A 144,179-nucleotide genomic window follows, 5' to 3' on the forward strand; every position below is an offset into this window, starting at 1 on the left:
AATCAGACCATATTATGAGAAAGAGGGTATCCGATTAGACCGGGAAAAGATTATGCGCAACAAACCTAAGAAACGAATTTCAAAGCTAGGAGTAAACAGCCTGTGGGGTAAGTTCGCACAGAGAGAAAACATGGAGCAAATCGCTATCATTAAAACTCCCGAGGAGTATTTCGATAAATTAACAAATCCAAATATTGAGGTTAATTCATGTATTCCAATCGGCGACAAATTCCGTGTGCTCAACTGGAGTGTTAATGAGAGCGTTATTGCTCCGGCTAAAAACATTAACGTGATAATCGCCGTATACACCACGACACACGCTCGCCTCGAGTTATTTCGTTATTTGGATTTACTTGGCGAGCGTGTGTTATATTATGATACCGATAGTATTATTTACACTCAATCGCCTGGTGAGCCACAGTTAAAAATAGGAGTGCATTTAGGGGAATGGAAGAATGAGTTGGCAGAATATGGTCCGGATGCATATATCGAAGAATTTTGTGCTGGTGGTCCCAAATGTTACGGCTATTCTGTTGTTAACACTCTTAATGGTAAAACAAAGACAGTATGTAAAATCAAGGGAATCACACTGAATAATAAAACATTAAAATATGTTAACTTTGAACAAATGAAAGATATGATTTTAAATAAATCGCCTTCTATTAGTGTTCCTCTCGGTCGACAAATTGTACGTACTAAAGATTATAAATTGATTACTAAGCCGGAGGCGCATAAAATCTATCAGGTTACTGCTAGTAAAAGGAAACGAATAGAAAATTTTGATACACTTCCCTACGGTTATAAAAGAAATCGAATAGGGTAAATACAGTATTAGTAGAAACGATAGTTTTTAATTAAGTAGAGAGTAAAAAAAAATGAATAATCAAATTTTAAATCAATATTATTATTATTTCAATGAACTCGAGGTATGTGTTGGTCTAGCATACGATGATGAGGGAGAATTTTCTGTTATTATCACTTTACATAATTACTATGATCGTATTCGTCTTTCACCTGATGAGTGGTATACTTTTCTATCATATTATTCATATATTGAAAACTACTTTAATGCTGATACAAATTCTTCATTGCCTACACAATTTTTCATTAGTGAAAATTATAAAATATCATTGTCAGATACTCTTATAGGTATTCGTCAGTGTTTTATTCGCTCGTCAGATGACGATAGTAATGGTCAGGTAAATTTCTGTGTTTGTACATGGCGAAAACTCCAGCTTCATTTGCCGTGCATTCAGCGGACCATAATTACTTGTTCTCAATTATGTAAAGTTGTAAACATGCCTGAAAAGTAATAATAATAATAATATGTTATTATATTCATAATTATTTTGTGGTATAACAGAATATGGAGTTTCAACACCCATTTACTTGTATTATAGCTGGTCCCTCTGGGTGTGGTAAATCATATTTTGTAAAAGAGTTTTTAAAACATTATGCCGAAAAATGGAAAAATATAGTATGGTGTTATGGTGAGTGGCAACCTCTGTATGAAACTCTATCCTCAGGTTGTACATTTAAAGAAGGGCTCCCCAAAATAGATGATTTTCCGGCACAAGCTGGCCCCCATCTGGTAATTATTGACGATTTAATGCGAGAATGTGATACACGAATTGTTGACTTTTTTACTAAAGGTAGCCACCACCGAGATTTAAGTGTTATTTTTATAACACAAAATATGTTTCATCAAGCTAAAGGTATGCGAGACATATCATTAAATTGCCATTATATAATATGTTTTAAAAACCCCAGAGACCAGGCTCAAATTAATTATCTAGCACGCCAATTATATCCTGGTAACACAAAATTTGTACAGGAAGCCTATCAGGACGCAACACAAGATCCTCATAGTTATTTGGTTTTTGATTTAAAACAGGGCACTCCCGACGAACATCGTGTTCGAACAAAAATTTTCCCCTCAGATTCTTACAATTATGTTTATGTACCGGTAAAAAAATAATCTCAATAACTGATATATTTTAATACTCAATTTTAATATAATAGCTACAAAAAAGAAAAAATGATTAGCAAAGAGAGTGCACATTTACTAAAACTTTTAGCAAAGGCAAAACCCAAAGTACGCCAAGCAATTTTACAAAATGCTGATCCCGAATTAATTCGTTCTATTTGTGAATGTTCCTATAACGTATTACAAGGAAATGTTCCGTTAAATAAAAAAGAGAAAAATAGATTAAAAAGGTATAGAAAGGAATTGAGGTATTTAGCGAAAAAGGGGCCATCATTAAAACAAAAGAAAAAACGAATAATTGTACAAAAAGGTGGGTTTCTTACTGCTTTGCTTGCACCTATTATTGGAGGTATACTATCTACTTTAATTAAATAATTATGCAGCATGCACAAAAGCTTGTTTTAATTGCACCAAAAAAATTGCACCAATATCAAACTATATCTAATTTAGATGATGAGATGAAAAATATTTTAAATAATAAAAATATGAGTGTTGAAGAAAAATGGATACGCTATAAAGAGGTGTTACAAAAATATTTACACATTGTGCAAAAACCTACTGCAACAACATCAACTAGTGTTGGTACTAAGAAGGAGGAGGAGGAGGATGAGGACGATGAAATGCTATCTACTCTTCCCGAAAATTGTCTGCGTAAAGCAATACCTTTATTACGTAGATTAAAACAAAATTCCAACATTCATTGGGATGACAGAGTTAATGTTAATATTTATAATAAATTAATTCCTGGAGCTAATATAGTAGATCTAATAGCAGATTTTGTCAGGTATCGCAAGAAAAATATTCCCCCTACAGGTTGGGAACCCTTTGCTGTACTGTTAGCAAAATCCAATATACCTTTAGAGTATATAGGCAACCCACAACGTATAGAATATATTCGTAAGCTGACATCATCTGCTGCTGCTGATGATCCAAAACAGGAAGAAGAAGAGGAGGAGGAGCCACCACGTAAACGTAAAGTTGTCAACAGATGGTGTGATTATAAAATATGAAGAAGCTGGCCGCTATTTATTATAACCCTTCACACCCTGCCTCGTTTTCAACCGCAACGTCATTATGGAGAGCTGTGAAGAAATCTATTCCTTTACACAAAGTGCAACAGTGGGTAAAAGAACAGTCGGCTTATACTCTGCATAAGCCAGTACGTAAAAAGTTTCCACGTAATTCCTATTTAGTGTTCAATATCGACGATCAGTGGTAAGCTGATTTAAACGATATGCACAGTCTGCAGAAGTATAATGATGGTAATAGGTATATTTTAACAGTGATTGATTTGTTTAGTCGTTATGCCTGGGCTGTGTTTGTACGTACAAAAACTGGTGAAAATATTGTATAAGCGTTTAAGCAAATATTTGCATCTACACGTCGTAGACCCTTACGTCTACAAACAGATAAAGGTACAGAGTTTGTTAATAGACCATTTCAGTTATACTTAAAAAAGCAAAATATTAAATTCTTCACAACACAAAACGCCGATATTAAAGCAAGTGTGGTGGAACGTTTTAATCAAACTCTTAAAGAACGAATGTGGAAATATTTTACAGCCGAGAAGACTTATCGATACATAGATGTGCTATCGAAACTTGTTCAGGCATATAATTCTAGACCACATAGAGCTCATCAATTACCACCCGCCAGTGTGAACCAGGACACTTTTCAACAAGTTTGGAATAAATTAATAAAACCGATGCCACATACTAACATTGCAAAATATAAAAAAGGTGATACTGTGCGCATTACTAAAGCAAAACGGCATTTTGAAAAAGGGTACAAGGAAAAGTGGACTGTAGAAATATTTAAAATAAAACAGGTGATACATAAGGAAAAGAAAGTGGTTTATGTGTTGGAGGACTTAAATGGTGAAGTAATTGATGGTACATTTTACGAGGAGGAATTACAAGGAGTGCCTCTGCCTAAAGTTTATGAAATAGATGAAATTTTAGAAGTTAAAGGTAAACGTGTACTTCTTCGTTGGCGGGGATATCCCCCTTCCTTTAATTCATGGATTCCTGTGTCACATTTAAAAAACATTTAGCCACAATACAATATTATAAACGACTGTTCTATCTGTGTATATAGGAAAAAATAATAATAATAATGAATGATCCATACTTTAAATACTATACTCACCAAGCAGGAGGTGGTTATAACGTGTATAGAGGTGCACCATATCAAGAAGGTTATGGTATTGGAAGTTTTTTAGGTGGTTTATTTCGAAGTGTATTTCCGTTAATTAAACAAGGAGCAAAAACTGTTGGTAAAGAATTGTTACGTACAGGAATTAATGTAGCTGGAGATGTATTAGGTGATAATAGACCTATTGACGAAGCTTTAACATCACGTTGGCAAGAAGCTAAAAATAATTTAAAAACTAAAGCTCAAACTAAAATAAATCAAGTGTTGGAAGGATCTGGAAGAAAACGGAGAAAAGTTCATTTTGCAAAGACGACTGGTGGTAAAAAGAAAAGGAAGAGTGATATTTTTGATTAACATGGAACAGACTAGCTTTTATCTTACACTACCGAGTAACAGTTCTATGGAGTATTTTCCACAAAATACTTTGTCATGTTATACTACCAAATTATATCATCCATTGGTGTTAGAGAAAGGTGAGTGGGAGACGGCAGTTGTTGAAATACATTATACAAATTCATTTCAGAATGTTTCCAAATATACTAATAATATTTATTACCGTCTCATGAATACAAAAAACTGGAACATAACTAAAATCTTACCAGGACACTATTATAATGTTGATGATATTCTATCTCAAATTAATCATAAAAGTGATATATTAAATTTACAATTAAAAGTTAAAGCATCAGTAAAACAAATTGAAGTCAGTAGAGTAAAAAAAGATCAAGAGAGGCGTATAGAAGTACGTCTATCTCCTGAACTAGCCAGAATACTAGGTTTTGATCACATACAACAAGAAGATATTGCAGTTGTGCATCATGCTCGTTATCCACCTGATTTACAAAAATCGCTACCTACACTTATGTATATTTACAGTGATATTGTAGAACCACAAATGGTGGGTGACACAGTAGCTCCATTGTTACGTATTATAAATACAAATATTACAGAGTATGGTATTAATAATGTACATATTTTTGACAATCCTCACTATGTCTCCGTGCAACGTAAACAATTTGATCAAATTATTATTGATTTAAGAGATAGTACAGGTAATCCACTTCCTTTCCAACATGGCAGTGTATGTGTAAAATTACATTTTCGCAAACGTAATACGCTATTATAAATTTTAACATGTGTGAATATTAATAGAGAGAAAAATGCAGTGTGAGTGTATGAAATCAGAATTAGATTTATTTGCTGGTTTACCCACTCAAACCAGTATTATAGGTAACAAAATAGTTCCATATAAGCCTGTGGCTTCGATAGCTGATAATGCACCAATAGAATTTGTTGTCCCCGGTCATGGGGATGACTATATTGACTTATCGCACACAATGTTTTATATTAAAGGTAAAATTACTAAATCAGATGGTTCTAATTTAACTTCTGCCGATAAGAAAATCGGCCCTGTAAATGATTTTCTCAATGCAATGTTCAGTGAATTGCAATTATATTTAAATAATCAACTTATTTCCTACTCTTCACACACATATCCATATCGATCGTATATTGAAAAACTACTAAATTATAATGCTGAAGCTAAATCAACGCATCTTCAAACATCAATGTGGTTTAAAGATACTGCAGGGCATATGGACAGTGTGGCCGATGCTAATGTAGGATTTAAACAACGTTTTCTTCTCACTACTTTAAGTCAGTCATTTGAATTATTGGGTTATATTCATGCTGATATATTTAATCAGGAGAAATTTTTACTGAATGGTGTACAACTGCGCATTAAACTAATTCCAGCTAAACCTACATTCTGTCTAATGGGTGGCGCAGATGCTGATGGAAAAGTTGTAATTACAGATGCAACATTGCTTGTGAAAAAGGTTGATGTATCACCGGCAGTTAAAATAGCGCAAAATAAAGTATTACAAAATCCTAAATTTAGAGTAAAATATCCTATAACAAAAGTGCAAGTGAAGACTGAAACGCTGCCACAAGGAATTATGGATAGTACACTTCCAGATCTATTTTCAGGCCTAGTGCCTAAACGTATTATTATTGGTTTTGTTACTAATACTGCTTTTAATGGTACTTATCAGACAAATCCGTTCAACTTTCAGCATTTTAATATGTCATTTTTTACACTGTATGTTGATGGAACGCCTGTGCCTTCCAAACCACTACAACCTGATTTTGATAATAAGCTATATATACAAGCATATTCCACGTTATTTACAGGTTCAGGTATTTATTATTCTAATCAAGGTAATAATATTTCACTAGCCGAATATCCTAATGGTTATACTCTACTGGTGTTTGATTTAACTCCCGATTCTAGTGCTAGCGCTGGATTTCATACTAGCCCACAACGGCAAGGAAGTGTACGCCTAGAGGTTCATTTTAAAGAAGCACTGCCATCTCCTGTAACAACAATTATTTATGGTGAATTCTCTTCAGAATTAGAAATTGATTTCCAGAGAAAAGTATATATTAATTAAAGGGAAAAATGTTAAATACAATTGAGCATTATGAAGTATTACAACAAAATTTGCCTAAAGATCATTTTATTGGTGTGTATGCCGCCGATGAGTTACCTCTGTTTATTCATACATTTCCAGCCGCCATAATTATAAACACTGATTCTAGTGATAAGCCTGGTGAACATTGGGTTGCTGTTTATATATCTAATATGCGTGTGGGAGAGTATTTCGATAGCTATGGTATACCTCCCTATATACAACATCATATAAGGTTTTTAAAACGAAACTGTCTGTATTATACATGGAATAATAGACGTATTCAAGGTGATTTATCTCGATTTTGTGGACATTACTGTTTTCTATATCTAGCATGTCGTGCATCTGGTTATTCACTGCACGATTTCTTAAACAAATTCTCACTCACCAATATTGATGCTAATGATATTATGCTTTATTCATTTATGAGAGTATGATGGTATTATTTTTTTAAACTCCGCCATTGCCGGTCCCAAGCCCTGGATGAGAAAGGAGGAGGGTTGGGGTGTTGCTACCCCCGTAAAAGAAAATAAGCCATACTCTGCTATGTGCTAGGATGAAGAATGTGATATCTGCTCTGCTATGTGTTCGTAAAGTGCTCATAAAAGGGAACGAGTGCACCCCTGCTATGCTATATGTTCTATGTTAAATAGGTGGATGGAGAATGTGTTATCGATCTGCTATGTGTTCGTAAAGTGCTCATAAAAGGGAACGAATCTTATGTATTATTTGCTATGCTATGTGTTCGTATTCTCTACTGCAATGTGGGGTGTGCGCGGTGGGTGGGGCCCGGCGCCGACCAATCAGCGCGGTAATGGCGGCCATAAAAGAGCGTGACCAATCGGCGTCAAGGGGGCGAGGTCCGGTGCCAGCCAATCGGCGTCAAGGGGGCGAGGTCCCGCGCCAGCCAATCGGCGGGAGTCCCGCGCCAGCCAGTCGGTGCGGTAGATAGGAGGTTGTAAAAGAGCGTGACCGATCAGCGTCAAGGGGTGTAACCGTGCCAGCCAATCAGCTTCAGGGGGCGTGGCCAACGCCGGCCAATCAGCGTCAAGGGGCGTGGCCGGGGGGCGTGGCCTATACCGACCAATCAGCGTGAAGGGGGCGTGGCCAGCCAATTAGCGTCAAGGGGCGTGGCGGGTCACGTGACCTGCGCCAGCCAATCAGCGTCCAGGGTTTGCGCATGCGCAGTAGGAAAAAAAACAGCGCCAAGTGTCCCCTATCTACTCACTTAGGATGATTTAAACATTGCATGTTATATCCGGGGAAGCAGCGATTGGAATAATAATAAAGATTAGAATGAAATTGTTCCTACAGTATTGTCGGAATCGAAAGCAAAAGGAATAAGTCGATTTTATTATATTTTCAGAACTTTTCATATGTAATTAATAAAAAAAAATAGGACAAGAAGGAAAATTTCTGCACACCGGGACCAATTTTAAGAAACCGGGACGTATGGTAGCCTTACAAAATTATTTGCATACGGAGTGTCAGTACGGAGCCACTACGTAGCAGAGTTGAAACAAAACCTCGTAAATAAGTTGCCAACTCAGGAAAACAAAATTACCGACACACCCTCAAAATTCTCTGTACAAATGAGAAACTGAAGACTGTATTGATCGTTATTGTATTAACCAGCAATTGCCACTAATTTAAAATTATCGAAACAGATGAATAATACTTGATAATAATCTTTACGTAACAATTGTTGATTCATAAAATGAAATTTACTCTATAAACTTACACTTCAAACAAAGGAAATTGCTTCAAAAAGCCAATTTCTCCTCTCAATAAATGTATAATTTTCTTTTAGAATAAAGTATAAGTGTTATCAAATTTCTTATGTTAAATAAATAAAAAAAAACTTCCATAGAGTAAAAGAAATATCGATAATGTATAATACAACGGAAATTTGTGTCTGTAAAGGGACTGTTGAAGAATTTCGACGTTCAATGTTATATTCTAGATTGCAGATTCCAAAATACCGGTCAGAATGGGGCTAATAACAAGATTGTACCGGTCACCGGCCTTAATCAAAATTTCACCGGCCAGTTAGAAACCCTACTCGTAAATCAGAATTCTGAATGCACCAAAATACTTCACCACTCATTCTATAGTTTCTGCAAAATGAGTTTAATAAAGATGATCAAATAAAACAAGATACTGTGTTATAATTTTTCCTTTAACAGTCTACTTTGTGGATCTGTTATATCTTCCACTTAACAATTTTCTGTATGAGATGAGAATAACGGTTTCTCCGCGAGTTAGAAAGAAAACAATTCATTTTTCTCATAAGAATTAAGCTCACGTAAAAAATAATGAATAAGTTTAATAATAAGAGCCGAGGAGTGATAAACTAACTCAGCAATAATGATTGTAAGTATAAATATAAATATAAAAACAAAAAACAAGAAACATTTAATTCCATCATCATTAGAATAAGATCAATATTCTGAATCACACGATAGTGTGAACATACCAATCGACACAATTATGTGAACAAAGTCTTGTTAGAAAAATACTCCATAGTATGTGACCCATTTTTTAATGTTTCTACTATTTAGACAGTCCCCCAACATTGTTTTCGTTCTGGCGGCGCCCCTAATTGTGTACAAACAAAAATTTGGCCTGCACATTTCTGTACAAACGATGTAATATCGATTGCGACAAGTTTTGATTGAATTGGACATGGTGGAGGGGCTACCATTTAGATAGGCCACACTTTGTTTTCGATCTGCCGGCGCCCCTAATTGTGAACATACGAAACTTTCGCTTGCACATTTCTGTACAAATGATGTACAATTGATTACGACAGTTTGTGATTGAATTGGACATGGTGCGGGGCTACCATTTAGACAGCCCCCTTGTTTTCGTTTTGGCGGCGCCCTAATAGTGTACAAACGAAAATTTTGCCTGCACATTTCTGTACAAACGATATACAAACGATTGAGATAATTTGTGATTGAATTGGACATGGTGGAGGGCTACCACTTAGACATCCCCCACATTTTTTATGTTCTGGCGGCGCCCCTAATTGTGCACAAACGAAAATTTCGCCTGCAAATTTCTGTACGAACGATGTACAAACTATTGCGATAATTTGTGATTGAATTGGACATGGTGGAGGGCTACCACTTAGACAGCCCCCACTTTGTTTTCATTCTGGCGGCGCCCCTATTGTGTACAAACGAAAATTTTGCCTCCAAATTTCTGTACGAATGATGTAAAAACGATTGAGATAATTTGTGATTGAATTGGACATTTTGTGGAGGCTACCATTTGGAGAGCCCCCACTTTGTTTACGTTCTGGCGGTGCCCCTAAATGTGTACAAACGAAACTTTCACCTGCACATTTCTGTACAAACGATGTACAAACGATTGAGATAATTTGTGATTGAATTGGACATGGCGGGGGTCTACGATTTAGGGGATCTCCCTCGAGAGGAATCACTCTACATATTTATTGCAAAAATCAGAATTAAAAAATTCGCATTCGTCCAAAGCTATCGTGTGAAGTAACAGCCGCTCCTATGTAGTACTCTTATCGATAAGTTCCACTACGCGATCCCAATACTTAACATACCCCGCTACACACACACACAATAACATATTTACACACGAAAGTATATCTGGTAGTATCCACACGCTTACACCGGAAACTAGAAACACACACAGAGAGAGAGAGAGAGAGAGTAAATCTTGTTGTGCCTTTATACTGAATGCACCATTACTCACTAAAACCAATTAAAAAAGAAAAAAGAAAAAAGTTGTAAATGAAACTTTCAAAGATTGGTACCACTGCTGCTTGTATCACATGAAATTGTTCCATAATGATTGATTCGTAATATGATGTATATGGGTTTCTTAATGGTAGTATAAAAAATGCCTTCAAATTGACCACAAAATAAAAAGTGAAATTTATTTCTCAAATTTGGAAAATCCAAGTCGGTGGGCATTATGGGAACAGTCTACAATAACATCATATGCAAATAAATATTAATATGCTTCACGTTTTCCAGTGGGTGCAAGATAGCTTCGAATTGTGTTTGGTGTCATAATCGTTAGCTGATGTAAATATATATATATATATATATATATATATATATATATATATATGAAAGTCTCTTTATTAGAACACTGATAAAAATTTGCCAAGAGAGAGAGATGATCTGATATTACTCCTGTTTCTGAAGTGTTCTTCCACTTGGTGTGCAACTGCGGTAATAGCGCCGGAACATAACTACCGGACTTCGAATCTCTTTGCATTTCGCAAATAAGGAATTAGGGATAGAAATTTTGCCTAAGAATTTAAAGGATTTAATTAATAATATGTTTCATTATATTATTTTTTAAATTTGTGTAAAATGGGAATGGAAGTCTGATGGTACCATTCTGGCATAACAAGGGCAAAATCTTTCATATATTTGGTCTTGTTAACCTTGAAAATAGTTCTTTAAAATTGCTTTCCCATGATCTCCTTCTATCATATATCATCAACTAATCATTGATCCTGATAAAGTTAAAGTTGTGTTTTGAAACTATTTGGGTATTTATAGATAAAGTATTTATGCTAAAGACTTGTACACAACCTATAGCATATATTTTCATATTATTGCGGAAGCTAACCCAAGTCACGTATGCAGTTTTATGTGCTCTCATTTTGACTGCTGAGTGATATTACCCACTGAAGGGAGAGTAAGTTTCTTTTAGTTATGTGGTCTGGTTCATGGTCATTTAGTCGACATATTGGATTCAAGATGTTACAACGACATTATATATCATTGCATTAGATTGCTTCTATTTTTATAGTTTTATTTTTATATAACGGTGATTAAATGTATACCAACTGCTTGGGAGAAGTAGAAAAAAGAAATTATTTGTCTTTGAATATAGAGATTTAAGAAAACACATTATCTGTAACGTTGTTGTAGAACAGAAAATAGAAAAAAGGTAACATTCATAAAATAATATTATACTTTTTTGAAATTAGTCCGTGTTGATATATTATCTGGACTGTGGGCTAAAATAAACAATAAAATGTTTGTGATTGTTGTATTTTAAATTGTGCTGAAACCTGAGAACTTTTGAGATTAGTTTGAAGTTAAGTGAAGATGTCTCGATATAACTTTCAACACGGAATTTACTTTAATAAGAAGTGGAAAACGAATCTATAGAAACTTAAAAATGAGTATTCCTAGAATTGAAAGTACAAATGCAGAAGGATGTAATATAGAGTTACCAGGTATGAATTCAGCAGCTAATGTGGCTGATATAAAAGAGTTAGGTCAACAACTGACTCACCAAGCGGACAGCAAGTTTGAACAACTTACCCAGCAAATATCATAGCAACAGCATAAAATGGACACTCAGTTAGATGTAATGTCTCATCAAATGGAACAAATGGGTCAACAAATATAGCAGGAATAGAAGCAGATGGATTACAAGCTGGAACAAATACAACGAAATATGAATGCCAAGTTTAAGCAAATACATCAACAACTAAATCATAAGTTGGAACGAACCGATATTAAAATGGAGCAAATTCTGCAGCAATTTACGTATGTGCAAAATTCTGTAGAAGTTGTCGAAACCATAGTGAATGAACACAGTAGTCAAATTAAGGAATTAAAAGAAAAGATAAACACTGTTAAAGAACAGTTTAATATTTTAAACCGTGATCCGGTTCCAGTTGTCAATACTAAAGAAATAACATCAACCTGAAGTAGTCTTGGACGTTGGGGATTCTTCCGAAGGATATTCAATGAACAATGACAGCGAAGCTAGCATTTTGATAGATGGAAGAAAAATCAGTCGCATCACCGTAATAGATATATCATGTAAACTGCAATCGGTGTAAGCACATTCGTAAGATTAATCATTTTAGATATAGTGAGATTAGGTCCTTGACAAAATTTAGTGGTAAAACAGATGACTTTCCGGCCAGTAGTTTCTTGGAAAAATTCGAAGATGAATGTGATTTAATAGGAATTGGCCAATCTAAATTTCTTAGAATATTGCCTCCCGTTCTATTATCCTCATGCTCTGTTTGTTCCGAAGCAATCAAAAATAATTTACGTGATTATTTGGATTTTAAGAATGTCTTGCTTACCAACCTTGAGAAATACTTCATGTAGGCCAATAGGGACAACTTGTTCGGAATCGGCATTTTAATCTGAAAGTGAACCTAAAATTCACTGATTTTGTCGAATCTGTGTACAACGAATTAAAATTAATTAATCCATATCAACTGGAATCAAGAGTAATAGCCTCAATACTAATCTTGGTACCTTTCAAGTTACAACAAATGCTAATTTCTGCGCAATGTGTTAAGTTTAATCATCTTATTATGATAGCTCAGAATTTTGAGTCAATTTACGTTATAGGCTAATAATGATCGAAATGAAGTTAATCATAGTCGGAATCAAGTTAATTCTGTACCAGTTCGGAACATTAATATGAGAAAAGAAGGTGTTTGTAATGCGAGAAATAATAGTAGGTCTAATGGTAATGAAAATAGAGTTGAACATAATTTTACCGGTAGTAGAACCGAATCTATTTTTAGGAGAAAATGGAAAAATAACCATAATGCTTTTCGGAATCAAGTGAATGACAGACCTAAATTTATCCCAAATGGAAATCGCAATAGATTCTTAAGTGGCAGGAATTCACAGAATAGGAATCCGAGTACCATTGAAGTACATAATAGTCAAAACTGTATACAAGATTGTGGTGTACAATGTAACTTAATTGAACTCTTTGGGAATTTAACTTAAGCTAATGTTGTGGTGTCCGAGATAAGATATTCAATTGGTTTTTGTTCTGTTTCACTTTAAATACCGTATGATTTCTTTTGTTATTCGTACTTTGTTTGAATCATATACAAATAATAAAAATGATGTATACCAGATTTCAGCACCCTGTGTTATAAATAGGAAAATCGTTTACTAAAATTTATGATAGATATGCTTGAATATATATGGTTGTGCTTGAATAAATTAATGTTATACGGTATTTTAACACACAAACTTCGCTAATTTTTAATATAATAATTTCTTTGTTTGCATTGTTCTTGATAATGATATTGATTAAATATTATTTTATTTCACTTTGAATATTGCTGTAATTTCTTTATAATCCATATTTATTCTGAATTCTATGCAATTTAACTCTATGTATAGATACAAATACTGCATATCAGTATTGCACTTATGCCCACATGGAAGAAATAATTTAAACGGTATGTTAGAATATACTGAGTTGTTGATTTGTTAAACAGCTTCCATAATATTGATTAGAAGAATTTATTTTAGGACTTAAGAATTGATACATTGATCTTTTTTTTAAATTTCATCCTCTTCCTCGATAATTTTATACAATTTGGGTGGAAATTATTATTAAATAAATCTAAGAATGAGATGACATGGAATTAATATACATATACATACATATATCCGTTAATGATTATGAAACCAAACACAATTCGAAGCTTTCTTGCACCCACTGGAAAACGTGAAGTATTTTATTAATTATTTGCATATATTGTTATTTTAGACAGTTCCCATAATGCCCGCCGACTTCGATTTTCAAAAATTTGAGAAATAAATTTCACTTTTTATTTTGTGGTCAATTTGAAGGCATTTTGTTATACTACCATTAAGAAACCCACATACATTATAGTACGAATCAATCATTATGGAACAATTTCTTGTGTTACACACAGTGGTACTAATCTTTGAATGTTACATTTGCAACTTTTTCATTTTTCTTTTTTAATTGATTTTGAAACTAATGGTGCATTCAGTATAAAGGTACAACAAGATTTTCTCTCTTTCTCTCTCTCTCTCTCTCTCTCTCTCTCTCTATTTGTCTGTGTGTGTGTTTTCTAGTTTTCGGCGTAAGCGTCTGGGTACTACCAGGTATAATTCCGTGTGTACATATGCTAGTGTGTGTGTGTGGCGGGGATATTTGAAGTATTAATTGGGATTGCGTAGTGAAACGTATCGACATTAGTACAAACATACGTGCGGAATAGTAGTAAATACTAAAAAGCAGTTTTCTGGAATCAATAAAGGGTATCAAGGATAACTTTTAGCTTCATCCTAAACATATTGGTAATACCGGAAGAGATAGAAATTAACCTAACTATGACTTCTGGCTTCAAATTAATCTACATAGTGGGATAGGAAGAAGCTGTTTTAGGAATGAATTTAGCGTTGTGGGAATTCTTCTTCTCTCTTAAACTTCTAATCAATTCGGAAGTAGTTAAACTCAACTACTTCCGATTTTTGTGTTGATTACAACAGATTAAAACGATACTAGATAGCGAGAAGAGGTTTTCTGAAATCAATTAAGTGTCCCAGCAATATATTCTATCTCATCTCTAATCTTTCTACTAAAACTTGAAGTGGTAGAAAGCAATCGCTTCCGGTTATAACATTGAGCGTTATAGAATGGATAGCGAGGGGGCTTTTTTCAGGTAATTCATTAAGTGCTCCAAGAGTATATTCTATCTCGGCAGTAATCCCTCTACTCAAATCGGAAGTGAAATAAATATACTAGAACTTCTGGTTCCAAAACCACAACAGAAAATATAAGATTTTGTTATTATTAGGATTACGTAGTGGAACTTGTAATATCGTAATGTTAGTACGTAGGTACATCCATCCATCCGTCAGTCACTTTGAACGATAACATTTGAAATGATGCGTATTATATATATATATATATATATATATATATATATATATATATATATATATATATATATATATACAGGGTGGGCCATTTTAATCAATCCACGGAAATATCTGAAAAATGATAAAACATAGAAGAAATGTTTGAAGTACACGTTATATATTGCTAAGGGGGAAAACCAATTCCGCCAAAAGTACCCCTCCCGCCCCCCGTTAATGGGGGTAACGGGGGGTAACTTTGAAATGTCAAATGGGAACATGGGTCGAGTAATACCTCGTTCGAAAGGTCTTGGAAAACTAATAACGCCGTACTAAAAGATGTTTCGTATTGTGCACCAGTTTCAAAATGGCCGCCATGATATGGTTCGGAAACTCCAGTACCCGTAGTATAAAAACCAAGAAAGGTAAATGAATGGAACAAAATTGAAATACGTAAATATCATAGGGCATATCGAATGGTGTGGTCTCTGTGATCCCAGTGGCCTCCCTGAACGGGTCTTGTGGGCTAACTTCAAAATTTCAATGTGCGACCGGACAACGGCTTGATCTACCCAATGCTGTTTGGAAGGCAGACTTCATGGATAGAGAATTGGTGCACTGAGTTAATGCGAATGGCCACAGTTACATTTTGATTAACTATTAGCAATCATGTCATATTGTGAGCTTGAGGGACGAAACGGTGTGTACGTATATCCCTGAAATGCTTTCCGAATAAATTGCATAACAGTTTCTGTGGCCGCGGAGATTAGCAAATTCACACGTTTGTAAGTTCCAGTAACTGCATTATTCGACAACTTCTTTCGAATAACGTTCTTTCTGTTTTCGCATCAAATCATACTCATCCACATAGATATGCGTTACCATTCAAATAAAATGTCACCTTTTTTAGTCACTACAGCATCATCCTTACAAACAAATGTTTCAACCACTCCATACCTAATTGGAAGGTAGCCTTAATTTGCGAATTAAAGTAGAGTTCTTATTTGAACTTTCACTGTTACGTTTCACCCCACTCACATACAGAGCGCAGGGAAAGATTATTTTGCAGGACTTGGATTTCTCTCTATACATTATGGCAATTTTACTCTAATATTTTTATCTCTGTTGTATTATTCTCGAGCCTTGGAACGCCTCCGTGGTTTTCCTATTTAATTTTCGTTATTTTCATTTATGTCTAACCGTATTCATACTATGGGCACTAGACGTTTTCTTAGACACAGTCACCATGTCTTGGTGATCATTTTGAAAACGGTGTCTCATGTCGAAAATATTCTTACAGAAGCTGTTTGATATTAATTTGTCTATGTAGCGTGATGTTACTCGCTTCAAGTTGCTATTTGAAATTTTCAAGTTGGCCCCGGATACCTTTCAGTTGGCCCTTGGAGTCACCCCGACAACACCTCTCGATGTGCCTTACGTCAGTTAGCTACTACAGTTTTTCTTCTGTTGATTTATCTATAATTGCTTTCATACTACGGGTACTAAACCTTTTCTCTGACACGAATACTATGTTTCGGCGGCCTTTTGAAAGCCCTGCCATTTCACCTCAATTGTTTTATCCTGCAAGATGTTTGATTTTGCAAGATTTATCGAACGAGGTACCACTCGACTCATGTTACTATTTGAAATTTTGAAGTTAACTCCCAAGACCCCTTCAGGGAGGCCACTGGGATCACAGAGACCACACCATTCGATATGCCCTATGATATTTACGTATTTCAATTTTGTTCCATTCATTTACCTTTCTTGGTTTTTATACTACGGGTACTGGAGTTTCCGAACCATATCATGGCGGCCATTTTGAAACTGGTGCACAATATGAAACATCTTTTAGTACGGCGTTATTAGTTTTCCAAGACCTTTCGAACGAGGTATTACTCGACCCATGTTCCCATTTGACATTTCAAAGTTACCCCCCGTTACCCCCATTAACGGGGGGCGGGAGGGGTACTTTTGGCAGAATTGGTTTTCCCCCTTAGCAATATATAACGTGTACTTCAAACATTTCTTCTATGTTTTATCATTTTTCAGATATTTCCGTGGATTGATTAAAATGGCCCACCCTGTACATAGGTTTTAACGTTGATCTATATAAAATCAAAAGTGGAATGGATTGCGAAAAGCGGTTCTCGGCAATCGACTATAGGTTTCAAGGGAATCTCTTATCTTATCCTTAACATTCTAGTAGAAATGGAAATGGTAGAAATGAGTCATTTTCGGTTTTAGCATTAATTACTATAGAGCAAAAACGATAATAGACAACTAGAAAATGTTCTCGGCAATCAATTAAACTTTTCAAAGACAACCTTCTTCACATTTAACAAGCTAGTAAATTCTGAAAGTAACAGATTTCAGCCATTTCCGGTTTCAAAGTTGATCACTATAAAGCAAAAACGGTATTAGATAGAAAGAAGCATTTTCCAGGGATCTATATAGCGTTTCAACGACAACCGTCATCTTTACTCTAACACTCTTGTAAAACCGGAAGTGGTAAAAATGAACCACTTTCGCATTGAAAGTTGATCACTATAGAGCGAAAACGATAATAGATAGTAAGAAGCAGCTTTCGGCAATCGATAAAGCGTTCCAGAAGTAACTTTCCCCTTCGTTCTTAACACCCTAGTAAAAAGGAAGTGTAAAAATCACCTATAACTTCCGGTTTCAATTTAATTTACAAAGAACATAAACTATAAGATATACGGAGAAGCAGTTTTATGGAATCAATTTCCCGTGGGAACAGGTAAGTAATTATCTATCTTAAACTCCAAATCGGAAATAGCTAAACTCAACTACTTCCTGTTTTAGTGTTGATCGCAGTAGATTAGGAAAGATAACAGATAAGGAGAAGCGGTTTTCTACAATCATTTATTGTCCGAAGAATATGTTCTATCTCGACTCTAACCTTTATACTGAAAGCAGAAATGGGAGATATCAATAACTTCCAGTTATAAATTGTGTGTTATAGATTGGAGAGCTAGAAGGGATTTTATGTAATTCATTAAGTACCGCAAGAGTGTATTCCATCTCGACAGTAATCTCTCTATTAATACCAGAATTGAAAAAAAAAATTATGAGACAAATTCCAGTACCCGTATTAATTGAGTACATATTACATCATCCTCTTTACGGTTTTTACTAGAGTTTATTTTTAAATTAAATACTAACCGGATCTTTACTAAAATTTTTGAGCATCTAGCCAATTCCCTAGGGAATAAGCACTGGTATATTCACTGGTCAAACTCGGAAAAGAACAAGGTGGATACGGGTTTCATTTCATACTTATTTCTCGATAACTACTTAATTAGCCAGCATCATTTTCTTGATAACTATTGGCCGAATCGGAACAAAATTCGGTGGTGGGCAGCCCTCTACCTAATTAAGATCTCTACATTTGCTGGCGGAGCTTGGCTTGATTTGCGTGTGGTAATTTATTTCTCGGTAATCTCTTGCGAGATCCAATCTAAGGGATTTGCCATTACAGAAAGCCGCTCGTCCCTATTTATCGATTTTGCTCTATAGTTTTCACCGTAAAACCGGAAATGGTTTATTTCTACCACTTTCGGTTGGTAACGAAAGGAGATGAAAGATATTATTCGAATGCTTAATCGATTGCCGAAAACCGTCTTTGTTTTATAGTGGTCAACGATAAAACTTGGAAATAGTTGATTTCTACCACTTTCAGTTTATGGATCACTTCCCTTAACTAGCTCCTCCGAAATAATTACTCTACCCATAGTTTGCAAAAAAATGATTTCTTTCAAGAGCTATCGTGAGCAGTAACTTAGTTGCAGCAGCTATCGTGGTCTATTATTATTATTATTATTATTATTATTATTATTATTATTATTATTATTATCATTATTATTATTATTTATATTATTATTATTATTATTATTATTATTAAGTATTCTACCTGTTGGCAGGTGCTGGGACTAATGGGAGATGTGAGTGGCATCTGTGTTTCCTTACGTACTGGTCTGGAAACTCTTCTTTCACCTTTCTCGATCTTCGGCTTCCTCTTTTAATTCCCAATATTTGATTTCATTTTTCAAATCTTCGACCAACTGCATTCTTCTTCTTACTATTACTTTCTTATCTTTCATCTCTTACTTTCAACTTTTCTCTTCCTCAGTGGGTTGAGAAGTGGCTTATACGTTTTAATCTGGTTCCTTATAATTATTACCAGACTACAGTTTCCTCTATCTATTTTTGGATACTATTTTTAGGAAATTGAATTATTATTATTATTATTATTATTATTATTATTATTATTATTATTATTATTATTATTATTATTAAGTATTCTACCTGTTGGCAGGTGCTGGGACTAATGGGAGATGTGAGTGGCATCTGTGTTTCCTTACGTACTGGTCTGGAAATTCTTCTTTCACCTTTCTCGATCTTCGGCTTCCTCTTTTAATTCCCAATATTTGATTTCATTTTTCAAATCTTCGACCAACTGCATTCTTCTTCTTACTATTCCTTTCTTATCTTTCATCTCTTACTTTCAACTTTTCTCTTCCTCAGTGGGTTGAGAAGTGGCTTATACGTTTTAATCTGGTTCCTTATAATTATTACCAGACTACAGTTTTCTCTATCTATTTTTGGATACTATTTTTAGGAAATTGAATTATTATTATTATTATTATTATTATTATATTATTATTATTATTATTATTATTATTATTATTATTATTATTATTATTATTATTATTATTATTATTATTATTATTATTATTATTATTATTATTATTATTATTAAGTATTCTACCTGTTGGCAGGTGCTGGGACTAATGGGAGATGTGAGTGGCATCTGTGTTTCCTTACGTACTGGTCTGGAAATTCTTCTTTCACCTTTCTCGATCTTCGGCTTCCTCTTTTAATTCCCAATATTTGATTTCACTTTTCAAATCTTCGACCAACTGCATTCTTCTTATTACTATTCCTCTCTTACTTTTCATCTCTTACTTCCAACTTTCCTCTTCCTCAGTGGGTTGAGAAGTGGCTAATACGTTTTTATCTGGTTTCTTATAATTATTACCAGACTGCACTTTCCTCTATCTATTTTTGAATACTATTTTTAAGTAATTGAACTCTTATTATTATTATTATTATTATTATTATTATTATTATTATTATTATTATTATTGCGTCCATGCTCTGTTTTTCTTTTAACTGTTAGAGGAAAGGTTCATTTTTCTACAGTCTCACTTTAACTATAATGGTATTTCTTTGATATACTTAATGCTCAATTAAATAAAGAAGAAGCGGATCTAATTGTGTTGAGCCTCCATTTCATGTTACCCTTCGGTGATCATTTAGTACTGTTCATGGAGGTAATTTAGTAGAAGTACAATCTTCTTATAGATTATTCGTTGTATTGTTATAAAGTTAAAAATGATACAAGTCGCTGTGTTTTCTAAATTAAAGTTTTGGGATCTTCTAGGGTAATGGTTCCAACCTTTTTAACAAGCGCCCACATTCTACATACTTCACGCCCACTTCGTTCGCGCATGTCCTTGACCGTTTCTGCAATTTCAGTTGCAGCATTGTACTCTCAAATGATTAGTAATAGCAACAAAAATTGTGACAATAATGTTAATAATCTATAGTGTATATAAGACAGTAGAAGTGAGTTAGTCAACATCGACCAAGCCATAATACTATAATTAGCAAGAATACTCTTTTGGAAGAAAGCAAGGAATAAGGAAGGATTTTTGGAAACAAGTATCCTTAGGGGTGTAAATAGGATAGTGTATCTTGCTAATTCCTGAAGTAAGGAAAATGAAATTAGGCATATAAACTAACCATTAAAATAACTGAACATGTTTATCACAGTTTTTGAAAATTCGGCACCTAAACAAGAAAGGATTAATTCGTATAATATTAATTTTTCAACTGTATTTTATTTCATTTATTATTAGAAAATGATAAATGTAAAAATTCCTTATATTGGGGACGTAAAATTACAAAATAAATATCAATTAAAAACAAACAAATATATGTTCAGCTTTTCCGAAAATGCTGTCCTAAGAGGAGGATGGAGAATAGTGTCTACCTATTAAAATTTCTGCATTTATTTATGTTAGAGGTGTGAAATTTGGCTTTGATTTAATAACTAAAAGTAATTGAACGTATGTTTCCGGAAATTCTCCCCTTAAAGATGGTGAAAAAAGACGATTTCTATAATATTAAAATTTAACACTATTTATTCAGAAAATGTCATGAAATGTTAAATTCGCTCAAATTTAAAATGTAAAATTTCTTATTCAAACTCTGAACTAAAAAAATGGAATACGTATTTTAGTTTTCGAAATTCTCCTTTTAAGCAAAACAAGGGAGGAATTAATTTACTTATTCTCGATATTCAAGTCGGCATTCGCTGTCTCATCATCATAGAATTTTCGAGGAGACATTCGAATTGAACATATTTAGAACTACTCTAGAGCATGCTTTCATCATATCACTTTCACTGAAATGTGTATTTTAAGGGGAAAGGTCAACGTCTAAAATATTTTGCTAAAAATCCAGTATCTTACAAATCTCTCATGTATAAAGATGAAATTTATTATAAAAACTAAGTAGACACGCAACCCAGCGTCTAGGAAATTCCACTTCAGTTTCATCTCATTCAAAATGATTGAGAATTTTAGAACGTAATTAGCACTTGGCTGAAGCCATTTCTTAACCATGTCAGTTTCATTAAAATTCGGGCGTTTTCTTGGAATACAAAATCTTATCTTTAAGATAGTTGAAATAGGAAAAGAAACTTGAAATTCAGGAATTGTAAGCTTAAGAGGTGTAAGGAAGTAGGCCGAGCAAAGGCGAGGGAGTGGGGGCGAACCCCCGGAGGGCAAATTCAGGAAATATGAATTCAGGAAGATAAGGCACGAAATTCACAGTTGATGAAAAGCCTGATACGTAAGAGATTCTCACACTGTTTACAGATAGAGATACGAAGAATCAAGAACATTTTTACATAACGACTGTGGTAACTATAATATAACTCTGGTACCAATATATTTACAAAATCGGTTACATTTTGTTGCTAGTCTCACATAAATTCGAACAATTGGATTTCTCATTTCTTCGAAAACTTCATTAATTTTAAACATTCTCATCTCTACATTGTCTTACTTATCAAATTAATTTCAATATCTATTTAATACCAATGACTGCAATAAAGGAAAAATATTCACCGAAAAAAAGACAAAATATTGGCTTTCCTTGTCTGGGTTTCCAACCACGAAATGTATGACAGTATATACGTGTCTCAGCCCACGTTTTTAAAAGTTAACTGATTCACAGAACGTGCCTCATTAACTTCCTTAACTACTTATTACTAGCTTTCAATTATTTTACTCGCACACTGAGAAAAACTGTATGTGGCGTACGTAAAAACGTTGGTTACATGTATAAATTCTGTAGTTCTTGGACTTAACGTACACTAAACGTATAACTGAAAAAGTATATTTGAACGTACTTTTCGTATAAGTGTTTCGAATAAACGTAATTTCCACACGAACGAAAAGACTGTATGTAGGCGGTCAGGATCTCACATACAGATGGTCGTATGTAACTTATAACTGACGTACGTAATGTACGGAAGACTGTTAGATGTCAGACATCCTGCAACGACATTGTGTAACATCTAAGTGGGAAAGAGGGCAATACGTATGTAGCATATGAATAATGTATGTTAAGTATTGATTTCTTTAGTAAACATAAGGATCCCGTATATTTGTACACTATACCGCTGTCCGGATAACGGATTTTTCTCAGTAAACTTAGCTCATTTTTCTATTAACCTAGAACGACAGCGGCACAAACATAGAAACATCGAGGAGAGTTAAGATTCCAAAGGCTCTTCCACCAGGAATCAAACCCAGGACTCCATACACCAAAGACGCACGTGGTAGCCAATAGACCTTTGAGGAGGGCACCAACTCGACCACTCAGATGATTGACAACATTATCACTATGAACATGATGTGTTCAATAACGGAATCATTCCCCATTTCTGATTGTAAGGACAGTTTTTTGCTAATGAAAAATTTTCCATACCAAATTCCTCAAATTTCATTTTCAAGCCGTTATAGGGTACCTTTGTGGAGAGTTTCGCATCTTTATCTCATTAAGACGTACCTAATGGCTATGGACAGTTTCTCGCCCATAAACGTTCCCATAGTACATTCCTTAAATTTGGAACCTTTACTTACACAAGTTATTATATAAGGTAGGTACCATTATGCAGAGTTTCAATTCTCTATCTCATTTGGAAGCACCTAATCAATGATGAGTGAGTAAATGAACCGATCTCTGTTTGAGTAAGGACAGTTTTTCGCCTATAGAAAATTCCATAGCACATTTCTTAAATTTCGGATATGTTTCATATTCAAGCCATTATAAGCTACCTTCGTGTAGACATTTACATCTTCATCTCATAGGGAAGAACCTAATGGATACCGACAATTTTTCGTCTATAAAAAAACTCCCATAGCACATTCGTTACATTTCGGATGTTTCCATGCTCAGCTCATTATAAGATACCTTTGTGCAGAGTTTCACGACTTATTTCATTGGAAATACAAAATAAATTTGATGAGCGAGTGAGTGAACCGATTTCTGCTTGACTAAGGACAATTTTCACCTATAAAATTTTTCTATCCCACTTCCTTAAATTTCGGACATTTTACATACTCTAAACATTATAAGGTACCTTTATGCAGAGATTCATCCTTCTATCTCATTGGGAAGTACCTAATTAATGCTATGGGTGAGTCAGTCAGTAAGTGAACCGATTTTTGCGTCGCTAAGGACAGTTTTCATCTATAAAAATTTCTTTTAGTACATTACTTAAATTTCAGACCTTTTTCATACAGAAGTCATTACAAGGTACCATTATATAGACTTTTACGTCAATATTTAATAAACAAGTACTTAATCAATGTGACGAGTAAATGAATGATCCGGTATCTGCTTGGCTAAAAATAGTTTTTCACCCATAAAAAAATCCCATTGCACATTCCTCACATTTAAGACGTCGGGATCAATATTGTCCACCTCAAGATCAACAAATCTTTTCATTGTATTCATATTTCATAAATTAGCATCATATACTTCGGACTCACCGTGGGAGTCCATCAAGTCATTATAGAAACCTTTATGCAGAGTTTCACGTCTCTATCTCATTGGGAACTAGCAAATCAATGTGATGGTTGAATGAATGAACTGTTTTCTGCTTTGCTAAGAACAGCTCTTCGCTATAAAAACTTTCCCATAGCACATTTAGGATTTTTTTTCACACTTAAGCCATTATAAGCTACCTTTATGAAACGTTTCACGTTTATATCACATTAGCAAGTACCTAATCAATTTGATGAGTGAGATGACGAACCTATTTATGTTTGGCTAGGGACAGTTTCTTGCCCATAAAAAAAATTCATAGCACATTAATCACATTTCGGACTTTTTCTGTACTCGAGTCATTATAGGGTGCTTCTGTGCAAAGTTTCACGTGTATATCTCATTGGGAAGTACCTAAAAAATTTGATGATTGACAGAATGAACCAATTTCTATTTGGATAAGAACAGTTTTTCGCCAATAAAAATTTTCTCATAATACATGCCACATATTCCGAATTTTGCTTATGCTCAATTCATTGTAGTTTACCTCTATGCAAAGTTTCACGCTTGTATCTCATTGGGAAGTATCTAATCAATTTGACGAGGGAGAGAATAAACTGATTTGTGTTTGACTAAAGACAGTTTTTTTCTTCATAAATAACTCCCATAGCATATTCCTCACATTTCGGACATTTTTCATATTCCAGTCATTATAATGTATCTTTATGCAGAGTTTCACGTCTCTATCCCATTGGGAAGCACCTAATTAACTTGATGAGTTAGTGAGTAAAAACGATTTCTTACTTAGCTAAGGACAGTTTTTGCCCATAAAAAATTCCCATTAAACATTCATTAGAATTAGGACTTTTTCCTTACTCAAGTAATTACAGAGTACCTTTTTGCAAAGTTTCAAGTTTGTATCTCATTGGGAAGTACCTAATTAATTTGATGAGTGAGTGAGTGAAATGATTTCTTGCTTGGCTAGGGGCAGTTTTTTGCCTATAAAAGCTTTCCCATAGGACATTCCTCAAATTTCGGACCTTTTCCATACTCAACTTGTTATAGGATATCTTTATGCAAAGTTTCACGTCTCTATCTCATTGGGAAGTACCTAATCAATTTGATGAGTGAGTGAGTGAAACGATTTTTTCCTTGGCTAAGGACATTTTTTTGCAAATAAAAAATTGCTCATAATACATTCCTCAGACTTCGGACTTTTTCCATACTCAAGTCGTTATAGTGTACCTTTATGCAACGTTTCACGTTTCCCATTTGTAATTTTCTTATAACTTATTTGAGTTGTTTATTATATTTTATTACATTTAAATTTTTAATCCTATTGGGAAGTACCTAATCATTTTGATGAGTGAGTGAGTGAGTGAATCGATTTCTTGCTTGGCTAAGGACAGTTTTATGCCTATAAAAACTTTCCCGCAGAACATTCCTCAAATTTCGGACTTTTTCCTTATTCAAGTCATTATAAGGTACCTTTGTTCAGAGTTTCACGTCTCTATCTCATTGGGAAGTACCTAATCACTTTGATGAGTGAGTGAGTGAAACGATTTTTTCCTTGGCTAAGGACATTTTTTTGCAAATAAAAAATTGCTCATAGTACATTCCTCAGATTTCGGACTTTTTCCATACTCAAGTCGTTATAGTGTACCTTTATGCAACGTTTCACGTTTCCCATTTGTAATTTTCTTATAACTTATTTGAGTTGTTTATTATATTTTATTACATTTAAATTTTTAATCCTATTGGGAAGTACCTAATCATTTTGATGAGTGAGTGAGTGAGTGAATTGATTTCTTGCTTGGCTATCGCCTAAAGAAGGTTCACGCCCTTTCGCTACAGTCAGGCTTTTTTTTATTTGCAGGAGGGGGGTTATTTTCATATCGGAACAAGATGATTATTAGTGATGATATGGAATTACACATTCAAAGTGAAGTAACTTGTGAAACGTGTTATTTGAAAGAATAATATAATAAATGTGATTTTCCCTAACACAGAAAACTGTAAATAATGTATTTCGAGTTCAGGAGCGTGAATGGCGAAGAGTGTTATTTGATTTGCTTTTTAGTAACACATTGCATTGCAAATAAAGGTAGGTAATATTAGTGGTAAGTAAAACAACAACAACAATAATAATAATAATAATAATAATAATAATAATAATAATAATAATAATAATAATAATAATAATAATAATAATAATAATAATAATAATAGGTGCTGCTTGTGGCAAGGCAATATCTTCCTCAATTCTTCTTCAAACGTAATGATTGTAACGCCATATCTCCCTTACAAACAAAATATTAGCAATTTATATCGAGAGAACGGGAAATTGTAAGCTATAGTGATGGGAGCAACGTTGGACAGTATGCACTCATAGTATTCAGAAAAATATGCGATTTCAATGAAAAATGAACGAAGAGTCATTGTCATGGGTAGTCATGGGGCCACGGCAGAGCCCTCTTTAGGCCAAATGTCAATAACTTATATCGAGAGAACAGGAGGTGATAGTGAGATGGGACCAACGTTGGACACCGTGGACCCATAAGGCGCATCGAAAAAAAATAGGGAGAGGGGCGGCAGCCAGCCTTACTTATTTAAATATAATAATATAAAATTATATTGTCGAAATACACACACGAGTTAGCTAGTAATATTTAATATTACAGTATTATTATTATCGACAGCGTCCATTCATTACGTGTGCATGTTTGACATGAAGCCAAAGACAAGATCCATCATTCGTAGAAAGAATAAGAATAGTCAGTTACTTTAACTGTGAACGACAGCGAAAAATACGAAAAAGAGTGAGTGCCTGTAGCGAAAAGAAATAATACTTTCTCTCAAATGCATAAAATAACAAGCCGAGATAGATTCGAACTCGCATGGACGGCGGGATAAGCCAGTGCTTGGTCCACTTTTTTTTAACTGACTCACCGAACGTGTTTCAGTAACTTACTTATTGCTAATTTTACTTGCTTCACTCGTTTAACTTGCATTTTCTAATAACTTATAACGACAGGGACACGAACAGAGAAACATCGAGAGCAGTTAAAAATCATAGATGCTCTCTCGCCGGGAATCGAACCCGGGACACCATACACCAAAGCCGCACGTGCTAGCCATTAGACCAGCGGGGAGGCCACCGCTCGTTCTCTGTGTCGTTAGGGATTACGACTACTGTATTGCCAGCTATCACTTCTGTGGGTTGTATACTATGATCACATGTTTCTTCTTTGCTGGAAGAGTTAAACCTACATTCTATGTAATACATGAGGTATTTAGACCTACATGCTCTTCATATAATGTAATAAAAGGGTCATGCTGGGAATAAAAAAAAAAGAACATTCTTTGGACAAAACGGAAACTATTGGCATCAGAAATATTTATCTAAGAGGCATGCGCAGTAGTATATTTCAGAATAGTTATTGTTTAGTTCAGTAAACGAAGAAAGGGGTATAGAAAAGCAAATATGTCGCGTCAACGAGAGCGACCAGAGTTGACAGAGGCGGAAGCAGATGTGTAGTAATACAACAACTTGGTTAAATTGGTAATTGGTTCTTTATTCTGTAGTAGATCGTATCACAAGTTTACGGGAGAGCTGAGAAAGACTTACTAACGCTATCGTATAGTAAGCTTTAATAACACGATCATATAGATACAAATGGATGTAACTGTGAGTACTACAACTTGCATTTAACGAAAGCCGTTTAGATATTCAGTGGTTTGCTGGGTTGTATAATACTCAGAAAGATAAGACACAATACAATTCTTCATACCTCAGCTTCCAGTAGTAAGATACATGCAATTTCTGGTTAGATACTGAAACTGCTGTCGGATTTTAATACATGACGTATTGCAGGATACAAAATGCTTTGCATTACTTGTTTGTTTGTAGACAGCTACTAGCTTAGTGTTCTGAAAGGTTGTGTATAAACTAGGGATAGCCAATTCCGGAATTATTACTTTTCGGACTCCCGAAAGTAAAACCGGAGAAATTCCGGAATTCGGAAAATTCCAATTTTAGATTAATTCCGGAATTCGGAAAAATCCGGAATTTAAAAAGTTCTGATATCGTTAACATTCTGGAATTCGGAACAATCCGGATTTTTTTGAAACCGGAGTTTTTCTCAATTCCTGAATTTTCTAAATTCCGGATTCTTCCCGAGTTCCGAAATTCTTCTGAATTAGGGATTTTAACTGAATTCCATAATTTTCCGAAATCCGGAAAGTGAAAGTTCCGCTTCCGAATAATGAATTTATTTTGGTTAATATGAATCGTGGCGGAAATAAGTCTTTGACCAGGTAATGGCGACTGCTTTGAAGGAAATAGAGAGTATGAGAATTCAATCTGTCATATTTGTAGTTTCGTGTGGAGAAAAAACAAACTTGTGAATCAACGGTTTAAGAAAAAAACTCGTTATTCATGTAAACTTTGCCGACATCATAAAAGAAATATGAAAGACATTTTGAATCGAAGAAATATAACATACAAGTTTGCAAGTTTATACAAAGAAACCTAACGTAACCAGACAAAAAACGAATCGCGGTTCAGTGGTCAAGGTGCTTGTGCGAATGCACTTTGTATTTTATTTTATTTTTTTTTTAAATTTAGGATTTTTGATGGCGATTGATCGGCGATAATATACGTTTTATTATATTCAGATATTTGAATACTCGGATGTTTGAATACTTGAACTATCAAATCTTCAGGAATAATAATAGTAATAATAATAAACTAATAATAATAATTATTATCTCGTAGAAGATTTAAAGCTAGGAGCTAATTATAGCTCAGGTCATACCATTACAAGTGACATTTGGAAAGAATATTTCGGTTTGGTTTAATGTTGCCCACGACAAGAGGAATTTCTCATCTCGTTTCGAAAACAAACAAAATAACATAAGAATTAACATTTTACATTCGAGACGGGACAAGGCTAACTCAAAATTTTCGTCTCTCTTTGGAGATGAGAATCGAGACGAGACGAACAGTATCGTAAACATTTACCGTCTTGTCTCGATTCTCGAAATAGTGTATGTCCATTCTTTAATTAACAATTGCTCTGTAGACTGAATCTCATAGGCTATTTCGTTACATTGTATTTCAGAGCTCATTGAATTATGCTCTGTGTAGATATTTTTGTAGCAAGGCTTTTATATTTACCTCTGCATATCCTAAAAATTAGTTTATTATATGCCTTACTGTTGCGTGATATTCAGTTATATTTATTACAGTTATTTTCCTTAAAATATACAGTAGAATACTTCCTACATGAAACTAAATCTAACGTTCTAGTTTAAAATTTTGGTAGCAGCAGAGATGTGTCTTGAAGGTACGGAACCCTTTCCCCGAAATTTACTTTTAAGTAAGTTTTGCCAAATTTCAGGGCAAGTTTAAAACTTTTATTATTATTATTATTATTATTATTATTATTATTATTATTATTATTATTATTATTATTATTATTATTATTATTATTATTATTATTATTATTATTATATCAACACCGTGTATAATCTTTAAAAGATATACGGTTTGTATCTGAATAGTAAAAGCTAATTGACTGTCACTCACGTTCTGGTTTTGAGTTCCGAAGGGGCAAGTATTCGGGCTCGAGACAAAAATTCTTAAAAGTTATAGGCTTCAGCCAAACCTGTTCAAAACAGCTGGGACCGCTTTTAGGCTTCTCAACGGCTCGAGCGGCTCGGCTCACAGCTCCTTCACTATCGAACCGAACCGAGAAGTGAGCCGAGCCAACAGCTCACCCAACCGAGCCGATTCTCACTTTCCGCACTTTCACTACTCGTATTATACAGTAATTTCGCCGTGCAAGTTCACGACAGGGGTGCGTCTCGTCTCGTAACTTTAGTGCATCTCGTGGGGCAATTTTAGTGTATCTCGTCTCGCCTAGATAACGAGAAGACAATAGTTTTTTTTTACTATTATTACGAGACAGCCTCAAATGTCGTAATCACCAATATAAGTATATACTGTAGTTCTTAAAATCGGTTTGGGTACAAAACCTCGCGGCCAGAACCTCGCGGCGACAACCTCGCGGACCAAAACCTCGCCTGGCCATAAACCTCGCCTCTCAAAACCTCGCGGCCCAAAATCTCGCCGGTCCGAAACCTCGCCTGGCCAAATCCTCACCGCCCGAAACCTCGCGGGACAAAATCTCGCCGGGCCAAAACCCCCCTGGCCAAAACCTCGCAGCCCAAAACCTCGTTTTCCTAAACCTCGCGCCTCAAAATATCGCCATACCCAAAATCTCGCCTGACCAAAATTTAATGTTCCAACAGATGATAAGGATGACGGTATAAAAGACGCTGTTTGAGAAGAAGTATCACGGGTATTTGACCAAGTCCCGCGATACCATACGAAAATTCTATTTCTGTATTAGAGGATTTTGAATGTGAAGGTAGGGCGACAGGTAGTGATGTGAGCTGGAAAATTTTCCTCGGAAAATTTTCCATTTCGGAAAATTTTCTGGGAAATTTTCCGCTATATTTTTCCGGAAAATCTTTCGTTCTAAAAAAATATCAGTAATCAAGTAACAATTCCTCAGCAATCATAAAATTGGTTGAATTCATATATAGAAATGGAAAAAAGTGAAATATCTTCTAAAGAATCTGAAAATTTTCATGGCTCAGGCAACTTTCAGTAGAATGTAGGAACAAGTTAAACAATTTTTCATGAATCAAAATATTTTCTGTCTTATGTTGAAAAATTGAAGAACTTTTTATGAGTTGGAAAATTTTCATAATTTTGAAGCAACAAGTAAAACTATTTTTTGTGAATCGGAAAGTTTTATTGCTCTGTAGAAACAAGTGAAAAGAATTTTCATAGATCGGAAAATTTTCATCACGATGTAGGAACAAGTGGAAAAAACATTTCATAAGCCGGAAATTTTGGAAATTTGCTTGTTCCAGCAAAGAAGAAACATGTGATCATAGTATACAACCCACAGAAGTGATAGCTGGCAATACAGTGGTCGTAATCCCTAACGACACAGAGAACGAGCGGTGGCCTCCCCGCTGGTCTAATGGCTAGCACGTGCGGCTTTGGTGTATGGTGTCCCCGGTTCGATTCCCGGCGGGAGAGCATCTATGATTTTTAACTGCTCTCGATGTTTCTCTGTTCGTGTCCCTGTCGTTATAAGTTATTAGAAAATGCAAGTTAAACGAGTGAAGCAAGTAAAATTAGCAATAAGTAAGTTACTGAAACACGTTCGGTGAGTCAGTTAAAAAAAGTGGACCAAGCACTGGCTTGTCCCGCCGTCCATGCGAGTTCGAATCTATCTCGGCTTGATATTTTATCCATTTGAGAGAAAGTATTATTTCTTTTCGCTACAGGCACTCACTCTTTTCGTATTTTTCGCTGTCGTTCACAGTTAAAGTAACTGACTATTCTTATTCTTTCTACGAATGATGGATCTTCTCTTTGGCTTCATGTCAAACATGCACACGTAATGAAAAGACGTTGTCGATAATAATAATACTGTAATATTAAATATTACTAGCTAACTCGTGAGTGTATTTCGACAATATAATTTTATATTATTATATGGAAATAAGTAAGGCTGGCTGCCGCCCCTCCCCCTAATTTTTTTCGATGCGCCTTAAGGGTCCACGGTGTCCAACGTTGGTCCCATCTCACTATCACCTCCTGTTCTCTCGATATAAGTTATTGACATTTGGCCTAAAGAGGGCTCTGCCGTGGCCCCATGACTACCCATGACAATGACTCTTCGTTCATTTTTCATTGAAATCGCATATTTTTCTGAGTACTATGAGTGCATACTGTCCAACGTTGCTCCCATCACTATAGCTTACAACTTCCCGTTCTCTCGATATAAATTGCTAATTTTTTGTTTGTAAGGGAGATATGGCGTTACAATCATTACATTTGAAGAAGAATTGAGAAGATATTGCCTTGCCACAAACAGCACCTGTTATTATTATTATTATTATTATTATTATTATTATTATTATTATTATTGTTGTTGTTGTTTTACTTACCACTAATGTTACCTACCTTTATGTGCAATGCAATGTGTTACTAAAAAGCAAATAAAATAACACTCCTCGCCAATCACGCTCCCGAACTCGAAATACATTATTTACAGTTCTCTGTGTTAGGGAAAATCACATTTATTATATTATTCTTTCAAATAACACGTTTCACAAGTCACTTCACTTTCAATGTGTAATTCCATATCATCACTAATAATCATCTTGTTCCGATAGGAAAGTAACCCCCCTCCTGCAAAAGACAAAGCCTGATTGTAGCGAATGGGCGTGAACCTTCTTTAGGCAATTAATCGGGTCCAATATTTCAATAAGTCCCTGCACACAAATATTTCAGTAAAAGAGGAAAAGTTATTCAAACTTTCTGAATACCTATTTATGGGCGAAATTTGGTTCCCTTGGCAGTTTTTAAGAGTTTGAAGGGCCGCCATTTTGAACATTTTCATCTGATTATTCTGGTTAAAGAACTCATCAAGATATTTCAACAATTAATGTTTGTGTCAATTTTCGTCTCAATCCGCTGAAAATTAGGGTGGTTATGGCATTCACAAATAGCTATATATATATATATATATATATACAGATAGTTAGATAAATAGACACACAGAGGGAGAGAGAGAAAAAGTGTTTTGCTCCCTTCTCGCACCTGTGGTGAGTCAGAACTCAACCGAGCCCCTTTGAAAAACGTATTGACCAGCCTAATCTAAACACAAGCCTCTTTCTTGCTAACGTAAAAACGTGGTTGGGAGGTGTAAGGCACGTAGAAATTGTATTTTTAATAACCATGAGTATGGATTCAAACACTCCACTTCCATGTTTTTCTTTTTTACTTTTTGCAGCTACATCGGAACGTTTAATTTTTATTCTTTACTAATTGCAAATGGCGTTTACATTCAAAATATGAGGAATTTTTGTGGCACTTGTTCGGATATTTTTCTCTTTCCAAATGAAGAAAAGAATAAAAGCAATACGCAAAGACAAAAAGTATTATCAGTACTAAACATTACCAATAATAATTCCTACGAAAGACTAAATACGACCTCTTTTATCATCTCTCATGAGCTTTATGTATTATTAAAAAAAACATATGTATTATTAACAAATTATTATGTATTATTAAAAATGTCCATGACGGGGATTCGAACTGGCGTCCTTTGCATTTGTAAGCCAGCACCTTAACCACTACACCAAGATCATGGGGTGGTGAATGTTTAGTTGTCAACGTATTTGTTGTATTTGTGTTTTATGTTCCCCCTTCGACAATTTTTACTCTTTCTTCTAAGCTTAACAGCTGTTTCTGGCTTTCTCTTTTGGTGTCGTCCTTTATTTACACTATGCACTATTCGTATTCACAGCTTGTGCCCTTCTGCAATGTCTTATTCAGATTAAACTTTTCTTTTTGCCCCTCAGTAAACATTTGATTGATTTAATTCTCATACTTTCCACGGATGGAGCGCAGGAATGCCAGACTCGAAAAATAGGTGTACATTTACTTTCTTGACAAATAATACCTAATCAACTTGATAAGTGAATGAGTGAAACATTTTTTTTCGTGGTAACGAAGGTCTTTTGCCTATAAAAGTTTTCCATAGGACATTCCTCAAATTTCGGACTTTTTCCATACTCAAGTCATTATAAGGTACCTTTGTGCAGAGTTTCACGTCTCTGTCTCATTGAGAAATAATTAATCAATTTGATGAGTGAGTGAGTGAAACGATTTTTTCCTGGCTAAGGACAGTTTTTGACCATAAAAAATTCCCATAGCACATTTCTCTGATTTCGGACTTCTTCCATACTCAAGTCGTTATAGGGTAACTTTATGCAAAGTTTCACGTTTCTATCTCATTGGGATTGCATATTCAATTTGTTGAGTGAATCGATTTCTTGCTTGGCTAAGGACAGTTTTTTGGGTATAAAAACTTTTCCATAGAACACTTATCAAATTTCGGACCTTTTCCATACTCAAGTTATTGTAGGGTACCCTTATGCAAAGTTTCAAATTTCTATCTCATTCGGAAGTACCTAATGAATTTGATGAGTGAGTGAGTGAAACAATTTTTTTCCTGGCTAAGGGCAGTTTTTTTGCCTATAAAAGCTTTCCCATAGGACATTCCTCAAATTTCGGACTTTTTCCATACTCAACTTGTTATAGGATATCTTTATGCAAAGTTTTACGTCTCTATCTCATTGGGAAGTACCTAATCAATTTGATGAGTGAGTCAGTGAGTCAGTGAGCCTAAAAATTGCATATTTTGGGGGTCGAGTACTCGGATATGGTTGAAGGTAGGAATTGTTTTTCCAAGCCTCAGAATCGGCGATTTTAGCCTAAACTCTTGTTCGTGTATAATATGCTTACTGCAGTGCAATCCAGTTTTCATTTTTTCGCGGAACTTGGCTGCCATGCTCTGCCGTGCATGTTGATGAGTATAATAGTATATATTATAGTAGTTAAATAAACTTTTTAAGATACTGTAAAACTGTTATCAACAATTCATAATCCATTTGTAACTAAACTTAAACATTTCTTTGAGTTCAATATTTTACGAATCAGTCTATTTTGGAGAATTTACGATATCATTTCAATAATTCTTTTTTGGTGATTGATAGTACGTGAACATTGCAAGCAAATAGTTTTCTGTGCTAAAAACTTTACAAAGTCCGTTTTGTATCTGGGATTTTGTTTCCAGTACAGTGTGTGACACTGTTAAAGGTACGTTCTGTATAACTTTGACTTCATGATTAAAAGCTTTCTTGAGATTTTGAACTTCTGTTGTTAACATATGGTCATGCTCCTGTAAAGCATTTACACATGTTTTTAAGTAACTCGTTCGATGCAGATTAAAACCTGGAAGACCTAGAGATTTAAAACCAAGTATCCAAGGTGCAATTGGATTACGATGTTTAGGTACTCAATGAACCGAGTTGTTCAAAAATTAGTAAGCACATGGTATCTAAATTCTGCAACAAAATATTTTTCGTGTTGCAATAATTCCTCTCTGAATTGAGACCAATGTGCGGAACTAGCATTGTGTGGTAAAGTGAAATTAATATTCAAAGATTCCGATGAGTGGAGTAGGTATTCTCTGCATCAGAACTACAAAGCGTGCTTATCAAATACCGATTCCTAGTTCTGCTAGTGTAGTTTGTTGCTGATGGACAAGGTTTAGCTACTCATGGACCATACGAGAATCAATATGATGGAAATCCAAATCATGTGAAATGAATAAAAACTTCTACTAACCGACTTGTTGAAAACAAAATATCAGATTAAAATTTAGTTATAGGATGCCCCCTAATCGAATGTCTTATTTACATGATTGTTTTTTGATGTTTATTTGTTTTCTAAGTGTGAAAGAATAATCCATAATTCCTAATCTAACCCAAAAAGGGTAGAATAGAAATCGACACAATTGAAGATTATTAAATTACTTTTTCTTATTAAAATTTAGAATGTTTTAACATATTTCTTTGTCATCTTCAAGTGGATTGTGTCGACTTGGTTGAGGTTCAGCGTCCAGAATTCGCTGAAGCATATCAAAACGCAAAATAATATGATAGTCCACCTTCAGCTAATCCTATACAACTTAACGTTATGTTTCGTAAACTTTTTCATTATTTTTACGTAACCGTTTGGCAACTGGAACCTTCGTAAAATGAAGTAGTATTCCTATGTCAAATAAATTCTCGTCTTCTTCATTATTGAAATCTCAATAGCGAATTCGGTAACAATTCTCATTCAGGTTTTCCACACTTGAGTTCTAAATTTGTTTCCGAAGCAAGCCGGTATACCTTTAAGTTGGTTAACGCCTTGAATTAATTCCTTCTCTCCTAAATCAAATCTTTGATTTGAGTACTTTTCCTGAAAGTATTCCTTCTACAACTCAAACCTCTTGGAAAGGTTTGCTGCCGCAATATCCTTCGCATCATGTTGTTTCGGACTTCATTGTCCACGAACTTGCACTGGAGATCTAACTTCGCTTCCAGTATCGTTCTCGCTTCAAACACACACAAAAAAAAAACAAATTTAAAAAGACGAAGAACGCTTACCTTCACGTCTGTAATACAGACTGTTGTATTCGACAAGGATGTATCAAAGTTGTTCATTTTTTATTTAAAAAATGTCGAAGGCATGTTTTAATTTTATCCTTAAATTTCTGAGCTAACCCTATGGTGTATTGCCTAAATGTATTCGTAATCTCCAACTTGATGTTGAATCGTTCTGCCATTTCTTACATGATCTTCGACTTGTGCTTATTTAATCAATCCAAATAATTAATTGAGGAACACCGAACTTAAGAATTATTTTCTCATAAATGGCATTAGTTATATTGTTTGAAGAAATGTCAGGAAGATTCTTTGTCACCAAATATCTCGTAGAGGCATCCACCATTGTGAAATGTATTTTAGTCTTCCGTGCAAAAGGACCACATTCACCGATCAGTACCGTAGTCATAATATGCTTTGTGTAGGTGTTTAACCGGATCATCGTTTGTTCACCTGAAAAGGTGTACAATACTGACAACGTTTCTGTATATACTGCTTTAATACTGGCGTGTGAACTTTCTTAACTGCGGTAGAACACGTTTTTGAAAAGACTACATCTCCCCCTTAGATGAAAGAAATCGACGGAGTCGAAAACATAGTCCCTCAAAGAAAAAGATACAGAATAAATAATTAATGCCACTAGCATGTTTTTGCTAAGGAAAAAGTCATCCGTCCTTAATGTCAACGTAGTACGAATGTTTTTCATTTTCGGATGCTTCTGCTCTTTTCCTTCTAAAATTTTGTATTTGGACAGCAAAAAGAGCCCTCCCTCTGATGTTTGCCGACGTCAATGTCCCCCTTGACTTAAATGTGTTCAGTTCTTAAACAACAAAGCCCAGAGTACATCTGCAGCATTTTTTGAAAACTTAACAAACTTAACATGAATAGTAATATAATTACAGGGGTTGGTCAAAAAATCTAAACCGTTTGCAAAAGTGTGAAATTCATACCTAGTATGGTGTGAACCCTTATTTTAGATCCGAAACAGGTTGGATCCGACGTGGAATCGACGTATACAGCGCGTGAATCGTGGTATGTGGAATTTTGTACCATTGTTCTCCCAAAACATGCTACAGTTCCTTAAAGGGTGCTGGTGGAGGGTAATGAGACCGAACATGCCTTTCTAACTCAAAACACAATGGCTCAATGATGTTCAGATCTGGTGATTGTGGGACCCAGGGAAGGTGTGATAACTTCTGGTCGTGCTCCTCAAACTATGATTTCACCATTTATACAGGTAATATTTGCCAAATCATCTCGGAGGATGCCATCACCATCAAGGAACAATGTTTGAGCCTTGGGTAGAACCTGGTGCCCCCAAAATAGCCTTATACGGCTAAGCATTCATTATTCCATGCAGGGCTATGATTAGACTTGCAGAAAACCTCGATATCACTCCCCATACTGTAGCAGATCCCTTTATAGTTGGGAGCCGACACTCTGTATCATAGGCTTGCGACGGTGTTCTTCATACGTAAATACGACAGGTTGTTGGGAAGGTCGATTAATCGGACTACATTACGTGTTTCCACTACTCATGAGTCCACGCCTTGTGGTCCTTACCACTGGATACGCCTCTTCGCATTTACTGATGTGACCAGGGATTTGGCGATAGCCATCCTGCTATGAATTTTCATTTTATGAAGTTCCCGTCGCACTGTTTTCGATTAAAATGGGTTCTGTAGGCCGGAGTTGAGTTCAGACGTTATTTTTACTGCAGTGGTCTTCCTTTTAGATGCTACAATCCGTTTTAATGCCCTCCGGTCCGTATCTCACAAGATTGTTTTTCGACCACGCTTGTGCTTTGCAGACGTCCCTTGCCCATGAATTGTGTGTGCCCTCGTGACATTGAATACAGTGCTTTTCGATATCCCACAATGCTTTCCACTGTTATCACTGAAGCTCCTACCAGACGGACACAAATGATCATACTTCTTTGGAAGTCTGTCAGGTCGCCCATTTTACCGCACCACTTTCACACCACGACACTCGCAGGTGAACTGCTTACTACTGACGGAAGTGGAAGATCCACATGACACAATTAAAACAAAAAACGATCGGCAACTCCAACATGTGCTGTACAGTGGAGGGCCAAATTTACGTGTCCTGTATGAAATGTTTTTAGATTTTTGTGTATCTACTGTATATTGATTGACCTATTATCACAAAGTAACTTGAATTCTCGACGAATTAAAAATACTGTAAGATCTTTGAAAGCACTTAATACTACCTGCCACTCAAACGAATAAATCTCCAAATTCTTCCCATTGTCTCGCAAATTCCTGCTGTGGTTGGCTATAGGATACCGTTTCTTATCCTCATCGCAATGCATCCAAATTTCACTCACAGATTAACGACAAGCATACGTGTACAAAGCTAAGAGCTATTTTGTAGTATGTGGTTTCAGTATGACGTCTTCACTAAATCTTTCGGTTTATGAAGACCTCTGGTATTTCTGTCAAAGGAAGCTTCATATTGTTTTTCACCAGTCTGTGAAGAGTCTCCACTATTTCACCATAACCCTTGACGAATTTCCAAATATAATTAGTGAACCCCAAAAATGATTTTAATTTCTTAGTTCATGCTGGTACCGAAAAGTTTTAATTGAATTAACGATCTAGTCTGAAATTTTGTAAGCAAACGTGGGTAATTCATGTCCTAAAGCTATTATTTTATCGTCAATAAATTTAACTCCTCAACGTAAATCTTCAAACCTACTATACGTAATAGTTCGAAAACGTTTTCTAAAATTTCAATCATCTGATCCTGAGTTTTTGTAGAAACTCGGGCATCATCCATGTATGTTCATGATAGACTTTTGAAAAACACATGGACATAACTCTACTAAATATTACTGAAGAATGTAAGAAACCTAGAAAACAATGAAATTTGTAAATGATATCTAACTAAAAATTGTACAATCTTGGTACTATAGTAGATGAAATATACAGGGTGTCAAAAAATTCCACCGACAAACTTTGGGAGGTAAATACTCTCATACGAAGAAACAAAAAAGCTCAGTAAACATGGGTCCGGAAACGCGTTGTTTCGGAGATATAAGGCGCCGAAACCGTGGGAAATGAATCTTCAAAGGCGTGTATTTCAGAAACTATTCAACGTAGAGGGTGCGGTTTAAAAACTCACTAACGAAGTCATACCTGCTCTTGTTAAACATGCATGTTTCATAATCTTGCAATGCCTGCGGAAGGGATTCCCCAAAGGAGCATAGGGATTCCCGGATAATCTGCCGAGTGAAGATGGCTCAAAAGTTGTATGGATGGACGACTTCCTCACCCGTTAACAGTACTTCCTGGTACCAAGACGATAACTCGAACGGATACAAAATAATGGACAATTGTATACCTGTTGTGTGTGGTTGCATAACCACAACACACGGATGATGCCCAATAATGAATTTCGGAATATGAAGTACTGTGAATATGCAGTCGAAGGTTCGTAGTGAGGCACGTGCGGTGTTGCTACAGCATAACACGAAGCAGAGTGCTTGAAATTGTGAAAACACTTGATGCAAAGGAAACCCCCAAATAGCACGATAGCGAATACAGTCCAGATATGCGTAATGTTTAGCAATGGCTACAAATATCGTTATGTCTAGTGAACTGAGTGATTGTCATTAATGAACGAGACCCAATGTTAAGTACATTACATGAATGATCTGATTAAATGTATAAGAGATTTGTGATTTCAAATCATATGCATTATCTTAATAAGTCTGCAACCATCCACCTGATTTCAATGGTACTTGTTCCTTTCAGTTGTTACATTGTTACGTGGATAAGCAAGGAAGCAACAGAAAGAAAGGTTGCTCATTGGCGCGCCGTGTCGCGGGGTCAATCGCCACTATGAGTCCAAGCTTTGGACTCAACAACTAAGAGATGGATCGGATCGCATTTGAAACTTTGGGTCCCGTCTCCATATAGCGCCGCTGCTGAGAAGGGACGTTGAACATCTTAACAAATAAACAATCAAACAATAAACAATTGTTATAAACGTACAATTGAATGATACTGTAGTGCGCGAATGTGATATCTAAATGAATTGGTTTAGCTCGTTAAATTAAACGTAAGTCCTGCTACGGTTTCGTTTTCTCTTCGGATTCCCAAGCCGCTCGTGTTAACGGATTCCAAAATATGTAAACAGAACAATAAACCACCTTCATATTTTATATCTTATCTTTATTCCTCTATTTAAAGTTACATCAAGATTGTCTTCGTGTCCATTTTGTTAGGTCTATAAAGCGGGGACGTTAGTACAAAATAATAATCATAACGTCATACTCTTCTCATGTTTATTTTTGCTTACAATGCAACTGCTGGAGCCTCAAATCTATACGCCTATTCCAATTTAGATTAAGTGTAGAGAGAACCGGGTACGATCAATGTGTTCAGTAGCCGATCTTGAAAGTAAAAACTGGCGGGGGGGTGTCAGTATTTTGCTATGTAAAATATGTAATTTGGACTGCATTTTGGTATTTATGACATTAGTGATTTTCTAGTAATGCAGCAAAATTGGGGGACCAAGGCCCCCCGACCCCACCCTAGATTCGCCATTCTTTGTTCAACCATTCTAAGTGGCTTTCTTCAGTTTCACAAGTCGAATGCCAAGATGGTGCCTCTATAAACGCTCTGGCCGCAAGATCGCCTGCGTTTGTGTCTGAACTTTAGTCGTCGGATGTCATTAACTCTCATAATGTAAACAGATTTAGGCTGCACTTAAATGCACACGCAGTCGAACTCTGGAGGGTATTGTCGACCTTGAGAAACAAAAACAACATTGATTATCATTATACTGTGTGTAAGGAAATTGGTTTCTGGTCTTCTTTAAATATTAAAACATGTAAGAGATATTTCAGTTTTACACGATAATTTTAACTGAGTCCGGAATATTCAACAAAAAGACATTGTCCTTGAAATGACAGTACATAGCGTTTTTCTTACGTCCAAAACTGTTTATAGGAACAAAAATACGATAGAAGAGATAAAATAAACATTGATTAACAGAGTCATGCTGTAAGTGGGATTCGACTAAGCCATATGACATACGAGCACCTAAAGAAGCTAGTCTACCGAAGACTGACGTGTATTCTGGAAGCGACTGTGCTTGTGTGCAGTGCTTACTGTCTGTGCTTTATAAAACACCGTAGTGGGAAATGGAGTTTACTTGGGCAGAATTAAGTGCTATGCATCTGGCATATGGTGCAGCTTTGGGAAATGCAAGGGAGGCACAAAGACTGTATAGAGAACGTTTTCCAGAACGACGGTGCCCTCATCACACTACATTTACGTCAATTGATCGGCAGCTGCGAGAATCAGGTTCCTTACATATACACCGGCCTGATGCAGGAAGACCACGAACAGTGAGAACACCAGCATTCGAAAAGAATGTGTTGGACCAATTTGTACAAAATCCCTGAAAAAGCACGCGGGCCGTTGGACATGTGTTTCATGTTCAGCACCAGCAAATGTGGAACGTCCTACATAAAGAACATTTCTATCCATATCCCACACGTGTGCGCTTTGCCCGATGGTGCCTGCGGCAGTGTGTGGATAATCCGCAGTTCGCGCGGCATGTTTTGTTCACAGATAAGAGTAGTTTTACTCGTGACGGATGTTACAATGCTCATAATAGGCATATGTGGGCAGCAAACAATCCGCATGCAATGTTTCACTAAACACTTTGTGGTGTGGAAGATGTCCCATTTAAATAACATTATAAAGACATTTCATGTCACCTTAAAACCTCTGTATGTTTGAAAATCTTTATTTTTGGTCGTTTACTTAAGTAACGCTAACTTCAATAAACAAGAATACAGACTTTCAATTTTTTATTTCAATTAGAAGTACATAAAATACGAGATTATAAGTCTAAAATAGGGCCCATTTAAATAACATAGATAATGTATTCATTCCCCCTTTAGATCCCCTAAAAATTATAAATATTAAATTCTGGCAATTTTCCTGTGCGTTAATACTTGCAAGCTGCAATCATGCTATATTTTCTCTTTCCACGTCAGCCGGAAGTACCCCCTTATTTTATGTTTAATTGGGATAGCTGTAACCGAACTTTATGAGCATATTAACTTCCGTAACTTCGACTAAATTTCAATATCACTTTGGTCATATATTAAGGGCCTTAATATCACAGTCCGGTTACACGATCGGTGTCGTGAGTGAAAGGGGAAGCTAACCCCCTTAGCATAAAGACGTGCCAATTATCATGCAGCTAGAAAGGTGAAACAAATGCCCCTCGCAAGATTTGCGCAACTGAACAGAAACAAAAGCAGGTGCTTTTTTCGTGAGGTGAGCCACTCACTTTTTCTCCATGTAGTGTTAGTAATAATTTCTTTGCAAAAGTTTATTCACGAACAGAATTACTTTCTGTCATAAGCAGCAACTTTTAGCACTTTGCCCGCTTGAGTTATTGCGCCCCAAAAATGGCATCAAAATCACAAACTTAAAGTTTCTTATACCCATAAATCTACGGTGCCAGTAGTATCATACCTGTGGACATTTCAACACACTCTTCACATACAAGAGTATTGAGCACAAAAATTATGAACACTTTATGATATTCAAAATACAGCCCATTTGAATGAATTTGGCGGTAAATATGAACGAATATCTAATTACAAAAAATTGAATCGATCGAAGCACTAGCTGAAAAGTTTAGTTGTGCAGATGTAGAACAAGGGTGTCAAAAAGTTGTACATGATTCAGTTGTTGTTAAACTCTTCAACTGGCGCTTTGATCGATTCCATTTTTTGTCATTAGGTATTCGTTCATATTTACTACCAAATTCTTTCCTTACTAATTCTAATTGTGCCACGAGTTTATCGTCAATTTGTTTTTTGTTGCTTCTGAAATTTCTAGCATTTTGCTTTCTAAAGATTCGTTAACCTTCTCTATTTTGCTTTCTAAAGATACATTATTAGTTTGTTCAACGAGTAAGACTTGCACTTCATCTTTATTCGCTTTAATTGCATCCAAAAATAACTTGACATTACTTTAATCAATTTTGCACAACTAAACAAAAAATTCTAAACACGAGTCAGACTTATCTTTTACCTTTACGTTTCTAAACATAAATCACTACTTTCAATTCAACGGTGCAGGAATTCTGTTCTGGTTTGGTGCGCCATTTTTGTAACCCGATTGGGTTCGGTTTTCGTCTGTTCCTGTCCGGAGCGATATTTTATAATCATACTGGGTTCGATTCTCGTCTGTTTCTGTTCGGGAAGCTGTTTTGATAACACTATTGGGTTGAGTACTTGCTTGTCCCTGTTCAGGAATGCCATTTTTGTAACCCGACCGGGGTTCGATTCTCATGTTCGGGCAGTTAATTTTATATTTAAAGCAGACTTAGTGGTTAGAGGGATCAACTACTTCACTCTGCAGGTGGTAGTGGTTAGAGTAAATATCATGCGAGCCTCCTAGTTGAATAACAAACCAAACTCATGTTGAGGTTACGCTCGAGCATACCCACCATCCTTGACCCGTCCATCTATTATGCTTGCAGAGTATACGTAAATACCTGTACACAGTAATAGGAATTTCTGTGGTGATTCATGTAAGAAACACGGCAAAGATAATTGAAAACAAACAAATATACAGAATAAATTTTACTTGAACAAAAGGTATTGTACACTTCACATTTACTTACGTGCACCATTTATGAATATAATTTTATTGATACATCTACTTCGATATTCTTTTAGTACCTTCTTTTTTTGTTTTGTTTTAGCTCATTTTATTTTACACGAAAAAAATAAAAAAGGACGAGAAATTAATTCAAATTGATAAAGCATACTGTCGTAGCCCGCTTATTTTAAGATTGGTGATATATGAACACTTAGCACACGTTGGTTTACTAAACACTTTTCTGCACTACACTTTAATTATAATTCCGTCTTCTTATTCTGATGAAGATTTCATGGTTCTATCCTTTTTGCTTTGGCTTTCATCTTCCCATTGCGAAGTTTATGATAAAATCACCAAATATTCGATAATTTGATGGCACATCAAATGGATTTGTTCTTTCAGATAACTTATACCATCTTGCAATAAATATTGACGTAATCGACTTAATCTTATTAAACGAACGTGAATGTAACTGTTTTATACGACGTGCGTTCAGGTCATTTTAAGTAATAAGCATAAAATTGGCATTTGTTCACTAATTTTCACATACCATTTATATATGGAAACTAAGTTCACTCTCCAAACCTCCATACTATTAATTCCACAACACTATAAGGATGAACAATTTCTTTTCAGATTTTCATTGCATTCGGTTTGCCTAGTCGTTCGTTGAGTTCATGATGGCTTCCCAATGCCGTCTTTCGCGCCTTCAACACACAATGTTCATGTTCCTACGCCTATTCATAATAGTGCTTAGTATTGCAATATTATTAGATGAAATTCACTCGTAGTTAATATGTGTATTACGGAATTTTATACCTACTTGCCGTATAAATAGAACAATTAAAATATCAAAAAATATAGAAGTGACCATCGATGATATTCAGTTTCACTGAAATAGTTGTTTAAAGAATTACAGCCACTTCACAGATTATTGTCTTCTGAGCACGTAATACAAGTCACCACTGCCCAGCGTTGCCATCATTTTGAAAAAGACAGCATCATAATATAAGGTTTGCGTCAACGTATTGTGCAGGGAGCCTTATTCCACTTCAGATGAAGCTGAACGGGGAATATAACGAATGGAATGGGAGTGAGGGAGGACACGTGCTCACAATATATAAGCAGTTATTTATGTAAATCGGGGACTAATACCTTCCTATTTTTATCTCTATTCTATTACTATTCCCTTCCAAAACAATGTCTTTCTTCCTCTCATTTTCTCACTCGTCTATTTACTATTTTGCCTCCAATAGTATTTTTCATTAATCTTTTTAAGCTTACTAAAATTCTTTAATCCTTTAGCTAACAATTAGAGTGTTTGGTAAAATCTAACCGTTGTATGAGCGCTTATATTTTTCATTATTTTCTATTTCTATATTAACTATATGTATTCTAATGATAAACCTATTTATCTAAAACCAATTTTATCTCTTTTAATCTATTTACTATTACTTCTATTATTAATTTTTCCTTTTTGCGGCTTATTATTTGTGTTCCTTTGTAACATTTGGACGTTTTAGCAACATTTATTCTATCTATTCCCATTTATCGGATTTTATACTAGACTTGTCTAGTTTATCTATACTTATCTATTAGTATCACTATATATTTTTCGTCTTCCTTCCTATTCTTGAGATGTAAATAGGACTTCGTACCTTTTGATATACTGGTTTCTCAGTCGGTCGGTTACTCATATATCATAGATTATACCCTCACTTATAACTACATCCACTGATGGTTGGTGGTGGTGATGATAGTTGGTGGTGGCTGTTTGGTAAGTATTCTGTGCATGTTTTCTATCTGACCTTTTCCAGTTTTCCTAACCGTTATTTTTAATTTTTTAAACGATGTTTTCTTTTTACAGTTGTTTTTGATATCGGATCCATAGATTACTGTGCCGTAGGATACAAATAAATTTTCTATTACTTGTATTTCTTATTATTATTTCCATTTATGCATTATCGTTCTCTATTTTATATTTTCTTAGTGATTTGGACAATTTACAATATAATACAATTAATGAGATTACTGAAATAATTAATGCAAATATAATTGCAGCAATTACATTATATAATCCGTTTTCAATACAAGCCGTGGTACAGTCGCGTCCACTTTTAATTTTAACACATTTTCGCTAATAAATTTAACTCTACTGTATGTATGGTAATGTTCACTTGTTTTTCAGTCCAATTGCCTATGAAATTCAAATGTTTATTATTTTCGCATATTACTTTTCTACTGGGAATGGCCAATTCGCCGAAAATCAAAATATCAAACTGACTATAATTCACAAAATATGAGCGATTATTGCCATACATTAATTCCGTTGATGTTACCTCATGATGCTCGCCAAATTTAGTTATATATCCTTCTTGTTGTGAGGAATATACTACACCTGCATGTGTAAACTTATATATTACCTTCCGTAAATATTTTTCGGTATTTTGCTGACAACCATGCAACGATCCCTTTAATATAATATTGTTCAGGCATTTCGCTTCATCATCTAGCGTTATTATTTCGCAAAAGTATAGAAAACTTTTACATTCACATTTTGATTTATCTAGTGTATGATATACACCGTTTGCTAAATCACTCCTTCAGGTAATTTATAAAATATTCTAGAATTCTCCGTTAAGTATCCCATTGACATAACGTTATACATCATTGATACAGTATTATCATAAATAATTGGTGTTTTTAAGAACAAATCAATATTGTTTTCATTATAATGATATTTCATAAGATATACGGACAAACCCCTATAAAACATGCCCGTATCCCAACGGTATATTGAATGTTTTAGGACATGAGAATTTATAATTATTTTCACATCAGAGTTTGACAAAGTATGATACGATAACTGATTACATAAAATGGTATTAATTATTTTCGTTACACGTTCTCTTGCAAGATGGGCAAATGAGTTGGTCAAAATTTTCCTCTGTGCTTGATGCAATTAGCAATACAGTTCTTGCATTTTACTTCCAACATTTTGTAACACGTGCTCTACCTTTATCACTATACCATGAACTATTGAAATTTTTTGATGGTATGACGTTTGTAAATTCCTTATTTCGGTAACTAATAAATTTTCATGTCCAGCTAATTGTTTCACTGATGAAGATAACTGTTGTGTATGTATGAAGTTATATGTGGACAATCCAATTGAACTAAATACCAAAAGAAATGACAAAATTGATCGTTTGCTTCTTAAATTTTGAATACAATTTGTACTTCCATTTACATACACGAACTGACACGGGATCGAATTAATAATATTATTTTAAACTCTCTCTTTCAGCATAGTCTTGTAAAATAACATACGTCTCACTACATACGTTATGCATAGGTATTCCCTGATGAAAGTTTATATGTATATAAATAGTAGTATATACCATATTTGAAGCATGTACTGCTAGTGCATCTTGTACTAATGCAATTCCCACATCTTGCAAAGTTAATTGATGATGCTCACCTCTTCCACTTAAGAATATTATTGCCAAACTAATTACGTGAAGTACATTTACTGAAGCTATTTTCTAATTCATTTCCCTTTTATCCAAAATCGTGAACTGTCTCTGAATTTAATGAAAATGTAATAATTACTAATTTATCCCTCCTTTATTTCTTTATTTGCACCCTAGACGCAATTTTGATACCTGAATTTCTACAAAATTAATTTATATATATATATATATATATATATATATATATATATATATATATATATATATATATAGTATATATATATATATATATATATGGCTAATCAAACTTCTAGTAACTATAATCCAAAAGGTGTCTACCGATTCGGGACAATTCAGATGGAGACTCACATTTTCTTAAGTTTCGGGAAAAGGGTTTGTTTGAGAAAGTACCCCCTGACGCACTTCATCGATAGACCCAATTTGCCTTATAGTTAAAGTAAATCCTAACTATTCCTTTTCTAATTTCCACAAACTAACTCCTGATATTCATCATCATCACCTAGCTTCTCGTTCTGCTGACCTATGAATGGTTTTATTCTTTTAATATCTATTGTATCCACTTTTGTTTCGCCTTTCTTTGTCTCATACCTAACTTTATATGAGGCATTGTTAATCTTATCTAATATTATTCCTTTGATATTATACTTTCCACCAAAGCAACCTGAAATTCCTGCTCTAGGCATTTTCTTTATGAGTATAGATTGACCAATGTCAAAGCTTGGCTGATCAAATTTTCATTCGATTTATTTCTTCTGACCTTTAAATTTTCTTTGTAAATTCTTATACGCAAGTTTTCTAGCCACTTTAGTTCCTTGAATTCTTACTTCATTTTCTATATATTCACAGGGTATGTCTAAATCTTGCTCTAAAACGTCCTATTTTCTACTCCATGTAATAAATAATATAGTGAGTAGCCAGTACCGTCATGAATTTGCGCATTCATAGTAAATATTATGCTTGGTAGAATCTCACATAAATTTGAGAAATCCTTTTCGATATAATGTTTCATTACTTGCTGTAATGAACCAATCGCTCTTTCCGCACTTCGAATAGAATAATGCGCGCTTGTGTTTGCAAAATGCAAATTAATTTCAAATTGTTCTGCCATGTCTTCTAATATTTTGCTTTTATGTGAGGACAATCTGTCCAGATGTAAATGCTCCGGGACCCCGTGTTTTGTAATTAAATCCTCAAAAATTACCGTCATAGCCGGTACCGCTCTGGCGATCACATGGCGCGTTGCATCATCTATGAATAACAAAATATATTTATTTCTATTATTTCTCTATATTTTAAATGGTCCTACTTCATCCATTATTACAGACTGAATGGTGCGTAACACGGATAAGTTTGTGCATGGAACGGGACCTACCTGTTTTTCTTTTCTGTATGTGGCAACTTTCACATTATCTAACTTTTTCTTGAAAAAATTTCTTCATGTAGGGAAATAAATAACTCGTAACGCTCTCATATAGCATTTACTGTAGGAGCAATGGCATCCTCCGTATATTGAACAATGTAAATTCCGGAATACTTGTTCTCTTAAAGAAAACGGGATACACAACAACGATTTGCTTCCACTAGACAATCCTTGTATTCGATACAATTTATTATCTTTGATAGTATACCATCTTGCCTGCCTTTCAGTTTTTACATCTACTTCCTCTGGGTTTTCAATAGCTTTTATTATGGGGACAAAATGAATCTTTTCTTTGCAATTATCCTACATCTACATCTTTACCGAATGTCAAATTTACTTCAGAATTTTCCTTGCTTATTTTTAACGCTTCTAAATCTACGTCTTCTTTTGAAGGTTCAATGTCAGCGTTCCTTGATAATATGTCACCAGGAGTTTTATCTCCCGGACAATGCACGGGCATATACATATATTGGGCTAAATCAAGACTCCAACGAACTAGTTTCGGAAATAACTTAGGAGACTTCTGCAAATATTTCAGCGCTTTACAATCAGAAAACAATTCAAATTCTTTATTAAATAAATAATAGTAAAACGATCTCAGAGAACTTATCACGGCCAGAATTTAAAATTCTACGATGTGCCTCATCTTTTCCTGTGGTCGTAACACACTGCTATAATATGCTATAGGAGTCCACTCTCCATTCGTTTGTTTTTGCATTAAAACTCCTCCAATTGAACTAGTAGACGCATCGGTAAGCACCCTGGTCTCTAGATCTTCCCTAAATGGGGCTAACAAAGGGGCATTCATTAACGCGTCCTTTAGTTTGTCGAATCCTTGATGACTTTCATTCCACTCAAATTTGTGGCCCTTCTTAAGTAATGATTGGAACACAGCCGTCATTTTAGCATAATTCTTACAAAATTTTCGAACATAGTTTGTCAAACCTAAAAATGACTTCAACTTCTTAACAGTTTTCGGAGGTTTACACGCCTTGATTGCCTGAGTGATCTTTGGACTAATTTCATAACCAGCGTCACTAACTATATAACCTAATGCCAAAATTTTCTGTTCCATGAATTGACATTTCTCTACGGATAATTTTAAGCAATAATGTCTTAGTCTCTTAAATATTGAGTTCAAAACTTCTACCATTCGCTCTTGTTCGTCTACACAGACAAAAATGTCATCCATGTAATATGATCGGCATGAGGACTTACGTTAGCAAGCGTCAATGCCATTATTTTTGTATATACCGCCGGTGACTGCACGTATCCCATTGGCAGCACTTTGTAGGAATATGCTCCTACACCCGGTATATTAAAAACTGTGTATTCTTAGGACTCCTTAGAAATAGGCATTCTAATAAACAGCATTGATGAGTTATATGCAATACCACTCTCTTCTATAGGTATGGGGTACTGTTGGCTTCTAAATGGGACTTTTGTTTCTAATTCGTTGTGATGTTCAAAATGTTTAACTCTACCTAACTCATTTTCTTGCCATGCAAACACATTCACATACATATAGCACAATTTTTCTATCTGATTTTTAATTTCTGATCTTGTTTTCTCACCAAATTTTAACATAGATTTGTCAAAATTCTTCCTTGCCTCTAAAACATTTTCAATATCCTCTTCTGACAATCCTTCTTCCCGTAATTCCTTTTCACCTATACATTCTTCAGCATTTCCTAACATTACATTCGATCTTAACATGACAAACTTATTCGATGGATTCACCAATTCTATCTTATTATTCTCCTCCGACAATAAAACTCTAGGTATTAACACATTATACTACTTTTCCAAGTCTATTCTAACAAAAATTCTTTATTGTTCCACGAATATACTAAATTAACTTCCACCGTAGTTCTACTTCTAGGTAATAACCGCACCTTATGTCCTAATACCCATTTAGGTTTCAAACTATACTTAACTCCAATTGCCACATTCTCAGACACAGACACAGACTCCTGTTCAACATTTGTCTTAATCTCGGGTTTTCCAAATCTCTGTACAGTTATTTTCCTTTCTCCATAATTTATCTGGCAGTTTTGACTTTTTTAAAAATCGTTCCCAATTAATACTTTATATGGAAAATCTCGAATCACTCGGAATGCTAAATGAAATGTTTGCCCAGAAACTTTGAACTTTATAATCGCTACCTTATTTATCACCAATACATTTTGTGTTATCCCTTATTCTAGTTTGTTGAGAGATTACTTTATAAGTAGGAGGTATCAATCTTTCATTTATGATAGATATCTGCGATCCGCTATCTATTAACGCTTGTAATTCTTTCTCTTTCATTTCTATCGGTAAATACAACATGCCATTATCGTGAGTTATAGAGGCTACAATTTCGCGAACTTTCTTCCTATCCCCTGTGAATGTGCCTCTGCCATTTACAGTATTGTCTAGTTTAAATTTTGTGTGGTCATCGGTTGTTAATACGTTGTGCCATTGACTTGATTCGGTACCACCTGCACATAATGTGGCTGCTGACTACATTGGCTTTGATTCTGACATCACCCTTGCCAATGAATACTATTATTACAACAACCCCTTCTATCCTGCCAAAAATTTTGTTTTCCTCCGCCTCTATTTCCACGCCAATTACCACCTCTATTTCCCCTTCTATTTGCCAAATTACCGTTTCCTCTATTACTATTCCAGTTACCTCGATTAGAATGTTCATAGCTCCTATTCCAGTTCCTATTATTATTATTTCTATACTTATTCTACCCCTGTTCCTGAGATTCCTACTTCCTCTACCATTGCCACTTCTTTGTTCTTTTGATGAATTTCCTTGCTTCTCCTCCTGTCCTTCCTGTCCTTGAAATTTAGTTGCCAATGTTAAATGCAACTGCTTTAACCTTTTTTTAAATTGGGTTAACTGTGTCATACTCTGCGCTTCCTGTTTCACTTTTGCATCCTCTTTATTCCTAATCTCTTTCTTCAAAATTATTCTATCTACTTCCGACTCACTATCTTCTTCTTCCACTTGTTCCCTAATTCTCCTAAGGAAATCTTTAATTGTGACTTTACCTGTCTCAATTTTTACTCTCTTGTCTACTTTGCACATATTCTTTACAATTATCTGCAAATCCTCTACAAACTAATCTATATTAGAATACGACACCGTTCCTACTTTCTCCACATAATATGGTTGTAACTACCAACTATAATCCCAATCTTTTTCTTATCCGTCATGTTTGCGTCTAGTCTTTCACACAAGACTAACATGTCATAAGCGTAATTTATGATGGGTTCATCTTCTTGGTGTAACCTCTCTCTAATCTTATCCTCTATATCCATTGTTACATTTGTCCTAGTAAATTCCTCTATAGTATTATCCTGCAATTCTTTATAGCCCAACTCATCAATATTTCTCCGTTTCAAAAATAATTTAATCCACTGTCTTCCCGTTCCCTTGAATACGCTTAGCAATAACTCTTTCCTTTTATTTTCACTAACTCCAGCCATCTGGCATGCATCGTCAAATTCGTGAAAGAAACCGATTATTTCATTATCTGTCTTCAAATCAAATTTAGGTAATTTGTTTACATCTGCATAAAATGTAACGTTTGACGCCATCTTGTATTTATCTGTAGTTTTATTACCTTGAAAAGTTTCTTCCTGTTCTTTTCCCACCAAAATATTATCAAATTGAAAAATAGACTCAAAATCTTCAGAAAATGATTGTACTACAGGATTTAAGGAAAATTTTCTACTGGACCTTCTTTAAAATTAGGTTTAATACTTGAACCCTCTACATCTTTTCCTTGTTTTGATGTTTTTACTTGTTTCCTTTTTCTTGGTCTTCATATATTAAACTATCAAAGCCTACATGCACTGCTCTAACTGCATTTTTTGCTCGAGTACGAATAACTTCTTCGTTCATTTACTATAACCTACCAATATTTATCCTAAGCATTGCAAAATGTACAAGCTATTTTTTTTACCTAATCATTGCTCTATTCTCAGCGAGGGCGGGCGGGACAGGAATTATATTTATTTTGTCCTATTAAACTTACTACTTTCTTTATGATGCAAAAATTTTAACCAGATTAAACCGTAAGCTTTCACCATTACAATCGGTAGGATTTTATTAACTTGATATCTAATATCAGTAAGCCGGAAATCGACCCACAGCATGTCCCCATCATGTCAACCTCCCTGGTTCGTTTCTACTTTTGGGGGATGATAAGTGAACTCAGAGAAGTCACCTTTCAGTCACTTTCTAAAATGAATGGAATACAAATTGTAACAAAGCCAGAGGTAAAAATTCTACTCATGTCAATGCGGGGATTTCTGTGTTTAAATGAAAACTCCAAATTTCGAGAATAGAAACTAACACTGTCTTTTCTAAAGCTTGTTCAAACACTCCATCCAAACATTGAGCCATCGACGAATGATTAAGAAAGTAACACATACCTTTTATTGTCCGGTTCGCCTCTCCTAGAAATGCTGGTCCAAAGGGATCTTCTCCGTTCTAAGTCACAGGCTGGATGGTCTCTCTCTGGTTGGTCACTCCGAGGGATGGAATGGAATTAATTTCCGGTATAGTCCGCGATGTAGTCCGATGACACTGTAGCAGTTCAAACGATCAACCGCATGATAAAATTTCCTTGGTAATACTCTTTGAATTTCTAAGTCCGTGAAAAGAAGTACTAACTTGCACGGTTAAAAATAAAGTACTATTTTTCTATCATAATCGAAGATTACCTTGCTATTAAACTAGGCTGGTTCGATCTTAGTCTCGTTCCTAAGTTCGTCGCCGCTCTTTCTCCGTCTATCCGACTCCTCCCGTGACCTCTGGTCCTCTGGTTTTCTTGGATTTCCTGCAACCTGGAATTTGCCGCTTGTGCATGACGTCAGAGGCGTGTGCTCTTTCTCATCTAGGAAACGAGACGGTTTCCTCATTGTAGCCGACGACTGGCAATCCTTGGTATGCCTAAACTTACAATTCCTAAGCAATTCTAACATACCCGAGAAGAGTGTCTTGTGTTTACAAGCATCTTTCAATTTTACTTACATAAAATTTTACTAATTCTTTCCAGTCATACATTGATTAAATTCTGATCCCAATTTCCTGTGATTGAAATAATTTGCTAACCAGGCATGTACTAAATACCAACATTACATAATTGTTTCTACACTCGAGAGCAATGTCCATCATTTATGTAATTCATTTGCTTGTACTATTATTTCCTAATACTTTACTGTGTTCTGCAATTCCAATAATTAAAATCTAAATCTTTATTAAAATACAATCAACTGAAAATAAAACATACAATAAATTATAAATTATATAGGCTCTGCCACAGTACGTATTTGTAATGAGCGATATACTTATATGAACGCATATAAAAATATGATAGTGAAAGTAATGGACGCTGTAAAAGTGATTAACAGTCAAAGTGATACTGACACTAATCTATGGTAGCTAGGTAGGACTCGTAATTTAACTAAGAGAAAAAGGAGAGAATGAACAAATGAAACGTAAATTTTCATATATGAGAAAGGACTCATCTAAATGTTTACGTAGTTTTTTTTCTAAAACGATATAAAATGTAAAATATATCCATGTATGTAAATGAACATTTTCTTTCGTACCATGTAACCGTAAAATTTAGATGATTGGCTATGTAGATTGTAGAATTTAGTATTTTTCCTACTAATCTTTTCGTTATATATATATATATATATATATATATATATATATATATATATATATATACGTAATTATACGTCATTCAGAATTTGCTTCCAATCTAGTATGCATATTGTCACAATTTTTTTAAATATGTTCTAAATATGTCATTAACAGTTAATATTTTTTTCTAAATGTAATAAAATGTAGTTAAGTGGTTTCCTTTAGAATATTTTATCCATGTTTATACGCTGTCCCGTGTGTGTGTGTGTGTGTGTGTGTGTGTGTGTGTGTGTGACTGAGTGATAAATTTTTAACTTTAAGTTGTAACATTAACATTGGTTTAGTGTAATGGTTTTTCGTAATGCATGACTAAGGTCAAAAGGATAAGTCCCAAACTAATCATAATCAGCTTTGGGAGAAGAGCCAAGATAGCAGGATACGCCTGAGTAAAAGGCTATCTTTAAGAAATATCAAAATTTTCATTCGTGAAGAATATGCATTACTTTAAAAATATTTTTTTCCTGACTGATTTAAATGTGTGATCGATCTCTGATTTTGAAGTTCACAGATTGGATACTGGTTAACCGTCGTTAAGAAGCAACGGACACATAATAAAGCTAAAGATTTTTGTTACCCAGGCTGGTTCGGGGCAATTCACGTTGGCGCAGTTTAAGCATGTGTCTCTTGTGGATCACTTCAATATTGATCCTGAAGCAATAGCATTTGGAATATAAACTACCTTTCAGTAACAATTCAAGGTTCTTAACCGTATTCCTATAGTTATCCAGCAATTCCTTCTCCCTTAACTTCCTATCTTCTTCTTCATCTCCTTCTTTTATTTCCTTCTTCTCTCATACGTTCTTCTTTCTCTTCGTCGCTTGTCTTTTCCTTATGTCTCCTAAAATCTGAAAAGAGGGGTCGTGACTGGGAGTTGTCGCTTTGAAGTTGTTTTGATATTTCTTGGGAAGTCTGATATGAATTGGTAAACCCAGCTACAAGCATTCCGAAGTTAGAATGCAATAAATCCATTTATTTTATTTATATTTAACCAACTTAAATTCTATTAAAAATTTTACAAGATATTTCAAAATTCGGAAAAAGGGTTAACAGTGACTTCACCACTTGCTCTCCCACTCACGATATTTCGACTATCACTTTTCTCTTTTCACTCTAACAATAAGTCTTCGGAAAAAATGTTTAACAAGCAAAACGCATGATGGAACGTGCTCAAATTAATTTTAAAACGACTTTCGAACTTAGGATGGATCATTCTGGTTTAGTATATGCTATGAGAAATATGAGGAGGGTTAAGCGATATGGATCGCTATTGTATAGACTCTTTGCGTTTAACTTTGAAGTGAAATCTATAGCCTCAAATATGAATATTTCAGCCGATTTCATATCTAGATTATATGATCATAACAATTTTTAAGAAATGGAAACGGAACCATCACATGCGGAACAGGTTAATAATTATTGCTTAATAAACATCTGGAACATGCCTTATGCTAATATTTCCATAAAAGAGCATCAACTCAAAGATCCAGAGTTAGCTAATATTATAAAAGATATAAGAGCTAGGAAAGAGGTTGAAGGTTATAAAATAATTCAAGGAATTCTTTGTAAAAAGACAAAAGCAATTAGTAATCCCTATAAGGTTTGTTTACCGAAGGAGTTAGTTCCCAGCATTATTGACTTCTTTCATACACAAATTTTACCAGGTTCTCATGCTAGCATTAATAAGACAATAGCTAAGATATGTGCTAGATTTACTTGGAAGGTATCCTAGAAGACATAAGAGAATACGTATCTACTTCTGTAGATTGTCAATTAAATAAAAGTCATAACAGAAAACAATCAGGTAAATTAATATCACAGTATTAGAACATTGTAAACGGACTCTGGGCTGTAGACTTGCTAGGTCCTTTGGTAGAGAGTAAGTCGGGACGATACTCTCTAATTGTAGTAGACTTTTTCAAAAAGGGTATTCTTAGAACCGATAAAGGTCTTATCTACACAAAGTGTAATTAATAAATTGTATAAATTGATGTGTAGAAATGGTTTTATATTCAGTATATGTCATGACAATCACTCAATCTTCACCTCAGCGAAGTTTAAAGATTTTGTATATGCTAACGGGATTAAAGATATTAGTATCTCACCATATCACGCGGCATCTAATCCCAGTGAAAGATACGTGGCTACAATTAAAAATTACTTGAGAATTTATTTTGGTAATAAACAGAGTTCTTGGGACAAAGGACTATGGGAAATAGAATTTTCCGTTAATAATGCGGTCCACGAAGGAACTAAATGTAGTCCCATGGACTTAGTTTTCAATTATAACGTTTGCAATCCTCTAGATGTAAAACGGAAAATAAGTACTATGAATTTAAATCAAAAGGATCCGAATTTGTGGAATAGAGCTTTGGAAAATCTAGATAAAGCCTGGAAACGTAGAAAGAAATTGTATGATCAAAGACGAGTTGAAACAGACTATAGGATTGGCGATAAAGTATTAATTAAGTCACAGGTTTTGTCTTCACTGAAAGAAAAGAGAACTAAATCATTATGTGCAAAATGGCTTGGGCCTTATCAGATCGAGAGTTTCTTAGGTAGAAATACTATTAGAGTTGTAAACGTTAATAATCCTAGGGACATACGAAAAAGCCACGTTAGTTTAACTAAAAAGTACAGAGAGAATAGAAATAATGCATCGTAAATATCTGCTAAATTGGAAATAGGTAATAATCTAGTCAGCCTAAAGCAAAAAAAAAGTCTAGTCAGTTTATAAGATCTTATTTAAAATAACTTCCATCTAGTCAGCTATTTAGAAAAATGTAGTGTTATATAAAATTATTTATATTTAATATTAAAAAAAGTTTTTAATGTGTTACTAATGCATGTTTTTATCAGTATTCCAGATCTGGATGTCCTTATGTCTATGTATTGAGAATTGTTTGTATGAATTGTCATTGTCCAATGTCCTACATGGAGATTTTAATGGAAACCGAGAATAACAGATATATGGAAGCTTCCAAAGATTATTCCAAAGATTATTCCAAAGATGGTACCAAAGATTATTCCAAATATTATTCCAAAGGTTTTTCGAAAAATAGTTCTAAAGATTGTTCCTATGATGGATGGAAAATAATGGTGCTATATCAGATGAGTACAATGGATAATAAAATTTTTGTAAATTAAATATATGTAAGATTAATAGAATATTGTTACCTCGAGATATTCATATTAGAATATAAGGTATATATGAGTATTTTAAGAGCATCTAATGAGTATATATTGTAAATTTATGAATAGATAGACAACATTAGTAATAGCTATTTAATTTTAACTAACTTAGAGTGGTTGATAGCTTGTTAGTGGTATGTTAGAATTTTGGGGGGGGGGGAATTTTTTTCTTTAGTTACGTTAAATTTTTATTTTGTATGTAATGAATTTTAGTGAGTGTGATGGATTAGTTAGAATTAGTAGTTAGTAGTGTAGTGTAAAAGTAAGTTATAAGTTTAACCTACTAAAAATAACAAGTACTATCTATTCATAATTAAAGGTCAAAATGAATATCTTAATATAGTTAAATTAAATTAAATAAAAAAGTTACCTCAACTTTTTATATGCCGGGAGGGCGATATTTGTTGCGTGTGATAAGTTTTATCACACTTAATTCTGGATATAAAAAAAAGAAAGAGAAATCATGTTATCCTAGAGGTTATGTTAAACTTCCGAACATTCGGCATATGCAGCGCCTCTAGAGGAAAACTATAGAACTACTGAGTTGCGAATGAGCTGCGGGTTACCTAAGCGGCCATTCGGAACGAAATGTAGAACTGGGCACATCGAAATTATACTGGTTCTATATCATATATTTAAATTTAATCGGAATACGGTAATTCATCAAAAGTTCAAGTGATTTAATATCCGAGTTGGCTAAAAGTGTTAAAGTTCTCAAAAAGTTAATCAAATGTTATATAATATTATAATTTATATAAATCTGTAATTGGTGTCTAATTGTGTGATTATTTGATGGAATTCAGAGGCAATATTGTGAAATACTCCTCCTGGCTGGTATTTAACAAGGCATTATAGTGACATTGTCTAATGGTGAGTGTTATACTTTTTCAATTTAAATACTAGTAATATATTCAATTTATCACATTGTGAAATATATTTAATTGTTCTAAAATCCATATGAATCAAAGGAGGAATTCAATAAGGAATTAATTATCAACGAGTTATTATATTATTGAAGTAATCGAGTAGTGTCAGTTAATGTATTCTTTTGACCTACTTGAACACGTGTTGGCTTGTATGAACGGAGAATATACTTATAGATATTTCATAACTGTTAATACTTTCTTCAATTGTTTCAATATTCAATCTGTATTTTCGATACATTTTTGATAGTTCATTTTTTTGTTTTTTTTTCTAAATAAAATAAGAAAAGATAATTTACTGATTTTCCGTTTAAAAGAACCTGATATTGAATTACCAATAAAATGGTATAATTCTAATGCAGTTCGTAAGAGCATTATTAATATATTTGAATTTAATGCTAAATTTATTCAGATTCATAATCTTTAGCTATAGATTTGATAATACACCAGTTAGTTTCTTTTGAAAGAGAAAATAGGTCTAATAACTCTAACCCCTCAAATACTTTATATAGTTGTCGTGGATCTAATATCCAGCGGCCCAGAACGGCGTCCATCGAGGCACGTTACAAACAAAAAAGCTAGTTGAGCCGATTGTAGTCACAGTAATGTTGAAGAGAACAGAGCGCAAAACAATGCATGTGGCATATTTCTGCAGAATCCGTATTTACTGACATAATAAGTGAAATTTAGATTATCTCCCGCAACCACACGCCGGTGGATACAGGGAGAAAAAAGAAGCAGGTGAGAAAAAGGAGTGTTCCATTCCATTCTTCAGATTTCTCTCTCAATCTGGTTAAGAGAAGTACCTCCCGCTTTTATCATACACAGTCCGGAAATGGAAGTGTATATAATTAATAGGAAATTAGTCTAGGAGCAGTATTCGGTGTCCAGATAAAGTATATCGATAAGCCTTTCTAGTCCTTTCTAGTCTCAATCGTAAATGGAATTCACTCAAAAATCTTATGATATAACGCAAGTCAAGTTCTTTGAGTTCAGATTAATGTGATAAAAGTCAACATGCTATCACACTTGAATTATTTTGCATCTCAGTCTTATTATACTTGTACTTCTGTACTTCTCACTATGTACCCCTATTTCTGTCATTCATGCGTAATATCATTTCATTAACCTCAATTAATCAAAATGTGAAACATAACTTGCAGAGTGAATGTCATTTAGCGATTTGTGGTTGAGACATTAAACAACGGTGTCTATGTAATATGTTAGGAATCTAGGGTGGTACCGATACATTTGCTTTTACTCTATATGTCTATGTTTATGAGAAAAATTCTCAACGAATTGATTTGGCTGGCGGAACTTTCATTGGTATAAAAACAGTTCGATATACAGTAAAGAATACATCAATTGATCAGTAAGTGTATTGTGGTATAGAAAATACAGTCCGATATATAGTAAAGCACATTTCACTTGATCAGCAAGTGTTTTGTTTATGCGCTGAGTGGCTATAGCCTTCAACTTGATAGATGTCACATTGTGATAGCCATAGCCTTAGCAACGTGCATCTTGAAAATATCGCAACACGTCCATTTTTTCGCGGATGGTTTAGTTAGTATCAAAGTTTTGATAAAATAAATTACTGTGAAAGTGAAAGGCCTCACATCATTAAAGATGATTGACATAGTAGATGTCCATGTAGATAATATGAGATAAAGAAGACAATGGTTTTTAATTAGCAAGAGCCTCTAACAATGGACAAATACATGAATACATCAGAAAAGCAAAACATTTTCTACTTCGTTTGTAAACGTCATAATCCATGGATCAAAGCTCGTTCTTACTGTCTTAGCCAAAAGTAAGCAAAAAGGTCATCAGAACTAAACAAGCAAGGTAGTTTATTTGTTATAATTACTTAAATAATAAGATTGGTACTAGCGTCACAACTAGTTATGATTTTATAGTTTCTGCACCACAAAAACTCATAATTTCATAATATCGCAAAGCAAATTTGCATTTACCTGCTATATCTGAAAAGGAAAAATAAAAGGAAAATATTTAGTGAAAAAAACGGATGTATAAATGAAGCGGAAAATGCATATTTCTCCTGATAATCAAATTCAATTGTTTTGAATTAAATATAGTACCCCGCCTACAGGGATGTGCATGATATCCCATTAATTCATTCCTTCCAATTTTTTTCATATGATTCGAGTTCATTGGGAATTTCACACTCACAGTAAAACAACACACACACACACACACACACACACACACACACATATATATATATATATATATATATATATATATATATATATATATATATATATATATATATATATATATATATATATATATATATAATTATTAAGTATTCCTCCTTTCGGCAGGTCGTGGCAATAATGAGGATTTTGTTTTTCAGTTTCAGCCTGGAAATGTTCGTTGCACGTTTCTGATATTCAGCTTATCCTTTTATCTCCCAATATTTCTCCTATTTTTCAAATCATCGACCAGCTGTGTTTTTATTTCTGTTCCTTTTTTCCTTCAATCTTTGCTTCTATGGCGGTGTGAAAAAGACAGATTCTTCGAAAAATGTATCCAATCCAACTGGCCTTCCTACGAAGTGTCCTCTTCTGTCTTACCTGTTTTAAAACATCTTCGTTTGTTGCTCTCTTCATCCTATTTAATCTTCTCCATCTTTCGCCAAAACCACGATTGAGAAGCTTTCCAGATACTTCTTCTCTAACTATCTTAATTTCAAGTCTATGAACCATACAGTACAATGCTCTATAGTTAGCACCATAGCTGTCCAAACTCGCGAGTCCGGCGCTCATGAGCTCGGCACTCGCGCTCAACCGGGCTCGGGTTCAATAATTGAGCGCGAGCCCGAGTGAGCCCGAGCCCCAATGAAATAAGTGAGCGCGAGCCCAAGTGAGTGCGAGCCCAGTTGAGAGAAGTGAGCGCGAGTCCGAGTGAGCACGAGCCCACTTGAGATTACTGAGCGTGAACTCCAGTGAGCGTGAACCCAATCGAGAGAAGTGAGTGCGAGCGCGAGTGAGTGCGAGCCCAGTCAAAAGAGATGAGCGTGAGCCCGAGTGAGTGCGAGCTCAGTTGAGAGAAGTGATCGCGAGTGCTAGTGAACGCGAGCCCAGTTGAGACAGTTGAGCGCGAGCGCGGGTGAGTGCGAGCCCAGTGAAAATAGATGAGCGCGAGCCCGAATGAATGCAAGCTCAGTTGAGAAAAGTGAGCGCGAGCTCGCGCTCACTTTGCACTCACTTGGACTCATTTGGTTCAGAGCCAAAAAGATAGGAAACGCATTCCATGTGCAGAATTGAAAAGGAAGATTGAAACAACTTACAAAAAGAAAAAGCACATTCTTGAGGTCTGAGCTGTCATTTTATTGTTCAAAGGACTTCAAACATCTTCGATGACTAAAAATATATATATATTTTTCATGGTTATTATGAGGAGATGGTATTTGTTTGAGGCAGGTGTTTATTTTTGCTGTTTTAGTAGCAACTTCCTTGACCGATTTTTTTTTTTTTTTTGGTTAAGATTATAAAGTAAGGAAACTGCTTGACCTTGCAAAGTAGGAAATTTATATACTAGCAACTAATGAAGCTGTGGCTTCATAGAAAAGTCGAGCGAAATATGTATTATCTAATTATAGCTTCTTTAAATCAAATAAACAAGAGTAGCTCTTAAGAATGTTGAATACATGCACCATAATGGTTCGTTGAAATTTAACTACTGTATTATATAATTTTAATATTTATAAATAAAAACTAAAACACAATTACATTTATACACTGGCGCAAATCTCGGGGGGATGAAGAGGGTTATGTTCCCATCAATCTTAGAATTGGGGTGCTGTCCCCCCAATAATCCAATTTGAAAAGTGTTTTTTGTGGATAAGTGAGATTTGTGTCCGATTGCCACAAAAGAAAGTGAAATGAAAAATGAAATGAAATCTTTCAGCTTTACGTCCCACGGTTATGCCGGTTAGGCTACAGGAGACGGTGATTATGAGAAATGAATGAAATGGTGGAATGAAGAAAGTGGGAGGAAACGAGAGAACCCCGAGAAAACCCACGCACACGGTGTTTGTCCACCACAAAGTTCACTTGGCGGGAGCAGGGTTTGAACCCGGGACCCCATGCACCAGAGGTGAACGCTCTACCACTGTGCCACCGCGGCCCCACGAAAGTGAAATGAAATTGATTTCTCTAGGCTTTTCCATTTCACCTTAATGATGTAAAGATTTGGAACTTCATTACATTAAATTTATCATTAATTAGTTACTCTAATTCCAACTATTTGTTTAATTCCTGTAACGATTGCTATAATGCTATCGAGATCACCATCATATTTTTGTGTCATACATAATTGATTTTCTTTCTTCATAGTTTCGGGTAAGTCATTATTTATATTATTATAAAACAAGTGTAATAAAATGTTAATGTGGATCATTGTGGATGCCTCAGTAGAAACATATCAATTATAAATATGCATATATTCAGATTTCAGAATGTATTCCCGGCACTGACATGTACCACTACTTCATCTAGATCGCCTGATATAGGCCTATAATACAACAGAGTTATTAGATTCATCTACTGTAATATGAGTCTCATCTCCGCCCTCTCCCCATTCCCAGAATAAGCATCAAATCTGCCCGCCTTCCAATGTTGACGACAACTGTGCTCCCTTCATCTTCAATTCCGCATTGTTTTTCAACTTCATAAATATTTTGAACATTGCTATAAAAAAAAAAACGCTATGAGAACATTCTTACCCGTCCCCCCCCCCCCGAAAGTTGAAGACAGATTTGCGCCGCTGCGTTTATATATAAGAATATTTTTAAAGCAAGGAATATTTATAGAAAGATTAAATGTAATGCGGAGTGGGTATTTAAATAGATCATTGTAACGTTTCACAACATAAAGAGGAATGTTATCAGGACCACAATATGCTTTTGGTTTCAACGCCCGTATAGAATTTTCTATTTCTTCGAGGTTTATTTCATTTCATTCAAAATTATTTGATATATTACATTCGGTCCGATTAGAAAGCTGAGTCAAATAATGTGCAAATGCCTGTGCTATTTCATTGGCACATTGGATATAATGGCTATTGTACGTAAGGGTGCTTGATGACAAATGTGTTTTGCGTTTAAGAAAACAACAGATCTGGTTTGGGTCTTTTTCGATAGAGTATTCTGAGTTTAAAATAAAAGTATTGTAGGTTAATTTTGTCAGATTTTATTTCTTTAGGCAGTACAGTATTTCAAATTGATCGCGATGATAAAGTGCATTTATTGATCCCTTTTTCCACTTGTTAGGGTGGTACGTCTTGAATTTTATTTTCCTAATTAGGCCTATAAGTAAACCAACATATGGATAACTTCCGCTGATATGTCTTTTGATTGGAACACATACAGAAAATATGTTGTTAATCATTTGATAGAAGTTTGTTACTGCAGTATTTAAATCATCCGATTGCAAAAGGCAATAATCCCAGTTTACTTTAGAGTTCTATACACATCTTTTCGAAATCTGCTTTTCTGAAATTAAAATCCGATTCGTTAACTTATTTCTTATGTTTCTGGAGGTGTTTAAATGGGAAAGAGATAAGTAAAGCTGGGAGATGAATTCATTAGTGACAAGAGAACACACTTTGGTAGGAGGGAAGATAAACGGGCCCTCGGATTTTCGGTTCAAAATTCATCACAACGTCTTCGTTAGATCCCAAATAGTGTTTCCTGAAAATTTCAGACCGCGGAAACTTCATAAAGGTGCCCAAAATTACGACCGAATTTACCATATATGGGCAGGGAAGATAAACGGGCCCTCGGATTTTCGGTTCAAAATTGATCACAACGTCTTCCTTAGGTCCCAAATAGTGTTTCCTGAAAGTTTCAGACCGCGGAAACTTCAAAAAGTGCTCAAAATTACGACAGAATTTACCATATATGAGCAGGGAAGATAAACGGGCCCTCGGATTTTCGAATCAAAATTGATCACAACGTCTTCGTTATGTCCCACATAGTGTTTCCTGAAAACTTCAGACCGCGGAAACTTCAAGAAGGTGCTCAAAATTACGACAGAATTTACCATATATGAGCAGGGAAGATAAACGGGCCCTCGGATTTTCGAATCAAAATTGATCACAACGTCTTCGTTATGTCCCACATAGTGTTTCCTGAAAACTTCAGACCGCGGAAACTTCGAAAAGGTGCCCAAAATTACGACAGAATTTACCATATATGGGCAGGGAAGATAAACGGGCTCTCAGATTTTCGGTTCAAAATTGATCACAACGTCTTCGTTATGTCCCAAATAGTGTTTCCTGAAAACTTCAGACCGCGGAAACTTCAAAAAGGTGCCCAAAATTACTATAGAATTTACCATATATGGGCAAGGAAGATAAACGGGCCCTTGGATTTTCGGTTCAAAATTGATCACAACGTCTTCCTTAGGTCCCAACTAGTGTTTCCTGAAAGTTTCAGACCGCGGAAGCTTCAAAAAGGTGCTCAAAATTACGACAGAATTTACCATATATGGGCAGGGAAGATAAACGGGCTCTCGGATTTTCGGTTCAAAATTGATCACAACGTCTTCCTTAGATCCCAAATAGTGTTTCCTGAAAACTTCAGACAGCGGAAACTTCAAAAAGGTTCCCAAAATTAGGATAGGATTTACCATATATGGGCAGGGAAGATAAACGGGCCCTCGGATTTTCGGTTCAAAATTGATCACAACGTCTTCCTTATGTCCCAAATGGGGTTTCCTAAAAATTTTAGACCGCGGAAACTTCAGAAAGGTGAACAAAGTTACGACAGAATTTACCAGATATGGGCAAAGAATATAAACGGGCCCTTGGATTTCAGGTTCAAAATTGATCACGACGTCATTCTTAGGTCCTAAATAGTATCTCCTGAAAATTTCAGACCGCGGAAAATTCAAAAAATGGCCAAAATTAGGATAGAATTTACCATATATGGGTAGGGTAGATAAAAGTAACCTCGGATTTTCAGTTCTAAATTGATCATAACGCCTTCCTTACGTCTCATAGTGTTTCCTGAAAACTTTAGACCACGGAAAGTTCATAAAGGTGCCCAAAATTACTATAGAATTTACCGTGTATGGGGAAGGGAGATAAACGGGCCCTTGGATTGTCGGTTCAAACGTGATCACAACGTGTTCCTTAGATCCCAAATAGTGTTTCCTGAAAATTTCAGACCGCAGAATGTTGAAAAACTTCCCGAAAGTCACGCTAGAATTTACAAGATATGGGCAGGGAAGATAAACGGGCCCTCGGATTTTCGGCTCAAATTTGATCAGAATGTGATCTCGAGGTCCCAAAAAGCATTCCCTGAACATTTCAGCCTGCGAAAACTTCAAAAAGTGCCCAAAATTAGGATAGAATTTACTATACATGGATAGGGTAAATAAACGGGCCCTCGGATTTTCGATTCAAAATTGAGCACACCGTGTTCCTTAGGTCCTAAATAGTATTTCCTGAACATTTTAGACCGCGGATACTTCACAAAATGACCAAAATTACTATAGAATTTACGATATATGGGCAGGGTAGATAAACAAGCCCTCGATGTTTGGGATCAAAATTGATCACTACGTCTTCTTTACGTCCCAAATAGTGTTTCCTGAAAATTTCAGACAGCGTTAATTTAAAGAAGTACCCAAAATTATTATACAATGTACCCTCCATAACTTCGTATAGAAAGGTTAGATAAAAGGTCTCGCCGGCTTTGGGTTCAAATTTGATCTCAATATGCTGTTGAAGTGCCAAATAGTGTTTGAAAAAAGTTTCAGAACGCGCAAACCCCATTTGAGATCTAAGAAGAACATTGTGATCAGTTTCGAACCAAAAATCCGAGGGTCCGTTTATCTACGCAATTCATATGGTAAATTCTGTCGTAATTTTGGGCACCTTTTTGAAGTTTCCGCAGTCTGAAATTTTCTGGAGATACTATGTAGGACCTAAGGAAGACATTTTAATCAATTTTGCACCGAAATTCCGAGGGCCCGTTTATCTTCCCTGCCCATATATGGTAAATTCTTTAGTAATTTTGGGCACCTTTTTGAAGTTTTCGCGGTCTGAAATTTTCAGGAAACATTATTTGGGACCTAAGCAAGACATTGTGATCAATTTTGAACCGAAAATCCGAGGGCCCGTTTATCTTCCCTGCCCATATATGGTAAATTCTATAGTAATGTTGGGCACCTTTTTGAAGTTTCCGCGGTCTGAAATTTTCAGGAAACACTATTTGGGATCTAAGGAAGACGTTGTGATCAATTTTGAACCGAAAATCGGAGGGCCCGTTTATCTTCCCTGCCCATATATGGTAAATTCTGTCGTAATTTTGGGCACCTTTTTGAAGTTTCCGCGGTCTGAAATTTTCAGGAAACACTATTTGGGACCTAAGGAAGACGTTGTGATGAATTTTGAACCGAAAATCCGAGGGCCCGTTTATCTTCCCTGCCCATATATGGTAAATTCTGTCGTAATTTTGGGCACCTTTTTGAAGTTTCCGCGGTCTGAAATTTTCAGGAAACCCTATTTGGGACCTAAGGAAGACGTTGTGATCAATTTTGAACCGAAAATTCGTGGGCACGTTTATCTTCCCTGTCCATATATGGTAAATTTTGTCGTAATTTGGGCACCATTTTTAAGTTTCCGCGGTCTGAAATTTTCAGGAAACACTATTTGGGACCTAAGGAAGACGTTGTGATCAATTTTGAACCGAAAATCCGAGGGCCCGTTTATCTTCCCTGCCCATATATGGTAAATTCTGTCGTAATTTGGGCACCTTTTTGAAGTTTCCACGGTCTGAAATTTTCAGGAAACACTATTTGGGATCTAAGGAAGACGTTGTGATCAATTTTGAACCGAAAATCGGAGGGCCCGTTTATCTTCCCTGCCCATATATGGTAAATTCTGTCGTAATTTGGGCACCTTTTTGAAGTTTCCGCGGTCTCAAATTTTCAGGAAACACTATTTGGGACCTAAGGAAGACGTTGTGATCAATTTTGAACCGAAAATCCCAGGGCCCGTTTATCTTCCCTTCTACCCACACTTTTATTACAGAAACGTCGTTAAGATTTAAGAGTACTAAGTCTAAGATTCGACCATTACTATTTTGAATGTCATTATGGGACATTTAGGCACATAGGGACATGAAGTTATTTAATTCTTTATATTTATTAGTTGAAAGTAGGCCAAAATTATAACATGTTATTTGATTTATATTAAAGTCCCCTATGCAAAGAACGTTGCTTCCTATTGGAACATTACTCTCAATAATTCATAAAACAATTCATATGTCGTTACAGTTGTATTCGGAGGAATGTATACTGCACAAATAAACATCTTTAGTGAGTGACTGGAGAGCTTGACAATTACATATTCAAAATTTAGATCACAAAAATTTATATAGGATACATTGTAATTTTGATACTGTTATTATTACAACCTTCCTTTGTAATAATTTCTGTCTTGACGAAAAACTAGATATCTTTTATCAAAGAATTATCCATCAATATGACAGTCTGTTAAAAAAAAAAAAAAAACTTTCGATGATTGTGATTACATCATAATTATTTGATAGGGCTTTGGCCCGTAAGCCAAAATTAGTTTGATAAAAGACTGACAATTTACAGGTATGATTTTGAAGCATGGTTTCGGATACATTGCTATTATCTACATTGCACGACAATGAACGTGCCTCGAGGCTTGGCAATACAATAAAACTTGAAGTTGAAGGTTTGCTTTAACACATCTTGGATCAACTAGTTTTGTTGTTTTATAGTTAGTAATTGATGCAGTTCCTGACCACAAAATTCGCACCCGTTGTAGGTCGATTTCCGCTTCACCGACTCGGGGTTGGGTAGTTGGTTTCTTAACAATGGTGATGGGACGAAGGAGGGTTAACATTCTTCAGAGAACTACACTTTCACTTTGAATGCCTTAGGCTAATTTGGTGACAGGGTTCAGAGCGAGGCTGACAAGAAAGGTGTAAGTGGATTGTCGACCACATAATGGTTCAATTTCGGCCCATACACGTAAACACATGCCTGAAGAAACAGCCCGACTTGCATGAATAATGATAAAACCACAGGCAAGTTGATCGTGTATGGCCTCGTTCATTCATGTTGAAAGTTTTCAAAATCTTCTGAAAACATGTTTGATGTTTTTGCCGTTCTGCATGCATGTTTACCGTGTATGGGCTCGTTCATGCAAGGTGGCTGTTTTATATTTAGGCCCGCCAATCACGACAGCGGAAGAAATCACGTGACTCTCTCCTCCGTCGCATGCCAAGGTCATTGAAGATGGGTGATCTTCGTTATTCCTGAAGCATCAAAACATAGAGACAGAGAGAGAGATGCGTTACATGACAAGGGATTCTGTGCATGAATTTATTCAGGTATATAAAGAACTACCATGTTTTTGGAAGGTAAAATAAAAATTTAAAAAAAAAACTACTGTATGGGGAATGACGTAAAGATTTCTACATATGAAAAACTAGAAAAGCTGAGAGAATTTCAACTTCACTCCACACTTGATGGGTGTTAAAAGGAGGATAAATACGTTGCGCTCCAACTACAGAAGAGAGCACATCAAAGTGAGAAAAAGGAAATGAAGTGGTTCTGCCACTCATGAAGTTTACATGCCAAAGATGCCAGGGGTGTAGCCAGCAGGTTTATCTAGGGGGGGTTGTTTTTGAGGAGAGACAGCTACGATGTACAAAACCCCCCTAAAATGTGTTACAGCTAGAGATTTTGAGGGCTGAAAAAACGGATTTTTTTTGTTTCCGTCCGAAAATCTAAACACACTGTTTTTAAAGCTTTTTTCCTCATAAATATTATGTACCAGGTAGTTTTTATTATACTTAACCAAGAACAACTGCCCCGAACCAAACGTTATACATTTGTGCAAAACTATTTCAATCCAAGTCCTTGTACACAGAACCCATCTACATAAGACTGCTTTTTTTTTTTTTTTTTTTTTTTGCGAAGCGAATAAAATTCAAACTGAAAAACTGAATTCAAACGTTGTTTTTCACCATATTTTCCATATGATAAAAAATGTTTTTTTTTAAAAAACACTCAGTTTAGTGCGATAGTTTTGTAGCAGTATTTATAGTACCTTGTTGAAACGTTTGTCTTCAAACTGTCAAATATAAAACAAAGGCAGATCCAGGACGTACTTCTGGGGGTCGGTGGATTATAATACTGCTACTTAGAGCTACCTTTAAGAGCTCCAAACTCTGGGATGGGTTTTATTGATATATAAAATAAGAAATCTTCATCTTCTGGGGGTCTATCGCCCCTCTGGATCCGCCTCTGTATTTATATAAAATCATAGCAAATTGTGTGATCTGCTGTTACAAATAAGTATATATATATTTCGAAGTCCATTTGTTTGTTATGAGTTTATATTGACACAAATCTAAAGAAAGATTACACAAAATATTATAATTTGTGTGGAATAATTTAGTTCCATTATCTGAACCATTTCCATCCAATTTGGCCATGTTGGCGTGGGAGACCCGGGTTCGATTCCCAGCGGGAACTAATGTGGTTCGGATTCCACGTTAATCAGTAGGTCCACGTCTCATATAGCCTCGCTGCTGAACGGGACGTTAAACTCAAAATCAACTCAACCAATTTGGAAATGATCCGCACAGAAGCACTAGATTAATCGATTGTAGTAGATGTGGTAGCAACCTGTGCATTTGGTCATTCCTTACACAGAAGAGACACCATATTATTTTTCAATCGGTAAATAATTTAACGTAAATTATTAATTATATGTAAACTTTGTTATATTTAAATGACTAGAGCGATATAATTTTACGATGATGTTTTAAAAGCTGATCGTTTAGGGGGTCCAGGAAATCATTTGGGGCGGACTGGCCCCTCCTCCCCATGGCTACACCCCTGTGGTATTACGATTAACTTTAATTTTTATTGGATCAGGAAGAAACACGTGTAAGCAAAAGCAACCTAGCTGAACACAGAAGTGATGAAGAACCTGATGAGTCATCTCCACAGGTAATTAAAATAAAATATTATTGCAACTAGTTTTATTTTCACACTTATTTCTGTGTACTGACATGTAGAATTAAGAGACCTCGATGGTTAGTACTAGTTGGTAGCAATCACATTGTCTTACCATTCGACTCTTCACGGTCTCCGTTCTCCACATTTCTCAAACTACTTCTAGTAAGTTCGACAGCATGTTGGTGCGTGTGTGGGCAGAAAATTCTTCCAAGATGCATGATGAGACAAATCTTTCATGCATGTTGGTCATGCAAGTGTGTACATGTATGGGCCGACACATTCACTGTAATTTGGACATCTTCGTTACGGAGCTCCTTCGTGGCTAAGCGGTTAGCGTACCCGCCTTTGGCGTGGGAGATCCGGGTTCAATTCCCGGCAGAAGCTCATGTGGTTCGGATTCTACGTTAATCAGTAGGTCGACGTCTCATATAGCCTCGCTGCTTAAAGGGACGCTAAACTAAAATCAATGAATCAATCTTCGTTACGTTGACTAAACGATAATAAATAAAATCACCTGTAATTTATTCCTAATAAAAAATGAACAACTTTATTACAAGCCTTCCTCACTGGTCTAGTGGTTATTAGTAAGCGTGCCTTTGGTGATCGATTCCCGGTGAGGGAGCTTTCAATTACAGTGGTTCGGATTCCACATCAAAACTGTGTACCACGTCCACGTCTCATATAGCCTCGCTGATAAAAGAAAACGCTAAACGATAAGCAACCAATCAATTAATCAGTCAGCAGTAGGCTTATTTCAAATTTCACCTGCATAAACAACATGTCATGTTCTTTGTTTACTAGTAGGCCTAGTTCCTCAATAGAAAATAGACTATATGACTAATGTCATATAGGAGATATCAGAATAAAATATTAATAATGTTGCAGACTTCAAGTCTTAAGACTGTCATCATACTTGCAGACCAATACTCATCAAATGAATCTCTTTCTTATTTACTAAGAACAAAACAACAACTTATGAGCCAAAAAAGCTTAGTGTTAGTAAATAAGAAAGAGATTTCTGTGAGTGTTGGTCTGTAAGCACGACGGCAGCACTAAGGAGCAGGGCCTAAAAATATCTAAGTACAATGAATTCGTAAAAAAAAAAAAAAAAAAAACAGAATTCCCAATCTTGTTAGCAAGCAAGCAAATTCTATTATGTAAGTATTCATGCCTAATCATGAAATTATTTTAATGCAGCAATGAATTGTCCGGCCTATAAGAAAAATTTGGTCCCAAAATTTCCAGGACCTAAATTAGGACTACTGTCGCCCATGCTTAACACATTAAACTTGCAACATCTCTATTTTTTCTTGTATCTGGTAATTGCTATACGACATTAATAGCTCTACTTTCTACTAAGTTATTAGGTCTATTTACAATTACAGTCAAAGGATATATTTTAATATGTAGGGCATATTATTAGAAGTTCCTCAAAGTCTGCCCTGTTTTAATACAACGCAACTCCGCAACATGCTTATTTTTCTTTATATATATATATATATATATATATATATATATATATATATATATATATATATATCTGATAAGTGATCTAAGATAGCAGTTCCATTTTCCGATTAGGAAGTAGCCAAAGCCTAGATTTCAATATTCGGTGAATTTTATTACAAGTCCTTCAAGGGAGTTCATGTTTGCTAGCGGTAAGCTTTTGTCCGCCCTGTAATATAAAACTGCCAGTGAGCTTATGTCCGGTGAGGTTTTTTCCACTGAGCTTATGTCTGACACCCCATTTCATAGATGTCCAAACTCCCGAACCCGATGCTCGCGAGCTCGGAACTCGAGCTCAACCGGACTTGGACTCAATAATTGACCCCTAGTGCGACTCAATAATTGAGCGCTAGTGAGCGCGAGTCCAGTTAAGACAGTTGAGTGCGTGCGCGAGTGAGTGCGAGCCCAGTCAAAAGAGATGAGCGCGAGCCCGAGTGAATGCGAGCTCAGTTGAGAGAAGTGATCGCGAGAGCTAGTGAGCGCGAGCCCAGTTGAGACAGTTGAGCGCGAGCGCGAGTGAGTGCGAGCCCAGTCAAAACAGATGAGCGTGAGCCTGAGTAAGCGCGAGCCCGAGCGAGCGCGAGCCCAGTAGAGACAGGTGAGTGCCAGCGCGAGCGAGCCCAGTGGAAAATGGCCATCTATGGTTAGCACTTGACTAACTTCTTAAGTCTAATATTGAGCCTGCTAGTTGTGAGTGATCTTTTCTTGTTGAATGCTTCTTTAGCTATGGCAATTGTAGAACTGATCTCTTTCGTGCAGTAAGTGTCTCTCGTCAAAATACTTTCCAGTTATTTGAAATTTTCGACCACTTAAAGTTCTTTTTGTTGTAAACTGCTCCATAAGGGCATGTTTCCACCTAATATTCTCATGAATTTCGAATTTTTGATGTTCATTTCCATTCATATAATTTTCCTGTGTCAACTTTTTTGACAACCATCTCCTGTAGTCCTTCTTAGGTTTTAGCTGTTTTAACCGTATCATCTGCATAAATGATCTTGTTAACGATATGCCCTCTAATCTTGAAATCTCCAAATCCCATTAATGCTTCCTTCATTAAACATTCAGTGTAAATGTTTACTAATTTGGACGAGATACTACATCTTTATTTGACTCCTCTTCCAATTTCCACACTATTGGTTTCTACTTCATTCACGTACAACTTCACTCGTTGTAATATGTACAGGTTTTGAATGAGTCTTCGATTTCTCCAGTGACTCTGATTTCTTTAAGTATTTTCAGAAGTTTCGTCCAATTGACTAGGTTGAAAGCTTTCCACGGGCATCTTCATTACGGGATACGGACAAAATCTCGCGGCCGAAACATCGCCGCCCAAAATCTCGCCGGCGAAAACCTCGTGGGACAAAATCTCGCCGGGTCAAAACCTCGCGTGGCCAAAACCTCGCCGCCCAAAACCTCGCCGCGAATGAAACTTTTCCTTAAAATTTACCCAATGTGTTTCGTAATATGCAATTCCTCATTACAAATAATAATAACAATAATAATAATAATAATAATAATAATAATAATAATAATAATAATAATAATAATAATAATAATAATAATAATAATATACAAAACATCGTGTGCGTGGGCTTTCTCGGGTTATTCCGGTTTCCTCCCACTTTCTTTATTCGATCATTTCCTTCATCCTGATCATCTACGTCTCCTTTAACCTATAGGACATAATCAAGGGACGTCGTAAAAACTCATATATTATTTCATACTTTCATAAATATTATTAGATTTTGGTTAAAATTTTAAGTTTTTGGATGTTCCAAAGTTCACGAAACTAACCTCGTTAGTTGTCATTACTTTCCTTATGCAAACTTTCTTTCTCTATAACCAGTTTAAAAATATCCTGTTGCAATACCTTCACACTGAAATCCTCTAATACAGAAATAGAATTTTCATATGGTATCGCGGGACTTGGTCAAACACCCGTGATACTTCTTCTGAAACAGCGTCTTTTATACCGTCATCCTTATCATCTGTTGGAACATTTACAGTTTGGTCAGGCGAGATTTTGTGTATGGCGATATTTTGGGGCGCGAGGATTTCGCCCGGCGAGATTTTGGCCCGCGACGTTTTGGGTGGCGAGGTTTTGGCCAGGCGAGGTTTTGGCCACGCGAGATTTTGGTCCGCGACGTTTTGGGCGGCGAGGTTTTGGCCAGGCGGGGTTTTGGCCTGGCGAGATTTTGTACCGCGAGGTTTTGGGCGGCGAGGTTTGGCCAGGCGACGTTTCGGTCTGGCGAGATTTTGTGCCGCGAGGTTTTGGCCAGGCGAGGTTTTGGTCCGCGAGGTTGTCGCCGCTAGGTTTTGTACCCAAACCCTTAATTACGCATGCAATAATATCTGCAGTGCGGGAAATCAGGGTAATGGTTCTGTGATCGTTGCACTTCTTTGCTTCCTTCTTGACAATCCAATCATTGTAACATCAAGAAAACCCATTCCGCATTCTCCACTCAGATAGATCTTGTTAATAACTAGAGTCAAAACTTTCCGTACATTGTCTCCTATTCCATGGAGGAAATCTAGTAGTGGTTTGGGTACAAAACCTCGCGGCCAGAACCTCGCGGCGACAACCTCGAGGACCAAAACCTCGCGGCCCAAAATCTTGCCGGGCCGAAACCTCACCTGGCCAAAACCTCGCCGCCCAAAACGTCGCGGGACAAAATCTCGCCCGGCCAAAACCCCGGCTGGCCAAAACCTCGTCGGCCAAAACCCCGCCTAGCCAAAACCTCGCCACCCAAAACGTCGCGGGCCAAAATCTCGCGCAGCCAAAACCTCGCCTGGCCAAAACCTCGACACCCAAAACCTCGCGGGCCAAAATCTCGCCGGGTCAAAACCCCGCCTTGCTAAAACCTCGTCTTCGAAAACCTCGCGCCCCAAAAATATCGCCTACCCAAAATCTCGCGTCGTTGTAATAATCTCGCGACACAGAATCTAGCCTGGTCTAAATTAAGCGAGATGTAGTGTCGCCTGGGAAGAAATGTCGTCAGGATAAAACCTCTTCACGACGATTTCTTCAATGTAGAATGTTCTATCGCCAGATTTACAAAACTTATTAACTTTTGAAACTAGACATTTTGTATAAATCTTCTTGCTCCACAAGGGCAAAAGGTCCAGATAAGACAATATTTTGCGAAATGCATACCATAAGGAGGAATGGAATGGAAGGCCTTGAATGAATTTTCCCGTTCTCCAGATCTAAAAAAACTACTAAGCATAGAACTTTTACGTTTTGGTACAAATCTTCTCCTTGTACCATAAGAAGGTATTTTGCAAAATGCTCCTCGTAAGGGAGTGTTGAAGTTTGGATAATTCTTGAGCGTTGGCTTGATCTCAGGACCCACGAGGTTTTGGCGGCGAGGTTTTGACAACGCGAGGTTTTGGCCCGGCGAGATTTTGTCCCGCGAAGTTTTGGGCGGCGAGGTTTTGGCCACGCGAGGTTTTGGGCGGCGAGGTTTTGGCCACGCGAGGTTTTGGCTCGGCGAGATTTTGTCCCGCGAGGTTTTGGGCGGCGAGGTTTTGCCGGCGCGAGGTTTTGGCCAGCGAGATTTTGTCCGTATCCCAGTATGTTGTCGTCTCCAGTGGACGTTCTCCTTCGTGTGTCTTTGATTCCTTGTACTACTTCACCTTTCAAAATATTATTTTCTTTTTCATCGTCAGCCACCTCTTTCTCTACTTCTATCTCAATATGTATGGAGCGGTTCTTCTGATCATATAGATTTCTTGTGTATTCCTCCGTAATTCTAAGAATTTTTGATGGTCATTGATTACATTAGTTTGTTGATTCTCGATGGCAAACGTTCACATATTTGTTAGTTTTCCCAACTAATTCTTGTGCTTTCTGGTACATCAGATTATATCTGCCGCGCCTTTGAAGTTCCATTATTTGTTCACATATCTGTTCGATATACGTTTCTTTGGTTTTGTCCGTTTCCCTTCTCAATTCATTATTCAGCTTTCTGTATTCTTTGATGCGAGTGTTTTTCGCCCTTCTTGGTTCCTACATCTTCTTAAACATCGCTTCAGTTATCCATGGTTTTCTCGGTGATCTTTCCATCCTGCCAATGCTATTGAAAAGTCTGTCAAGTAGAAACTGTTTAACTTTTCCCCAACTACTTTCTATATTGTAGACCATATCTCCTATTGAGGAGAATTTTTCTTCAATCTCTTCTTTCACATCATCGCCGACATTTCTTAGTAGATCTAAGCTCTCCCAATTTTCTTGGTTGACTTTAACAAGGTTTGCACTTCCACCACCAGGAGATTGTAATCTGAATCAATGTCCGCTAATGGCAGTATCTTCACGTCTGGGACACTATTTCTGAAACGTTGCTTCACAAGAATATAGTCGGTTTGGTTGTCTTTCTCATCTCCTGGACTTTCCCACGTGAGCAGCTTGATTTTTATTTTTATTGAACCACGTACTCATCACCATCAGATCGTGTTGTCCACAAAAATTGATGAGCATTTGAACTCATTCGTGACTTCTACCTAATCCAAATGGTCCCACCACCTATTTCCTAGCTCCATCTCCTACTACACTGTTGAAGTATCTCATTAAAATGGCGTTAACCTTACCTTCTCCTTTCTGTTGCAATATGTCACTAATCGATTCATAAATTACTTCTACTTCATCGTCATCGTAGTCGGGTCTTGGCATATACACTTGTATTATCACAATATCCACTAGATTTGCACGTAGTTTTACGAACATCAAGCGTTCACTGCAGCATTCCACATTTTTTACACTTCCTGCTCTTCATTGCTATCGCGACACTATTCTCCGCCTTATCGCCACCCGAATAGTATATTCTGTAATTTCAAGATACTATCTCATCTTTCTCTAGCCATCTCACGTCACTCAAGCCTAGTATGTCCTCTTCACAGTTTTCCATTTCCAAGTTTTCCTCCGCGTCATAGACTTCGTACGTTCCAGGATCCTATGCTGAAATGATAGTTATGTATATTATTTTTTTTATTTTCTCCTCTTATGATTCTTGCAGGAAGAGTCTCCACCCGGAACTCCAAATTTGGGGCTATTTTAACTCCGGAATATTTCACCTCAGGAAGAGCCATTATTATTGTTATATTTATTTATTCTCCTCCTTCGGTCTCCTGGGAAAATGATAATGTTGTAGTATTACCATGTCCTTTTCACATCCCCATGCCGTTTACCATCCAGTGATTCATCAATGTTTCAGGAGGGTTTCCCCTCCTAAGGAAAAGAAGGTGCCCTGACCTCCACGCGCTCATCAGCCCACCGAGAAGGCCGATTGCACTTGGTAGAAGTCTACTCCTTATCTCGGTAGTTGGTCGGTCTACACCTACCTTAACCGTCAAAGACTTTGCCCGCTTTCTCCCGCGAGGAGGTATAAGTTGGGATTTTTCCTTCGTATAGCATGAGACCCGATGTCTTTTTTCAAACCCCTCCTCTTAAAGTAGTATTATATTATGTTTGAAGTCTTAATGCTTGATCTCTATACTTCACATTGTTGACTCCAACTTCATTAAAAGTTCCGTACGTAACAGGAGTTGCTCACGTTCTCGTTATTCATATGAAAGCTATCTTTACATCATAATGTCGAAAAAACTTGTACTCCAAAAGGTTAATTTTATGCCATACTTTAAGGTGTCTCTTAAAATTAACAGTTTGGCAACAAAGCGCACGAAATAATAGGAGGGAAGTCATATTAAAAGTAGTAGTGAAGCCTTCCCAACAAACCTTTTTGCTTAGTACTAGAAATTTTCTGTTAATATTATCTTACATTACAAACTTAGTTTCAAGGCATAGTTTAACAAATGCAGAATAGACTGCTTAGTTAAGAAAACAGCAACGTTTCTCCAGAAGGAATATTATTTATAAAGCAAAGGATTTTAAGAAATTATCTGGTTATCAATGCAACTGAAAAATAGGTCCACAGGCATGTCAATAGGTGTGTGTGTGTGTGTTTTCCGTGAAAAAATTTGAAGTTACGCCGCGGGGTCTAGTCGTTAACGCTGTCGCTTTTGCCGCGAGACTTTGGGCGTTCATTTCCCGGTGGGATCACTCTGCGGGAAAAGTTTTAACAACTTTTTCAGGCCAGTCATCTTTAATGATGTTTTCCCTGTTTCCCTCAATCACACCAGTCAAATACCGGGATGGTAACTAACATAATTTTCCCAGGCCGCTTCTTTCCTTCTTTTTCCTCGGGAAGTGTGATAGCCGATGGACGTCTGCAGAGTTGAGCAGCTTGGTCACTGCGTCGGCAAATGTCACTGTTACTGTGGTCACTGTGGTCACCACGTGAAAATTGGACTATTACTAGTCGTATGTGAGCACAGACGTGTATGGGGTGAATAAACAATATGAAACTTGCCTTTTCCTCTTTTTCTTTGTCTCGTTAAAATTGTTATGTGAATTGTTCTAAGTTGTAGGACCCGTTCATGCTTTTATGTGCATGTATATACAAGATGAAACATTTAATATTGAACTCCGCCTCCAAACGTTGACTATGAGATGAGGCTGAGAATCTTTCCATAGAAAATAGATTCCAAACGAAAATTGTTATTGAAGAACTGATGATGACGATGATTAGGTTCGTCGATGTTGATCTTAATTGCTAAGCGGGGATTTCATTGAAAGTCGCTTTTACAGGAAGCATCGGATCAGGTTATGTCAAATCGAAGTTAGTATGCCCTTGAGGTCACCCGAGAAATTGGTTGTGGTTTATGCGGACCTGAAAATTTGAAGACACGTTTGGAAAGTGATGAATGCTTTGAGTAATATTTTAAAGCCACTTTTTTACCCTGAATGGTATGAGAAAGTACTCAGTTCATAAATTCCATGCAATAAAGCACCGATTCATGTTATGACGTGTTTGTGTCGAAGATATTCAGGTGTGTGTGTGTGTGTGTATGTGTGTGTGTGTCTGTGTGTGTGTGTGTAGGTGTTAACGTATTCCTATCCTTGTTGCTACCTGCATATGGTTTAACAGCTTACCAGTTGGGACCGGAAAAATTGTTGGGACATTTTCCGATGCCCGCAATTTTTAAGCCTACAGGGGCTTCGTGGCGACCCCCTGGGCCTCCTGGCCGAATTTCGCAAAGGTCCCAATAATTATAGAAAAATGTGACAATATGTGTAAACCGTGTGTATGCTCTGCCGAATTACCTGTCTCCTGGTGGTCTCACACTTTAACTAAGAAACGGTGTGTAAATATGACGCATACCTATTTGTTGGCACTCCCTTGCTTACGGGATGGAGAAACGTAAGGTTAGTGGAAAGTGCAGGTGAGTTGTGCGGGGGAATAAACACACAAGTAAATTTGCACAGTGCTTGTTGGTACCGATACAACCATGAAATTTTCGTTTGCGCAGTCGCGTCGACTCCCAGTAGCCTGCCTGTCACATGACATAATTAAAGGAGAAGGTAGGTTGAAATCAAGGGAGGCATTGCTCACAATTGGAGAAACGTATATGCATGTATTTACAACTCGTACTTCCAGAAACGATGAAAACAGATGCAAAAATAGTGATAAATAAATGAAACAGAGGGTAGCGTAAAACATATATATAGCGCGTTATCTTATCTTGACACAATTATCGTTTCTATCTGCACAAGTAGTTAGACTTTCTGCTGCTCCAGATAACAAGGTCTGGGACCAATATCTAAAGCGAAAGTTAATCCGTTTGAAAAAGAGCAAGAACAAATATATGTTTAGAGGTACACTAGAATTCTCTAAGAGTGAAGACTCACAAGCACATTTTCAAATCACAGATCCATACACATCTACATACAATATGTTCCCGTTTTCACACTATTTTATTTCCTTCTTCTGTCAAACAGAACTCGTTAGTTAAACAGAATAAACTAAAGATTTATTTTAAACTTTAACAAGTTAAAAAACTCACAATCGTAGTTTACTAATATGTCGTACACAGAATCGTTAAATTAATTCAAACATGGAGTGGGAAACACGTAAGATGTCTGGGTTGGCAAAGGTCACGCAGCGACCGCAGACCGTGCTTGTTGGTTTGGGTGATAGGGCTAACTACGTATTCATTGAGGCTCAGTAGAATAGTAGTCTGCTTGTACGAAGCAAACGGCCATAAAGTAAAACAAGTTTACTCTTATTTCCATAGAGGCCAAATTAGTAAAGCTCGACTTTTTGGTGTGAGGGTGGTGAAAGTCGTAGGTGTGCAGAGTGTGTCGCGAGTAACAACATTAAGGTGACGGTAAAAGTGATGAAATTCTACAAAATTTACAGGGAAACCACACCCTCGAAGAGAAACAGTGGTTAAAAGAAAATCCTCGTTGACAGGTCTCACCTACAGCTGTGCGATATTTCGGTACTTTTAAGATTGATAGATATTTTAAGTATCGAAAACTTTTAAGATCGATGTTTTTAATATTTCTATATTTCAATATTTTTCAATATTTCGGTGTTTCTCACTATTACGATATTACGATTCTTTGATACTTTTGATGCTTTAATGTGCTCATGCTTAGCAATATTTCGATATTTCCAATTTAACCTCTTCAACCCCAGGTAATTATCTGCATTCATACAAATTTATATATTTGTGTATTTGTATCGTAGAAAAAGCAAATTTTTATATTTTTAAATTGAAGTGCTATAAGAAATAAAAATGGCGTTTTGTAAGAAGACAGTATCTAGGTATAATCATGGTTATAACGCGAAGCTGCATAATCGGAAAGATAAAGAAAATCTGTGAATTTCAGTATATTTATTAGCTAGTTCACTATATATATTAGTATTGTTCAACTATCAAAATACGAGCACAATATGTTAAGGGTGTCTACCATAGGCGGCTAATACGACAATAAAAAATAAAGTGGTATTGCTTCAAACAAACAGATATAAAATTTTCTCATGTCCTGACTGTTGAGAACAAAAATAAGAACAGTAACATTTTTCTCCCAGATTGATGTGACAAAACTTTTAATTTTTACTGGCATGCCTTCCCTCCATAGCCAAGTCTGGTGTTTCTTTCTCCTTCTATATTTCATATCTGTCTTTCTCCTTCTGTATTTCTCATTTAAATCTAGGCTAATCATGGAGATTCGAGTAGAAAAAGTCACCCAAGTTCTGTGATACGTAGGGAAACTTATAATGGACATTGGTTTTCATCTGTAATTCACCTACTATTAAGAAATGGCCCACCATAACGATATTTATTGGAGGGAGAATTCTTACATCCAGAAATGACTCGCGTTGGAAAGTTGGACGCTTATACCGTAAATTGTATTAGGTCTACTATTGTAATTTAGTACAATAACACTTTGCAATAATGAGCAAAGGACCACATATACATTACTATGAAATTGGAAGAAAAATCGAATTGGAAGAAGGCCAGGATTGTAAAAATCATATTATGCATCCGTGATATTGTTCTGTGACGGGCATGTGCGCAATACAGGTATATTCAATGAATTATTATTAAATAAGTTAAAATATATAACTCTTGCCCCAGAACCTGATTTTAATAATTCTAATGTCGTCAAACTTGCTTAAGCAACTGCACCTTTCCGTAAGCAATGTACAATACTCGTTTATAAGACCTTGACTATCAGGTCAACAGAGTCAATGAACCTTTGTACCAAACTTGTTCTCCTTGACACACTCTACCATACTTGATACTGATTAGAGGATAAAAGTACATTTACAAGATTTTCGTTGTAAATTAAAGAACGGTGTTAAATCGGTTGAAAACAGTTTGAATAGGACGCTATGACCAACATCATAATTATTGGCGTGATTTACAAGATCATTTCCTCTTTCTTAAAGGGAAGTTGCCTATCTCGGAAGAAAAAAAAATGGCAGTATCTGCAAGCTTTGAATGTGTTATGCAGCCCATATGCTCAAGCCTTTTATATAGAACTCCTGAAGAAGAAATTAGCGAAGTAAAGGAGAATAAAAATAACAAATGAAGAAAGCAATTTTTTTAAATATTGTTTTTAATTTAAAAAACAATCGCCTCTTTCTTCCAATATTCTGCCTGGAATAGACCCGATTTTCCCCAGTATATACCAACCTCAAGTCAGCTTTTTTGCCTTCTTTTACTTAAAATAATATACATTGAACATAAGATTTAAGCTAGTTTTCAATATAATAAAAAAAACTTGTAAATCAAATTTGAAGCATTTTCTACGATTAGTTTCGTCAATAAAATGTTTTGAACTTTAAAGATCTGAAAAAATTCCTGAAAAAATTGTAAAAGTGGACATGCCCCTTATCCTTTGGACTCTTCATTTATGACAGTTTAAAAAGAGACTACTCGGTAGCCCTATACAAGCTCATACGAACGATAAACATATCTGGGATATGCAGGCGTTGGATCTATGTTTACACCATGAGTGACAGTATTTCTTCTCAAATGGCCTTGCCGTCTGATTGTCTTCATATGAGTGTGTTATAAAGCTATTTGTAGGTAGTGTTTATAAGTAATAGAAGCGTTGGTTAATTTAGTTTATTGATTTATATGAGTCAGGTTTTAGAATCCAGGTTTTCTGCATCGAAGACAGTAACGGCAGTGATTTAGCTGCAAGGGAACTAAAGAAGAAAACTAAAATTATCCAAAATATTTGTGTTGAAAAAAACGCGACCATAGCTGTGAGGAACGTAAAACCAAACAACCTGTAGGGAATAAAATAAAATCTTTCACTTTTACGTGCCACGGTTATGCCGGCTAGGCTAAAGGAGACAGTAATGGTGAGTAATAAATGAAACGGTAGAATAAAGAAAATGGGAAAAAACTGAAGAACCCCGATAAAACCCATGCACAAGGTGTTTGTCCACCACAAAGTTTATCGAACCAGGAACCTCACTTACCAGAGCCCATAGGGAATAATAGAGAAGAAAAGAACATAGCTGGAGACAAAAATAAGTTAGGCCATTACTGCTGAACAAATTGTATTGTGGGAAAGGGGGTAGTGCATGAGGAAGGAAAAGTGGCAAATACTACAATTTATAATGGTATTAAAGCTGACAATTCGCATATCAGGACGATAAAATTGCTGAGAATAGCAACGATGGAAATTCGTTTCAAGTGGTCTACTTGTGATGTCGAAGATCTATAATGAATTATATGATACTGTAGTAGAGACAACAACTGTGTTTCGTTTCACAATGTGAATACGATAGACTTCGAAACTATGCCCATTGAATATTGAAACCGGTTGCAGGAGATATATATAGCTTTCGATTACAATAGAGCAATAAGATTAGAGATAACATGTTCTTCGGAAAGTTTACTATATATTATAGTTTTTTTCTCTATGGAGATCAACAATGAAACCGGAAGTAGTATTCGGTTTTACTAGTTTCGTTTTAGTGCCGAGATAAGAGTGAAAAATATATTCTTGGGACGATGAATCAAATACAGAAAACTGATTTTCGCTATTTCCATTTTCGCTGTATGAAGATTAACGTTAAAACCAGAAATTGTCTACTTTGACCACTTTCTATTTAAATTGGTCAAAGATGGGATGGATCCTTGGGACCTTGAATCGATGACAGAAAATCAATTCTCATATATATCTTTCAGTTTTATCTCCATGAGGATCAATACTGACACTAGAAGCAGTAGTAGTTTCTTTACCATTTTCGGTTTAATACGTAGAGAGAGAGAGAGAGAGAGAGAGAGAGAGAGAGAGAAGATGGTATATTTTCTTGAGATGCTCAATTAATTCTAGAAAACCGCCTCTCGCTATCTGTTACTGCGTTCGTTCTATGGTAATCAGTGTTGAAACCATAAAAGGTTGATTTCTACTCTTCCGGTGTTAGAAAAGCGTTAACGGAGGAAATGGGACCTAATCTTGGGATGGCGAATTAATTCCAGAAAACCGCCTCTCGATATACATTACGGTTTTCTCCCCGTACGGAGACCGATATTGAAACCTTAAGTATAGCTCTTTTCGAATGTCAAGTGAAATAGCTTTGAGAAAGTTCTCTGCTCCTTCAATAGCAGTGAAGCGACAGTCATTTTCGGGCAGATGACAGTATATAGATACACGGAATTTCGCACTACTATGATTTTTGTTAATATCTGTCGCAGTACCTAGAAATATCGCGTATGATTGGCTACCGCTCATGTAGGTATCATCTGAAAAAAGTATAGTATATAAATTTCTGGTTTTAACAGACAGACACGGGTGATAATATATTTCCTTGACATGCTCAATCAATTCCAGAAAACAACTTATCCTTATATATTACCGCTTTTATTCTATGGCGATTAATCTTGAAACCAGATACGGTTGACTTCTATCACTTTCGGTTTGAATAGAGACTTATCAGAGCGGATTGAATCTATTCTTCAGCAGCATAATAGATTCCAGAAATCGCTTCTTTCTATATTTTACTTTCACTCTCTCTCTCTCTCTATGAAGATTAATATTGAAACCGGAAACAGTAGTAAAATATTACAATTTCCGATTATAGTTAAGAAATACAGATTCTTTCATTTTTTTTTTGAGACGCTGAATCGATTTGTGGAAATTATTTGTCAATATCTAGTATAGCCTTTGTTTTATGCCAATCAATGCTACCAGAAACGCATAATTTCTACCATTTCTGTTTGAACAGGATATTACCGGAGTAAAAAGGAATCTATCTTGGGACGCTGAATCGATTAAAAACTGGTTTTCGATATATCTTACCAGTTTTTCTATGGATATCAATATTGAAACCGGAAGTAATAGTAAATTTATAATGCTTTCGGTTTTAATACCATATGGATGAAAATTCTATAATGTTTCAAACATTGAATTGATTCCCGAAAACAACAACGTGTTCTACAGCTCTTTTAAAGTGAGGAGTTACATGAGTTGTAGCCAGTGATGTTTCCAGGTAGCTCATCTGGCATTGACAAAAATCAGAGTAGTGCGAAAAGTCCGTGTGTCTATATATTGTCATCTGCCCCAAAATGATAACGACGCTTCAGTGCTATTGGATTTAGCATAAAGTCCTCTCAAGGGCATGTAACTTATCATTTGAAAAGAGCTCTGATTATTGCTGTTATTACTGTGTTAGTTTTAAGGCGATCAATGTTGAAACTGCGTAAGGTTGACTTTTACCACTTAAGACTTCAAATGCAATGAAATGAAATCGTTGAGTTTTACGTCCCACGGTTATGCCGATTAGGCTAAAAGAGACGGTGATGATGAGTGATGAAGGAAATGGTGGAATGAAGAAAGTGGGAGAACCCCGAGAAAACCCACTCACACGGTGTTTGTCCACCACAAAGTTCACTTGGCGGGGCTAAGATCGAACCCGGATCCCAAGCACCAGAAGTGAACGCTCTACCAGTGAGCCACCGCGGCCCTACTTAAGACTTCAATAGCGGATTTACGAAAAAAAATGGTGCCTATTCTTGAGACGCTGAATCGATTTTCGAAAACCACTTCTCGATATATTTCACAATTTTTTCTTTAATCCCTGTCAACAAACGGAAGGACGGGTAGAGACGTTCTGTAAGATTTCTGATATTTATGCATAGGATAGTTTGGAAGTCTAAAAATTGAAACTTACAAGCTTTTAATTCAAATATCCATCCAATTGCCTTACCATTCCAACATCCATTTCAATGCTTTTATTGTATCCATCAGTTCAAGAGATGCCCATGCTTATATGGAGTTATTCTGTGCTCATCCGGTAACCTTTTGTTTGTTATGAGGAGCTAGTGTTATATTACTTTTTTATACATTTTCATATTCCTCGATTGAGTAGCCTAGAGCTTCAGCAGAACCCGTGTCCCGACGCGCTCACACGTTTCCTCATTTTACTGTTTACAGGAATGTTTCCCTTTATCATAAAATGCTAGTCCATTATGAAGCATTGGTTAATTCAATTATTTTTAAACAGAAGAATACTAAGAAAAATGTATTTAAAAGTTTTGTTGATCATTTCGGTTTGAATAAAGTTTCACTTGCCTTTTTATCATAACTTAATCAACTAAGGTATCAGCAGATCTAGCTTCGTATTATGAATACGAGTATTCTATTAATATATTTCTCGTTCTACTCTGTTCTGTATTCTTAAGAGGAGACTAAGTCTACTGTGGTCATTAATAACATGTAAACGAAAATATTGTTAAATGGTATCTATTAAGAATGCCAAATTTTTTAATTATTAAAATTTAACACCACCAGGAATGACATTTTGAGAGGGCATAGAGGGTAATTTTCACTCCTAGTTTTCACAAATACAGACCATTTAATAAATCGTATACTAATATATTATATAGAATGTGAAATTCTTATGTCGGTGAATGATCTTGCTCCGCCTCTCTTCGCTAAAATCTAACATGATCTAAAATGACGCCCCTGCTCACCACTGAAACATGGTATCCATAAAGTATATTACAACATGAAGCATTTAACATAGGTTACAGTAATCATAACACTTGGATTAAAAGCAATTGTAGCATGATTACAGGACATTCTTTACTGTTTTAATTCTATAAGGTTAAATCTTGTGTCCAAATCATTTTGTATGGGATTATTTTAACAGTTGTGTTTACCCTTTATGTGTAGCTATTTATTTAATGCATGCTTTCATTCTTACTTTAAGTTCATGTACACACCAAATTTATAATTCTTTTAGAACGTTGTAAGGAAAATAATACACTCATGCCCCAAACTTAAGGTGAACTAAGACCCTCATATACCAGGTTTCATGAATGTCGATTAGGGTCAGCATTAGAATACAAGAGGTAACACTATAGTCATTTTATTCGTGTAGTGTCTGTACTAAAACAGTGTATCAAATACTGTCAATATTTAAGGAATACTGTCATATCTTATGTCGAACCTCATGTCCAGAATGCCAAAAAGACTAGGACCCTAGAGCATTCACATGCAGGACTCAGTATGGAATATGCTCTTTTCGAAGAGAAACGCGCTACCGACATCGACGTGGCATACTGGAAACGATTGACAAGCAATTCTTGTTGCAGGACCTGCCACTCCTCCGTGAGGGTTTGTCGAAAGACTGGAAGAGTACTTGGTGAAGGTATACGCTCGGCAACACGTCTCCCTAGAGCATTCCAAGCATGTTATATGGGGTTGAACTCCAGGAAATACGCTTTCCATCAGATTTAATGAATATTCCCCTCAATGCGGGCGGCCACAGCAGCTGTACGATGCGCACAAGCATTGACATTCATAAAATGAAAATTTGGACCGATAGGTCCACGAAACAAACGAACATAACGGAGAATGACATCAATGCAACATCTGGCCTCTGTTATAGTCTCTCCTTCTACGAACTGCAGCTCATTAGGTCCGTTCAATAACACAATTGTATCTTTCGTGCCATTACCTAACTGAACTCCAACTCGGAGACTGACTGTCAGCTCAGAGAGAAAGTTTGAAATTTCACTATTAGCTGAGCCTAGTACTATTTTCACCATATTTTTACAAGTAGCATTAACAACGTTTCAGCTGTTCTGTGTGATCTATTGGCCTTAACGGCAAGTTCGATATCTTATAACTACCTTTCTGTAGTTTTTGCGAAACACGTAGTGTAGCAGCAGTGACGACACCAGCTTTACTTTCTTGGGGAAAGGTGTGTGTGTGAATAGACAGATACATTTTTAGAAACCCAGTTTTTTTGTGTATGATAATACCGCATGCCTGGGGGGTCACGAGGACGGAAGGGAGACGATGTAATCGGAAGGTGTCCGTTCCCCTGATTTCCTCTAGTGTCGTTACTGCGTAGTACTCATAAACGTCTTCGTTTTTTGTTCCAGCAACCGACAAAATTAATATATAAAAAATAAAATACGACTAGGGATGGGCACGAGCGAGTTCGAGCAAGTTTTCATTTAAACTCGACTCGACTCGAAACAGACATCTTTGAATTCGATCCGAGAACTCGGCTCGAAAAATTCCCTCCAACTCAACTCGAAATTGACTCGAGGCTCGAGTCGAGTTGAGCCAAAACGACCCAAATGCTCTGTGTAGTTTTAAGTATTTTCTTCAAGTATCCTACATAGACAACATAATTATTATCAATGATACTTACCACTACTACAACTTTATTATTATTATTATTATTATTATTATAACCTCATCATATATTAGAGGTCTGCCGGGGCTCAAGCCCGACCCGGCCCGCGGGACGGAAAAAATGAAATCTTTAAATTTTAGGTCCCACGGATATGTCGGCTAGGCTAAAGGAGACCGTGATGATGAGAAATGAATGAAATGGTGGAATGAAGGAAGTGGGAGGAAACAAGAGGACCACGACGAAACATACTCACACGGTATTTCTCCATCACAAAGTTGACTTGGCGAGAGCTAGAATCGAACCAAGGACCACAAAGAACCAGAAGTGAACGCTCTACTATTGAGCCACCGCGGGCTGGACTCGGGCCTACTAAGGATATATCACTTTGGGCCCGGGCCGTAAATTTTAAAATATGAAGCATATTGCTCTGGCCTATCTTTCTAAATATATTTATTGCTTTATTGCTAAATATATCTTTCTAAATATATTTAAATATATATCCTTGTAATATTTCTAAATATTACAAGGATATTAATTGTTCCGTAATTTCTGAAGAAATTTTAAAGCACTTCAAAATCAATCTCTAATTGCTGTAAAAAGAAATGTAATTTTACGTTCATTAAGTTTCTGTAATTCAGGCTTATTTCGGGCTCATTTGGTTATCACACGAGCTCGGGCCTAAATACTAAAACATATTTCGAATTACGGTCGGGCCTAACATCATAAATTCACAGGAACGGCTCGGTTTAAAAATTGCGACCTCTTGCAGACCTCTATCGTGTATAAACATGAAAGATAGGTGTTTTGTATCTGAATACTAAAAATTAGTTGACTGTTGACCTCGGTAATCGTGAAGCCTAGGCGGCAAGGACATTGTTCACGAGGTTCTAGGTTTGAGTTCTGGAGGAGCAAGTATCCGGACTCGAACCAAAACTCGTTAAAAGTTACAGGGCGCCGGCCAAACATGTTCGAAACTGCTCGGAAAGGGTTTAGAGTTATCAACGGCTTGAGCTGGGGGCTACGGTGGCTCAGTGTGCCGGTGGGTGTAGCCGAGAGACAGTTCACCGGTAGACCTGAAGGAGTGCGGACGTTTGCTCCTGCACGTTGTGACTACCGAGTAGCCAGTTAAGTGCTGCTAGCTAAGAGCTATTTCAGGTGACTGTGATTAGTGCTATCTTGCTATAGTGAACAGCTTTGATACTTGTCGAGTATATAGTTATTGTTTGAAAAGTATTTGATGTTTTTTGTTTGATTTGGTGCGCATCATGTTTCGTGGTTTACGTCAGAACACAGTGAAACTTGTATTCGATAAAAGTACACGACATATACGCCCAACTGCTTTGGATATCCATGTTTGGCTGGATGAACAGGTACATGTGAATTTGGTACAGATTGATGGTATTCAATTAAACAGTGAGGAATATTGCGTGTTCTTGAAATTTAGTTCTCCGGAAAAATTTGAACAATTTCTCCTCAATACACCTTGTGAGCTTCCCTTTTTGCATCAAGATGGCTCCCGGAGCCTTGTTTCAGTGCACAATGCTTCAGATACTCTTACACGTGTGCGTATCACAGATCTCCCCTTTGAACTAGAAGTTAGTTTTCTCAATTCTGCCCTCAGTAATTACGGAAGTGTGAAAAAGATAGAAAATGAGCAGTGGTCCCAGAAGTAAAGCTTTCCTGTGTTTAATGGCGTACGTATAGCGTATATGGAACTCAAGAAGCATATTCCTTCGAAATTACTCATCCAAGGTTATCGAACAAGTGTTATATACTGTGGTCAATCCCCAACTTGCTTCGCGTGCCACCAGGTCGATCACACGTTTAATTCTTGTCCCCGACGCCTATAGCGCGCTAAACATTTGAGTACAGCTCCTCTGACTCTCAATATGTCCCAGTTATCTGGAAAAAACTCTTCCTCAAACTCCTCGTTACTCAACCGATCAGAGCTTCCAACCTGGTAACAGTACATTAACAACGGCCTTATCTGACTCATTACCCAGTGCCCACAGTGCTCCATCGCTACAGGACCTCAATGAGTTTCCAGTGCTGATTGTGCCTACTTCCCTGGACCGGCCCACGGATACCGGGATACAGGATTCGATAACTAGTGCGTCCCCCGAAGATATAGGAGATCCGCCCATGGTGCCTGATGTCAATGACCAGTGTTCGTTAATAAGTGTGTCGGCAATAGAGGAGGCTTCCAACACCAGTGCTTCGCAGATACCGCCTACTAAGGTACTTTACGACCTTCCGCCTTCTTTATCTGACTCAGTAGATGCGGAAAGCAGCAAAACTGTGAGAACGGTTTATATAAGTGAAAAAAGCAGGTAAGATTGCCTTGTCAACACACAAGAAAATAAAAACAAACACAGGGAAAGGGAAGGCTGTCGTGACACGTGACTCTCGTGAGCCTGTTGTTGGTGCTTCGATTACATCATCCCAACCTAGCTTCTCGACTGTCCTTGACGATTCACTACAAGCAGACAGTGTAAAGAATCAACCTGAATAGTGTTGTTTTATCTTTTTTATGTTTGTCAGGTCTCATCATGCAGTTTGTTTATTTTGCAGCTCTAATAATTCTATTTACTTTCTATCTGCTGTGTATGTCTTACCCTATTGTCACTGTTCGTAAAGTGGGTACCTTAAATTTAAATGGTATAACTATTCCTACGAAACAACGCTTGTTACATAACTTTATGCGATTACATGACTTTGATATACTCAATTTGCAAGAACTCAAAATTGCCGATTTAAGTTTCATAGATCGGTATAATTGTTTTGTTAATCTTGGATATAGTGGTAGAGGTACTGCAATATTAGTGAAGAAAGGAATCCATGTGCAACACCTTACTCGTTTACCGTCTGGCAATGGGCTCAGCCTTGTATGCGATAACATTCTATATGTAAATGTGTATTGCATGTCAGGTTCTCTACACAAAACTGACCGTGAAAATTTTTTTAATGTTGATATCGTGCCTCTGTTTTCTGTTCCGCATACGAGTATTATCCTTGCTGGAGATTTCAATTCCATTTTGTTTTGTGACGATTCTACTGGCTATTTTAATAAATGCTTAGCGTTAGAAAGACTGGTCCACGGATTCCGATTATTTGATACCTGGCGGTGCAAACGAACTGATATCATTTATACGCATGTCACTCCATCAGTGAAGTCACGCATAGACAGGATCTATACTTCCTTCGATCTCGTACCTCGTGTGTGTGACATTAATGTTCTTATGGCTCCGTTTAGTGATCATAGTGCTCTGTGTATGTTGCTCAAATTTCCTCCCCCTCTCCTTGGTTTGAGCCCAACGTTCGGTCCCTCTAACTGGAAACTTAATTCACAGCTTCTGAAATCTGATGATATTAAAGAACTGTTTCGAGAGAAATGGGCTTACTGGTGTCGACATCAGATATATTTTGGCAGTTTAAATTTGTGGTGGGTTCAATATGCTAAGCATAAAATTAAATCCTTTTTCCAATGGATACATTCTGAATACCGTCAGAACAGCAAAAATACCATTGACTATCTTTACAAAGTGTTACATGAGTTGTGGCAACAGCCTCCCTCTGCGCACACGTATATGCATATTAATAAAATCAGAGCACAATTAATTCGATTAGAAAACGACTATTTACAGACTATCACTAAATCATTCGATTCCAAATTATTGTTGTCTAATGAATGAGTTACATTTTTCCACATCATGCGGCAACATAATAGAAGAACTAATTTTATGGAACATCTTGTATTAAAAAATGGGCAAGTTGTCACTGCATTACCTGATATTATGTCCAGTTTAACACAGCATTATCAACAACTATTGAATCGCATCCAGTTGCTACTCAGATATGGCCCACTTTCTTTTCCAATATATGCTGTAAATTAACAGAGTCTGACAATGCACAATTGTTAGCCTCGATTACTAAACAAGAGATTTATGATGTGTTAAACACTACAAAGGATTGTAGCAGTCCTGGCAAGGATGGACTCATTTTTCTCTTCTATAAACAGTATTGAGATGTGGTAGGAGATACTTTCACTGCTGTACTTAATGATATGTTTCAACCTGGGAATGTTATGCTAAATGATGGTATCATTATTTTAGTTCCAAAAAGAGGAGCCCAAGCTCATATTTCTAATTTTAGACCCATTACGCTGTTACATACGGATGTAAAATTATTGTCTAAGGTATATAACGTACGCATGGAAAAAGTTATCGAGAAACTTTTAAGTGGTAAGCAGGCAGCGCTATCAAAAGAACGTGCCCTGTGTAGCCTACGAGACATCATGGTATATTTTTAAGTGCAACAGCTCCCTGCCTGTGTCACTTCTATAGATTTCAAACATGCTTTTGATTTTGTCGAGCATAACTATCTTTACGCTGTATTACAAGCATTTGGTTTTGAATCACGTTTTATTGATAATATTAAAAATTTATATCACAATGCAAAATCCCAGCTTCACACCAATGGTTACTTTAGCTCGCCCATATCTATCAAGAGAGGTATTCGACAAGGGTGTCCATTGTCAATGTTGTTATTTGGCTTAGTTCTTGAAGCTTTATTGAAAAATTTGTCCTGTTTTCCCATCTCACATTTACATGATTTTCAAAATATTGTTTGTTTTGCTTTCGCTGATGATGTCTCAATCAGTTGTACCACTGTTGCGCAGGTAAACTATGTGCACAAGTGCTTAAATAGCTATTGTAATGCTAGTGGAGCAAGTATTAATGTCAATAAAGCGAAGAGTTTAATCTTTAATAATTGGACAACGGTCAATAAAGGATAACTATCTGTCCTTCAGAAATTGTGACGAAATTAACAATTTTGGGTGCTAATTTTACGAGTAATCTGGATCCAGACTCTGAGACAGTCTGGACGCCAATAATCAATAAAATCAGGACAGTTGTTCTTCAAAATCGTCATCGACAGGTGAATTTAATCCAGAGAGTCTGGTATGTGAATACTTATATATGTTCTCAATTATGGTATACAGCACAGGTACTGCCACTTCCGGACATCTGTGCCAAAAAAGTGCAATCGATCATTGGCTGGTTTATTTGGTGCGACTTTTTCAGGCACTTGAGTCGTACGCGAGTTCCACAGGTAGTAGTGGTGTTACCAGTAGACAATGGTGGCCTTGCTTTAATCAATGTACGACTCAAGTGTAAAATATTATTTTTATTACGTAGCTATAAATTGTATCATTTGGACCATAGTCATACACAACAATGGCTACAATTTTGGACGCCCACCTTACCTGCTCCAAATCCACCCAATGTTCCTATCCTTCAACACGCACCCTTATATGTATATAAATTCGTCCTAGCCTGGAGTTATCTATCTAAACATGATGAGATAAGAGAAATCTGTTCTCGTTATCTTTATCTGTATTTTTTAAAAATGACCTTTAATACAACTACGATCCGAGTACAGCAGAACAATAATAGTTGTAACTGGAATCGCATATGGTTTAATATTCGTAGAAAGTTTCTTCCGACTTGTGTACGTAGTTCATGGTATAGTATTGTGCATGATATTCATGCTACTAATCAACGTATGTTCGACATCCATCGCATACCACATAATGCGTGTTCCCATTGTGGACACCCCGACACCATTATCCACAGATACACCTCTTGCCAGCTAGTAATGTCTGTGTGGTTAAAACTATGTGCTCTCCTTGCTATCGTATGTAGGACATCTCCACACCATTTTACACCTGATATTATTACCTTACCCGATTATCATTGGTACCCTCCAACCCGCAATAATGCTGTTACTTGGCTAATAGGACACACCTTATACTATATTGATTCCAGTCGCAGTCACATAAGTGTCACGGATTATCATGAATTCTTAAAACGCACCAGGTGGAAAACTTTTGGTGTGGTACCTTTCCACAAGAATTTCGCAAACTTTTTGACTGCCTCATTTTAACATGATATGATTAGTGTAATCTCTGTAAGATCATATTTGTAGTACCTCTAAATTTCTATATAATACTGTCAATATTTTACAAGCTCTTGTCTACCTTGATAAGCTCAAAAATGTAATATGATGATGTGATTTGTATTGTTCTTAAAGCACTGTATATATGCCAACTTTCTACTTGTATTTACCGTCTATGTCTTATGTCTAAATGACCAATTTCTTTCAGGTATGTAAGTGACCTTGGGAAATAAAGATGTTTAAAAAAAAGCGGTCTGAGGCGTTAGGCTGATGATCGTGAGGTAAAGCCCATTGGGGGTTCGAGTCCCTCTGAAGAGCAAGGGTGGAATTTTAACTGTCTTCGATGTTTCTGTATTCGTGTCCCTGTCGTATCAAGTAGTCCTGAGAAGTGGTTAAAATAGAAAAAATAGTCAGGAAGATTTTTTTAAAAAAAGTGGTAGAGCGTTCGCCTCTGGTGCTTGGGGTCCCGGGTTCGATTCCAATCCCCACCAAGTGAACTTTGTGGTGGACAAACACCGTGTGCGTGGTTTTTTTCGATGTTCTCCCTTTCCTTCCACTTTCTTCATTCCACCATTTCATCCATTACTCATCGTCACCGTCTCCGTCACCGGCGTAACCGTTGGACGTAAAGCTCAAAGGTTGCATTTAATAATTGCAACGGCTCGAGCGGCTCGGCTCACAGTTCGTTTACTATCGATCCGGGCCAAAAGCTTACCCAACCGAGCAGAAATAAACCGAGATGATGCCTCACCCCAACCAAGCCTTCTTGAGACGATTGCTCACCTGAGCCGAGTCGGTGCCTCGTCTGAAGCGAGCCGGTTCGAGCTGTTCGCTCAATTGAACCGAGCTGAGCCGCTTAACACCACTACCCGGGTTGGGCTTCTGTTTCGACTCAAAACCTCGACCGTGCAGGTCTCAGTCTTGGTTGTAAGAACTACAGTATATACTTATATTGGTGCTCACGACATTTCAGACTGTCCCGTTATAAAAATCAATTGTCGTCTGGTTAATCGAGACGAGACGAGATGCAAGCAGTGTCCCATCCCGTGAGCAACACTAAAAATATTGCATATTACTGCCTAATATTTCTCATAGCTTTCGCTTTCCAGTCTAATCCGGCAATGATTTCAAATCGAGCTAAACGAGTGAGTCAGTTATCAAACTTGACTCGACTCGAAACTTGACCTCAAAACACTGACTCGACTCGGAACTCGACTCGAGAAAATTAGTTTTGACTCGACTCGAATTCGCTTCGAGTTTTGAGTTGAGTCGAGTTTTAGCTCGACTCGTGCCCATCCATAAATACGAGAGAGAACGAAATACTGTACAAGCGTATGAATCATATAACTGGAATAATAATGGACTCTAATAACAATAATAATAACTCAAAAAATAATTTCTTACGATGTGTAAAACTTTGCATCACATTTTTTACCTTGTCATGGCACTCAGGTGCCGCGGTACGCCGGTTGCAGATCTCTGTCCTAGTATACTGGGTGCATCAAAAGACCGGAACTTTGTTATGATAAAGATACAACAACAGAAAAAGTATAGTTGTTGGAAATAGAAGGTTTCCAATCTAAAATCTCGGATTTATTCCAATAGCCCCAGCCGTTTCCACTCCGCACTGTAAGGCGTCCGGTGTTAAACGTTGACAGAGGTTTTCTTTTTAATCTAAAGGATATACCAGTATATCATATATATCGTATATAATACTCATTGTCAAAGCTGCTTCAAGATAGATTCCCGGCGACGTAACCAGCAAACAGGTAAGGACTTTGGAAAAACATTAATAAGGCGAGGATGGTTAACTCACACTGTAATGTATGTTCGATAACTCTTTTTATTTTTAATATAAAGTCGAAATCCCAAATATATATCTTGGCTATGTCACTGATTTAGATACAATGAAAACCAGCAGTAGGTTTTTATTGATTATAAATCTTACTACTGCGGCTGAAAATTACATGATTGCTTGCATGCTTATAAAAATAATGCTTAACGCTTATGAACGAAACCTTAAGAGAACAACAGAAACGGCAATGAAGATGATAACACTATCGTCTTGAGTAACTGAGTAACTAATAAGGGCAGAATTCTGATTTGATAAATAAGGAGTAGGGATACGTTATATCATTGATTCTTTTTAAAAGCTGCGGATCACCGTACTACACTTTGTCGCTTCAATTTCCTAAACTGTGGTAGGCCACAGTTCCTACTGAAAATTGTATTTGGGAAGTAGGAATAAAATAATGTCTTGGAAAACTCGATTGAATAAACTTCACCCTTCTTCCCAAAAAAATGTACCACTCCAGGTATTTTCATTAGACGTATGTCAAACTGAATATTAAAGCAATTAACAAAATAATTGTTTTGGCAATATTAACAGAATCACCTGAGCCATTTTTGAAAAAATCGTTAAAGATCTCACGCCAAGAGTAAACTAGATATTGTGGATCATTTTTGATCATGCTAGTTTAGCCATATGTTTAGGTTACTAATGAAACATTTATTTACAAAACTTGAACAAAATAGTCTGAGTCGTTTGAGAAAATTTTCAGGAAAAACTAACCACCCCTTGTGGATTTTTCAGGAAAAATGAGTTATTCCGTGTTATTACATTACTAATGAAATGTTTATTTATGAAATCGCTTGAGTCTTTTTTTTAAACCAAAAGTAGCCGAAAAACAAGATTAAACTACCGCTAGTAGATTTTTCCCAGGGATTTTTTTTAGCACAATATAGGGTTGTTAAAGAAATATTTGTGAATTATCAACAAAATCGCCTGAGACATTTTTGTGAAAATCGTCGATAAACAACTCATCCCAACAATAAACTGTCCCTCGTATACTTCTTCAGGTCAAATGACTTATGCCATATTGCCAGGTTATTTAAGAAATACTTATCTATGAAATACGAATAAAATCGCCTGAGCCGTTTTTGAGAAAACCATCGATAAAAGTCTCAATCCCTAGAATAAACTACCCCTCGCAGATTTTTCCCAGAGAAATGTCTTATACCACAATATGGGACTCTTAATTAAATATTGATTTATGAAACTAAAAAAATGTTGGGCCCATTTTTGGGAAAATCGTGTTTTGCGATTTTTACTCTTCAGTAAACGACTCTAATTTGAAGAAAACTTAGCGAACGGACGGACGGATATACATCAAAAAATCACATTTTCGATATGTAGGGTTGATCAGCATGTATTTTTTTGCATCGGTTGATCGAAAAATAATCGGCATGTATTTTTTTTATTTGGGTAATGATGCAAGTTTAATGGTAGAAACAACCCTTTGAACGTTAGGGGTGGTCTTGAAGAATAGACAGAAAAGAGTCATTAAATGTAGAAGAAAACATACTGCCAGGGGAGTAGGAAAGCTGATTCAGAATCTGACGTCAAAATATAAATTCAAAATGGAGGATCCAATATGGTGATTACAATTACAAAAGTCTTCTAGTGTGAAATGGTCTGCAGTTAGCCAACAACAATAATAGTTGGCAGGGTTTACTGCGAGAAGGTTGCAGAACGATTTGATACATCTTTCGGTACTTATTTTAACGAGATGCTTGATTAAAGTTAAGTCTCTACATCACTTACTATTCGGGGTGCTTGTTTATAGTGAACCTCTTGCTTGTCAGTATGTCAGAGTTTCATATATCTTCAATTATATGTGAATTCTGAATAATTATAAATTTATTAACAAAACGTTTTACAGTAATGCTATTCCGTAAAACGTAGGGTGGTGCATAAACAAATTGCAAAATGCTGCACAATCTTTGAAACAAAATATTACGGGATTGTCAAAAGCAGGTGGTTTTTATTCCAAATAACCGGTTTCGTATCACATACACCTAATAATATTTGCAAATGTGGGAGAAGTAAACATTATGGATCAGTGATTGGACCATAATTATATTATTCCAGATGTGTAAATTTATGTTATGGAGATGGACAATGTCAGAAAAATGTTGCAAGAAGTTTTTCCAAGGCCTAAAGAACAATACATCAAGGTGCTGAATCCAGTTGTCCCTGCAGGGATGGTTACTATTTTGAGATACTCTTTTAACTCGGGACACAAATATACTATAAATCACTTAAATAAGCACCCCTATTAGTGAGAGGCGAAGGGTCTCACTTTCAATAAGCACCCCGAATAGTGAGAAGCAAGGGGACTCACTTTAAATAAGTATCCCAAATAGTGAGAGGTGAGGAGACTCACTTTAAATAAGCACCCCGAATAGTGATAGGTACAGAGACTCACTTTAATCAAACATACCTTTAAAATAAATACAGAAAGGGGTTTCAAATCGGTCTGCAACCTTCTCGCAGTAACTCCTGCCAACTATGATTGTTCTTGGCTAACTGCAACCATTTCAAACCAGAAGACATTTGTAATTGTAATCACAATATTGGATCTGCCAATTTGAATTTTCTAATTTTGACTTCAGATTCTGAATCAGCTGTCTTAACCTCCCCCTGGCAGTATGTTTTCTTCTACATTAAATGATTGTTTACTGTTTATGCTTCAAGACCTTCCATAACGTTCAAAGGGTTGTTTCTACCATTAAACTTGCATCATTACCCAAATAAAAAATACAGGCCGATTATTTTTCGATGTTCTACAAATGTGCAAAGTTCCATTCAAATCGGTGAGTTACATTTCCGTAAGTTTTCTTGTTAGGGACGCATTCAGTAATGTAAGAATGTGGCCACAAGAATTATCTTACACAGTGACCAGGATTGTAAGAAGAACATTTTCTAATTCTAGAATTTACATACAAACTGTGCAAACAAAGTTGTAACAATCGTTTTCTAATGTGCAATTTTTATACTGAGTGCTCATGAATCAATGTAAATAAATTGTTCCTTAAAGTATCAAATGTGGCATACATTTAAATTCATATGTTGGATCTGGTCAGTACAAGGGCCCGATAAGAAGTCCGGTTCATCTATCCGAAACATAATTTCAAATGCCCCAAGTTGAACGTCTAAGTACTTAGCAAGAAAATACATAAAATAGCTACGCGTTAAAATTCTCAGCAAGTCCTATTTATGTTTCTGTCTTAACATTTTTCCTTCGAAACAGTTGAGATCTTATGCTTTTCCTTTATATCGACAAATGTGATATAAAAGGAGTCTCACTGTCCTGAGAATGTTTCTACGTTATCATCACGCAGAAGGTAGGAGAACTGTTTGAATGACGGGAAAGTAAATCGAAAAGGTGGATTCATACTTATTAGCGTTTATTAAGAAATGCAGCGAGCAGTTGTGGCCATCGCTATCCTCGTTTACGAACGCGTTGTTTCTTTCTCGGTAGAACTTCTTTTAAATACCCCTTTCTACTCCGATAAAGCGAAGTGGAGACCAAACATACAGTCTCCCGGTTTAATGTGGTTGCCAGATATAAGGAGTCGTGTAGGAAGTTCATTTGACGAATATCTGCTAAGTTAAATACGAACAACTATGTAGTTTCTTTCCACATACTTTCAAATTCTTGTAGACTTATGTCCCCAAAACTGCGTGTACTTTTCTACTTTGTGCTATTATTTCACACTATAGGTAATTGAAATATTGCAACACTGTAGAGGTGCTCTTAACGCCTGCAATTCTGTATAAGAATGTTAATAGAGTGTGTGAGTGTAACATTAGAAAATCCAGATATGTTATTGGCAGCGGTACAATTTATATTTTGCAGGTGTTGTTGGCACCAGGATCCAATGAATATAGTACGGCACCGCACGTGTTTCCCAAGAAACTGCCAGAAATAGCGACATAAGTATTTTCCGACCGCAAATCTGAATAAAAGTCATGGATTTTGATCTGATTCTCGTTTTTGTATCAGTTTTAGTTTTTTATGCACATTTGGTTCCAACAAGTCGGTCTCCCAACTCGGAGCTAACAAGTACGCAAATACGTGTATAGGTGTGTGTGGGGGGTGGGTGGGGAGGTGGGTGTGCGGGTGTTTGTGTGTGTGTGTAATGAAAGCTTGTTGGTAAGTTTAATTGTGAGTGAAAGTGTATGAAGTGTGCTAATGTGCAGTGATCCCCCTGGTGAATTCAATTTCTGCTTTCACTTGCTTTATTATTAAAATAGGTAAGTAAAAAAGAACTTAGAAATATTAATAGTAAATAAATAATAATGATATTTTAGTTTCATTTCCCTTGAATATGCCCCGAAACATTAAAACTGTGTTTTATATGTTCCTTTAACTAAAAAGGAACTCGAGAGACACGTAGTTGGTAATGACAATGAACTCTATCGTAAAAAAAACAGATACTTGTAAGTGAATAGAAGGTTAACATCTGATTGAGGTGTGAAAGGAAGAAACTCCTTCTCTTCGTTTTACATTGAATTGAGCATTAAAAAAAGACATGTACATACATATACGTTATGAAGTTTCAAGAACAAAGATGAGAGGGTACCTAGTTGTGTGTGTGTGTGTGTGTGTGTGTGTGTGTGTTGATGTTTCGTATTTCATTTTCGTTCTCAGCTGTCGTGCGAAAATGTCTGTAGAATTGTGTGAAAGCAAATGCTGAACACGAAACGAAAAGACGCATCACTTGCTGTATGTTAAGAAACAATAATATGAATGAAATATGTGTGTGTTTATTTATGATCATATCACAGGATAACTTTAAATAAAAGTGTCCGTCTGTCTGTCTGTCTGTTGTTTGTGCTCAGGGACCAGCCGAGTGAATCGAAAGTGAATCAAAATTTTGTCATGGTTTCAGATTAAGACGAGGCGTTTTTTTTTGGGGGGGGGGTTAATTGGAGTTCACGTTACTTTCAAAGCTATAAGCCCCAGGAGGTAAGGAACATCAGTAATAGAGGTGGGTTATCGAAACATGTAAAAATAATAATAACTCAAAATTATCGATATTAGTATTTAATCCACTGTTTTCGTGGTCGATGTGATCAGTGATGAAACTCCGACCACATCAGCTCATCATCTATTGGGGTGGGAGTGGAGTATAATAGTTGATGAAGTATCAAGACATGTAAAAATAATTCAAAATGATTTATATTAGTTTTAAATCCTTAGTTTGCGGGTTGCCTGTGTTCAGTGATAACACTTTGATGACATCCTCTCATCATCTATTGAGGTTGGAGTGGAGATCCTCCGGGAGAATCAGGAATCAAGCCATAGAAAATTATTCACAATGATCAATTTTAGAGTCAAATTCATAGTTTTCCGGATATAACCCCCTAGAAAATTCTTGGATACGATGTTGTCCACCACAAATTTACTCTGATTGAAACTGAATCAGTTTAAAGTTCAGCAAATATGCCCCCTTACCTTAAGGGGTCACATGGTTAAGACAAGTGAATGATGATGGAATAAAATGTGGAATGAAAGAGTACGCTGTGAAAACTCAAGAATACGATGTTGTCCACAACAAATTTGCTCGTTCGGGGATCGAACCAGGGATCCAAAGCACCAGAAATAAGCACACTTTATCCTTCAGACATCGTGGCCCTGGTAGGAGAGAAAGATGAAATCTTACAGTTTAGCGTCCCACAAATATACCCTTTACGCTATTGAATTCACGGTTGCTGAGATTAATCCTGAAACTCCACAAGCATTCATCTCATTTGACTACGGTAGGAAATAGGGATAGCAGTATATGTAAAATGGTTGATATTAGTGTCAATTATATAGTTTCAGATGGATGATATTAATGTTGAAACTCCGGAAGAATAAGTATAAAAACCCAGGCACATAGCGTTTGTCCATCAGAAAACACACTTGAAGCAAACTGTGAACGTGCATTTGTTTCTCAGACGTGATTATTTTATCGAAGAAGTAAAAAAATGTTTTTAGTACACGTGTGATACTGAAAATGTATACTTTTCGTTTTCTTGACATCATAAAGTTCTGTCCTCCTTTCCTTTTAACTATTTTGAAATCTATCTGTACATATAGGTACGAAATAAAGAGACACGAATTCTTCTAATCTAAATAGATTATGTAATCGGGGTAGAAGAAGATGATGATGATCAAAGGAAGGAGAAAGTAACACATAAGGAAGAAATGCCAATACCAACAGATGTAATTGCTCAAGAAGAGGAAGAGGAAGAAAAAAGACGCAGTTAATGAAATTGAAATAGCGGAAGAAGAAGAAGAAATGATGAACATTCAAGAAGAAGATGAAGAAGAAAGAGATGCACTTAATGAAGAAGCCGTACAAGATGATAGAGAAAAAGAAAAAATAAAGTACTATTAGAAATATTAGAAAATGCAGACAAGAGAATGATAACATAAGAAGAAGAAAAGGAAGCTTCTGCTTGTATTGAGAATGTTAAAAAATGGTTATAAGAAGATGACGTCGAAGAAAGGCCAAATGATGAAGAGGTTCTAAATCTTAGTTTTCGCAGATAGTAGAAGAGACTTACAATGAAGAAGAGCAGAATGCAGAAGAAGAAGAAATTTTTACGAAATGAACTACAAAATTGGCTTAACAATTTATTTCCCAATTCTGGAAAAGAAGAAGAAGAAGAAATAAATCCACCTTTTGTGGAAATATTAGGAGAGGCTAATACTGAACATGAAAAAATATAAGTTGATGTAGACGAAATAGAGAAGAGAATGCATGAATGAATTGCTATCCGAATTTCAAGTAGAACAAATCACAAACGTACAAGTGGGATTTGAAACAGCTGTCGTAATCATGATAATAATAGAATTCATATATTAAAAGAACGAAGAAGACAGAATGGAAGATACAATATGGAGGGTACAATGCTAAGAATTAGTTTAGCCTCCGTGCGTGCAAATGAAAATCTTTTAGCGGCAATTTAAACAAAATTAAATACTCTAATAGATTATTTGTTACATAATGTGGACCAACATAATTACGTAGCAATAACAATCACAGATGAAAGGGAAGAACATCACCATTTTTTGTTATCGTGCGATAAGGAAGAAATCACTCTGCAGAAGTGAGAAAGTGAGACTAGTTATTAGAAAGTACTGCAAAGTAATGCGACTTTTCTTATAAACGAAGATTGCATCCTGAACTTTCATCATGTACGCATGCCAAGAGGACAAGGCAAACGTTTGAGAGAGCATGTTATGAATACCAATGAATATGTAAAGACAAAATGGCATATTATTATAATTAACCCTTTTAAATTATGTTCTTTTTTTTTAGGTATTTTATAGAGTTTCAGCCACTCAGCTATTGCGTCAAGACTAGTTATCGTAGGATCATGGTTTATACCTCGTTTTTTTCCCTACTAAACTAGTGTTTCCAAGTGCATCCATCCAATTTCCGTAATGTGTACCAAATGCGGCAAATTCTCGCTCAAAATGAGAGAGATTTTCTGAAAAATATTCTTTTTTATCGCGAATATCTCCTCTTTAGTATAGGACACGATTATGCAAATGCTACTAAAAATATAGCTTCATTATGAAGAGAATGAGATGCCAAGAGTGGTACTGGGATGAACAGTTTTGACGCTACAGCCGATTTACATACTTTCTTTTTCATAATACATTTTTAGTAAATTTCTATACTATCAGCTTCATCATCAAGGATGTCCCTTGTGGGAACATGAATCGTGCATCGTTCTCTTCGGCGTAAAGCAGACTTTCAAACGATACTACTCGAATGTGTTTCGTGTACCATAGTGGAAAAAGTTCTCGAAAAAGGTAATTATTTGAGAAAAAAAACTTTTTCCCCAATTTTGGGTCCGTCTGGCGGGCCCCTATTTTAGCGCACTGAGCCTCAAAAAAAAGCAAATATACTACATACCGTATGTAATAACTGTACGTAGTTTCAATAATATATGTTAAAAATAAGGGAGGGTTAAATATTACCATATGTATAAACAATAGCAACTTTCCTCTGTATGAGGAAAGGAAAACATACAGGAATTTCCCGACTCATCCCTAATTATCATCGAAACATGATTTTTACTCCGTTTTGTTTGCCGTATGGAATCCTTTCCGACGGTACTACTTGCATATCTGTATCGTATTACATAAGGAGGAAAATTAACGGAAAAGGGAAATTATTCAGAAAAAATCCTTTTCCTCAGATTGTGGGGCTCTTTGGCAGGCTCCTGTATTAATGCACAGAGTGCAAAAAATCTCAAACATACTACGTGTCATAACTGTACAAAGTTTGAATGTTATATGTTCAAAAATAAGGGAGAGAAAATATATAAAATACTCTTTTCTTTTTCTTACATAGAGGAAAATTGCTATTGTTTGCAAATGGGGAAATATTTTTCCCTCCCTTAGTTTTGAACATATAAGAACCAAACTTCGTAAAGATATTACATGTGGTATGTAGTATGTTTGAGATATTTTGAGCTCTGTGCGTTAACACAGAGGCTGGTCAGAGGGGCCCAAATTAGGAGAAAAAGGAATTTTTTCAAAAATGTCCTTTTTTGAGAATTTTCTGCATTGTGGTACCCTAAACAGACATGGGAGTAGTACCATTTTAATGGTTGACTCATTGCAAAGAGAACGAGGTACGTATCATAATTTTAGAATAAATGGTGGTAATACTGGAGATATTTTACTAAACCAATTGACTAAAAAAATGTAAAAAAAACGAAAAAATAAAAAAATCGAATTTTTTGAACATTTCTGTTGACTCTAATAACATGAGTCACACATCATTCTCCTCCGCGTGAGGCAGCCTTTCAAATAATACCATCCACATTTACCTATCTTGTACCTATGAGGAAAAATTTTGGAAAAGTGATTTTTTTCTAAAAACTCCCTTTGTTTCAATTTGGACGGGATTTTCCCGCTTCTGGTACACTATAAGGACATTTGAGTGGTACAGTTTGAAAGCCGGTGTCATAAGGAAACCAAAGAGGTACAAACCATTATTTTAGTGTAAATAATAATGTATAGGTATTTTTAAAAAGCTCATAAAATTTACGTTTAAAAACCCATCGTCCATATCTGCGACGTCCCTGCCCCTAGGCAAAGCACGCGAGACTGCAAAATGCCCTTAAATATGTTCTATGATGCTTCCATGCTTGAACGAATGAGAAACCCCGGTGTAAAAACTTTACTAGAGACTTTTGAAGCTAATTCCGAAGATCGACGCCATTGCAACTATAGTTGCCATATAATTTAAAAGTGTTAAGAACAAAGGTACAAGATATTTAGCACATGCAATCGTTGTTGCTATAGGATTAAAAACACAAGAGGAGAAATCAAACCGAATATATATAAATAAAATAAAATTTATATTATATCAAGAAGCACCAGATTTATGTGAAGCTGGTGGTGTTGAACTCAGTCATGGTGGTGGAATTCCTGAAATTCGTAAATTTCAGGAATATTTAAAGGATTATAAAATTACAGTGTATAGGGATTTTCAAGAAGTGATGTCTTGTTTGAAGCACCACCAAGCAATAATGAGAGAACATTTTTAAATTTACTTTTGATAGATCATCATTGCAACGTAATTGAAAGTTTGACATCATGTTTTAGCTGTATTTATTACTGCGAAAATTATCGTAAGAAATATGAAAGCAAGCACGCACATTTGAAACATGCACATTTGAAACATTGTACAGCTGTATGTTACCGTTGTCGTCAGAAGACACCATGCGATTTTAAAGAATGCCGTACTACATGCACCGATTGCAATCGAGAATTTTATGGTCATCATGTTATAATTATCGTAAGTCAGCTCTTTATCAAAATGGAAAGTCTTTATATTCAATTGTGAAATGTTGTACCCAGCGTTTGAAAATTTATGTATTCAATGAAGAAGGATCTCACGTATGTGGAGAAACGTATTGCAATATTTGCTATACTTTAGTACAACCTAATGACGAATGTTATATGAAAAGTAAATGAAAGATGATCAGAAAATGCAATCCAAAGGTTACCACGGACAAGAAGGCTATGATTGTATAGTATGATATTGAATGTACACAAGATACTAAAATAGATCAGGAGGTACACATATATGAACATATACCTAATGTCTTGGTTAGTCACCATGCATGTTACCGTTGTTATGATGATCTATTTTACACAATATGAAAAATGATTGTATCATTTGTGGAAAACGTGAAAATATATTTGATTGAGAAAATGTAATAGTAGATTTTCTAACACATCTACAAACACGACGTCCAAATATTAACACAATAAAATGCATTGCTCACAACTCAAAATTCTACGATGCACTTTTCATCATAAAGACCATGGTAGAGAAGATGAATTGGACTCCAGAAGTGTACATGAATGGGGCAATAATTCTATCTCTTGAAGTAGGTAATGTAACCTTCATAAATTCATTAAGTTTTCTTCCTATGCCCTTAAGTAAATTAAGTGGTACGTTTGGTCTTCAATCTTGCAAACGATATTTCACACTCTTTTTCGTCGATACGAAGTTATGAAGGTACCCAGACATTAGGTATTATGGAGCAGATTCCATGAAAGTAGACGAAAGATTCAAGTTTCTGCAAATTGTATACTGTACAGCAGTAGATGGAGGGCACTTGACCCCCGGTAGCTGAAAAATCGCCTTTTTTTTCATGGTCTCCTGAGAGCAAGGACTGAATTTTCCACTGTCTCTCGATACGCTATGACCCACGCCCCGTCAACCCATGATCTTTTACGACCTTCTTTTTTAGGGGTGAATTTGTTCCCTTTTATGAGCCCTTTTAAGGGGGTGTACTCGTTCCCTTTTATGAGCACTTTATAGGGGTGAACTCGTTCCCTTTTATGAGCATATTTTCCACCCCCTATGAACACATAGCAAAGCAGATAACACATAAGAGTACGTAACACACAGTACGTAACATAACAAGGGTGTACTCGTTTCAACCCCCATTTTAACATAGGAGATAACACATAAGATTACGAACACATAGCAAAGCAGATAACACACAAGACTACGTAACACACAGCAGAGCAGATAACACTTAAGAGTACGTAACATAACAAGGGTGTACTCGTTACCTTTTATGAGCATATTTTTTCAACCCTTATTTTAACATAGCAGAAATTACACTGAGACTATGAACACATAGCAGAGCATAAGATTACGTAACACACAACAACCTCCATTTTAGGGGTGGACTCGTTCTTGTTTATGAGCATATTTTCCAACCCCTACGAACACATAGCAGAGGTGTATTCGTTTTCAACCCCTTAGCATAAGACTATGTAACACATAGCAGAGCAGATAATAAACACAACAACCTCCATTTTAGGGGTGTATTCATTCCCTTTTATGAGCATATTTTCCAACCCCTATTATAACATAGCACAGATTACATAGCAGATCTAATACGGCTTATTTTCCAACCCTTATTTTACCATAACAGAGACTACGAAACATAGCGGACATAGCACAGGGGGTGTATTCATTTTCTCCACCCCTAATTGAACATAGCAGAAATTACACTGAGACTACGAACACACAGCAGACCAGAGAATACATAAAATTCAATCCCTTTTATGAGTACATTTTATGGGGTGTACTCGTTTTCTTTTACGATTACTTTTCCAACCCCTATTTTAACATAGCAGAAATTACATAAGATTTTTTCAACCCCTATTATAAGACAATGAATACCTATGTAACATAGCGATTCGATACGATCTTTGGACCGATTTGGATGAAACTCGGCATATGGGGGTTTTCGACGATGCTGAGTACGAATATCATACTTCTTTTTACCTGGGTCCTATAGTTTATGCGGCATACGCCCTTTCTATGACAATTTTAACCGATTTGGATGAAACTCGGTATATGAGGGTTGTCGGACATACTGATTACAAATATCATACTTATTTTTACCTGGGTCTGATAGTTTATGTGGGATACGCCCTTTCTATGACAATTTTAACCGATTTGGATGAAACTCGGTATATGGGGGTTTCGGACATGCTGATTACGAATATCATACTTATTTTTACCTGGGTCTTATAGTTTATGTGGAATACGCCCTTTGTATGACAATTCTAACCGATTTAGGTGAAACTCGGTATATGGGGGTTTTCGAACATGCTGATTACGAATATCATACTTATTTTTACCTGGGTCTTATGGTTCATGTGGGAAACGCCTTTCTATGATAATTTTAACTGATTTGGATGAAACTCGGCATATGGGGGTTTTCGGACATGCTGATTACGAGTATTATATTTATTTCTACCGGGTCTTATAGTTTATGTGGGATACGCCCTTCCCATGACAATTTTATCCAATTTGGATGAAACTCGGCATATGGAGGTTTTCGGACATGCTGATTACGAGTATTGTATTTATTTCTACCTGGGTCTTTTAGTTTGTGGGATACGCCCTTTGTATGACACTTAAAACCCAATCACTCATAAACGAAGCAACATATTGAGGTGGTGTTTCCACATTTGGTAATCGGCCATCAACTACTACAAGTTCCAAAATACTGATCGTCGAGGTCAAAGGTCAACATATTTAAAACCTAATAACACGAAAACTGAGCCACATATTGAGGTGCTGTTTCCACATTTAGTAATCGACCACCAGCTACTACAAGTTCCAAAATAGTGATCATCAAAGTCAAAGGTCAACATACTTAGAACCTAATAACTCAAAACTAGAGCCACATATTGAGGTGTTGTTTCCACATTTAGTAATCGGCCACCAACTACTACAAGTTCCAAAATAATGATCATCAAGGTCAAAGGTCAGCATACTTAAAACCTAATAACACGAAAAACTGAGCCACATATTGAGGTGCTCTTTCCAAATCTAGTAACTGGTCATCAACAACTACAAGTTCCAAAATAATGATCATCGAGGCCAAAGGTCAACATACTTAAAACCTAATAACACGGAAACTGAGCCACATATTGAGGTGGTGTTTCCACATTTAGTAATTGGTCAACAGGTACTACAGGTTCCAAAATAATGATCATCGAGGTCAAAGGTCAACATACTTAAAACCTAATAACTCGAAAACGGAGCCACATATTGCGGTGCTGTTTCCACATTTAGTAATCGACCACCAGCTACTACAAGTTCAAAAATAGTGATCATCAAGGTCAAAGGTCAGCATACTTAAAAGCTAATAACACGAAAACTGAGCCACATATTGAGGTGGTGTTTCCACATTTAGTAATCGGCCACCAACTACTACAAGTTCCAAAATAATGATCATCAAGGTCAAAGGTCAGCATACTTAAAACCTAATAACACGAAAACTGAGCCACATATTGAGGTGCTGTTTCCACATTTAGTAATCGACCACCAGCTACTACAAGTTCCAAAATAGTGATCATCAAAGTCAAAGGTCAACATACTTAGAACCTAATAACTCAAAACTAGAGCCACATATTGAGGTGTTGTTTCCACATTTAGTAATCGGCCACCAACTACTACAAGTTCCAAAATAATGATCATCAAGGTCAAAGGTCAGCATACTTAAAACCTAATAACACGAAAAACTGAGCCACATATTGAGGTGCTGTTTCCAAATCAAGTAACTGGTCATCAACTACTACAAGTTCCAAAATAATGATCATCGAGGTCAAAGGTCAAACTCTCAAAGGAACCAAATATTGAGGTGGTGTTTCCAAATTTAGTAATAGTTCATCAATCACTGCAAGTTCCAAAACAATGACCATCGAGAGCTAGTAAACGGAGCAACGGATAAATTTTGTACCAAGCAGAAAAAAGTGAAGAATGAATAAATTTGAGTAACTTATTTGTTATTGTACTAACGAGAAAAAATCAAAACAACGCCATTTTTAACTAGCTCAGAATTTCTGTACATTTTTGGGTTATTCAAAATAAACGAAAAAATTAATTTGGATGGACTAACGAAAAGAAAGCAAAGATATGCGATTTTAACTAGCTGAGTATTTTATATCATCTTTTAGTATTTAAATATACGATTAAATAAATTTGAGTGACCTATTCAATTTTGTACCAACGAGAAGTGTCATATTTAACTGGCTCAGAATTTTATATCATTTTGTACTACTCAAATAAAACAAAGGAATGGAATATTTAGTTTTGTACCAACTAGAAAAAAGAAGTGAAGAATGAATAAAATTTAGGCGGATTATTTTCTTTTGTACCAACTGGAAAAGAGAAGAAGAGCTACTTTAACTAGCTCATTATGTACTGTTTAAAGAAACGAAAATTGACTATTGTAACTTTTGAACTACTGGAATGTTCTATTTTTGTATCAATTAGAAAAATCGACGAGTAGCCGTTCATAATTTCTGTAACGAAAGAATAATTTCGATGTTCTACTTTTTATACCAACGAGAAAAAATGAACTAGCTGAATATTTTATATCATCTTGTACTATTTAAATATACGGAAGAAGAAAATGAAGCGACCTATTCAATTTTGCAGCAACGAGAAATAACTGCGTATTTTAATCCGTTTTGTACTATTTAAATAAACAAACAATCGGATAAATTTAACCGGGTCAGAAGTTCAATACTATCTTGTGCTATTTAAACAAACGAAGGCCTCTTGAGTGACCTTTCCAATTTTGTAGCAAGAAGGACTATTTTCTAACTAACTCAGAATTTCATTTCATTTTGCAACACTCAAATTTGGATGGAGTATTTAGTTTTGTACGAACCAGAAAAATTTGATTGGATTATTTCCTTATGTACCAACTGGACAAAGTGAAGAGCCATTAATCAAATAAATGAAGGAATAAATTTGGGTAGAATATTTAGTTTTGTACCTAGCAAAATAAGAAAAAGAAGTGAAGAACGAATAAAATTTGGATGGACTATTTTCTTGTGTACCAAATTTCACAAAATTAAATCCCCACGTTAAGCGGGTTTGCATATCCAAGCTCCTAACTATGAAAACATTTACGCTCAGTCCAACCTCAATCATTTCACGAATTCAACCTGTTTTACGTATGTTATTAGGACATAATATCGATTGTGATTTATTCTAAAAACACTTTTATACATTGCAAGAGCTGTAACGTCCAAATATTTACTGAGAACTCATAGTCGTATCGGAATAAACAAAAGCGAGTATGGAACAGTAAACCGCTTTCACAAAAGAAAAAAGGATATGTACAAAAGGCCTGCAAAACGGTCGAGTGGTTTGGGTCGATACACTATCAATCACATGTTTATGAGTTCAAACCCTGTAGCAAGTTGTTTCTTTTTTTAAGTGTCTTCCTATTTTCACCCGGAGGGCAAACATTGGTAGTCCACATTGAGCGCGATCGAATATATGGTCTTGAAGGCGGAAATTTCTTAGCTCGAGAGGGGTCTCAAATTCTCCCTCAGATCACGTCCTGAAAACATCATTGCTTAAAAGCTTTTCGTAACAAATATAATATTACACTTGTTTCTCGTTCTACATTTAGAATTGGTAAAATCATAACTTATAGAGGATTATAATAAAAGCATAAAAATTACAATACCGATCATGTATAAATTATCCTGTAAGTTACCAACTTTGGGTCAGATTAAAACTCAAATATTTGTTTTCGGATTGCACTTAGAAGTAAGTCCTCTCTATATAATCCTGATTGGAAAGCCATGTTTAACACTAATTAATTAATCAATATTTATACTAATATTTTTTTATTTTACTCGTTTTACTATTCAGTATTATATACACTTCATTTCCAAAATCAAAATCTCGAAAATGTATATTGTACGAGTGCAGACTCGCAAATAAATTATTATTTATCATATATATTGGTCTCTATTCGAAATTCTATTTAATCGAATCCGACAAGAACACAGACAGAAACATCGAGAACAGGTGAAAAAAAGAGAGAAAAAGACGTTGTAACCGGCGGGGACTCGAAGTAAGTTCGAATGGTTCTTTACAAGCCGAATGCATTAGACCACTCGGCTATGGTAACAACTAGTGATTGTAGCAAAGGCTTCGAGTAGTAGTTTTTATTACAGAATAACATTTTCTATTGCCTAAAATTTAAACCTAATTTACTTTGATATAATATATCTATTAATTTGTTACATGAACACGTTTTCGTTACTTTGATGAATGATGTATGTTGTTGATATAGATTCTATTACACATTCTTTCGTAAATATTATAGAAAGTATCAGGGTTATTTATGATCTTTCATGGAAATTGACTGGCGCATGCGCAGTACACAGACAGTCCAATTGGAAGGCGACGAATGAAACGCTTACACACTGTTACAATGTTTCTCTCGCAAGCAGTAGTTCCCAACCGAGGGACGGCGGGACGCACTTCCTCCTCCTGGAGTGGCGTGAAGGATTTACGAAGTCCCTTCGTTGTCTTATATTTCTTGAATAATTATACACAATATCCAGTCACATCTTCTACACATTTGGAAGTGATAAATCGTAGTATAAATAAACCGTCCTCTACATACAGTGATTGTTGCTTTTCCAAGATTATAAACTGAAAAACATTTTATTTCAATAGAATGTAAAAGTTTCAATGGGAGGGGTTACAACCCCGCACCCCCTGGGTCTTCGATATGTCACCGCCTAAACTGTAACTTTCAAGTTAGAATCGAAAAATGGAGACATGTGACCTACTAAATATATTTTTAGTTAATTATACATTTTCATAAATAAAATATCCACAATTACAATGGCAGTAAATGCTAAGTAATTATTGTAAATCTTTGTACTTTCATTTTCCCTCTTTCTTCTCGACTGAGCTTGAAAAACGTAAAAATGGGAGGTTAAGAACTTCAAATATTATGTATATTTTAGTGTATTACGAAATTATATTTAATAGAATCCGGTAGGATCACAAACAGAAACGTCAAGAAGAGGTAAAATCAAATTGTACTGTGGTGGGATTCGAACTACTCTTGAATGGTGCTTCAGAATCTCTAACCGAATGCCTTAGTCCACTCGGCTAATGTGACAAGTTGAAAATATAGTAAGCGTGTTTCATGTTCAATCTTTTGTTACAGTATGAAATTTATTTTGTATTCTCTGAAGTTTAAGCCTATTTTGCCCTGATTAATAGTCTGTTGAAATTGTTTTATGTTTACGGTATTCTTTACTTTGACGAATGATGTTAATATAGGTTCTATTACGTATCCGTTCATAAATATTACAGCAATTGTCAGGATTATTTATGATCTTTCATGAAAATTGACTGGTGCATGCGCAGTAGAAACAGAAAGATGCACTTTACCGACATTTGTCATACACGCCAGAACGCAAATTTCTAACAGGTTCTCAAAATGCCTCGCTCTAAAGGCTGTGGAGATCTGTCTGTTGCTCTGAGAGGAGAAATCATAGGCCGAGCAAAAATGGGACAAACTGTGCCTCAGATTGCTAGAGATCTGGGATGTGACAAGAAAACGGTCAAGAAATGGGTTCAGCGACATGAAGAAGGTGGTGAATGGTTCAGGTCTCGGTCAAGAAGTGGAAGGCCAAAAGTGACAACTTCAGCTCAAGATCAAGCTTTAGTTACAGAAGTAATCAACAGACCTCTATGCCACACGTCAGTCCTCTTGGACAAAGCCAGAGAATATAATTGTTCTCACGAAACAATAAGAAGAAGATTATTGGGGCTGGTCTACACTGTTCAAGACCCGCTAGGAAGACTCTCCTGACTGAAACTCACAAGGCCAGACGAATGGAATGGGCACAGAATAACATAACCCAACCTCAGTCATATTGGGACTTAGTCATCTGGACCGACGAGAAGGTTTTCAAGTCTAACCAACAAGGCAGAGTTATATTGTATAGACTGCGCGGAACCAGGTATGCTGAACAAAATATTATCAGAACTTCTTGTTCAGGACGAATATCAGCACACTTTTGGGGATACATGACGGCTGCTGGTCCTGGAGATTTAGTTGCGGTGCCTGAGAGAATGAACAGCAGTGTTTACATTAATATTCTCGAAAATACGTTGTTACCGTCCTTAGAAAGAAACTTCCCCGAACAGGAAGAATATATATTTATGCATGACAACAGTGGTGTTCACACTTCCCGGCAAACACGAGAGTGGCTAAATGAACATCCAGAGTTAATTTGTATTGAGTGGCCCCCTCTATCCCCAGATTTGAACCCAAATGAACATCTGTGGGCCTACATGGTGCAAGAATGGGAAGAGAGACGTGAAGACACAGACCAAACGTTTCTTCAAAATCATGTTATGGAACTGTGGCAACATTTTCGTGACACACCGTCGTATTGCTCGAGACTTGTATCTAGTATCCCCTCCAGACTTCAAGAAGTTACTGACTCTGGAGGTGACTACACGAAGTACTAGTGTGTTATTTTTTGTGTAAACATTTATTTAAGTTTCATTTATTTATTATATTTTTTTCAAGAGCAATACTTTCGTTCTTCATTCTTTTCCTTTGCTTGTTTACTTATTAGTTCGTTAAAACGTCAAGGAAGAGTAGTATAACTTCAAAAAGTATTTGTGAATTTACTTTGAACGTTTCGAAGAATACATTTACTTTTTTTTCCTTACTCTATATCATGCCAAATATTACTTTCATTTCAGTTAATTAATAACTTTATTTCACATCTCGGATAAAAGTATTATTGTCTTTTTAACGATGTTTTTCCTTTTGATTGTGTAATTTCTAGTTTCATTGAATTATCTCAACTCTAATGAATAAACCACATTTTGTTTATTGTCCCTTCATTAGCTAAGTTCGAATTCGAGAACAATTTGGTGTAATATACGTTCTTTATTCTTCATATTGTGCAGTAAAGTGCACATATGAAAGTAATATTAATTATTTTTCATGAGTCCAGTTGATTAGTGAGAACTTGGACAAACATTAACCTGGTGATTCTTTACGCAATGACAAGCGTAAAATACATTTTAGCTATTCTTTATACTTCATAGCGATGAAACATTCTAACAGTCTGTTAGCGTTTCCTTCCTCGCCTTCCAATTGAACTGTCTGTGTACTGCGCGTGCGCCAGTCAATTTCCATGAAAGATCATAAATAACCCTCATACTTTCTATAATATTTACGAAAGAATGCGTATTTGAATCTATATCAACAACATGCATCATTCATCAAAGTAACGAAAACGTGTTCATGTAACAAATTAATAGATATATTATATCAAATTAAATTAGGTTTAAATTTTAGGCAAGAGAAAAATGTTATTCTGTAATAAGAACTGCTACTTGAAGCCTTTGCTACACTCACTAGTTGTTACCATAGCCGAGTGGTCTCAGGCGTTCGGCTTGTAAAGAACCATTCGAACTTACTTCGAGTCCCCGCCGGGTACAACGTCTTTTTCTCTCTCTTTTTTCACCTGTTCTCGATGTTTCTCTCTGTGTTCTTGTCGGATTCGATTAAATAGAATTTCGAATAGAGACCAATATATATGATAAATAATAATTTATTTGCGAGTCTGCACTCGTACAATATACATTTTCGAGATTTTGATTTTGGAAATGAAGTGTATATAATACTGAATAGTAAAACGAGTAAAATAAAAAAATATTAGTATAAATATTGATTAATTAATTAGTGTTAAACATGGCTTTCGAATCAGGATTATATAGAGAGGACTTACTTCTAACTAAGTGCAATCCGAAAACAAATATTTGAGTTTTAATCTGATCCAAAGTTGGTAACTTACAGGATAATTTATACATGATCGGTATTGTAATTTTTATGCTTTTATTATAATCCTCTATAAGTTATGATTTTACCAATTCTAAATGTAGAACGAGAAACAAGTGTAATATTATATTTGTTACGAAAAGCTTTTAAGCAATGATGTTTTCAGGACGTGATCTGAGGGAGAATTTGAGACCCCTTCTCGAGCTAAGAAATTGCCGCCTTCAGGACCATATATTCGATCGCGCTCAATGTGGACTAGCAATGTTTGCCCTCCACCCGCATATTGAAATTCCCCCCGAGAATAATTTTCTGAAGTCACCACTGTTTATAAATAGTTTTTCGTTACAAATCAGAGGATAATGGAGTAGTGAATATTCTTCATTTTTTTTAGCTATGGATTTAAGATTCGCAATTCATATAATGTTCCGTTTTAATCGAATTTGAAACAAAAGAAGTTTTCAATGAGTTACTCAAAGAAATATTTTCAGCCTCCGGGTGAAAATAGGAAGACACTTAAAAAAAGAAATAACTTGCTACAGGGTTTGAACTCATAAACATGTGATTGATAGTGTATCGACCCAAACCACTCGACCGTTTTGCAGGCCTTTTGCACATATTCTTTTTCCTTTTCTGAAAGCAGTTTACTGTTCCATACTCGCTTTTGTTTATTCCGATACAACTATGAGTTCTCAGTAAATATTTGGACGTTACAGCTCTTGCAATGTATAAAAGTGTTTTTAGAATAAATCACAATCGATATTATGTCCTAATAACATACGTAAAACAGATTGAATTCGTGAAATGATTGAGGTTGGACTGAGCGTAAATGTTTTCATAGTTAGGAGCCTGCATATGCAAACCCGCTTAACGTGGGGATTTAATTTTGTGAAATTTGGTACCAACAAAAAATGGAGCACCAGCGACAAAAAAAGAACTGAAGGAGGAATAAATTTGGGTGACCTATTCAGTTTTGTACTAAGCAGAATCAGCATTCTATACTTTTTTCGCCATTTATTGGGGTTGTCCTATTTCCTTTTGTACCAACGAGGCCATTTTTAATTGACTTAGAATTTGTACCAAACTAAAAAAAAAGCTACACAAATAAACAAAGCAATCAATTTAAAACTAGCTCAGAATTTCTAGACGATGTTGTACTATTTAAACAAACGAAGAGATAAATTTGTGTGACCTATTCAGTTTTGTACCAAGCAAAATAAGAAAAAGAGGTGAAGAACGAATAAAATTTGGATGGACTATTTTCTAATGTACCAACAAAAATGGAGCACCAACGACAAGGTGTACCTATTCAGTTTTGTAGTAAGCGGAAGAAATTTGCACTAAAAAAGCGAAGAAGTTAAAATTTAAATAGCTCAGTATTTATGTACTTTTTTGTACTACTAAAATAAACGAAGGAATAAATTTGGGTGTTCTACAGAAGAAAACGGAGAAGGGCCATTTTATGAATTTTGGACACTCAAAATATACAAAAATATAAATTTGTGTGACCCATTCGGTTTTGTACTAAGTAGAAAATTTGATGGCTTTTTTTAGAAAGACCATTTTATCCTTTTTGTGCTCTACAAATAAACGGCGGAAAAGCAAAGAGAGACCATTTTATGTGCCTTTTGTAACGAAGGAGGTTCATTTTAACTAATCCTGCTGCGAGTAGATCAATTAGTACATAGATTAAAAAATAAAACAATATGGCATTATTGCGACTTTCATTTTCGAATACATATGGATTAAACCACTATGGCAAAAAATACTACTCTCTCCTTATGCTTATTTGGAGCAGACTCAACAGGACCAAGCATTAAAAACCCGCTAGTAGGGCGTTGATTCAGTAAACCCGTTATGCTTTAGAAAACAAAATCCATATTGGAGTATACCTTCTTCTACGGTCTTCGGCATGCATTTTAGACCAAGAGCAGTAAGATTAATATTAAATAACACTTCTGCTGGATAGAAATTCGATTATCTCGATCTTCTATTTTATCCGGCAACTTTACTTGGAAATTATCCCCATCTAGTAAAAGAAAACGAATAGATAATTTTGAGACAGTTCCCTACGGGTAAATACAGTATTAGTAGAAACGATAGTTTTTTAATTAAGTAGAGATAGAAAGAGAGTGTGTGAAAAAATGGAAAATTAAATTTGAAATCATTATTATTATTATTTTAGAGGTCAAAGGGAAGAATAAATGAATTTTAGTGGCATAAGTACGGAATTTAGTTTTGTACAGGGCAAAAGGGAGTGAAGAATTAATAAAATTTGAACGGAATATTTTCTTTTGTACCAGCTGAGAAAAGTGAACGAATTTAGTTTTGTACCATTGTATCAAACTAAGTATTTTGTAGTATTTAGTACCACCGAGAAGGTATAGAATATCTAGTTATGTACCAAGCAGAAATTTGTTGGCTTCTTTACTTTTGTATTAACGACTAACAACTTTAACACATACTTGGTTGTGTGCATTACAATGGCCGAAGTTTTTCATTTCCCTGTGGTACAACGTAATGGTCGCCCCGCTTATTCTAGGTACAGTTAGATATTTTCGGCTGGATAATGGTGTACAGCCATGTTTTGTTGAGCACAATGCCCACTATAACGATGTGGTAGACAATTATTTGATGGATAGTTATTTGTTTAATAGTCGCTATAATAGTTATACTGTGACAGCTTTCTTTCGCTATGGGGAGCACAAGACACTTTGGATGAGCTATTACAAATCATGGGACACTTTGGAATCATGAGTGCGAGTTCAGGTCAAGTATTCAGATTGCAGATTTACTTGGTTGCTATACATGATGTGGTAAAACTGTCCTTTTTGCGGTATCTCCTGATACCTATCTGTCGGACCTCGCAGTATTTGGATACTTGGTGAAAAAGAATAACAAATGTTTTTTCTCACAATAAAGCTATACATACAGAATAATCCATTATAGAAAAATAGTCTACTCTCTCCTTATGCTTATTTGGAGTAGACTTCGATAACAAGAACGAAAAATTGTGTAAGAATTTCCAGTTTATAGCGGTATAGTGCAGTTTATTTTTCGAATGAGAGTAGGTTTTAAAGGTGTATTGTAGTGTACATTTTCTAGTCTACCAGCAATAATGATCTCTGATAGTGGCGAACCGATTACACCGCCATTCTGCGAACACATTTATAAAATCCAATTTCTCAGATTTAAGGCTAAATTAAATGGGGAAGAGGTGTACAGTATTTCGGAGATATAACTAAGAAGTACTAGGATGTGCAAATACAAAAATTTCAGAACTTCTATTTTAATATTGGGATGGAAGGACAAGCCTATTAACACTGTTTGTAACAATGATGATTCCGTGGGTGTAGATTGTCTTAGATAGAATTCAGGTAATTCTTCCATTAAAATTTACTACTATCTAATTGATTTTGTTCATTGTTCAGACAAGCGTTTACAGGGTATTACGAGATGGGAAGCAATTATCTTTAAATACTATACTGATGAGTGGATCCAATGCAAGACTGTTTAGAGCTAATTTTACTCATCAAATAATATTTTACAGATGCTTATTGGGGTTGCCGGATAAAATAGAAGATCGAGATAATCGAATTTCTATCCAGCAGAAGTGTTATTTAATATTAATCTTACTGCTCTTGGTCTAAAATGCATGCCGAAGACCGTAGAAGAAAGAATTTGTTTTCTAATTTCTGGAGTGGGGCTAAGAAGCTTATTTGTTGTATAAAAGGTATACTCCAATATGGATTTTGTTTTCTAAAGCATAACGGGTTTACTGAATCAACGCCCTACTAGCGGGTTTTTAATGCTTGGTCCTGTTAAGTCTGATCCAAATAAGCATAAGGAGAGAGTAGTATTTTTTGCCATAGTGGTTTAATCCGTATGTATTCGAAAATGAAAGTCGCAATAATGCCATATTGTTTTATTTTTTAATCTATGTACTAATTGATCTACTCGCAGCAGGATTAGTTAAAATAAACCTCCTTCGTTACAAAAGGCACATAAAATGGTCTCTCTTTGCTTTTCCGCCGTTTATTTGTAGAGCACAAAAAGGATAAAATGGTCTTTCTAAAAAAAAGCCATCAAATTTTCTGTTTAGTACAAAACCGAATGGGTCACACAAATTTATATTTTTGTATATTTTGAGTGTCCAAAATTCATAAAATGGCCCTTCTCCGTTTTCTTCTGTAGAACACCCAAATTTATTCCTTCGTTTATTTTAGTAGTACAAAAATGTACATAAATACTGAGCTATTTAAATTTTAACTTCTTCGCTTTTTTAGTGCAAATTTCTTCCGCTTAGTACAAAACTGAATAGGTACACCTTGTCGTTGGTGCTCCATTTTTGTTGGTACATAAGAAAATAGTCCATCCAAATTTTATTCGTTCTTCACCTCTTTTTCTTATTTTGCTTGGTACAAAACTGAATAGGTCACACAAATTTATCTCTTCGTTTGTTTAAATAGTACAACATCGTCTAGAAATTCTGAGCTAGTTAAAATTGATTGCTTTGTTTATTTGTGTAGCTTTTTTTTAGTTTGGTACAAATTCTAAGTCAATTAAAAATGGCCTCGTTGGTACAAAAGGAAATAGGACACCCTCAGTAAATGGCGATAAAAGTATAGAATGCTGATTCTGCTTAGTACAAAACTGAATAGGTCACCCAAATTTATTCCTCCTTCAGTTTCTTTTTTTGTCGCTGGTGCTCCATTTTTTGTTGGTACATAAGAAAATGGTCCATCCAAATTTTATTCGTTCTTCACTTCTTTTTCTTATTTTGCTGGGTACAAAACTAAATATTCTACCCAAACTTATTCCTTCATTTATTTGATTAATGGCCCTTCACTTTGTCCAGTTGGTACATAAGGAAATAATCCAATCAAATTTTTCTGGTTCGTACAAAACTAAATACTCGGCCCATCCAAATTTGAGTGTTGCAAAATGAAATGAAATTCTGAGTTAGTTAGAAAATAGTCCTTCTTGCTACAAAATTGGAAAGATCACTCAAGAGACCTTCGTTTGTTTAAATAGCACAAGATAGTATTAAACATCTGACCCGGTTAAATTTATCCGATTGTTTGTTTATTTAAATAGTACAAAATGGATTAAAATACGCAGTTATTTCTCGTTGCTGCAAAATTGAATAGGTCGCTTCATTTTCTTCTTCCGTATATTTAAATAGTACAAGATGATATAAAATATTCAGCTAGTTCATTTTTTCTCGTTGGTATAAAAAGTAGAACATCGAAATTATTCTTTCGTTACAGAAATTATGAACGGCTATTCGTCGATTTTTCTAATTGATACAAAAATAGAACATTCCAGTAGTTCAAAAGTTACAATAGTCAATTTTCGTTTCTTTAAACAGTACATAATGAGCTAGTTAAAGTAGCTCTTCTTCTCTTTTCCAGTTTGTGCAAAAGAAAATAATCAGCCTAAATTTTATTCATTCTTCACTTCTTTTTTCTAGTTGGTACAAAACAAAATATTCCATTCCTTTGTTTTATTTGAGTAGTACAAAATGATATAAAATTCTGAGCCAGTTAAATATGACACTTCTCGTTGGTACAAAATTGAATAGGTCACTCAAATTTATTTCATACTATATTTAAATACTAAAAGATGATATAAAATACTCAGCTAGTTAAAATCGCATATCTTTGCTTTCTTTTCGTTAGTCCATCCAAATTAATTTTTTCGTTTATTTTGAATAACCCAAAAATGTACAGAAATTCTGAGCTAGTTAAAAATGGCGTTGTTTTGATTTTTTCTCGTTTGTACAATAGCAAATAAGTTACTCAAATTTATTCATTCTTCACTTTTTTCTGCTTGGTACAAAATTTATCCGTTGCTCCGTTTACTAGCTCTCGATGGTCATTGTTTTGAAACTTGCAGTGATTGATGAACTATTACTAAATGCGGAAACACCACCTCAATATTTGGTTCCTTTGAGAGTTTGACCTTTGACCTCGATGATCATTATTTTGGAACTTGTAGTAGTTGATGACCAGTTACTTGATTTGGAAACAGCACTCAATATGTGGCTCAGTTTTTCGTGTTATTAGGTTTTAAGTATGCTGACCTTTGACCTTGATGATCATTATTTTGGAACTTGTAGTAGTTGGTGGCCGATTACTAAATGTGGAAACAACACCTCAATATGTGGCTCTAGTTTTGAGTTATTAGGTTCTAAGTATGTTGACCTTTGACTTCGATGATCAGTATTTTGGAACTTGTAGTAGTTGGTGGCCGATTACTAAATGTGGAAACAACACCTCAATATTTGGCTTAGTGTTCGTGTTATTAGGTTTTAAGTATGCTGACCTTTGACCTTGATGATCATTATTTTGGAACCTGTAGTACCTGTTGACCAATTACTAAATGTGTAAACACGACCTCAATATGTGGCTCAGTTTTCTCGTTATTAGGTTTTAAGTATGTTGACCTTTGGCCTCGATGACCATTATTTTGGAACTTGTAGTAGTTGATGACCAGTTACTAGATTTGGAAACAGCACCTCAATATATGGCTCAGTTTTCGTGTTATTAGGTTTTAAGTATGTTGATCTTTGACCTCGATGATCAGTATTTTGGAACTTTTAGTAGTTGATGACCAATTACTAAATGCGGAAACACCACCTCAATAAGTGGCTCAGTTTTCGTGTTATTAGGTTTTAAATATGTTGACCTATGGCCTCGCTCATCATTATTTTGGAACTTGTAGTAGTTGATGACCAGTTACTAGATTTGGAAACAGCACCTCAATATGTGGTACAGTTTTCGTTTTATTAGGTTTTAAGTATGTTGACCTTTGACCTCGACAATCAGTATTTTGGAACTTGTAGTAGTTGATGGCCGATTACTAAATTTGGAGACACACCTCAATATGTGGCTCTGGTTTTGAGTTATTAGGTTTTAAGTATGTTGACCTTTGACCTCGATGGTAATTATTTTTGGAACTTTTAGTACTTGATGACCAATTGCTAAATGTGGAAACACCACCTCAATATGTTGCTTCGTTTATGAGTGATTGGGTTTTAAGTGTCATACAAAGGGCGTATCCCACAAACTATAACACCCAGGTAGAAATAGATATGATATTTGTAATCAGCATGTCCGAAAACCCCCATATGCCGAGTTTCATTCAAATTGGATAAAATTGTCATAGGAAGGGCGTATCCCACACAAATTATAAGACCCCGGTAGAAATAAATATAATACTCGTAATAAGCATGTCCGAAAACCCCTATATTCTGAGTTTCATCCAAATCGGTTAAAATTGTCATAGAAAGGGCGTATCCCACATAAACTATAAGACCTAGGTAAAAATAAATATAATATTCGTAATCAGCATGTCCGAAAACCCCCATATGCCGAGTTTCATCCAAATTGGATAAAATTGTCATAGGAAGGGCGTATCCCACATAAACTATAGGACCCAGGTAAAAAGAAGTATGATATTCGTACTCAGCATGGTCGAAAACCCCCATATGCCGAGTTTCATCCAAATCAGTTCAAAGAGCGTATCGAATCGCTATGTTACATAGGTATTCATTGTCTTAAAATAGGGGTTGAAAAAATCTTATGTAATTAATGCTATGTTAAAATATGGGTTGGAAAAGTAATCGTAAAAGAGAACAAGTACACCCCTTAAAATGTACTCCTAAAGGGAATGAATTTTATATGTTCTCTGGTCTGCTGTGTGTTCGTAGTCTCAGTGTAATTTCTGCTATGTTCAATTAGGGGTGGAGAAAATGAATACACCCCCTGTGCTATGTCCGCTATGTTTCGTAGTCTCTGTTATGGTAAAATAAGGGTTGGAAAATAAGCCGTATTAGATCTGCTATGTAATCTGTGCTATGTTATAATAGGGGTTGGAAAATATGCTCATAAAAGGGAATGAATACACCCCTAAAATGGAGGTTGTTGTGTTTATTATCTGCTCTGCTATGTGTTACATAGTCTTATGCTAAGGGGTTGAAAACGAATACACCTCTGCTATGTGTTCGTAGGGGTTGGAAAATATGCTCATAAAAGAGAACGAGTCCACCCCTAAAATGGAGGTTGTTGTGTGTTACGTAATCTTATGCTCTGCTATGTGTTCATAGTCTCAGTGTAATTTCTGCTATGTTAAAATAAGGGTTGGAATAATATGCTCATAAAAGGGAACGAGTACACCCTTGTTATGCTACGTACTCTTAAGTGTTATCTGCTCTGCTGTGTGTTACGTAGTCTTGTGTGTTATCTGCTTTGCTATGTGTTCGTAATCTTATGCGTTATCTCCTATGTTAAAATGAGGGTTGAAACGAGTACACCCTTGTTATGTTACGTACTGTGTGTTACGTACTCTTATGTGTTATCTGCTTTGCTATGTGTTCATAGGGGGTGGAAAATATGCTCATAAAAGGGAACGAGTTCACCCCTATAAAGTGCTCATAAAAGGGAACGAGTACACCCCCTTAAAAGGGCTCATAAAAGGGAACAAATTCACCCCTAAAAAAGAAGGTCGTAAAAGATCATGGGTTGACGGGGCGTGGGTCATAGCGTATCGTGAGACAGTGGAAAATTCAGTCCTTGCTCTCAGGAGACCATGGAAAAAAAGGCGATTTTTCAGCTACCGGGGGTCAAGTGCCCCCCATCTACTTACAGCGCAATGACACCTTTAAAAGGAACGATCTCATCAAGTGTTGCGTACAGGACGTCGAAGTTTTACGCCAAGCACATATTTACTTTATGAATACATTTGAGTCTGAAACGAATGTATTACTTGAATGTATTGCAATTGCTAGTGCATGTAACTTGGTATATCGAGGGAATTGCTTAAACTAAAATAATATTAATATCATACCAAAGAACGGGTATAGATGGAGAGATGAACAATCAATTGAAGCAGTACAATGGTTGGCTTGGGAAGAAAAGGCAAGAAAAATTAAGTTTCATCAATGAAAATTGGGTTGAATTTACAGGTCCCTTACAAGAAGAATACACGTGTGGGAGTATGAAGGATGCTTTATATACGGTAATATTTTTGCTACTCTAATGACAGGGATAAACCTATATATAACAATGGCACAGACATCATGGAATATCGGTATGAACCAATAAAAAAAGAAGATTCAAAAATTAAAAGATTTTGGCTGTGAAGTTCTCGAAATACGAAACGAAGTAGGCATTTTTACCTCTACGTCTGTAAAACTAAGAAATTTCCAATTCGTCACCCAACTATTTATTTGCCTTGAGATTCAAATTTTCACGGCATTGAAGAGGGAAAAGGATTAGTCAAGTAGGGAATTCTTCCTCCAAAATCTCTCTTCCATTAGGTGCTTATAAATCAAATCATAGATTAAAATTTCCACTTTGTCGTACATGTGATGAATTACGCCAGACACCTTGTAATCATAGTGATGAAGACCAAATTCTAATGGTACGTGGGTAGTAGGTGGAGTAAGAAAACCATTAGAAAATGGGTAGAAAATAATGAATATTCATGAAATTCGGTATTATGATGTATTTCAATATGATGAAGAAACAAAAAGTGGCGAGTTATTTGCAGAATACATAAACGCCTTCCTGAAAGCAAAATCCGAAGTTAGTGGTTAGCCATCTTGTTGTGAAACAGATGAGTTAAACGATAAATACCTACAGGAATTTTATGAAAAAAATAAATACGTCTAAATGTAAAGAAAATTAAACATAATTCAGCACTTAGTAGTTTAGCTAAATTAATGTTTAATTCGTTTTTGGGTAAATTTGGTCAACGTGAGAACATGGGTCACGCAAGCATCATTAATGACTGCAAGGAATTATATGGTAAATTAACATCCCATGATATAGACGTACATAAAATATTTCCAGTAAATGATGACATGTTGTACGTATATTGGGAATACGCAGACAAAGTTCCTGTTTCATTAGCAATAGTAAACGTTGTCATAGCCGCATACAAAACAGCAAAACAAGATTTGACAAGTATTTAGAACAGCTACAAGAAAGAGTATTATATGTTGATACTGATTCACTAATTTATGCTCAATAATCTCGTGAAAGTACAATTCGAATTGGATATTTTTTAGTTGAATAAACAAATATATACTCGAATAAGGTAAAGAGGCATATATCTGAGAATATGTACCAGCTGGACCAAAGAATTATGCGTTATGTATTTTTGATTCCAGTACGAAGAAGGAGTATCAAAGATGCAAAATACGAGGCTTTTCATTAAATTATGAATCTTCCAAACACCTAAATTTTCATGTAATGAAGGAAATGATAGTAGGTACTGAAGAAGAAGAAGAATCTCGTCTCAGGAAGTCAAAATTACAAATAAGAAAAAAATTGCCGCAGGAAAGGTCATACCATCGTTGATTTGTCCTAAACAAAAGTGTATAATGTGAGTTGCATAACATTTCGTAGAATTCCAAATTCATATCATACTCTTCCATATGGATACACTCCTTCCAACAAAAGAAAAAGAACAAGAGAAATAATACGCTTCTGTATAAATATACAGATGAAGAGAGAATTTTCATACTCCGTAACATGGATACGACGTGCAAACATCCCATTTCATGTATTGTTGCTGGACAAAGTTAATGTGGAAGAACTTCCTTTGTAATGCGATTTCTGTCTAATTTATCACACATGTTTATCAGAGCGTTTCGTCATATTTATTGGTATTATGGAGGATGGAAAAATACACACAGAGAAATTGCGATTAAAGTACAATTTCTTGGGTAAATCAAGCAGAGATTGAGTTTGAACAATTCTTATCTCGTATTATTCAAAAATACAAGAGAAAAATCACCAATTAAACACATGAGTTATCAACTAACTCCTAAGAGTCCAAAATATCTTCAAGAACATTTTAACGGTGTAACAAAGTTACTTTTTGGATATTTATTTGTTGATTTAAAAGATGATACGCCAGATGAACTTCGTTTTCAAACAAATATATCTCCGGATGATATTTATTACTACGTTTATGTTCCAACGAGGTAAGAGAAGAAGTTATGCTTATAATGCTAGTTTTAAACTGTATTTCTTCATTCTGTTAATATGTCTCCAATAGTAAAACATGGAGATCTTCGTGCACTAAACAAAGCAAATCCTAAATTACGTAAAGCGATAGTTGCAAATGCAGACGCTTGAATGATTCGTAGTATTTTCGAATGTTGTTATAACGTATTAAAGGGGAATGTAGCTCTTAAAAAGACTCAAAAAGCAAGATGAAGGCTATGTCCAACACTCCGAATGCGATAGGATTTCCCTATATAATAACGTGGTAAATTTCTTTCCAAAATTTTATGAAAATTATTTATTTTATAAATTTGAAAATTCTGCCGAATGTTTGTTAGTATTAATATTGCATGTTCGCTTTTACTTGTTCTTGCTAAGATAATATTAGAGCGCGTTAATTAAAAATTAATCCTTCCATTTAAAAGCTGTTTAAGATATTGGCTGCATTTTGCAACAGTGCTAAACATCAGATAGGAAGCTAACAAGGTAGATTTCTTTCATTTTTTGTCCCCACTAGGCCACGTGCGTGAACTTAGCGTTCTCCGCGGAGAAAAAGAAACCGATGGAATGTAAATTGACAGCATATTAGAGCAAAGTCTATTTTCTCCTTCTTCATAGATCCTAAAGGTTTCCTTGATTCTACCTAAACATCTCCGCGAATAGTTACCTGTACAGGCGTATTGCAGCTAACAACGTATGAAAGTTTCAGATAAGCTATGTTGTTTTCAAGTGGCGGAAGTCTGTTCATTTTATAAAATTAGTTTCGAACTGCATAGTGTAGAGCAAACTCACATATTTGTTGCATCAACTGACAAAAGTTTACAGATAGATCAAAGAGAAATCTTAGGAAAAACGGACAATATACTAAATGTTGGTACTTACTGTCTCTTTTTTATATTCGTACCAAAATTGTATAATAAATCTAGAAATGACTAAAAATAAAGAACTGTCCGTACGATTCTTTTACTACATATATTTTATTTACATATCTTCGTTTTGAATGGCATCGAGAATCCAATTCTTTTCCTTTTTTAAAAATCAAACTTGAGACTACAGGGGCCTACGTGGGTGAACATTAATAATAGTAAAAAAAATGCTTCTTAACATCACTTATTGCTTTTGCTCCATGGAGCTATGGATTTGATTTTAGTTTGATTTCAGCTTAGCGTACCAATTCAGCAGCGAGGCTATATGAGACGTGGACCTACAGCGAGGAAATACAAACCACACGAGTTCTCACCGGAAATCGTTCCCGGGTCTCCCGCGTCCAAAACGCGTATGTTATCCATAGAGAAACGAGGGAACTCTATGAAGCTATGGGGATCTATATTGAAACTGGAAGAGTGAAATTGTTTTACCATTTCCAGTTTCAGTAGAGAGAGATAGGTGAAGATTGTATTTTTCTTTAGATGCTAAATCGATTTTCAAAAACTGTCGCTACCTACTACCAATTTATTTTTATGGCGATAAATGTTAAAACAAAAATGGTTTATTCCTACCACTTCTGATTTCAATACAGGGATAACGAAAGAAAGGGAGCTTATTCTTGAGACGTTGTTTGAATTCACGAAAACTTCTAGACCTCTCTGACAGTTTTTGCTCTATGAAAATCAATATTGAAACCGGAAATCGTAATAAATTTTACCACTTCCGGATTTAATAATGAGTTAGGGTATAGGTGGTAAATTTTCTTGACGTTGAATCGATTTCCGAATTCCTCTCGTCGCTAGTTATTTCCGCCTTTGATTTATGGCCATTAATATTGAAACAGGTTGTGGTCGATTTTTACCACTTACGGTTTAAATATAAGGTTGTTGGAGGAGACGGACATGGAACCTATTCTTGAGGTGCTGAATGGGTTCCAGAAAACTGCTTCTCGATATATCTTATCGTCTTTGCTCTATAAAAAACAATATTGAAACTGGAAGTAGATATAAATTTCTACGAGTTTTGGTTTTGATAGAAAGATAGGGGTAGAAATGGTACATTTTCGAGAGACGTTGAATCAATTCCCTAAACTCGATTGTCGCTATCTATTATAAATTTTGATTTATGACCCGTAATAGATCGATCTCTATCACTTTAGATTTATATAGAAAATTAATATAAGATATGGAACCTATTCTTATGACGCTAAATCTAATCCGGAAATTCCTTCTCAATATCTCTTACCAGTTTTGGTCTAATACTTGTCAACAGACAGAGCCGTTCTATTAGACTTCCGATAATTATGCAAAAAAATATTTTGGAAGTAAATAAACCTAGATAGGAGAAATATTATTCATCAAATCTATTTTCGTACAGATTAAGAATATGAGAATTTCGAGAATTCTTTAACGTCAGATATTATGCACTGAAGAATAACGGGGACCAAGGTCGCCCAGTGGTAAAGTGCTCACCTCTGGTGTATAGGGTCCCAGGTTCGATTTGAGCTCGCGGCAAGTGAGCTTTGTGATGAACAAACGCCATGTGCGTGGGTTTTCTTGGGGTTCTCACGCTTCTCCCACTTTCTTCATTACAGGATTTCGTTCATTCTCATCATCACAGTCTCCTTTAGCGTAACCGGTATAACCGTGGGACATAAAACGGAAAGATTTCATTTCATTTCTAAATAATAACCTAATGCATTTTGACTAATACCCAATAATAGCTTACAGATTGCTGATATGCTTGGAGATTGATATGCCATAAAATCAATTCATGCAAAAAATGTACCCACATCTGCCAGCTAGTCAGTACAAGCAAGAATGATATCTGTTTTTTTCATATAATGTTCCACATTAGACGAGACGAGACGAGAAGTAAGGTTTTCTCGTCTCGTCTCTTAAGTTTAATAGGTCAGGTCTGGTCTCGATCCTTGAAGACTTCTTTCGCTCTTGTCTCGAAATTTTATTGCTGAGTTTTGTTAATTTATGTTTAAAAATTTATGTCTTATATTTTTCTCAATTTCAATTAGAAGTTTTCACAGCCGTTCCGCGTCACGATTGTTCCACGAATAGCGTGATATAAGAACATTTAAACCGCATTTATTATTGGAGTAAATTGTGTAATGACTTGGATATTTCAAACGTAGATAAATGCTCTTCTGCTATCGGACCATCATTTGTGTTGTTTCGTATGATCCGAAAACGTAATAATAAAATACTTTCTGGGGGTATTAGCCCGATAGCATCCTAATACGCCACTGCTCTAAACATATTTTTCTTAATTTTTAGTCCATAAATGCAAGTTACCCTTCATAATTTTACTAAATACGTAAGATCTTTGCATTGTTCATATAGAAGAATATCGTGGTAATGGAACAAACTTTTTAGTGCTGTTTTTACATGAGTTACAAATTATCTGCCTACATAAATAAGTTCTTCGTTTCTGAGTTAACATGTTTTATCTGTAAATTTTCTAAAATAGTGGACACCTCATTCTTGTCCTGTCTCTATTTAATTAAATTATGTACTGAGCGTGAAATGTGAAGATCTATTTTCGACGCAAGTGTTAATAAGCCAGGAACTAACTACTTATCTATCTTTCTTTTCATCTTTAAAAAATTAATAATATCACATATGTTCTGTCTTGTAAATTATTTATAATTATTATTATTATTTTCCAAGTGTATAGTGAATATTTTAAATATATATTTTAAACATTCTATGAGAACAAATCGCTAGTGCAAGGGTTGGTCCCGTGAGCTTTTAAATGGCTAAGTTTGGTCCCGCGTGGATCTGGCCAGGTTAGATTTCGTCCAGCTAGATTATCTTTCTGTGAGTTTTTGGTCCGCGAGATTTTCGACAGGCGAGATTGTGGGCCGTGAGATTTTGGTTGTGATGTTTCATCCGCAAATCATCAACAAATCTCATGTATTGGATAGTCAACTACAAAATAGAAGTATGAACGAATGTGGATATATAGACCAATATAGCTTTCATATTGATTCCGTGCAGTTTGTGACCACTCCACTTTCCGACAAGGCCATTACTTTTCATGTGTCGGCCAAATTTGATTGAGATTTTCATAAGATTCCTCAGCATTTTCACGTTTCCAGTTAAAATCGAGTAAAAAATATGACATTTGTTTACCTTTGGAATACCAATACCTGGTCCAAATGATTTAGATCCTCAAAAGTATTGTAATATTTATGTAGTTATTTATTTTGTATATTACTGTTACGCACATGCCTAAAATGCCATGATTTATTCTTTCATCTTCCCAGATATTTATTTTAAAGTTATAAGTTTTATTTTTTTAAAGTAACATGTCTTATTGTGGAATGCAAAATATTGATAATAACGCTTTTACAATAATTGTGTGTTCCTTCTCTCGTATCTCCTGTTTCCACCTTGCAAAAATCAAGATTTAGGATCAAAAACGGTTGGAAAATGAAAATAAGGAAAGTTCACCCTGTTTGACAACACTTGTTATAAAATACAAGTAAAACGATGTGTAGGTAGATAACGTTGTCTGAATTCTGACAGCGGCCAGTCTTGCCTCCCCCAACCCTTCCTTTTACTGAATCGAATAATCAGATTGTCAACTAACATAACTTTGAAGATATCCATTCTCCACGTTATTAGATGAACGATCTTTTCTTATTTCGTAACATGTTTCTCTCACCAACCAATCTTCTGAAGATCAGTGAGGAACAATGGTGTGAATGTATCAGGAGAGCGTGTTTATTTCTTCACATCCACGAGTAGGAAATGAAACTCTGCTGATTCTGCAATAACTGAATGTTGTTTCCACCGTTGTCATATTTTCTTGTAAAAAGTAATATTAATGAACTATAAGAGCTAGTTTAAAAATAAAAAAGTGAACATGTACGTTTAGAGTAGGTTAACATCTGGAGAAAATTTGAACTGCATAAGACAAATAGTTTTCATAACATTTTGGAAAGAAGTTCACCATGTTATTATATAGAGACTGATGATCTCAGCTCAAAACCTTAGACACGCCCTTAAATCGATACAAGAGGACGCTTCAATATCTTGTAAAGAAAGGAAACTCAATTGAAAAGGAGCATTTACTAGTGAAAGTGAAATCAATTCTTTAAGTTTTAATTTCCACGGTTATGCCGGTTTCGCTAAAGGAGACGGTGGAGATGAGAAATGAATGAAATGGTGCAATGAAGAAAGTGGAAGGAAACGGGAAATCCGCGAGAAAACCCACATGCAAACATGTCAACCACAAATTCCACACGGCGCGAGCTGGGATCGAACCACGTATCTCAGGGACCGCAGGTGAACGCTCTTCCAATGAGCCACTACTTCCGCAAGTCATTTATTAGTGCAACAGGATGGATTCTTACAGCATTACTAGCTCCTATTTTAAGTGGTGCAGTATCGAGTTTACTATTCCGTTAGTGAAATGAAACACGCAAAAAATGATTTTGGTTCCACCTGAAATTCTTAAACGTATATGAATACCATCATCACCATTAGACCTGAAGAAACGTGAATCTAGTTGGGATCAAGAAAGAAAACAGATTTTACACTGATCCTCTGTTAGTGATGAGGAAAAATGGAATCAATATAATAATGTTCTTGAAAAATATTTACATTTAATAGGAAAACTAGAAGAAACTGTGACACTTTCTATTACGTCAACTAAATCTGAGAAGAAATCATAGACGAAGAAATATTGTTATCTATACAAAAATGTTTCGTTAAAGAGGTGAAATACAGGGTGCGGCACGTAAAACCGGCCCGTCGTAATATTCTGGTATATTGTGTTTTTGGCAACACTTAAATAATCTACCTTCCTACCAAGAGATGGCGTGTCGAGGTCAGGTCGATTTACCTGACCTGCAGCAGTCACGTGCAGCCGCAGCCAGTGAAACTTGTCGAAACCAGTTGAGAAAAAGGCCTCGTTGTGTTAAGCCGGGTGAGTGTCAGTGTGTGATAATGCCATATTCGATACCCGAGCGTGTTGCCATTGTTGAAGGGTTCATTCTCACTGGATCTTTTGTGAAAACAAAGAATTTGTTTCGGAAGAAATTTCCAGGACGTTCTGTGCCAGCAAAAAGCACCATAGAGGAATTGATTGAAAAATGGCGGCGTACAGGATCGGTTCAAAATGCTCCCAGGAACAGACGACCATCTGTCTGCACACCTGAATTAAAGATTCAGGTGGAGGAGATAATGACAAGAAGTCCTCGAAAGTCAACCAGGAGATTGAGTCAACAGGTTCATGCGAGTGAGAGAAGTTGCAGACGTGTTTTAAGGGGACTGAAGTTAAAACCGTACCGGATAAGTGTTGAGCAAGAACTGAAGGAGCCTGACCTGCAGAAGAGGGTGCATTTCTGTTCTTGGCTGTTGAGCAATGTTGCCAGTGGTTTCTTGGATCCACTAATGCTCATCATGAGTGACGAGGCGTTGTTCCACCTGTCTGGGTACGTAAATTCCCAAAACAACCTGTATTGGTCGACAGAAAATCCACACGCAATGCACCAGGTACCCTTGCATGATGAGAAGATTGGTGTTTGGTATGCCATTTCCGCCACACGCGTTATTGGGCCCATATTCTTTGAGACGACAGTGAACAGTGACGTGTATATGGGAATCCTGGAGGAGTTTTATACACACTTGACCGAAGAGGAGCGGCAGTTATGTTACTTTCAGCAGGACGGTGCAACATGCCACACATCAGCTGCATCATTGTCCCTTGTGCATGAGATGTTTACACCAGAGAGGGCAATCAGCAAAAGCTTATGGCCTCCTCGGTCACCAGACTTGTCCACGTGTGACTTTTACTTATGGGGACTGTTAAAGGGAAGAGTATACGAAACAAATCCACACACAATTGAAGAACTCAAGACCAGGATCCAGGATGTCACCAATAGCATTACAACACAAGAACTGACAAGGGTATATATGAATCTCCTCAGTCGTGCTCACATGTGTGTTGAAGTGGGCAGAGGACACTTTCAGCACCTGCTGTGAAGGCTGCTGTGAAGGTGGGTAGTCATATTGAATACATTACATTTCATTTATGTGTTGTAGTTAATCATATTCAATACATTACATTTCATTTTATGTGTTCGCTTTACGGGCCGGTTTTACGTGCCGCACCCTGTACTACTGCATAGAATGAAACATGGTGATATTATCACGTGGGTTAATAAATGAACTGTGTGCATCAAAACGTATAAACTAGAAGGATCTTACATTGTAGATTTAATTTGTGATGTGTCGTGACCACGGAAACACACAAATACACCTGGATGGGGAGACATTTTGTTACTATTTACCTTCTAAAAGCACACCACAAGAAGTTATTGGAAGCCCAAAACATTTCTCATATATTTTACGATGAACTAAAGCATCACTAGTAGCAATATCGTCAATGCAAAACCTCTGAAATCGTTTGTAGAACACGACGACGACGAAGAAGAAGAAGAAGAAAAACAAGAAAAGGAAAAAGGAGTATCTCCTATAAGAAAAAGGAAACGTGTGTGTAAACGTGCAGTATGGTCAAGATGGAAACAATAAACAAACAGAGAAGCAAAATTTACTACAGCCGTTCACACCCTGCTTCGTTTTCAACTGCTGAAACATTGTGGGTAGCTACAAAAAAGGAAATTCCTATACACTGTATAATAAAGTAGTTACTGAAGGAATAAACATATACGTTACACAAACCAGTACGTCGTGGTTGTAAAAGAGATTTCAATGTAGAGAAGAACATTGATGATGAGTGGAAAAGTCCTATTAATGATCTTCAGTCTCTTCATAAATTTAATGACGGATATCGTTATATTCGTACAGTGATAGATGTGTGCCTGGACTCTGTCATTAAAATCTGAAAGAACAAATCATGTCTAAAAGCATTAAAATTTTTTATCAAAGACAGAAAACCAATTACATTTCGAACAGATAAAGGAAGAGAGTTTACTATTAAAGCAAAACAGAACTACTTGAAGGAAAACAAAATAAAATATATTACAACTAAAAATCCTGATTCAAAGGCTAGTATTTTATAGCGTTTTGAAAGAACTCTAAACGACAAAATGTGGAAGTTTTTCACAAAGTATTAAACGTATAACTATGTAAATGTATAACCTCTTCTTGTGAAACAATACAATGAAGGTTATCGTTCGAGTATTAGGATGTCAACTGCAAATGTTTCTCAAAATAACCTATTCCAAGTATGGCGTAGTAAGTATGATAATAGAGTGGAAAAGAAGAATAATCCAGATTTCTCAAAACATCTCAAGATTGCTGATACAGTGTGGATTAGTAAAACTAAACTTACATTTGAAAAAGGATACATGCAAAACTGGACTTCGGGAAATATTTAAAGTAAATAAGATAATACATAGAGATCCACCTGATTATGAAATGAAAGATTTAAACAAGGAACCACTTTATGGATTATTTTATAGAGGGAATTACTACCTTTGACGTTTTCAATATCTTTTTACATAGATAAAGTCATACGAAAGGCTTGCTAACTTAACATAATGTGCGTTATTATTAATTCGTTATTTGTTACCATACCTATATGATAACGAAAACTGAGACTAAATGAATAACGTTACTGCGTTAAATACCGTTTCAGCTGTTACTGACACAATTACGGTACTTATTAAAAGTAACGTGATTGTCAGGCGAAGAGACCATTTCGTTATTAAGGCTGGGTTACTGCTGGAATAAGTTTAATGCATGATAATGTAATAGGTTTCATTAAAATCATAATGTTAAAGACATGACTGTTTAACTTAATATGATTTAATGTATTCGTTATTTGTTACAGTTCCTATATCGTAACGAAAAACGAAAGGAATTAATTATGCTATGGGTATTGCTATTCCTATGGGTATCATTTCAAGTGTTACTCTAACAATGACGGTACTTCTTAGAAATACCGTTATTGGCAGGTAAAGTGAGCATTTCGTTATTAAGGTAGGGTTACTGCTGCAAAAAAAATAATGCATGATAACGTAATAGGTATCATTAAAATGATAACGTTAAAAACATGGCTGTTTGACTCAATATAATTGCATTTAATTGCATCAACTATATTCATTACTTGTTACGGTTCCAATATCGTAACGGAAAACGAAACCAACTCAGTAACGTTGTTGTGATAAATATCATTTCAAATGTTACTCTTACAATTACGGTACTTGTTAAGAATACAGTTTTTGGCAGACGAAAAGAGCATTTTGTTATTGAGTTTATCGTACAGTTGCAATAGCGTATTGAATGCTAACTTAATAGGTTGTGTGTCAATGATAATATTAAAGACAAAACTTTTTAACGTAATACAATTGCAATAAAATATTCGTTACTTGTAACCGTTCCCATACCGTAACGAAAAGGAAAACTAACTGAATAACATTATTATTATAGGTATTATATAATCTATTACAATTATAACTAGGCTATAGAGCTCCTCCGTGGCTAAGCGGTTAGCGTACGCACCTTTGGCGTGGGGATCCGGGTTCGATTCCCGGCGGGAGATTATGTGATTCGGATTCCACGTTAACCCATTACTGCCCCTTGGCAACTTAAGTTGCCATGGCAATTTTTCGTTATAGCGCAGAAATTCATGGATTGACGTTGCAGGTTTTAACCATGAAGTTACTTTGGAGTCTGTTTCGTCATAGCATCGTTGCATTTTCTTTGTATGATATATTGACGTAAGGTTAGCATTGTTTTTGGCTACAATGTGTTTTGGGGAGAAAGACTCAACTGAATTGATTTCAAAGACTCTAGAAGGAAGGATTGAAGGTCTGTAAAGGAAGGATTAACTCGATTTTAATAGTTATGTTTTCGCAGTGTATTTTCTCCCTCAAAATTGTAACTTTCCAAAATGTTACATTTTTTGAACATGTATGTGCCATTTGGCAACTTAAGTTGCCGGCCTAAAAATCAAGAAAAAAATAAATATTTTTCAAAAATATTCTAATGTCTATTTTACAGTACTATTAAGACCAAATAGGCGGAAAGAAACATTTCAAAATACCACTGCGGAATTCTGGACACTAATGGGTTAATCAGCAGGTCCAGTATCATATAGCCTCGATGCTGAAAAGGACATTAAACTCAAAATCAACTCAAAAATTAGGGTATAAAAAGAAATGTTATTCACAGAAAAAACAGCATTTCGTTACTAAGATTAAAAATCAGTTCTGTACAGTTGCATTAAATGTTATTGAACGATGGTAAAACGTAAAGGAGAAGATTTGCTTTAAAAAAATGGAAATGAAGTATTTGGTTCGACGTCTCATGCTTATGCCGGATAGGCTAAAATGCATGGCGATGGTAAGAATAAATGTGAGAGAATTAAGAAAGTGGGAAGAGACGGAATAACCCCAAAAAAACCTACACACATTGTGTTTGTCCTCCATAAAACCCACTTGGCTTAAACTGGCATCGAACCAGGAACCCCACGCAGCAGAGTGAACGCTCTACCACTGAACCACCGCGGCCCCTTTTTTTCATGTACGACTAATATATTTTTTTTTCTTTTTTTATAGTTAAAGAAAATTATATCAAAACTTAGCCAATATCCAATATTTGTTAAATATACGAGTACATTCTCACAAAGGGGAAGTTTTGGAATCCCAATCATTGACACTTCAGAAAATGTTAAGCATGGAATTTGAACAAGTACTGATGAATTACTATAGTAACTCGTAAATGTTACAGGAAAATGACGATTTCAATTTTGAATCTAAACTATTAAATTACAAACAGTATTTCATTTCTTCTGCCCACTTGTCTTTTCTGAGAACGCTCGGGGTTGATTTCCGCCGTGAGCTCGTGTGATTTGGATCCTACGTATTACCACATCACAGAGAGTCTTGACAGTAAAAATTATGTTTAACTCCAGACAAATAAGCTTGTTTTAATCACACTTCAACGCCATACTTTTCATTGTATATGATTGGTTAATTGATTGGTCTGGAGTTTAAAGTTATCCATCACTGAGGCTATGTGAGACGTGAACCTATAGCTAACATAGGATCCTAAGGACATGATTTTCTAGGAATCAAATCCTGCTCTCCCGCGCCAAAGGTTTGTACAGTAATCATATAGCCACGAGGGAGTATCATTGTTGTATGTAGTGATGAACAAATGCAAGACCAAGACCAAGACCCGGGTGGTCTTGGTCTTGGTCTTGCACTGGAACCCTTGGTCTTGGTCTTAGTCTTGCTTGCAAGAGTGTTGTAAGTCTTGCTTTTTAGAAATCTTATGCTTTGCATAGGTAAATTTTACTCTGGATATAAGTTATAATAAAGTCTAAAATGCGCCAATAGTAACAGAAATATATACAATGGATGTTCTTAAATGTAATATAGTTTACCTTCGTGCAATATGACGATAGTGTACAACGTAGGCGACGACCTTTATTTTCTTTTTCAATGGGTATCCACGCTCAAGACTAATCTATAGAGTAGTCTTGACCCACGCTTCACTACTTACAAGATAAATCACAACATATCATAATGTTTTTATGTTTTTTCACAGATCCAACACTCCACTGGTTCTCAAACTAGGGAGGCTACCCCTGAGACACATGTAAGAAAATCTAGACAGCACAACTTACTGAAATACCATGAATTGCTAAATTATTTTTCACTATAAAGGCGTCAGATTTTTTTTCTTTTGAACTACGATTAGCTAACCTTTGTATTAAACAAACTTCCAATTAAATATTGAGATTTTGTTTTATTGATTTCAATATATACTGTATGGGGAAACATGGGCATGGAGAAAAAAGGAGAAAATTAACTGGGTTGAACGGAAAACGAATGAGAAGGTGTTAGAAATAGTAGTAATAGGAGAGAAAAAATTAGATATTGTTAAGAGGGGGATGGGGAACTGGTTGGGATATTGGCTGAGAAGGAAATGTATTACGAGGGACGTGCTAGAGGGTATGGTGGAAGGAAAGAGAGGGAGGGGATGAAGGAGAGTGTAGTTGAAGGACGGTATTAAAACAGAAAATTGCTGCGTCAAAAGAAGAGACCAGCTGAGGATAACCGTAAATCGAAGCTTTTTAGTTCCAGCAAGTGACCTACCAATAATGGCAGAATAGCTATGATCGTGATAATTATGGTGATATGTTTAGCAATATTGGCCAAACAAAGAGAGAGAGAAAATTAAAATAATAATTATTATAATCAAACCTCATTGTATTTTAGAATCATTTGATTGAAGACCGAATCGACTATTGTGCAAAGAATATCATTACTCTATGTGGCCGGTATTTTGGATTTGAGCTTTTCTTGATCAGCATCGGATAGGGTCAGGATACAACTATTGAAAAGTTCTGAGGGTTCACCTATTGGAAACGCTCGTAATAATTTCTAATTCTAATTTGCGCGTACTTTATTTATTTTCGCACAAACACATGAGAACGCAAAGGAAAATATAGCACAAAAGGCACTAAGAAGATGAACGTCTAAACTGAGGGGTGGACAAGCTGTTGATTTTGGATCCATTCAGCAGAAGTATAGAGCATGGTCAAGGGATAAAATAACTGAAAGTGCGGAATCAACATCAACAACCTCTACAGAGAAAACGAATTTTGGCAACACCAAGAAGAAAGTTTCAAAGCTTTTCGTTCGGAAATTGTCGGGTGCAATCGTGTGATGAGGGCCTACGATTCTTTGGCCATGGCACCTACGCCCAAGCTGCGTTTTCACGTTGTTCGCCAGCCACAGGAGTCAATGTGAGATGATACTAAGTCCACACTGAAACAGGCCCTTTCTGCCTTTATTTTGTACTGACCACGTGAATAGTGTGTCCATAAGTAGTACATGAAAAAACTGATTTGAAGGAGACAGAACTACTGTTTTTGGTTCACAGGCAAATTATAGCAACAATACTAGCAGAATAACTTAAGATACATACATCTTTCTATGATAATACAAAAACGATTTGAGGGCCGGGCCCATTGCGCCCCTTATGACAGGCCGCCTCTGCTTTTGACCTATATTAGAAATAGGAAATAACAGTATCAAACTCAAAGTTATTTGAAACAACTGTACAAAATCAATTTCACTTGTGAATATGGGACATTTATTGTTGTATAGGCATAATGTTATATCGCTCAATTCTCGATGAGCCGTATACCTAAGGAGGCTAAAAGTTATATTGATAAACAATTATGCAATGTATATATAAGCATCCGCCATGAAATCAAGCTTGCGGTCACATGCACTAAATTCTTGTCAACGTCATGAAAACATTATTTCGATATTAATTTTATGAGCACACATTAAAAATTTCCAATGGACGCTTATGCCTCGGAGCCAATGCCATACCCACGTAGTTGGCACCTATGGTGTACGGAATTACTGATGTTCAATACTACATTTCTCTTTAGTTTTGGAAGAAGAACGCCATTAATATGCTTTGAAAGGAATTAAATATCTAGTTTAACGTCCCATCATTATGCACTGAGGCTAAGGGAGGCGGTGATGATGAAAAATGACTGAAATGGTGGAATGAAGAAAGCAGGAAGAAACGGAAAATCCCAGAAAACCAATGCACACGGAGTTTGTCCACTAAAAAGCTCACACGGCGTAAGATGACACCTGTGTGGCTTGAAAAGGAGTAATAAATACAGAAAACGCGAACAACCGATTCAGAAAACTACATAGGCCTACTATAGCTATATGCTACAGAGACAGATCGACTAACACGGATTGCATAAAATACTGGGAACACATTCACTGCAGCGTCATTTTTACTGAAGCCAAGAAATTCAAGTAAAAGATGTAATTTTTCCCCGTTCCTTTTACACTCTATAAAAATATCAAGTACTACCGGTACTTGTGCAATACTCTTGCGCAAGAGTCTTGGTCTTTCAGGTTTGGTCTTGGTGTTGGCCTTGGTCTTATACCCCTTGGTCTTGATCTTGGTCTTGCTTCGGAATACCTGGTCTTGGTCTTGCGTGCAAGACTTTTGCAAAAACTGCAAGAGTTCTATGAGTTATTAAAATAAGTATGAAGTAAAGTACTTTAGGATTGGTGCCTACCTACGATGGAGAGCTCTTTTTTAAACAATAACCTAATAATAATAATAATAATAATAATAATAATAATAATAATAATAATAATAATAATAATAACACCCTGACTTCAGATCCATCAATTGTAACAGTACTGTGAAACCTTCAAGCAAAGTTATCTTTCAGTGTAGTTTAGCAACAACAAATCATCAAATGAATTTACGCTCATGCGACAAAATGAAACATTTTGCTTCGTTGTTTTCTCAATTCTACAAACATAGATGTGAAGTTCTTTAAGAAGGTAAGTTTCCGTAAGGATGAGTCGAGTAACATATCCTTCTTTTTCTTTATAACTAACTAATGAATTCTGTGGCCTATGGAACGCGGAGATTCAAAGCCACATTCACAAAAGCTCTCCAATGAGTTCTGTTCTTAGCTAATTGCATCCAATTTCTACTTTGTACTCCTATTTCTGTGAGATCCAACTTAATATTGTGCTTCCACATGCGCTAGGTCTTCCTAATGGTCTCTTTCCGGTTGGCTTTAAAGTTAACACTTTCGACTCTGGCCTAATCTGACCAGGCTTATTCCAGTGTCCTTGGGTTTTTAGGCGTTTTTAGAAATTACAGCACATTGCTAAATAATAATAGATGCACTGAGACCATTGCAAACATTTTTTTATTTTAGGTTTTATTACAAATACATAATTTGGTGATGTAAGAAGGGATAGTTTGATACACTGCTATTTGAAATATGTGCTTTCTGAACATTCGAAAAGAAATAGAAGAGAAAACTAACGCCCCCGCTGCGTGTGAAGTGCAAGTAGTGACAATGGTGTACAATAAGGAGCGAGAAATCTGCGGAAACTGACCCCTGAATTCCGTTATTGTGAAGCGACGATTTTGCATGATGCTTCGCCGAACAAAGTGCACAAGATCGTCTGCGATGACGGTTGGCCTCCCGGTGCCCTCCTCATCATGCACATTTTGACGTTCTGCTGCAAATTGTCTACACCAGCAACGCACCAAATGCTTGCTCATGACGTTAGGTCCATAGACCTGGCACAGCTGATGATAGATTTCAATCGGCTCTATACTCTGTGCATTCATAAACTTTATCACTGCTCGCACTTCACACACAGCGGGATATGGAATAGGAACGTCATTCTTCAACAACTCCCACGGCGCTACTGAGAGCACTAGAGAAGTTCCGCTGGAGCATGAGCCATGCTGGGACATTAATGTATCAAGTACACGCGGTCTCTCCCGGCTTCCTAGTTATGGGACGCGTGAAAATGTTACTTTCTGAATTCGCCTCGTACAAATATTTTGAGTTGATTGATTTTCAGTTTAACGTCCCTTTCAGCAGTGAGGCTACATGAGACGGGGCATCCTGGTTAAAGTGGAATCCGAACCACATCGGCTCCCGCCGGGCAAATATTTTTATAACGGTGTTAACATGTGCTTACCTCCTTTCTAAATTTCGAAATCAGAATCGAAATCTCAATCATCAATTTCACTTTGCGAGCCGGAATCCAAACTGTACTCTTCTAAAATCTTTGATATTTTTTCTACATTTATTTCACTTGCTTCAAACAAAGAAGTTTTGTCAATGAAATAGTTTTCGGTACAAAATATTCCACTATTTTATCGAACGTTTTGCAATCAGACCCAGAAACTTGATCGCAACACTCAACCTGTAAAAGTTCGTTTATACTTCGATGAATATCACGTGAATAGTATTTCTATCTTCGTTTAACAAAGTAAGAAATGAAGGAAGCATATTACGTGCCTGTCTTTTCGACTTTCGAGATCGTGTGCGTAGAGTTGTGAGTAGTCTGATTTTAGTGTTCGTAATTGTGATGGAAAAAATAATGTAACCACGAGCAAAATTTTTTTCCGAATACGAGTGGAAAAATACAAAGATATTATTGAGTGTAAATAGACTGACTTAGATGAACGAAGTTTAAACTCCCAAATTCGGTCACTCAAGCTCAAACCAAATTTATACACCATTTGACCGAGACTTAACCTTTAGCGCGTTTGGTGAAACAGACATTCTCACCGAACATGGTTATGACCCTTGTTCAACAGTTGAACTTCGTTGGTGCACACGGCCATAAGTCTCAGTAAGTATTCAATATGGTCAACAACCGACCGCAACCCATAATAAGGTACATAGAGACTATTACGTAAAAAAACGAGTTAGACTCGGGCTCCGGCGTTTTGGAATAAACATACAACCCGAGTCTGACTCGGGCTTAGGATCGAAAATGTTATTATCTTGAAAGCAGTTCTACTTTCTTCCATTCTCGCTACATGACCTGTCCACCTGAACTTCCTAGCCTCAATGACTCTAACGATGTTAGGTAAATAGTGTACATTATGTTCCTCGTTACGAAGTTTCCGCCATTTACCTTAGTCATCCCTCTTGGGTCCGAATATTCGCCACAGGATTTTGTTCTCGAATACTTTCAGTCTGCGTTCTTCCCTCAAAGTAAGTTACCAAGATTCGCAGCCATTCAGCACAAGAGGCTAGATGATTGTTTTATATACAGTATTTCAAGCTTCAACTTTTTGACAAGATTCGCGGAACGTTTAAACTGAATAATAACATGTATTCCCTGCTTTCAATAGACATTTATTTTTTTCGCGGATTTGATTTTGGTCTGTTAATGTGGATCCTAGATATTTGAAAGTGTCCACTATGTCGAGAGTATTGTTTGATATTTTAACGTATCCATTACTTGGACTTTTGCGATCACGGTGCATTTTCATGTATACAGTTTCTTTTTTTTGTATTTATTAATAAGTCCATGCCCCTATAGGCGTTTAATAAAACTTGTGCATTCCTTTCACTTGTGCTCATAATATCTCGTATCAAATTGACATTATCAGCTTAAGCCATAACCTGGTGAGTGTCATTTAGCTCTAAGGCCTGGTTGTAGTGTTGCCACCAGACTAGACTAGACGAGACTCCAGGCTGTCTCGTCTCGTCTCGTGCAAAGCGTATCTTCTCTCGAAAAACTGTACTCGTCTCGTCTCGTCTCGAAGGGTTCTGGTCCGTCCCGTCTCGTTTTCGCCTCTTGTCTCCTTAAATGTTACAGCATATCATGGGATCGAAAGTAAAATGTAGCAGACTGCACCATGCTGATCAAGATATGACAAAGTTATTACACAGAACACACAAGTTAAGAAATGTCACGTTAGCTTTGCCTTGAAG

This window comes from Thermobia domestica, chromosome 4 (assembly GCF_964235325.1).
Source record: "Thermobia domestica chromosome 4, izTheDome1.hap1.1, whole genome shotgun sequence".
NCBI classification, from domain to species: domain Eukaryota; kingdom Metazoa; phylum Arthropoda; class Insecta; order Zygentoma; family Lepismatidae; genus Thermobia; species Thermobia domestica.